Raw genomic sequence first — 144,179 nt, forward strand, 5'->3', positions numbered from 1 at the left:
AAATACTGTTCGTTTTCTACGTTGACCGTAACTTTTCATTTTTGTTTTGGGGTCCAGGGGGTAGGGAGTGGGAAATCTCTATACCGCTTTTAAATTCAACGCACTGTATTTGACGTCCGAACTGGTCCTAGACTGTTTTATCGGCGTCAGATCGGAGGGTCTTGCTGGGCAAGGGGATATGTCAACGCAATGCAAGTAATTCATAGAGACATGTTCAGTATGCGGACGAGCATTGTTCTATTGAAAGACGGTATCAGGATCCCATGAGAATTAACGTATAAAGACGTTGGAGGTCCGTGACGTATCATTTTTCAGTCAAAGTTTCTGAATCACTACTAGGGGTTACCTGAAGTCATACCCAATGCTTTGCCAAATCATTATGCCAGGAGTAACACTGATGCGTGTCTCCAATATTTTGTCAGAGTGTGTCATTTTCCTAGGCGCCACAATACTCGCACACGATGGTCATCAGAAGTAGTGCCGAACTGAGGTTCATCGTTGAAAATGATGCAAATCACTGATCAGAAATATATGCATTCGGGGTACGGGCTGCATGTATTGTGGTGTTAACGGCAGCCTACGCATAGGGCGGCGATTCATAGTCCGGCTGCTGCTAGTCTCTGACCAATAATGAGGGATGACATGGGGTTTTGTAGTGAGCCCATTAGTTGTACCCAGATGGCAGATGCAAATGTGAAGGAGTTGCAATGTGTTTGGTGAAGAATACGCCCATCTTTCCTTGGTGTGTTCAGATTTGGTCTACCGAAACCTTGACGAGGTGTGTTCTTTTTTTTTATCTTCCCATTTATTTCAACATGGGGTCCACTGTCACACTTAAATGCCCACATATCTGGATATTGCACGAATCGACTAGCCGACTATATATTGATACACAACGAAGCCCCCTTCAAAATGTGTCAGGTGCTGGTAACATTGTCTGACACGCACGTCACTTATATGCCCTGTCAGGTCTAATAATATCATCTCGTCGTGACAACACTAATCCACTCTGGTGCTCGTTCTAGACGTCACACATCATTTCAACTCTAATCATTTACATACCCGACGATGGTATACACTATAGAAACTAGTTGAGGTCGGACCATTTCTTCCAGTTGTTTTCCTTCCAGTCAATGCACTATTACTATTAACAATGAAGATTTGAGAATTCGATGCTACTTCTGAAATCACACATGGGTTCAGATAGAAATCCATATAACCAAACAAGCTTGAATGTGGCCCCGTGAAATATGTAGGATTTTCGAAGGAGGGCGCCTGGTAAACAAGATTAGGAACAACTGGTTTAAAGGTTTGAGTGAATGAACTAGCTCGGACCACTTGTTTCATCAACGTTGCTCACGATCCAAAGTCACAATGATGTTGTCAGCGACAAAATTTTTCAACATCAGTTCTGTATGGAAAAGTTAGAAACACAGAAAAATCTAAATAAAACTAGGCTATAATAACTTTAAAACGTATGTGGAAAGATTGGAAGTGAGAAGTGTTTTCTTGATCAAATTAAATTCGCACTCAATTTACATGGAACACCGAACTCACAATTCTAGGTATTATTATATTTCCCATCTCTATAAGGTTAACTTTTAATAGAGCTCGTATTTATGGTTTCCATTCAATTGTTCCATCTAAGGTTCGGCACTAGATGAAGCAAGATTAATTTTCGAGTCGAGGCACAGCACTCCCAATAGAAATATATTTTTCAAGACAAGGCATCATTTTTAGAATATATTTTCGAGACTAGACAGCAAAAAATCATGACTCGTTGGTTAGTTGGATTTGTTGAGTTGCGTTGATTTTGAGTTTAACGTCCCTTGCAGCAGGGAGGCTCTATGAGACAGGACCTACTGATTAATGTGAAATCCGAACCACATGAACTCCCGCCGGGAATCGAACCCAAGTCTCCCACGGGTTCGATTCGGTGTGTTCAGCTTTTCTATCAGCAACGAGGCCATGTGAGACATGGACCTACATTTTAAAGTGGGATCCAAATCGCCGAAATGGGTTCAAATTTTAAGGTTCTCCCACTGGGAATCAAACTACTCGACTTCCTTTTCCATTTGAAATGTCCAAGTTTACCACCGTACCCCTATTTGGGGTTCTGTGATGGAACTTTTATATCATACTTTCAACCACTTAAAGTGTTTGTGTTTTGCGTTTTCTCATATTAGCAGTTGTTTTGCAAATGCACGGGGTGGCAACGGACTTATGGACACGAAATGTGAACCCCCGCCATTTTTGATAGAGTCAACATAGCGACTTGAAACTTTCGGCGAAATCTTTCTCTTGTCAAAGCCTTTCCAATAATATATTACTCGACCCCTTTTGCCACTTAAAATTTTCATGTTGACACCACGTATTCCTATATGAGGATGTCTGGAAATGACCTTTTATAGCTCAAAATACAAGCCGCTAACAATAATGACATATGTGTTTTTGCGTTTGCTCATATTCACAGTAGTTTCGAAGATACACAGGGTGGCAACGGACTTTATGGGCACTTTGTTTATTCAAACTAATTAATTTGATTAATCTCTTTTTAATTAGCAAGGTGACGAAGGATATCTTGCAGTGTTTGAATTTTATAAGCTATACAAAAAAAAAAAAAAAATCCATCTAAATTTCCAAATGGCAATTTGTAAATGTGGTTAGATATTTCAAATATCATTTTAAATCATTCAAATATCATTTTTTTATATTTAATATCATTTCAAATATCATTTAATATCTTTTTGACTGCATTCCTTCCATTGTCATCTAATAAATTTTCGAAAGATAACTTCCTATTGGTTGAAAGAAAATAAGGAAACCTATTTTTACTACTAATTCAATTGTAGAGGCATTGTTAAAGTGACATGCTTCTCTCATTTTCCTTAATTGATTCGAAAAGAGGCAAATTAGAATTACGGTTCATTCACAAGAACGGCATCTTCAGCAAAATTCTACTTCATTCTCGACTTACTTTCTCCAATCTCTGAAGCATTATGATTCCCACATAACTTCTGTTGAATACAAGATCAATTTCAAACATTTTAATTAAATTAAAATTAAAACAGAAATATGTTTGTTTTTCTTTAACATAGTCATTACATAACGATCTTTAGTGATAAGAATAATTAAGTTTCTTTCAGTTGTTCATCCTTTAAACGTGTAATATAACACCACATTATAATGCATACATTGGAATTATCTTCCCACTCGCAACAAAGAGTACCTATGTGAAAGCATGTGATTGTTCCGTTCTTCATATTCATTACTTTCCTGTCCAATCGGAAGGAAGTAAAATGGAGTAATTGTTAAATGAACGAAAGAACAACGAATTGTAAAACACTTTTTAAAATATCACTGCTGGAGGTTGGATCTGGCAATTAAAATGATTTTCATTTAGCATAGCTATGGAAATTTTCTTGTTTTATTTCCTTTTGAATGATGAATATTTCAACGTATTGTCTCCCACACCGTTATTGCAGGTTCCTTACTATAAAACGCATGAAGTCTCCCATTCCCATGACAGAGAGCCTCCAACCTTCGTACGAGACATTGTGTGCTTTTGTAGTCCAGGTAGGGAGTTAAAGCATTTATTTTAATTTTACTTCACTAATTTATTTTACTTCTTCAATAACAAAGCGTAATGTTATTTGAACATTTTTATTATTAATTCTTATTGTGTATAGATGAACTCTTACAAATTTTCTCTTAGTAATAAAGAGATCTGCATTGTAGCCGTGGAATTTGAAATTCTGACAGGTGGTTTTCTTAATGCCATCAAGTTAATGTTGGACGATCATTATTTGGAATAATTTTAGGAAGTTCGCTCCTCCATTATAAAAATGGAAGTTACTAAGTTTGAGACTTTATACCTCTTGAAACACAAGACCGATCTCGATTAAATTTGCCCATAAATGAGGTTCGGTCCTGGGATGTTTTTTATTATCTCCCTTTGATAGTGCAACTTAGGAAAGAGGAAAAATGATCGAAAATAACCGATATTAGTGTCGAATCTATAGTCTTTGGGGTCGCTGAGTTAAACAGTGATACTTCCGATGCCGTTTAAATTCAAATTCAGCCCCACAACTTGCGCGAGGGGGACGTTGAAATACATAAAAAAGATCGAAAATGACCGACATCAGACAAGCGCTTCAGTAATAGTAAAAAGTGACCGACTAACGGAACATATTACTATTTTTTTAAATTTTAATCCAGCGAAGCGAGTAATTGACGCTAGTACTAGAACAGGGAAGCAAATAAGCAAAAAAAAATTACTAGCCCACATCCCACATCCCAGTCGTGATTATTAAAGTTCATTCAACGAACCTTCTGATCCTGATGTAAACATTGCAGAATTGTATTACTCCGCCAGTCATCGGATGATTGGCTATCGGCTAGCGCTTCTTTCGAGAAGCACGTGCTTGTACCCTGTCGATGTTTTACTTATTCCCCGCATGTGACCATATTGTTAACTGTGATTCGCGTTAAAGTTGGGTCAAAACCACTTTCAATGCATGCGTATTCTCTTTTATTGCATTAATTCAATTTAGTTTTTAGATAAAGTGTTGTCTAATTCTAAGGAATTCTGGTAATGAGCCTTATAAGCAAGGACTATTTTCTTCTGCCGCATGGGTGTTCTAAGGCTCTCTAACCAATAAAATCAAACAATCACCACGTGTATTTGTTTACATGAGATACTGAACGTTCCTTGAATAAACTTTATAGTCTTTACTGTTTAATAACTCGCCCGCACCGATGAACCACTCGCCCCGGGTTATTATTACAATGCTTATTTGCATCCCTGTACTAGAATAAAATTGAATTCATTCACAGATAGTGATTTGAAACTTCTTAATAAATAAAATAATAAATTACATATTATATGAATACTGTAGATATGCAAATATATAAACAAATAAAGTCGTTTCGTGAATCAAAATAGGTGTCTATATAGACTCCCGTAACAGGGAATATCATTTACCATTGCTGTTGACTTGACAATAATCTTAAATATTTTGTTGGTTTGTACTATATATGTAAAAAATGTTGTAGAATATAATTTAGGGTTATTATTAAAATATAACTAATAGTAATGGGGTTTGCGGATAACTAATCGAATAGTCAATAAGACAATAGTTTGGATTGATACATTAAAATCAAGTTATACTTGCTTTTGTCACGAAGTTTATCTTTTTAAGCTAAATTTACATGGAACTCATTACTACTGCAGTGTCACTTAGTGATTAACTTTTTCCGAAGTCATCAACTTTTCTGTCTTTATCAATTAATATTATGTCCGTATGTGTGCAATTGATATAATGTCCTAATCCAGCCATCGTTTCGATAATTCTACAACTTTTAATCATTAGAGTTAATTACTTATCTACTTGCGACTAGTCGTAAGAAACTAAATATTTGATGTGAAAATAATATTCGAAACCTAAGAAGAATAGTTTTATTATGAAAATTTATCGTACCGAAAAAAAAAACTATAACCGTTAGGAAAGTTTTTGAGGAATTCTTTAACGTTTGTAGCTTACACCCATTTAAACATTATTTCGGTTGAAACTAACCACACATAATTAATTATTTATATCTTGAATATGGAATATCAATTTTTATTTACGATTTTAATCACGTTCTCGATACTTTTTTCTGCTTTTTAATAACTCAGTAACAACAAAAGATATGAAAACTTTGGTTAGTAATTCGGTTAATTGTATTACATGAAAAAAAAAATTTTATTACTTCAGAATCGGTGAAACTTGCGTACTTGACAATGAAGAAGCCACAAATTAAAAATTTGTAGTCGAAGCCTACAAGAAAAAAAAAACAGCTATTTAACCCACTTTGTATGGCTTACTTTCAAAGTTCCAGCAGCTACTACTTCCGCTCTCCAGTCTGCTAAATTTCGAAAACTAGAACCTATGAGATGATCCTAGAATCCAGCTCTCTCGACGGCGAAGTCGAGTAGTGGAGAAGGTCAATGTGACATGAACTGCAAACTCCGTCTAGTCGGGGTGCAGTTCGAAAAAGTCATAAATAACAGTCCCACTCCTACATACCTTGGTCTTGCATAAGGACGTAAAACGAAAATCGATCAACGAAAATTCAAAGAAGTGATAGGCACATGTTAAACGTAGCGAACTTTATTAGTGTTCAAACTGCGATCATATATATCTTTCCCAATCTGTAAAAACAATAATATCGTACTCAGTGTGAGTTATTTAATTGAACTTATGATCCAGTTATTCTTCAAGCGTGGTGGATGGGTGATCCGAGAAATAGCCATTAGGTCGTCTCTGATGCTATTCAAGAAATCAATCATTAACCTATAACGAATGATACCGATAAAAAATCTACTAATGGGGTTACAATCTAAATAATATATCTATTTCTTTTCCAGTAACCAATAAATCCGATCGCTACTGGATTAGTATGGACTCGAATTCTGTTCGCTGGACAAATGATCGCTTATTGAGTCACTCAGTTTTACAATAATTTTCCTATTTATTGCTTATTTCTAAACAATTAGAAAACTGTAAATTAACTGGAAAGGCAAACAATTTTCTCTGAATATTTTTATTTAATAATGTTCTGTTTTAAACAAGCTGTATATATATTTAAATTTTAAAGAATTTGCATATGTGGGTAATTGTCCCCCCCCCAAAAAAAATAGCGCTTTGCATAACCATTGTTTGTTGTTTATTTACAATTTGTTTAAATTAAGTATGATCATATGAAACATTTAGAAAATTTCAAAACTAGCTTAAAAGTGAAAACATATTCATGTTCATGAATTAATGATACAGAAAAATTCCTTTTTAACATACAAAAGTTCTAAAAGATCAAAACAAAATGGTTTCTTCCATTGTAAATGAAGAACGAGAACATAATTAATGAAAGAGACAATTAATTAAAGCGAACAACTAGGAGAGGAATTGATGGAATGACAAAGTGGAAGGAAAATGGAGACACTCAAGAAATCCCACAGACATCATATTGTCCACTACAAACTTACATTCCTTCTGAATGTCCACTACAAACTTACATTGCCTCTGTCATATTGCCCACTTATATACTATTACTTGTATGCATGCATACGTGTTACTTACCACTTTTATTTTTCAGAATCTAAATTGACAAACGTGCTTCCAATTGGTAAATATATGTAATAATAGAAACCGTATTAAAGCAAAACATGCATTGTTCAAGACCGCCCTATGTAAGGCAGGAGATCTCAATTTTTCTACTCATGTACCGTGTTTAATGTAGGGATAGTTTGCATACCTGTACGCAAAGCTATTGCGGTCAGTGATACCTTGATTCCTTGGCTTTAATGGTAAAATTACACATACCTATTGACTTATTTTGTAACTATGTTTTAGTTTCTCAGGAATTTGATATATCAAAACTATTTTATATATTTACCACTTTCGTCTGTCCGTCCGTCCGAAAGACAACAAATCTCAAGAATTACTTGACCAATCATCACCAAACTCAGTTAGAATATAGAGAGTCAAAAGCTAGGATTTGAGATCGTTTTTGGACCCAATACTCGAAGTGGAAGTGGTATAAATTAACATTTCGGTTTTACTGTTGATTAATGTGGAAGATAAATGGTAATATACATAGATCGATGCGATTTTCTGTAATCGATTAAGCATCCCAAAGATACATTACACCTCAATCCTTAACTCTCTACTAAAACCGGAAGTGGCTCAAATCTACTACAACTTCCGGTTTCAATATTGATCTACCCACTGGTAAAAGTGGATCTGAAAAGGTAGGAGGACACATGAAATCACGCCCCTTGCCTATCTTTGCCCATTATAATTTTTCAGGAAGTGGGGGGACGCCATGGATATTTTTATAGAAGTGAGGAGACGAGGTTCCCTCGCGTTAACCCTCACTTTTACAGCTGGATCTACCTAGAACAGAAACGATATAGAAATGAATTTAGCGTTCTAATAATAATCGTAATCTTCTCTCTTAACCCTTTATTCAAACGGAAAGTGGCACAAATCAACCATTACCGTTTTAACATTGATCACCATAGAACATAAACCGTAATAGACAGCAAGAAGCTATTGTCTGTAATCAATTAAGCGTTCCGAAATTATATTCGATCTCCACTCTAATCTGTCTACTAAAATGGGAAATGGTAGAAATCAACCACTTCCGGTTTTAAAGTTGATCACCACAAAATAAAAACCGTTCCTCGTAGCGAGAAGCGGTTTTCTGAAAACAATTAAGGATCCCAAGAGTATATTCTATTTCTACTCTAATCTCTCCACTAAAACGGGAAGTGAACGGGAAGAATTCAACCACTTCCGGTTTTAATATGGATCGTTATAGAGTAAAACAATATCATATCCAAAAGTTATTTTCTGCAATCAGCTAAGCGTCCCAAGAATATTTCGTCTCTACTCTAACATTTATTAAAACCGCAAGTGGCAGAAATTTACCACTACCGGTTTTACTATTGATCGCTATAGAGTAAAAGCGGTCATAGATAAACATAATCTGTTTTCTGCAATCAATTAAACATCCCAAGAATGCATTTCATTTCTATCTTTAATTCTCTAGTAAAACCGGAAGTTATATAGTTCACGACATTTGGTTTCAATATTGCTCTAAATAGAGCAAACCCAATGAATCCGGTTATAACTTTGATCGTTATAGAGTGAGAACGATACGACATAGCAAGAAGCAGTTTTCTGCAATCCATCAAGTGTCCCAAGAATATATTCCACCTCCACTCTAATATTTTTACTAAACTCAGAAAGGGTATAACTATACTATCACTTTCGGTTTCAATAATAATTGAGAAAATACCATCCCATAAAAACCAAACTTCTTCACATAGAATTAGGATTAGAAATTAGATATCTGGGCTGTCGGCATCTAAGGCCATTTAGCCAATCACGTCCCTCGACGAGCACACTAGCCAATGAAAGGGAAGGAAAAAGGATGGGGTTGGAAGCGACCTGGGACCATTATGTTAGGTTCCATCCTGGCATTTGCCTGGTGTGAGTGAGGGAAACCCAGGAAAAACCTCATTCAAGATGGCTGGCCTAAAAAGCTGTTACACTTTTTCGACGGAGTGGCCCCACGGGAATTGAACCCGGGACCGCTCGCACAATGGTGTACACGTGGCACTGCTACTTGCTATATAATATGCATGTTCGTGTGTGTGTGTGTATTGAAAAATCAAGTATTCTTTCAAGTATTCTATGGATTGTTTATTAAAGTATCCATTTTAAAAAAATGAAATAACGTTAAGTGATCACACATATTTCTGATCGTGGTACTTTGAGTCTGAAATAAACCCACAGTAAAGATAAGCAATGAATAAAGAAAGAAAAATATATATATTACAGAATTCTAGGGGATGTTACAAAGCACAGAGCACTTCACATTTTTTGCCTCAAACAAGAGAATATTTTCACAGAAGTAGTGCGTATCACCCAGCACTTTCTCACGTACTATCAGTGATACGTATACCACATGTTGATAAACGATGACGCAAGGTATCCCTATATTCATTTTGTTTCTTTCATTCTTTAAATTTTAAATTAAGAACACAGTATTTTCATTGTGAAATCTTTAAGTTTTACGTCCCACGGTTATGCCGGTTAGGCTAAAGGAGACGGTGATTATGAGAGATGAGTGAAATGGTGGAATGAAGAAAGTGGGAGGAAACGGGAGAACCCCGAGAAAACCCACGAGCACGGTGTTTGTCCACCACAAAGTTCACTTGGCGGGGGCTGGGATCGAACCCGGGACCCCAAGCACCAGAGGTGAACGCTCTACCACTGAGCCACCGCGCCCCCCTGTATTTTCATTGTGTTTGTATGTCACATATTTATAACGTTATTGATTATACATCTTTATATGGCGCGTTCAGTGCACAAGGAAATAAGTCCACTTTTGGTCATTGTGGACGTGTTTCATCTTTACAATCATTGAGTAAAGCTTCTTTCAATGCTTAGATGTTTTATGTTCGGAAAATAATAATAATAAAAAAACAGTGGTAACTTTTCTATGAACTTAGGTATACCGTACAAACGTGGCCTGTTTTCCTAACATCTTTGTTATTTTGAACTTGATTTCCTTTTGTTCTGAACGACCCATATCTTCGAAAACGCGATACTTATGTACTTACGTACTCGCTCAACTGTCTGCATCCCCTCACTTACCTCTTTGAAGTTTTCGAAATGTTTGAGTTTGTCAGCAATTAACTGACAACGCGATCGATGGAGCAGAAATAAAGTACTTGTTTCTGCCTTCAAATCCTTGAAGTCGTCGCTATTCGAGTAGCCTCTTCACCAACCTAAATCTTCTTTGTGAAGATTCTTTTGAGAACTATCCTTCCTGAGTTTACAAATAAATCCATGAAATTAAAATTATCGATTATGATCTTCACTTCGTGCCGTTTTGCACAATCAGTGATTATTATTAAGAACAAATAAATAAAATAAAGCAGAGAAAATAAATTTAATGCATTAGATACACATATTGCCAATAGTTTCCAAACGATTGTGTATGTGTAGGTTATGTTAGTGTTTTGCAGTAAGAAGTTCTACTTTCATATTCTGAAGCTGGTAATTTTATTATTGTTCTCTTTTGATTTCACTCAAACCTTACTGACTTTCTCTCAATATTCGTTTCCATTTTAATGTTGATAACGTTACTGCCAAGGAGAATTTCAGTTACACCGAGAATTTAATTGTAAAAATAAAGAAATAAATAGAGAGGCAACCTGGGGTCAAGATGGCCCGAAAATGAGTCTGACCACATCAGCTCTCTACATGTCATGGCTTATTTTCACATGGTTCGTGAACCACAGCTTTACCTTCAGTTATTTACCTTTCATTTAATGAATTAAAACCATTTCTATATAACTTTTGTTGCACTATATAAAGTACGTTGTCATTTATTTATGAACTAAGAAGAAAGTTTGTACTTAAATGATATTACGTGTACATCAACAAAATATTTTCTACAAGTGAGATTTTGAAATTCTTTAGCTATGGTTCCACTGGCTAGGTGGTAGAGCGCTCACCTCTGGCGTTTGGGGTCCTTGGTTCAATTCCACCTCCCAAGTGAGAATTATAGAGGACAAACAACGTATACGTGGGCATTCTCTGTGTTTCCTGTTTCTTCTCACTTTCGTCATTCTGTCACTATCGTCCATCTCAATATCTCCGTCCTCGTTAGCATTGATGCATAATCATGAGACGTTAAACGGAAAGAAACTCTATTCAGTATTTAAAGAGATTCACTATAACGGTTAAACATTTGTTTTCTGATATGAGGAAAAGACATATTTAAGTAAAGAATTGATTTACTTTTAAGGGAGCAAATAGCATAGAATTCACTAATTAAATAAAAAAGTCGTTATTTATTGAGACATGGAGTTTCTCTTCACTACCAAACTTAAATGGGACTTATCTAGGTCTACATTTAACGTAAGATTCGTACCATGTGTGCAATCAATAATCTGGAATGTAAATTTTGTGATTCCTCTGTCGACATTTTGTGGCTACTAGGTAAGCTAATTGATGGAAGCTGTATTGCGTTTCCTTTCCTAATTTGCAACTTGTTTTCAGGAACGAAAAACACAAATCCGGCTAGAATAAACAATTAAATGAGAATTTAAGCTTCTTATTGGCAGAAATTAAGCTTCAAATTTATAAAGCAATATATTATATACAAGATAATTGAGCCATTTATCGTGAACGTTTGTTTTAAGTGAGAAATGAGACCTATTATAAAAACACTTGACTGAAAGTGACACACTGTTAAAAATCATTTCTTAAATTTCAGAAACCGTTTCTTATCTGTGGACCGAGACAATATTTTCCTTAGAAATGGGATTTGGTAATTCTCATACATGCGGACAGTAACAGTATACACGTTTCGCTTTATACAACCTCTTCTTTTTTTCTTTTCTTCCCTTTTTATCCACTTTTCTTCATTTCTCATTAATGAGAGTTTCAAGCTCTTGCTTCTAAGAAAGTATATTCTCGGTGCACAGATAAGAAATGGTTTATCAAATTTAAGAAAGTATTTTTAACAGTGTCCTAGTCACTGGATTTATGTTGAAAATACGATGAAATGGGAATATCCGGAGACAGTGCAGTCACTATCTAGAGAAATGAGTCATGAATGTTAGTGTTTCGCAAACAGGTTCTCTGGGATTCGAATCGTAAAGTTGATTATCCTGATTCATATTTTTAGGATCCTCTTCAGTTTCATCCACAGATGTCGGAACAGTTGTTTTAATGTACGAGTTCAGTTCAGACGACCTCCTTCAAAATATTCCTTTCCATCGTCGTTAAGTTTTAGTGCAAAATTATTTTCAAGTGAATCTGAAATCTTGTCAAGAAATAATAGACAGGAGCAACTGGGACAATTCTTTGGATCAGCCATGGTGACATCTAAAGAAACCTTTACTTTGGATATGTTAAGCTTCACCTTGAACATTATATAGCTACTCATAGACTTTATCAATCTGTTAGGATAAACTATCTTACACTGGGCTCCTTTAGCCTGGCCGACATAACCGTGGAACGTAAACAAAATTCTTATGCTGGAATTGTTTGTAAGTTTTTTTCTAATGCGCTTTGTATCTAACGTATTATTCAATCTGGATTCATAAATGGCACAGTGGCTCAGTAGTAGAGCGCTCAGTTCTGTTGGAAAGGAACCTGGTTTGATCCCAGGTCATGTGAGTTTGTGATAAATAACTTCTTATCCATAAGTTTTCTCGAGGTTCTGTCCTTACCTCTCAAATTACCATTCCATTTCTTGAACAATCAAATACTTTTATTAATTATCAATCTCTTTCAGCCTAAAAGACATAATCGTGAGACGAAAAACTAGAAATTCGGCTTTCATTTTTCAAATTCGATGTCATATTTCACTGATATTACCCTCATTTGACACTTCACAAACTAAGAATCTCATAAAAGGACAATTATGCTGCAAATATTTTAGAAAAATAAATACATTTATATCATATTCTAGCGTCAATTACCCGCTTTGCTGAGTTAAAAAAAAAAAAGAAAAAGAAAAATTAGTAATATGTTCTGTTAGTCATTCACCCTTTACTATTAATTAAGCGCTCTTTGATATCAATCATTTTCGGTCATTTTTTATATATCCGCCTCCTCTCCTCGAAGTTGTATGGATGAATTTGGATTTAAATAGCATCGGAAGTGTCGTTGTTCATCTCAGCGGCCTCGAAAACTATAGATTCGACACTAACACCAGTCCTTTTCGATTATCTTTATATAGCCTACCTTCACTCTCTTCCCCGTAAGTTGCACAAGATCCGAAACTCATCTATGTTGAAAATTTGATCGAGATCGGTCGGGTGGTTCAAGAGGTACTAACTCACAAACAGTGAATTTCATCATATATGTAATAAATCATATACAGTATCTTAAGTTTCAATGTATTGCATATAGTTTCCATTATGTATTAAAACATTGTATTTAAGAACGTTTATGTACACAAAACGTACAATATAAAATATTAAATTGTATAAAATACACCACTCCAATAGAAAGAATATTCTGGTACGAAAGGCTACCAAATACAAAATAGTAAGAATACTGTAATTGATTGGCAGATACAAAAATTACAGTCGACGAAATTTTCTTACACAATAAATAACTTTCGTCGTCTACTGTACAGCGTTGACACTCGCTTTATTTTCATTCTGGTTTCGTCGCTGGAGAGTTTTATTATAGACTCCATATGACATGAAATATTCTTCATTTCCAGTCGCGTAGTGTCATTTACATCACAATTCCTTTCATATCCTTTTATCTGGCATTCTCCATTCTTCCTTTCTTTCCATCAAGATGCCATCTACATGGCACACAAATCAAAAACCGAGCGTTTTTCTTTCATTCAGAACTTAGATGTTAGTGGGAAAAGAAAAATATCCTACTTACTACACGCCTTAAAGAGATATGTTCTAGACTCATGGGCTTGTGTACTTCGTTCAACAGATATGTCAGGAAAACGAATGGGCGCAATATTGATTAATCATACACAAGAATGAACAACTTGTTTTACGGATCATTTGACAGACAAACCTTACATAGGCGTAGCAAAGTACGGAAAACGATTGCTTTTGTCGAAATCTCATTTTCGATGGTAAATTTAAAGATAGTAACTAATCAAACATATATTTTTTCTCTTATTTATGTAACACCGTTTATCTCTCTTCTAGAATCAGATTTGAATGTCATTTTTGGTAAAATTAGCACAGGAATTAATGAATTTCAACGTAATTTAAAATAAATTTGTTTTTTTTTCTTTCTTTAAGTTTGGTCCAACTTTTTCATTAATTTAGAGCTTGAATTTATACGACATCGTCAGACAGGTATAAATTTCAGTGTCAGCTTCATAACAACAAAAGTTACATAAATGTACGTTTTCAATCGAAATGTTAAGGAAATATAAACAACGATTAACCCTTATAAATTACGGAATATCGTAATGAATCGTACTTTAGACACTGAATTTCACATGTACTCTAAGTTAAAAATTCTCGAGTCTGGTTTTAATAAGGAATGTACTCGCATATATGTTAGCATAACATTTCATAATGGTTGACCTTAGAAATGAAGAGTTCGTTCTACAGTCTTGTTATCAGCCCAATCACTTTCTGCATAACGAAACATAAGTACAGTAACATCACAAAAAACTAGCTTTATGCTCATATAGAATTTTCTTTTGAGCTGTTGCGCTGTTTGAGAAACTGACTTTAGTAGTTCAATTGTTAATTAACTAGCAGGTAAGCTTCTCAGATGTAATCGACATTTCCAGGTTTCAAATATATTGTTTTCATGTATTAGCAACATGCAAGAAATGAAGATGGTATGTCAAAAGTTTCAGTTCGTTTCATAATGTTTAATTATTCTACTAGGTTGAAAAAAGCTAATATATAGTATAATACTAATAATATACATACTACTAAAGTCAGGTTTGTAATGTTACTGTACTAATGTTTCGTTATACGAAAAATAATTTGCATAATAGCAAGACTGTAGAACAAAATTATGAAGTTCCCGAAAAATTATGGACAGCCAAGATATGGACCTCTTAAAGTTTGTCGGTATAATTTTTCCTCACATCAAAATAAGAGAAAAAGTTAATATGGACCTATGGCGAAAATTGCATAGTTTCAGAGATAGGGCTGTCCAAAATCGTGAAAAAGCCAAATTTCAAGAGGCCCTATTTCGTATTCGAGAGACTGTGGATGGTGGTCCTTATCAGCGTAAATAAAGTCACGCATACGCAATCCAAAAATGCATATTTCATTAATGTTCAATGGGTGTATAGAGTATTCCTTGCAGGGTGAAATTCCCAGACATGCCATCAACCAAATTTTGAGATATGCTCTGACTTTATGACAGTGCTTAAAGTGGCATCAGATGAGGTGACGGTATGGAACAAATATGACCATATATATATATATATATATATATATATATATATATATATATATATATATATATATATATATATATATATAGAGAGAGAGAGAGAGAGAGAGAGAGAGAGAGAGAGAGAGAGAAAGAAAGAAAGAAAGAGAACTAATATGTAAATATTTCACGCTCCACTATCATCAGTGCCTATATACTGGTTTGCTGGCTTGAGCTACCACTAACCTTTCATAACACCTGTACATTCATAATAATAATAATAACTCTTCCTCTTTGGAATATTGAGTTCTTGCTAGGGAGCCTAGTTTCCTTCCAGTTACACCTATGCTTTGGATAAGTTGTGCTAGCAATGAAGAACGATGAAAGAGGCGATTAGCCAATGAAGGAGGCTCAGTCTATAAGAACCTTCGAAACGTAACGTAAATAATGAAACAAATAACTATAAAGCTCTGCCAATTCCCGCAAAATACTGTCAAACACAAAATTTGAGTTGCGTTGACGCAAACCATTACGGAACGAAGCTCCAGGGACCCGCAAATGCGCTGTCATTACTCGTATAACTTTCCTTTACTCTTCGCTCACGCCCAAGAAACCGATTTCTCTAGAGGCAACTGGTCCTACCTGGCAGGCCGTTCGTACTCTACGGATGTAGATGGAGCGAAGGGGAATACGCTCATAGCTACACGATTCTTGCTGCAGAGAGGAAAATTTGTGAAACATACTTCGATCTCACTCCCTCCATCCCTCTTATGGAGGAAACTTTCCCTTTGGTTTGGGGAAAGAAGTGAATTTCTTCGGCTGCGTCGCCAATTTGTCATTCAATCGTGTGGTCTTTGGCGAGTGAAGATCGTGGACTACCTAAAATTGTTAACCAGTCGGTGCACAGCGAAACCCGTGAAATAATTAGTAAATGTAGCAATTCTGTCCACATCCAACAAATGAAGGGTCTCAGCTACATCAACTTGTCTTTCCTCTTTCGAGAGAGGTATGGGAAAGCACATACTATTGACAGCAGCTCCAGAAGGGGCACACTCGAAATAAAAAGGCTCTAGTTCCGGCAAGGAAGTGAATTTCCCTTCTCTAAACTGAATGAACTTAAAAACTTTTGAATATCAAAATATAAAAGTGTAAAAGGTAAACGGCTTGCAAGGCTTAGGCTTTCTATTGATGAACTAGCCTTTAGACTTCTGCATCTAAACTGATTGTTGAGCAATAGTGATTACGAAGTGAGGAAAGAAGCAGAGGCGGTATGCTTTCATAGAAATTATGCTTGACCATATCGGCGATCTAAATGTGGAAGAACACGGATGGTACGTTTACCTAAACATCGTATTTACAATAACATAGCGATCCAACGCGGCCTTAAGTGGGTTAAAACAAGAAAATACATATATGTTCATATGTTTTTCGTCTCGTTTGCAAGGCTTTGTAGGCAATCTCATCTCCTCTCTAGTATCTAATATTTAATGATTCTTTCCAACTTCATTTCCATTTTCAAAAACTTCCTCTGGTCTCGTCTCGTGCTCAATACTAATTTTCTTCTATAGTTGTAAACACAGAATTCCAGACAAAATGAAAAGAATAATTTTGAATGTAACAAAAGAGTCCTGTCAATATCAGAGACGGATCCAGGTTAAGCATTTTAGGCGGGCAGTACAGTAGCTAGAATTGTTTGAGGGAGAATGGAATCGCTCTCACAAATGTTGAAAAAAAAATCAAGAGCATAAATTCTGCCATTGAATAGGGTGATAGGGAACTATTAACTTTTCAAAGCAGTAGCAACGAAATCTTTGATAGTGCAAACATATTTGTTGACTCAATGCTAACATCGTACTTATTACTGTGTAAAATCTTTCTTTTTTCTACCTGCAAATTACATTATAAATATGTTATTTTTACCGGTATGCCATACCGGCCGATTTTCTAACTTTCGGATGCATAACCGGCTCATACCGCCTCACTTTAAGCACTGCTTTATGATTGGTCCAAAGTAGGCAAACGGTAACCTTTGATAGCGATGAACACGGAATCCTTTAACACGATGTCGAAAGTGTTACGGATCGTCAGCGTGCCACGGTCTCTCGTACTCGGGAAAACGCATGGTGCGATGTTTTCTCTCACACTTATAAGTAAAGCCCAGAATTAATGGCGAAATAAAAGCCCGAAAATAGCTAGCAAAATTGTAAAATAAACAGCCAAAAATGGCAGTTAAAGTGGCAGAATAAAATAAACAAATAATCACGAACTTCGGGGAAAAATATATACTAAAATATGTAAAAGTTTTATTAGGCTATAATTCGTTTACTAATCGAATAAAATGTTTCATTTTGCACTTTGTACTTACTACTTAAAATTCTGGATACTTGCACAACCCGTGAAGGGACGACATCTAACAATTCATTTGCCATTCTTCAGTAGAAACAATAAAACAATAACTTAAAAACACTATCACATTTTATTCACACGCGGTTACGTTAGCACAAACATCCAAAGCACAAGAAATACTAATGTGAAGTCATTTTACACTACACTAGCAGTTTATTTTCACTTACGAAAGCTTTTTCATATTTTTGTTCTCCGAAATTATTAACATCTTTTTAAGATTTTCAAAGGAGAGACTTTTGTCTCCTGTCAGAAGAAATTTGCTTTAGATGTGAAAATGATCTTTCCACATCTACAGATGTCACTGGAGCATAGTTAAAACATGTAATTTGGGAAGGATCCATGTCGCTGTCTACAGTTGTATCACCATCACCTTCCATAACTCTAGCGATGCCCTTCAATTTTCCCAAATCTGGATTAGCACTTACAACACGAAAACACTTACGCGGAATGTACTCGCCCACGTCACCAGATACAACACTCAGATCGTTGAGAGTATCATTGAAGATTTTCAGAGAATTAGAGAGAGTCTGTTTTTTTTTTTTTTTTTTTTTTTTTTTTTTTTTTTTTTTTAAGCTTGGTAATAGCATCTGGTAACTTTGCAAAATGTGTTGCAATGAAGACTAAGTCCTTTTTGAAGGAATTCTTCTTAAGCAAACTTTGAGCAACCTTAATTGAACACATATCATCCTCATCAAAAGTATCAATGATTCTTTTGATAGGTTCAAAGTTGTTAGCATAATAGAGAACAGCTGTAATCCATGTACCCCATCTCGTTAAGACAGGCTTTGGTGGAAGCGGAAGTTCAGGGACTAATTCGCGAAACGCATTTGTTCGCGAGGGAGCTTTCAGAAATGCCTTTTTCACATTTGACACAAGAAGGTCAACGTCAAGAAAATGAGAACGAACTTCCTCTGCAATTCTATGTAGCACGTGTGCCAGACAGATGTCATGCAGCATACGTGGAAATAGAACCTTAAGGGCTTTTGCTACACTTTTCATGTATGCAGCTCCGTCTGTGACAAAAAGAAGGACCTTATCGTATTTTATACATTCTGGCTACAGAATACTCAGCGATTTTGTAACAACCTGTGCAATTGCTGTGCCATTTACTTTTTCCAGAACTTCTGATGCAATCAAAAATGTTTGCGTGCCTTCTTCCCCTCCAAAGTTCCAATTACAACGTTGGCAATGAAACGTCCTAGAATATCGCAAGTTTCATCAATTGAAATCCATATATTTTTGTCAGCAACTTTTACGGATATCGTCAATAGTTCTGCTGTACGCGCTATCAACGTAAGTCTTTCTCAAAGATGATTCACTTGGAACTTTCCGTTCTGTTTATTTTTCGAAAAAGTTTCTAAAGGAAACATTTTCTAACTTCCATAAAGGAATGTCTGCGTTAATTAGAGATTCACCCAGATCATTCGCAAAACTGTTAGTACGCGAAGCGGGATTCGTGACTGTTCCAAGAAGATTTTGAACCTTTTCACCAGCTGATTTCCGTGTCCTTGCAGAATTGTGTTTTGCAGTGCTTATATGGTGTGTTACAAAATAACGCTTTTTAGCGGAAACCACAGTTTCACATAACTTACAAAACAGTACAGAACCGTCTGTTGAAAACACAGTACGCCCGAACTCACTCACAAATTTTTCCAACTTCTGTTGCCTAGAAAGACCAACTTTCGGCATCTTGAAATACTGAAACGCACATAAATACCAGTTCTGTATCACGCACGCCTAAGATTCACAAGAACTCCCCACTTGGCTACTTCTTGAAAGTAAGCATCTTCGTTTGTCATTCCAGGAACCGAACACTGCTTCAAAATTCCAATAACTAAATACGCACTAGCATCCCCGCCCCTCCACTTGTCACATTCCAACGAGAATAGACCAGTTATTATCAGACACCGAGATCGCTTGGCCAGATAAGAGTGACTCAGATCTGAGGTATGCTGTCATTCATGAGTAAATAAAGAGTAGTGGAAGAGAAAACCTGTGACAATGGCAACAAATTGCTTCTAAATTGTGAAATTGCACTTTTCCTGAAAATATCATGAAAATTGCAATAATGGCACTTATGGCATTTTGCCATTAATTCCGGTCTTTACTTATAAGTGAAGTAAACCTGAAATATACCGTGAGGAAATGGAACACAAAGAAACATGGAGTGCCGGTTCGTAGCACTTCCGCCTTCCCTCCGAAGCATTGGATGTCCATTGTTGCCAAGGATTACCTCTGCATACTTTGGACCCTTCTTGAAATCAGGGTATATCTGAAAACTCTATTGAAAACATATCTGAGAATTACACCCTGTAAGGAATAATCTTTACACTTATTGACAATTGATGAAATATGCCTTTTGGATTGTGTATGTCTGGCTTCCTTAACGCTGATGAGGACCACCATCCACAGTTTCTGAAATTCGAAATAGGGCTTCTCGCAATTTGGCTTATTCGCGATTTTGGACAGCCCTAGCTCTGAAACTATGTACTTTTCGCCATAGATCCATATTAACTTTCTCTATTATTTTGATGTGAGGAATCACCTTTTAAAGTTTGTCGGTATTGTTCATTAACACCCTGTATATATATATATATATATATTCTTTTCTGTAAAATTTTCAAAATCATGAGTGTAACTATGCTGTGTCTAGTCTATGAATATTATAATTTTCATAGGAATAAATATTCTCGTTTTACTTCATGCATTACTCGGCCTCAGTCACACTTCCTCAACTTCGAACAGAAAATAAATGAAAATCAAACATATAATACTCAAAGATATAAATTTATTTTCTATTTAATTATAAGCTTTAGACATAGAATCAAGTGTCAGGAGTAAAGTTTTTTTTTTTTTTTTTTTTTTTTTTTACATACTAGGAACATTACAAAATACAACGAAAGCTTGCACTTTACAAGCTGTGAAAATGCAGAATTTTCGCATTAAGAAGTTTACAAATCATTTTAATTGAAAGGTACAAAATATTGAAGATTTTGAATAACTCAACTTACTGAATACTGATATCCGTGAAAACAAGAGAAGAACGTAATTGTGACCTACATCACAAGAAAGTAACATAGATAATAAATCAAGTTTTATTAAATCGGAAAGTTACAGTAACAAAGGGTGGAAGATAAAATATATATATATAATCAAATCAAATCAAACTTGATCTTAATCAAATTTTTAGCATAGATGAGGTTCCGGCATGAGATGGTTTTTCATTTCACTTTGACGGTGCAACTTAGGAGAAGGAGAAGGGGAGGTATATAAAAAATGATCGAACATGACCGATATTAGTGTCGAATTCACAGTTTTCGGGGTTGCTAAGACATACATTGATACTTCCGATACTGTTTAAGTCAAAATTCAACCCCATTAGTACTCCTAAGAGGCTATGGTAACATGTAAAAATAGTTGAAAATCACCGATATTAGTGTCGAATCCATAGTTTCCGGGGTAGCTGAGATGAACAGTGACACTTCCGATGCTATTTAAATCTAAATTCAGCCCCATTAGTTCTCCTAAGGGTCGATGGTGACATGTAAAAATAATTGAAAATAACCCATATTTAGTGTCGAACCCGCAAAAAAAATTAAATCTTTAAGTGTTATATCCCACGGTTATGCCGGCTAAGCTAAAAGAGACGATGATAATGAGAAATGAATGACATGGTGGAATGAAGAAAGTGGGAAGAAAGGGGAGAACCCACGTACACGGTGTTTGTCCACTACAAAGCTCACTTGGCGCGATCTGGAATCGAAGAAAGGACCACATGCACTAGAGATGAACTCTCTACCACTGAGCTAGTGTGGTTCTGTCGAATCCATAGTTTTCGGGGTCGTTGAGACGAAGAGTGACACTTCCGATGCTGTTTAAATCTAAATTCATTCCCATTATTACTCCTATCAGGGGGATGGTAACATGTGAATATAATTGAAAATGATCGATACTAGTGTCGAATTCATAGTTTTTGGGGTCCTTAGATTGATTGGTGACTGTTTCTGTGCTTTTTATGTTGAACGTATTTTCCCCGTGCGAAGAACGGGCATTCTGCTAGTAAAATATAAAATTACCATGATGATGTAAAATTGTTTCAGACGTGAATTTATCTCTTTTTTATTTTATAGGATATTTTGATTTAAAGTCTCATATTCACATTTCATTGTACTTTTACTTATTAAATCATTGAATAATAAAATACGTAGGTGAGCTTAGGTTTTCTTCATTTTCTCGAAAACAGCATATGAGCATTTACACTCATACATATCATATTGTTAGTAAGTTCTATCGATCGGTGTATGTCTCACCTTAGGACAAACTTTTTTTTTTTTTTGCTAAATCCTAATAATATTGTAAGGTTTAATGGAGAAACACGACTGAATTCGCGTTTCGTTTAATCATTAAATATTTGTACCAAAACTGAGAGGAAATCATCGCGCTGATTTTCAAGCCACAAAACACTTTTTTTTTCTTTCATTATACTCTTCGTTCTTTATGTATCTTTCATGGAAATCACATTTTTCCTTCTTAAACTCATTTAGAAAAATTTAAAGTACACACATTTTTATATTTTCAGAATAAATTTAACATTTTTTAAGATTAATATCAGAGTTTATTCTTGATAACAATGCCGCCACTTCATTCATCGAGTGATTCTTCTTGTGCAATGTGTCTACATTTTTCTTCATGTTACCTGTTTCCAACAAGAACGTGTATTTCTGCCTGATAATTTAGTTGATTATAAAAATGTTAAAGACTACAAAATACTCCAAAGATTATTTTCTTATGAGGAAATTCAAAACCAGTGTACAAAATTATTATAGTTTCACATAGTAACTTAACTGCTTCCGCTCTTAATTTTGTGTGGTATTTTGTTTCTTGTCTGAAGTTAGCATAAACAACACAGAGACTAAACCACAGTTTCAAGAAAAAGCTTATAATATAAAATATATCGTCTATTTTAAGATCTTTTTTTTTTCTAAATAGAATCCTACACTATCTAAATTCTTGCGTAATAAAATATAATTGCTGAGATTCGTACCCTTAAGCAGATGTAATTTTATGTTGGAGGGATATGTACTTTTCGTTTATTTGAGCAATCGCAATATTATTAAACTGAAGTTGCTTGCTGTTTAATACCTCAAGGTAGGAAACATCATTTACATCCTGGTTTACATTAGAACGAAAACTCAGGTCTGGAATACGTTTCAAAGTGCAACCTCGATTAGCATTTATGGTCAACTGCTTGCTTCCTTTTCTTTCACTATTATTTTCAGCTATTTATATCTTCTTTAATGTTTCCGCTCTTTCCCAGTCTTTGAATCGAAGCCAAAGCCTTTCCCAATTACTCATTTTTTTTTTTGATAACCCTTTGTGCGTTCTCTTTGAGCATTTTTAACCTTCTTTTTTTATTATTTTCAGACCTAGTTTGATCAGGGTCAGAAAGACCTACTATTGTAGAACTTGACGGAGTCAACTCAGCTGCTGCATTTATTTGAGCTAAGGCTTCTTCCGGTTCTCCCCAGAACTCCTTTAACGTTCAATTCAGTGCATCATACGATCCCGTTTTTCCCTTCGCAAAAGATCTCCAATTGGTTTCTCAAGTTTCAGTTCTCGTCTTATTTTGACTCTTTGGCGCATATTCCTGAAATATTCTTCTCTTCTTCTTGATTTAGAATTTATTCTCTGTCTTTTTCTCTCCCCTTTGATTCTCAGGTTAGTCATGACCTTAGAAATGAAAAGAAATACTTTAACCATTCGAAATTATTACTCGTATTTTCTTATTTAATCAGAAAGCTTGACTTCCAAAGGTTTTAATCTACAGATTAAAGAAAACAATGGCAAATTAGGTATGATTATGATGAAGGATAAAGTAACGAAAAATATCTTTATCCTAGACTTCATTAGCCCAGTTTCTAAGACCATTCTATTCCACACGATTAGTTCACTTAAGGAAAAAGTTTTAAACCTTTATGTGTGCTAATGACGTTAAAGTAGCATTCCTCCTTATAAAAAGAATTACACATTTATATTTTTTAGGATTGTGTAAACCAGTTTTAAGGATACCGTGTAAACTTAAAAACCAACGATAAAACGGTTTAATAATAAACTCCTACGAATAAGATACATACATTTGAGGAATGTTTCAAAAACTTGATTAAATTCCAAAATTACTTTTTCGATATAACAGCAGGTTTTACAGGTATATCCTGAATGTTTATATACATCTCTATGCATAGTGAGTCACGTATTGGACACGTTGTAGGAAATTAACTTTTCAGCTATTTTTCTACTCCTGAATGCTATCTCCATTTGATTTTCCATTTCTGTAAGAAGTCCGTAAAACACTTCCACTTGTGCCAATAATGAAAATGGGAATGTTATTCAGATTTTTTAAAGGGTTAACGAATTTGAAAAAAGATTGAATAGAGAGATGAAGAGTTCTGTAAAGTGAGATATATTTATTCTTTCTAGAAATCTTCAACTACTATATTAAACTTTTTAGATCTATTTTAAAATATGGTAGTAGTATCTGGTTCTTACTTGGATCACAAATTGGTGTTTAGGAAACTTTTGAAATAGTTTGATACAGTACTTGGCATAGAAAATGTTACAAAAAGTCTCGATCGACTATGTGCTTCTGGTATTCAATCCAACCCGCCCTCTTCCTCTTCTTCTCCTTTCTAAAGCAGTCTGTGTGATGTAATATACTCTTTCCATTCAGGCGGGAAAGCAGAAAACATCTTTCAAGCTTTATAGCTCTAAAAACGTCTCTATCACTCGTTTGTTTTGAAATGACCATTTTAGAGCCTGAATTCAACAAAAAAAATGTCACAAAATGTTCCCATAGCTTCATAAACACATTTATTTGCATTCTTTCCCTTCTTCAAAGGTTGCGTATCACATCAAGCTAGGAAGATACTCCTTCTGAAATCTATGAAAATTCTCAATCACGGCAGTAGGTTTCGCGTTTCCAAATGTTTCTAATGCAGACATAGAGATCTAAACTCTACTGACAGAAATGAATAGTATTCAATGATTAATTTCGTTTCCCAGTATTTGCAAGCAAACGTTCCAGGTGCGTCATTTGGGCAGAACAGGATGTAATTCCTCCTCCCTTGAGCTTGATAAACACATATTGTTTGATCAAATGTATAATAACCACTGATATAAAAAGTGTAATTCTTATGTCAGCGGTGAATGCCCCTCGAACAAAATCTACAATGATGCTACTTTTAGCAATAAGCTTACACAGTTACGATAGCACATTGCTAGAGTGCTTACCTTTGGTTTCAAGAGTCGAAGGTTTGATCCCAACGCATGTGGATCATAGTGGACGACATTGAGAGATTCAAGTATGGAGATAGAGAGGGATGATTTACTATGCAGGTACAGAATGTGAGGAAAAATGATCTTACAACATCCATATTATGACGAAATTTGTGATTTTGTGAAACAGAAGAAGGAAAATTTTCGAACTGCGAGGATCACATCAGGTAGTTGTCGAATTAAGGCGGAGGACTCTTTATATAGCATCAGATGATTGCGAAGGGGGAGGAATATCTTAAGATCTGGGGAATTAAGAATTTAAAAAATCTTCAGCTTCCGATATGGGTTTCGAACCACGGACATTTTAGCTATCGAACCGTGATTTTATCCATTCAGCCACGGAGAACTCTACGCAGTCATTCATGTAGTTGTGCTTTAGCTACGTTGAGAAATTAATAGAATGGAGTGTTCCAAAAGTTGACAAGATAGGGGCAGTTAATGTTTGTTACTATTGTCTTAATTGAGTTATATTTAATAGAACCGTCTGATAAAGTAGTGCCAAATGCTCAGACGTACACTGCCCAACAAATAAAAACTCTTTTCTTGTACCTCCGCGATCGAAAAAGGGGATTCTTAATGAAACGGTCACGCTGACTTCGAAAATCACCATGAAAATGCCCTGTTATGTCAGGTTCAAAAGATATGAACAGATTCATTATTCGGATTATAGACAGTACAACTACGATTATCCGATACAGTTTTCGGGATATTTCTCAGCCCTTATTCAACCGATTTACAGCAAATTTGAAAGGTATGTTTCTAAGGATATCTACTTATACTCTGCAAAATTTGAAACAGAACGATTGAATAGGGGCTGAGAAATAGCTCGGAAATTGTGTCGGATAATCAAGGTCCTACTGTATTACATATACATTAAAACGTTTCAATATAGATTCTTACATGGTGTCGCCTATAAGGTTTTAACATACTTATAAAATCGTGCAACTCTCTTTTAAAACAGCTTACTGAATCTTGCTTACTGAAAACTTTGGGGTTCACGGAGATAAGATGTTTATAAAAGACCTTGGAAATATCTATTCAAACTTTTGATGATGATTTCATTATTAAGTATCCCCTTTTGTCAGGCTATATCTACACCATTGATCCTTATATTGAATCGAGATATGCCTCTTACCTTCCTTACAAACGCTTGCGTTTGTGCTGCCTCTTGTAATCCTGCTCACAATTAATGTTGCTAATTAGGGATTTTGTCCCTAAATCTAATGATTTGACATTTTAGAGACGATATTTGCTTTGTTTACCATTGTTAAACTAGGGATTTAGTGACTTTTAAAATTTACAGCGAATAAAATAGCATTATTTCCATAACAATTAAGGTTTCCAGAGACTTTACCCGATACGTTTAGTGATACTAGTGTTGACGTTATTGGCAACACTGCTTATAATTGTTATCTATTTAAAAAAACATATAAAAGGACTTTGAGAGGCACAATGTCCTTATGGCAAAGTGTTTTAAACTTCCACTCTTCGATTATTGACGGTTAATTAGCATGGGCGCCCGAAGAAAATTTTCTAAGGGGGGCTCAAATCCCTGGCTGCTATAGTACGTTTGGTATTTTTTTATTTACATTAAGAAAATATTAAGAAATTTTATACATTTTCATGAGCCAGATGGGAGGCTCGGGCCCCATCCTGCTCTCCCCTTCAGGCGCCCATGTTAACTAGCCTTACTTTACGTTCTTCATTTCAATAAATTCCATGTATGAGCGAAATATATATTATGCAATATCTCAGAACTGTGACGTGATGTGCAAAAATTATTATCATTTTCGTTTTCTACACACCAAAATCATTCAGAATCACCTATTATTTTCCCGGAGGCAAAAATTATGTTGGGCACTGTAATCTTTTGCGAAACTCTAGTGTAAAATGGAACAAATCGTCACAAATCGACTTTTGGAAAAAAATAAATAAATAAAAAGCAATGGAAATGTTCATAAGAATGTCACTTGGATGCGAACCTATAACTTTAAGAAAAAAGTACGTTTACGTCATTATGTGTTAGATGAATGGTTACTATGAGGGACTTCTACGTGGATGGTCCTAGGTTCGAATTCTTACTGTTCTTGTTTTACATTTTCTTTAGCTACACTCATAGTGTGCATTACAGAAGTTCGATTTTTCAATTATGTATAGTCGATGTAGTTTAAGCCTAAAATATTTTCAAATGTGAGTCGCCAAAGACCTCAGTTACTGCTGTTTCCACCTCCTATTGATTAGTGCTGCATCATGATTTGAGAAAGAGTGACATGGACCGAAATAGGTAGTAACTCGAAGGGAAAGGTCAGGACGACGGATGGCCACAAAGTTCCTGTTCCGGCGGTGGAGATCCGATTTTCAGAACCGGTTGCAGATCCGGATCCAAAAATCCGGTTCCAGAACCGAATCTTAGGAACCGGTTCCAGATCTGGATCAGAAAACCGGGTTCCAGAACCAGATCTCAGAAACCGGTTCCAGATCTGGATCCAGAAACCCGGTTCAAAAACCGGTTCTAGACCTGGATCCGAAAGTCCCGAAAGACCCGTAAAGTAGGCACAAGGTTCACCTTCAAAACACTGCAAAGAGGACCACGCCCTTGTGCCCTCCCCGCACAGACACGCTTGTGCCACTCACAAAAAAATCTTTTTGTTCCACCAGTGAGTTTTTAACCAAATGAGTTTGCCAGTTGGCCTGTTTAGCCAATGAGTTTGCTAGTTACCCAGTTTGTTTAGCTCAATGAGACAAGCAGCCGCCGTATGGGCGCCTGCCTGTCGCTTCCACCATTTCATCTAGCACACTGTTCACAGCCTGCCAGCAGCTCGGATTTAACATAGGGATGGCCACAAAGTTCCGGTTCCAGAGGAACCGGTTCCCTCCTTGGAGATCCGGTTTTCAGAACCGATTCCAGAACCAGTTTCAGACCTGGATCTGAAAAACCAGTTCCGAACCGGATCTTCTAGAGCCCGATCCATTCAGACCTGAAAACCGATTTCGCCAGGAACCGGTTCTGGCCATCCCTAGTCCGGAATATAACTAGCCGGGTGTGGCATCAGCTCGAGCTGCCAAGTTCCTGAATTATTTCGTTGTATTTTTCAAATCGATTGTGGTTTTCGTTATCCTATTGCAGCAGAAAGCGATTTCAGTTCACCAGTACAGTATATTTTTGGCGTATTGCAGCAGTACAGTATACATCCGCTCCAACTGTTCGGAATAAGGTAGCCATTACGCAGGACCGAACTCGAAGTCAATTACATACCCTGTTTGGTTACCAGTTCTGGAAGTGTCTCCTTTTTGCTGCATCTGACAATCTCTTTGAGAAAACGCACATCACGTAAATTTTGCAGCAGTTTTTGACACCCACCCATTTTCCTTCTGTGTGGTGGCAGCTCCTAATGGTTTCCCGAGTTCATGAAGGTGACACACTACAGTGGACTGCGACAAGGACGAGCCAGTTTGACAATCTTCGCGTATTGGAGGATGAATATTCTTCAAGTGTGTGTCGTATCATTTCAGACACTATTAGCCTGGGGCATTTTGCGACTTGGCTGATGTTCGACATTTTTACAATCTGCACGAAATTTTAGTTGTTGTGCTTTGGTTCACTGAATCTTCCCCTTACGCATAACAAAGATTTTGGGTTACTGCTTCAGAGTTATGCCCGAATTCGAGCGCATATAGTAACAGTTTACGTATCAGATGTTGGTGAACGATCATCGTCATTGCCACTAAAAAGTGACTGACGATACTGACATAGCAGACTTCGTGTTAAATAGTCCGCTTGCCACACTACATCTTGGCCAATTTGAACTTGTACTTACGATCGATTACGGCGTATACATCCGTCTACTGTTTGGATTACTGAAATATTGCAAGATTTGTGACTTATCCTTGTAAATACAACTACATAGTATTTTTGACCACTGCGCCAATATAATTAATGATTTGCAGTGTATTCTGTTTGCATCCGTGACATAACCATTATCTTAAGTGATTCACTTTTTTCAGTATCACCACATTGAGATCTTCAATCCTTTGCGAGTGCTACAATGTAATAGTGAATAATAAATGTAACCACTTGCATCGTTGACGGCATTATGTGTATTGGTGAGCAACAATATTAACTTGGTGTAGTATGTTCTCCACAACGGAAGACTTGCTCATGTACCTCTAGTTACATACTATATAATGGTTCATATATTTTCCTGAACAAGGTTTATGGTTACAATCTGTATACTACGTATTTATCTATGTAATGATCTTTCCCATGTTTAGGTGTGCGAGTACTCTCCAGTCAATAAATGAGCTTTTATGTTGGTATGCTCAAAAAGTCAATAAATGAGCTTTTTAAGTTATGTAGGTATTTAGTGGCAAAACGTAACAAGTTTTGTTGTCACATTTCGTAATATGAGAAGAGAAGGTAAAGGAAATTTAGTCACGCATACAGAACTATGTATACATTTGAGTGAAACAATGTAAAATTAACAATCTAATTTCTATAACATTTTCTACTATTGATTATGAGAAATTTTGTTACTAGAAAATGATAAAAGTGTACGGACCATCTCACTAAACTTTCTCCTTCCCAAGAGTAAACTATCTCTTAAGGAATATTCTCAAAGAAGTCATTTGCGCATCATCATAGAAATAATGAGCAAATATTTATTTATGAAGTGTGAACAAAATCGCCTGAGTCGTTTTGAGGAAACGATATGAAAAGAAACTCACTTCAAAAGTAAATTACCCCTTCTGAATTTATTCGTAGCGAGTAATATACGCAACACTGTAGAATTATTAATGAAATATCTATTCATGAAATATGGAGAAAATCGTCCGCAAAAAAATTACACCCAAGGATAAACTATCCCTCGTACATTTTTCAGGATAGGTGAGTTGTGCCATATTGTCAAGTTATAAATGAAATAAATTATTTATGAAATAGAAACAAAATCACCTGAGTCGTTCTTTTAGAAAAATGTCCGAAAAACTTCCCAATTCAAGTTCTTCTTCTTCTTCTTCTTTTTATTCAACGGGCACTACATCCGTTTATTACACATTTCAAATTTACACGTCAAACGAAAACGTACAGTATCACTGTTACTATTAACTGTTGGAAAGTAAGGACGCTACAGATTCATAAACATTCAAATTTTGGTGGCCTCTACAGGCGTACTAACGGACGTGAGAGACAATGTAATACACATTTACAGTATTTTAGAGTATAATACCATGACCATGATAATGATTAATTTCTAAAGAATAGGATCAAAGTTACAAGGAATTGAAAGTTCGACTTGTTTCAGAACCATTTATTCTGAAAAAGCATTTAGATAAGTATCTTATCCAATTTAATAAATAATCACTTGTATTATTTCTGTTGTAGACCCTTCCAAAATTTTATTGTTTTTCTATGTTTGTGATACTCTGGTGTCCTTAGTTTGCAACACTGTATAACAAGTGTATTGTTATATGTTCTTGTTTTATATGTAGCTTTGAAATATGTAGTGATATTTAAAAAAACACAACTTAATGTTCGATTGGCAACACTGTTAATTTTGTAGTATTACAGAGTATGCCAAATAATGCTCCCCTGCTGGTACTTGCATGGTACAAAATATCCGTGTTTTTTTTACCATTACTTCAAAAGATATGAGAGCGTATCAAGATAAATTGTTCATCCTTGATCACACAGGTTTAGTACGCTGACCCACTTTATAGGAAGTTGCCGCCCCGCTTTTAGTTAGGTATCTAAGTAAATTGTTGGGGTAACGAAAAAGTGGAAAAATTATAGAGGAAGAAAAATAATTGCCTTCAAAAATGCCCTAAAATCGAGTTGATAAAATATTCTTTAAGAAAACAATTATAATCGATTTTAACAAAAGCGCTAAAAAGTAGAAAACAACAACGCTAAAAAGCAGAAAATATGAGCGTAATTTTAATAAAGCGTTTAAAAGCAGAAAGTAATTCATTACTATTATCTGTAAAAAGTTGGAAGTATGTGAATGTCAAGCCAAGCAAATTAGGCTAATACCTCAAAACTATCACCGAAATTAATTTATATTATGCATGAATTTGTTTGGCTTGGCATAAATTTCAATTTTCTTTATAGATAATAATAAGTTATTTTCTGTTTTAAGAGCGTTATTGTTATTAATTTCTGCTATTCTCCTGCCAGTTTCTACCCAAAGTATGTCCCCTATGAAGATTTAGAAGGAATTTTAGTTTTCAAACATTAGAAAAAATGTTTTTGATTTGTCGTTGTTATATAAGTTATTACACTGAGAAAAAGGTTTGGTCAGATTGATCAAAAAATAGGTGCTGATTACCAAATCGTTTGGTCAATATAGCGCTAACCAAACGTTTGGTCACCAGTACGAAATCATTTGGTTACGATTTGTTTGGTTGCACGAACCTAGTATTTGGTTACTATTACCAAATAAGCATTTGGTAATTTTGATCAAATAATGACCAAATAAGTAGCATTTGGTTGGGAATACCAAAAATTTGGTTAAAATTATCCAGGTTTGGTTCTTGGAACGAAATAATTAGGTTGTAAATTCTAAACCCGCATTTAGTGAATTTGATCAAAACATTTGGTAGCAACAACCAAATACTGTTGGTACACGTACTAAACTGAAAATAAAAATAGAAATAACACTCTATTAATTCTATGAAAATGGGTCAAAACTTTCCTAAATTTAAGCTAACCCGTTCCTACCTCTACCCTACTTATCCCTATCTTACTCTACTGTATCCTACCCTTTTAAAGTGGTCCTACATATCGATGCGCAGCTGGAGCATGTATTGTAGAGTTTACCTAAGGCGCATTTGTTATGCCAAATTTGCAGCCAATAAAATAGCCAATACACATTAACTAACAGTAAAGTAATAAGAACGAAAAAATAAGCGTACCTCGAAACACGTTGACTAGCAGCGGTAAGTTCCAGCTGCTTAATGTGATGCTCACGAGATCCATTGTGTTGCCGCCAAGTGACAATTACTTGTCACTTCACATCATTGGGACTTTGTGTTGAAAGTTATATAATGCAGACAGAAGTCTGTTTTACACTTCCAAAAGGTCCTTTGAATTCCAAGAGGTGTAAACTTGTGATTGTTAGTTAAACGTGGTATCTATTTTTCAGGTAGAAACACTATACTTTCACTCACACGCTCAAACCGCGATCTTCATTTTCATACTCGCCATGTTTACCCAGAAATCAAATGGATACACGTGACCTTGTAACTAAACATTTTGGTCAGGAAACCAAATCTTTACCAAATCACTTAAGATTTAATTCGCATAAAAAAATTAATCAACCAATGTTCTAACCAAAAAATATAGTGTTCATGACCAAACAAGTTTCGTATAAATGACCAAATTTTGGCTAAACTAACCAAATAAAGTGACCAAATGCCCTGACCAAACAAATTTAGTATTCCTGACCAAGTCCTTTTTTTCAGTGTAAACGGTAAAATCGATTATCCAAAATTAGTTTCAGAAGTGTTATTACGTGTCCCAATAGGTAATCCTAGACCAGCAATTACTGGGACATATTACATAAGTCTCCTCTGTGGAAAATGTGTGTTTCATATAACTAAATGATAAGATTTCATTTAGCAGATGTATTTAGTATGTCCGAAAACGAGTTCAAAACAATTGTCAGGCAATAACTTCTGCATAATTAAACGACGTATAATTATGTACAGGGAGTCCATAAAGTCCTGCAGGAAAGTAAAACTCTGTAACTTAGAAACCGTTACGTTTAAGTGTATACATTTTTGGGGTTGGAAGAAGGGAAGTTTAAAGTTTTGCTCTGGTCACAATGCTCAATGCTGGCCACAATGTTCGATGACGTTTGCGCTGGTAACCACGTGACTTAAGATGGCGCTTATTAAAGAAAAGGCACAATGTGTTTTGTGGTTTGCGGAATTAAAATCTCGCGTTTCAGCACGGAAGAAGTTTCAAACAACGTATGGGAAAACACCCCCAGCAGAAACAAGTATCAAGAGGTGGTACGAGAAGTTCAAAGAAACCGGAAGTGTGTCAGATTTACCACGCAGTGGAAGGCTAGGAACGAGTGACGATGTGATTCACACCTTGCAGGACAGCGGAGCGGAGTCAACTGAAGTCGCTTAAACGTAGGTCATTGGAACTGGGAATACCGAAGTCAACGTTACACAAGATCGTACGCAAGAATTTGAAGGTCCGGTCCTATAAGTTAAAATTTGTGCACGAGCTGATAGAGGAAGACTGTGACATGAGAACGGAATTCTGTGAGTCAATGCTTACCCGCTTACAAGAAGATGGTGAGTATCTGTTTCGATTTCTGTTTTCAGATGAACCCACATTTCAGGTGTCGGAAAAAGTGAACAGGCACAACTGCCGAATTTGGGGATGTGGAAAATCCACGTGAATTCGAGGAGCACCAGCAGGGAAGTCCAAAGTCAATGTGTGTTGTGCTGTTTCAATGGACCACATTATCGGCCTATTTTCTTCGAGGTAGAGACAGTAAATGGTAAAGATTATCTTAACATGCTATAGATATTCCTTTTGCCAGAACTTGCTAGGTTAGGCATCCTTAATGAGGCCCACTTGCAACAGGATGGAGCACTGTCGCAATCTGCCCTTCAAGTTCGACAGTTTCTTAACGAAAAATTTAAGGAGAGATGGATTGGCCGAAGAGACCCACACTTTGGCCTGCAAAATCACCAGTTTTGTCGCCTTGTGATTACTGCCTGTGGGGACACGTGAAGACCAAGGCGTATTCACAGAAGCCAGCTAATCTGCACGATCTCAAGAACAAAATAACTGATGTGAGTTTGATCATTCCAGACGAGCACCGCCAACATGCAATTGTTGGTTTTCCAAAAAGACTGCAAGAGTGTTTGGACGTGAATGGTACACAATTGGAGGTTTGGCGATGAACCTTAACTAGCTGAAACAAAACTTTGAACTCTTCTGTAAATACACCAAAAAGTATTTGTTAATACATTACGTAGTTTCCAAGTTACAGAGTTTTACTTTCCTGCAGGACTTTATGGACCCCCTGTATGTACAACAGTGTATGATAGATAATTATGTATACGAACTGTAACTGTGCATTAATCCTATTGTGTTGTCCTTATGAACTAAATAAATAAATAAAAATAAATAAATAAATTATTTTCTATATTATTATTATTATTATTATTATTATTATTATTATTATTAGTAGTAGTAGTAGTAGTAGTAGTACTAGTAGTAGTATTTGTATTTGTATTTGTATTTATGAAATGCACTTTTCAATTTAAATCAATTTGAAGACTAGCATGAATAAATGCATTTTTATTTGCGTTTAAAAATTAATAGATCAATAGATGCCAGCACCTACTAATTTCATTTACTAGTTTTGATTTTGACGTTTGCCGTAGAAACCGCTAAAATTCCGCTTAAGTTAATGGAAAAATACTCCGTGGTTTCCGTGAGTATGTTCAGGAAAATTATGTCCTGGACATACTATTTTGTCTAAAGCAGATGTTCCCAACCTTATTTACCTGGCGCTTCTTCCCTTCCTCTTCGTAAACCTTGCATACTCTGCCTCCTCTCCCTCCCACCCATTAGATGTATACGCTTTTTGCCTGACTTGTCTGCGATATCAGATGCAGATTGAATGCTAAAGGTCTTAAGTAATAATAATAATAATAATAATAATAATAATAATAATAATAATAATAATAATAATAATAATAATAATAATAATAATAATAATAATAATGTATATTTGTTTCCAGGAAGACTTTTGCATACCAATGTAGTGCAGTATCATTTTTTGCAGAGCTCAATAGTTATTTTGTGTTTGTACGGTATTTACTTTACCTGCTCTTTGTTACAACATTCGTAATATTTGTAATTAGGAATGTTGTTTATTTGTATCAATTGCTTGGGCCCCTTCCTCGGTCTTCACGCCCACAAGATTGGGAACCACTATTTGAAATCATATTTTAGTTACAATTAAAATATCTTCTACCGAATGTGAAAGGAGGTTCTCTCAAAGGTACTTTATGCGTAACCTCATCTAGGTTACCTCTGCTTGTATGGGCAAATTATGCATTGATGTTTATAAGGATAGTAGAACCGCCTGTCACACAGTTTAACCATAGCAAATATGAACAGCAAGCATGGCTGTTCAATGTTGTTATTCTACGGTTAATACTAAAATCAAAAAGCAATCTAGAGACGACGAGAGCTTACGTCAGACGTACATTAAAAGGATGCTGTGATTCTGTGAGTACTGACATTATTTCTTTCAGAAAGAATAACTGGATATCACACTACACTATGAAGCCTCCATGTTTTTTCTGAGTTCATCATTGTGAAGGCGATGCATGTATATGATAAAGAATCGCTGCAAATTAACAACCTATAAACATATTTTCAGGATATTCTCTAAAGAAAAACAATGCCAGGTGTTCCATGACAGAATTGGAGGAGAAATGTAGTCAAGATAATTTGATCTGCAAAGTTAGGTTAACTAGGAAATTCATCAGTCATTAATTAAACTAGAATTTCGAGTACGATATTTGTGGAACAAAAAACTGAAAAAGAAACGTAAAAAGTTATGCAATGATACTACATAACTTTTAAATGCAAAGCATGGTAAATATACAAAATTAATGAGTTTAACAAACTCAAAAAAAAAATCCATTCATTATTTGTCAAATTTGCATTTTGATTATAAGTAAATAGCAAATACTACAGAAATAACATAGCAATCCATTGCATTCCATCTTTTGATATATTTGCAGGGCTTACTTAGTATTCATAAAGAAACAGTTAAATAAAGTACATGATATTACTGTTTGAAGTTATTCTACTTAATAACCTTAAAATATTTTCTTTGTTATAGCCGTTTCGTACGCCATGCTGAAGTCCACTTGCTTCATCCTATATATTGGTAAGTGTCGATATTCTCTTAGTTTAGTTTCGATTTATTATCTAATAACTAGATTTGGTTTTCAATCGTGTAGAGTTTAAAATCTTTACGCACCTAGCTTACCTTTCATTAAGCATAAGAAAATTATATTAATAATTATTCATAATTTCAGGATTTATTACTATGTCTATTAAAAAAATAATATCCTTTTAATATCTTTCAAACTAATTTTCTTCGTTATTTATGTTTGAACATAAAAGAAAAATCTTCTTCAAACGTATAATAATGATTGGAGAAAATTTTAGTAATATGGTATATTTACACCACATATATACATGCACATTTCGCAAGTTAATGTTATGTCTAAGAATGTTTCTAGCTTTTAGAGAATAATTCGTCTAAATTTACGGTCAGTGATGGGAGGTTGTGCCATTGAGATTTTTTCTCAGGATCACACTATCTACAACATATCACAGTTTCAAGTAATTCCATCGATATCCAAAATACCGTTACCTTCTGTTGTTTTCAAAAACGTGGACCTGAAGTGGCCAAACTGTCAGTGATTAGTGGTTATCCCCATTAAGACGTTTTTTTTCTCAGGATCACAATATATACAACATATCACGGTTTCAAGCAATTCCACCGAAATCCAATTTCCATAATTATTGAGCGGTGAACCTTCTGTCAAAGACTATCACTGTTGACATTCTAAAAGATCGGTAGCGTAGTCAAGAAGCCTCGAGTTCTCAAAGTTAAGGTATAACATTGTATAGTTTGTACGTGTTTAACTAAATGTGGTAAATGTAGAGAAGGTTCAGTTTCCAAATATTAGTTCTATCTTCGCTCCTGTAGAAGGTAATAATATTAATCGAACATGCTTATAGTTTGTCTCAAATATTAAACTTCATGATAATATAATATACATATAAAATATATTGCAAATTATATATAATTATTTGCATATTTGTTTTCTATTTTCAGCTGTCAGTTTATGCGTTGCCGAAATACAACTCTCTATAAAGGCAAGTAAAAGAAATTTTATTTTCATAATGACTAGCCATTACGCATAGCTTTTTGAGTCAATGAATATGCTCTAACCGAGAAGTCCAAATTATTATAGTTAACGGCTTATAGCGAGTAAGGTCTCTTATTTGAGGTCACGTATCACCAAATTGTTAGTACAAGTTTCGTGATATGTAGTTTTTGGATTCGATAGATTGTGAGAACACATAATTTTTCAATATAATCATATCAATTTGATATACTTGGAGAGGTATTTGCATTAACAGGAGCTGAACGGCTGTTTAGAAAAGCAGAAGTAAAGACAATGTGCTAATCACACATAACGCAGCTAAAAATTTCTGCTCCAACATACCTATTTGCTGGTTCAAAATTAAGAAGTTAATGAAGAACTTTATTCCAAACTGATTAGGGTATCAATAAACACAATAATAAGCAGACGAAAGGAATAGTTGCCTCCTTGAAATCATTTTGTCATAGCCTCATTAGTCTAACTTTCTAATATTCTTTAACTTCACAATCTTTAAATTTCTTCAACGCACGTTAGTGTATTTGAAGTTCCTTTCAATTTTCTTAGAGTAAGGAAACGAATGAATACAAAGTTTGTAATCCATATTCTGACATTTAGTGAAAATCTATGAATTTGAACAGTATCCTACAAAGATTTCCGCTCGGAAGTGGTTTATTTAATTTTATGAGCCTTATGGAGAGTCGTAATGACGCGTGATTAGTGCCATACTAAAGAGTTCGACTAACATATGTTTCCTGCAGTAGTTACGTGTTTAGTATAATGTTAATAATATGTCAAAACGACTCTGCATAAGGTGGTATATCTTTAGACTGCAACAACAGTAAATTAGAGCTGTAACTACGTGAAAGAAACATGAAAATAAAAGAATCTATTATCTTTAAATCAAATTCATATATTTTTGTTGTATACACAATTCAAATATTATTCTACATGCTTCTTCACTTTTTCTGAAAAATTAAATCTGGACACAGACAGTAAGAATATAATATAGTCAGCTTTTCCAATCATATAACTGGATAATTGGATTAATTTGTTTCTTTAACTCATATTTAGTATTGAATATTAGTTTCAAATATCGGCTGGAATGAGTAGCGGTCCCCAACCAGTGTTCCATGACAAACTGGTATGGCGCGCAGTTCCATAGAGTGTGTTGCGAAATTTTAGAATTTAAAGTCATGAAGCATTTAATAATAAGTTAATGTCGTTTCTAAAACAGCCTGTAGCAGTCATTGCCTAGAAAGGTAGCAACAATTTTCAGTTTTGCATCACTACGTTATAAAAACGTACTACGTACGTTCTTACAGTACCTACTATAATTTATATTAATGCCAATAAATATCAATTAAGAGTGTCAGGATACCGTTGACATTGAGCAAAGTGTGTCGTCAGTTTAAAAAGATTGGAAACCACCAGCGGCGTAGTGAAAGGGAACGCCTGTGTGCCCGGCATCCCCTGTTAAGAAGAAAAAGTACGTATTTCATTATATTTATAAATTGTTTGCTTATAATTACCACAATTATTTCCACTGCAATCTTCTGGATGCGCTCTCTCGCTTTATTTTGGCAAGCGGAACATACGCATGCGCATCACTCAGATTCACATTTTCTGTCTTTCCTCTTGTCGTATGCTATGTTCCTTGGGCATCCAGGCCTACTGCAAGCATCGGGGTTTTCGTCTGCTTTCTGTCGAATGCGCATGCCCAACTACTTCTTTTTCTACTCCCCGTCATCCCTTGCAACCCAACATTTGCTTTAGATATAAGCTGGCGTATGCTCAAGTACTGCCAACTCTATATATTTTGAACTAAGCTATGGTTTCTGTATAGAACGTACGAGCGCTGTCAAGGAAATAGAACAAACAACAAAACATAAATAGTTAGTTCAACGCCATTATGAAACATGTCGCTTATGTAAGTGATAGTATAAAAATAGTTACGCTTTAATCGTAATTAAATGCATCGTAATTTAAAGGCAAACTAATAATCTACATTATAAATAAATATCATGTCCCAGGGTGTAGCCAGATACTCTTTGAGAGGGCTCACATACACAAGCACAACTATAATGCATTCTGTAGAATCACGGTCACCGATTTGGTAGGCCACCCTCCGCCCTTCACAAAGTTTACTTGGGTTCTTCCGTATATGGATATCTAACAATGAAGTAGACACACAGAAATAGGACCCCAGAGTTGCTTTAAGTGCTTTCTATTTGTATCTTCAAATGATATATACACTCAGGCCCATATTCACGAACGGGCACCTGAGGTCCGGACCCAAGATGACAAATTTCTAGGGGTGACATTAAAAAAATCGAGATTGAAGTATGGTATGCGGAGAAAGAAGTTGCCCACGAGAGAAAAATAAAGGGAATTATACCGAAAACAATATTCATACAAAAGTTTTTCTCGTCACAATGCTAGTGGCAGAAAAGGGGCTGAGACAATTGCTTTTTTGGCGTCTAACGTAATCTACGCATTTGCTTCTGTATGCCTCACCAGGCGTGCAATTAGGGGAGGCTGGCCCCGTAAATGTTTTGCTTCCTAATTATTAAGAGTAGTTATTGATAAAAGAGATCCAGAATTGTGACGATTGGACCCCCTAGCATATTTGTGCTTCTCTCCTAAACTTTAATGGCTGGTTGCGGGCCTTAATGAGCAGACTCAGCCTGTTAATCTTCTATTGGTGTTGTGTAATCGTATGGGATGGTTGCAAATTATGCCGTCCTAAATATAAAGCTTCTGCAAGTTGTTTCATGAACATGGCTTTACAATCCTCTTTTGTGATAAATTATTGGCTTATCTCTCCCTGGCTATGCCCTTGCGTTCTGTACTAGATTTATGCTTTTGATTAGCAACATTGATCGTTGGTGGTCAAGAAAAATTGGCGGTATAAAGTTTCTTTTGCGTTGTGATTTGAAATGAATATTTGTTTTATTGTTTTACTGTAGGATGAAGAAAATTGCATTTATAACTAAGAGACAAAGCTGTGGAAAGTGTTCGGTTGCTACAAGTACTTTACTAACTAGTAGTATAGTACTTTACTAACTTTAAGGAAATGATGACTACGATAACAGTACCAGACACAAATTTAATTGATTTTTTGTTAACAACTACCAAACTCGGTTGACTTACGAGCAGCGTTGCTCTCTGAAAGGGAGACGACCTACTCCAAAGCTTTTCATAAAAACAACTAGCAGTCAGTCGCGAATATTTCAGTCTTCGTGGTATGATGATAGGTTTTCTTGGCTTTCTGGGTATTCTGTAGGGAATAAAATGTTATGTTTCGTCTGCATTATGTTTGGGGCAAAGGAGTCGGAGTGGTGTCCAAACGGTAATTCTGATTTGGGCAATTTCATGAAGAAAGCTATAAAACATGAGTCATCGAAACAACATTTGCTGCATAGTGAATCTTTTCACTTGTTAAGGAGAATACACATTGAACATGTATTGCATTGTATTGTATTATATCAGACAAATGACTAACTTTGGCATCCCCATTTCGAAATACCACGCTACGCTACTGGAAACCACTGTTCTAAGGCATTATCTTGGCGATTGGAACATTTGTCTCTCGCATCTTAAAGTCTTGTGCTGAGAGCGTAGATATAATGAATTATTTGTTTTTGCTATGATTTAGTTTAACGTCCAAGGTTATGCCTGTTAGGCTAAAGGAGACGTGGACCTATTAATTATAGTGGAATCCGAACCACGGAACCACTTTGGTCGTTCAACTGTACTCCCACCGGGAATCGAACCCGGTACCACAAGAGCCAAAGCCAAGCGTGGTAGCCACTAGACCAAGCGGGATTCTATTATATATTATTCTTTCATAGTTTATTTCATTAGCATAATTCATTTTTAATCGTGTTCTTTAGCATAAAAGACAGAAACACGGGACGTAAAACTTGAAAAAATAATTTAAATTTAAATATAAATAAAATTTGTTAATGTTACCTATTTTAATTGTTTACCAAGGTGAAAAATGTTCGAGTTAATCATTGTTTTATGAATAAAATATCATCTTGACCTCATCTAGCGTTCGTTTCGTCTGTTGCTTATGTTAAATTATTGCTGTCGAACTGAGTGGATTTAAATCTGTGAGTAGTGCCAATAATGGAACAAACATCATGAAATCCCATGCAAATAATCCTGACCAGGGTATGGCTTTTTCTTGGATTTCTGTATCTCACACCAGAACTCTTTCGTATGATACCTTTAAATGAATACCCTGTTGATCTTGAAAATTATTTGCTACAAACTATTTAATGGTTAAGAGTGTAAAATGACTGCATAAGTTTGTCTGAAACTTCATTAATACACCGAAAGTAGTGTTTGTTTATTAGAACCACGTTAGAGGGTATTATAAGAATATAATGCTAGTATGTACTTCACTCCACATAACTCTTGACTGAAAGCGATTTTTCCTTTAAATTCTTTTTCTTGTAGAATATAAGCAGAACGATTATCATGGCCGAGTATTTTAATGAAGACAATCTATTAATATATTCACAGATAATGGTGACTTTAACGCTGAATATCCATATCAATTTTCTGCTATTGAAACAAAGGTGTATAATTGCTCAAGGGGATACACGGTGGCTCAATAGTATAGCACATACTCTGGTATATAGAGCCCCTGGTTCGATCCCCGACCAAATAAGTTTGTGGTGGACAAGATTGTGTAAGTGAGTTTTGTTGGGATACTCCGGTTTGCTCCTATTTCTCATTCCACTGATTTCCATCATTGTTCACTTGATTTATTTATCCGTCTCCCTTAGCCTAAAGGGCATAATCATGAGACATTAAACTAAAAGATCCCATTCATTCTAGAATACTAGCAGTTATACACCGCGCCGTTAAATAACAGCAATTTTTTCAACAATTGACATTACCGGACGAAATTGAAAGTATTAGGTGTAAGTTTTTTTCTTGTTTTAGTCTTTAGCAGAGTTTATTTACTACTAACTGAAATGCCCGTTCTCCGCACAGGATCAATAGATTTATAAAAGTAATGCAGAACTTCCTTAGTGTATGAATTTACCTGTTGTGTTCTTCTTCTTAAATAAATAAATAAATAAATTTTAATGAAAGTGTAATGAAAAGAACCCATTAGATGGTCTATTTTTCGCAAAAAAAAAAAAAAAAAAAATGAGCCACTACACCTTAGAATGAACATTTTAATCAAAGTGACATGATAAAATCGCAGATTGAGGTAGGCACTAACCATGTCCCAAAATTCACTTCAAGCAGGCCAAACGTTTTATCGTGATGCGATCTCGAACATCATACAACATCGATTTCGATATGGAGGAATAAATTATAGGAAATACCTCCTTTCTTCCCTTAGAACGGGAATTATCAAAACTCCTGGACATGTGTCCACTTACTTTTAATTACGAGTTTTTATAACAAGTTTCATCTTTCTAATTTGACGAGTTCGTGACATACTGTATTTTTACATAAATTTGAACTCTGTCATTCCCCCTTAGAATGCTCTCTTTCATCAATGTAACATGATAAAAATACAGATCAAGGTATGTACTATGTTACAAAATTATTTCAAACTATTCAACCGCTTCTCCGTGATGTGATCACAAATAACAAGCAACATCGCTTTCACTTTGACGAAAGGAATTATAGAAAATGTTCCACCTTAAAACGAAACTTTGCAAGTATGGCTGGGATATGTGTGCATTATTTTTAAAGCGTTTAAAATACCAAGTTTCATCTTCCTGATCTGACGGGTTCGTGACACATTGACTGTTTACATAAATTTTACCTCCTCTATCTTTTTAAGACGCGCCCTTTCATTCATCAATGTAATATGATAAAAACTCATTTCAAGGTAAGAATTAATTATGTTCCGAAATTGATTTCAAACTGTTCACCATTTCCCCTGTTATGTCATCACGATTAACAGGAAACATCATTCTTCATGTAAAAAAATAACTTAAAGAATATGTACCCTTCTCCCCTTTAAATCAGTAATTCTCAAAAACACTGGCACACTGGTACGTTAGTTTTATTGAGGAGTTCATATACCAATTTCATATGATATAACTTGAAAGTATCATGAGAAACTTGATTTTACACATAAATTTTGACTCCAGATTTCCCCCTTAAGATACGTGTTTTAATCAAAATGGCATGATAAAAAAAAAACAGTTCAAGGCAGCTGATAACTACATGCAAAAATTCGCTTTAAACAGTTTAGCCGCTTTCTCGTGATGAGATTTTGATAAACTCGAGCTTAATACTGCCAACATATACAATTTTTCAGTCCCGTTCCAGCTTTCTGTGGCAATAGAAAGAAAGAGAAGGGAAACAAAGAAAGGTCTTAATTGATTTACGTACAGTGTGTAGATTACATTTATTTCACATGTATTGACTGAGCATAGAAAGCTAAAAGAAAAGTTATCTTGTTTTGTTTCCCATACACTGCTTTCCATGGTTTTTATATGCATATAGAACGATATGAAGATACTTTGGCTAATGTTCAGTCATGAATAGAAATCAATATATCTATCTATGGTCACCGTTGGTTCTGAGTACGAACAGAGACAATGCTACTTGTAACTGTATCCTCTGTCTGTGATAGTTCTTCTGGAAATATACACCTGCCCTTTTGAGAAACAACTATAAAATGAGCTGCATTGAAGCTAAAAAGTGAGGCTATTTAAAAGGGTCACACAGAAAGAAAATCTGATTGCTTCTACTCAACATTATGATCACTGCAATCATGGTCAGTAGCATGCTGTTTCAATGGTCTTTCTTTACTCAAATTATTGATGATGATAATATACATTGTTTCCCTAATATTTTCTTTCTTTTATTCCTTTTATATGTTGTTCAAGATAGTAAGCACTGGTAAGCAAACATCATATTTTAGATGCGTTGTAGTTATCAAAAGAAGACCGTGCTATTTTACAAGATTCGCATATGTTCACGAATTTGGCCGACCACCTACTCCGAATCGAAAAATGTTCGTGCCGACTTGGTGCTAATTACTGCCGATTCCCAGAATTAGTGCTGGTCTCATCGAGAAGTTAGGACACAGCAAAAGTGGTTGGGTTCACTTTATACTGGCCTAACTACTTTCTCCAAATCCAAAAATTTTTTGCGTCAGGAGTTACAACCGAATTAACACTAATTAGTGTCTTATTTCCAGAATAAGTGCTGGTCTCGTTGAGAAATTAGGACTCAGCAAATATGGCTGGGCCAACTTCACAGTGGCTCAGTTAGTTTTACCGAATCGAGAAAGTTTCTTGTCAGGAATTAGTCCTAGTTAGTGCCAGATTCTCAGAATTAGTGCTAGTCTCGTAGCGCGGAATGTTTTGGATTCGGAAAAAGTAATTTGGCCAACTTTACGAACATGGTGGAATTACCTCCTTAATGTTGGATGAATATTCCACTTCGAACTAAGAATAAAAGTTCCATAATAACTGTAGTAAGAAAAAACCGGGGCCCATGTAAAAATATGTTCTGCGAATTCCTACACAATAGTTATCCCATTTTGATTCACTTATATTTGTAGTTGAAGTGAGAAGGGAATTTTGAAAAAGATCAAATTTACTGAAAAAAACTGAATAAGTAAAATTAACATAATGTTATGTTAAGTACTTCTTCTTAATTATTTTCCAAATATTTCAATATACTTTTCGTAATGTTTAAAAGCAAACTTGAAAGAAAAGATTAAATTTGTATTTCTTGTTTCTGTAGTTAATGTTCATACAACGGGTTAGCCAGATGAAACTGTGCCCACGTTTTGACATATCAGAATATGGTAACATTACCGTGAACAATATACCAGAATGCTGTAAGCAAAAACTACTATTTGATCTTTTTCACACTTTTTGTGTTTTAACTCCCATACTGTTTTCTTTAATTTATTATTACTTATTTGTTATTCCCTGGATAATGTTATATTAGTTTTATATTCTTTATTGAAGAAAACAATATCCGACCATTTTCGATTCGGTGCTAACACCTGGCGTATCATGGAACTATGGGTTTGCTCCCCGGAGCAATGTTTATAATATTATCAAATAACGCCGAAAATCAACCGGTATTGGGAAAGTTACGTAATGGTCCCTTTCCATGCTAAGTTTTCCTACGTACGCATTGCGAAACAGTCGGGATGACTATTACGAAAGATATTGTGGCCCGTTACACACAACCACCTTGAGAAACATTCACCCACGAGAAACACCAGTAGAAGGGCTGCAAGCAAAGTGATATTGTAGTGCTAAGGGGGATTCGAAGATTGACGTGCCAAGAAAATCTCCTGACGCAACGTGATATGGACCACAGATTCCATCTCTCACCGTCAACTGTAAACAAAACAATTCGCAAGCACCTCAGTTTGAAGTGTGTGCGGAAGGCCAGTGTACACCATCTGCTACCGCGTCACATTGACGAATGTAGGACAAACTACAGGATACTGTATGAAATGTACTTTGTAAGTTCAAATGGAAGAAAGTTGTCACAATGGATGAATCATATGTCCATCTTACTGCTGGTGGTCACATTCGGGCGATCACATACCGTGACATTGACGGCAAGCGGCGCAGCAACTTTATTCGTGAGTGCAAGGAAAGTTTCCTTCGTGGCTTTATGGTTATTACGGGATTGGGATATAAGGGTAAGTTGCTGATATGCAAGGTGGACAAAAACATGAAGGTGAATGCAAGATACTTCCAAGAATCCATCCAGACACATATCTATCGGAGAGACATCCCACAATTGTATGGAATGAAAGCGAACCATGTGGTGATCCATATGGACAAGGTTTTGAGACATACCTCCAGAACATCACTACATTTTAATTCGGAAATAGCAAAGGAATTAGAAATTTGTCTCATTCCGTTTGAAGACATTCCTGTGAAAAGCATAGATGCTAGTCCCACGGAGGTTTGCGCATTTGGACTGTTGAAACGACATCTTCAACATCGCCGCACGTGCACCCTGGATGGTCTATGGAATGCATGCAGGGAGGAGTGGGCAAGAATTCTCATGCCTGTCCTGCGCCGGAGCTTGCTGCAATGAAAACTGTGATGCCGGGTGATAGTCTACAATGCTGGGGGTCCAATAGAACATTATTGGTGGTGGCGGAACGGTATCTCTTAAGATGAGTATCAGTCAAAAATGGTCGGTTATAAAGCGAGCAACCTTCTGTAGTTAAAAATTAAGCAAATAAAATAAAATGTATTTTAATTCAACCAGACTTAACACTTACTTCACTACTCTCGAGTTCTTAAAGGTCTTCTCCAAGTCTACCTTTTTACAACTTTAATAAATAATAACGAAGAATATAAAAATAATGTAGAAAGTAAGCAAGTTAGCATCTACAAAACGCTATTGTATGAACCAATAATTGTTTTCAAGATCTTTTGTATAGGGTGTAAATTTGGTTGATCAACAATTATATAAGCAAATTTCTGGTCTATAGGAAAATGATCGCAGTTAGTTGTTTGTTTATCTAATAGGGTTTTCTAAATACTATTTGTCTTATTTCTACATTTTTATATCTTTCATTGTCTTTAATTTATTCACGAAATTTCAAAAACTAGTAGTGAGCTTAGCAAAGAACCTTAATACGCATAGGACAACTAGGAGCATGAAAAAATGTAGTTAGAAATCACTATACTCTCAATACTGCAAGTGCAATCTTTCGCTATAGTTACAAGAGAACGTAGGGGAAGGCGCGGCCGAACGGGTAGTAGGGTGAAATGGAGTATCCCTCCTGTTTCCCGTTATGGTGCCGCAGCCTTGCGGAAGCAGCAGGAAACTAAATGTCGACTCCCTACCGGTGCCTGGAGCAAGCACCGTTGGTGTTGTTGAAGGTGTGTGTCACGTGCGAATTGTTTTAGTGTTGTCGCTCTGGTTTTCGACGCCTGTTGCAACATGAGTAGAAACAAGACTCATGATAAGTCAAATAATGCGCAGAATGCTGAAGTCGAAATTATAGTTTCAGAGTATCATAGTTGTATGTTTTAGTGACTATGGTATTCAATCTTTCCCATACAGTTACCGCTGACGCCATATGAAGCAACTTGTATATTGTGGCGGAACGGGGTAGGGATGGAATGACCTACTGATATCACATTGCAACCAACAGAAGAAACGCAGACCAGCGAGGAAAGTGTACAAACTGTTCCAGAAGATTTTCCCTTGCAGCACCAAAACCAGGACCTTCGACGTCATCCACAGAACCACATCTTCCACATGTGACCACGGTTTCAAGAAGTAGGCCTCCTGAACTCATTCCAGAACCTCCAACGCCAACTACAAAAACAGATATTCCGGACGTGACAACATTTTTACACATGTCCCCTAATTATATTTTAATTTTTCCCAGAGTTAAGATTGGTGGCACGAGACTGAACAGAAAACGAGGAAAAACAGTAACATTGGCATCATCGTCGTATTGGAATCAAAAGTTGGAAGAAAGAAGAGGAAGCACCAAATCAAGGAGAAACTGGCGAAGAGTACAGATCACGCACTTGAATATGGACGAAAGCTCACAGCAGCAACAAGGAAGAAGTAATTGAGCGCTAGTTCATTAGAGAACGCTACATGCCTTTACGCGTATTGTGCTGGGCGGTATTTTTAATTCAACGAGGGATGGATGGCGTGTTCGTTGTGCAAAGTGTTGTCACATAATTTGTGTGTAGGTGTAGATAGTGACGACGACAAAGAAGTCTGCGTTTGTAAGTACTGTCAGCGGTAATTCAGTGTGCCTCATTGTGCCCAGTGTGTTCACGTACATGCAAAATAATAAAAAAAAAGAATTACTTTCGATAATCACGTGCGCGTCCTTAGGTTTGGACACACATTAACCAACTGCATGTGCTTTTTGTACCTAAAACTTCAAAAAATATATTAATTTCATTTTGTGTATTGCCTTGTCATTTTTATTACTCTTGCATAGCCATTAATGTTAAGTACCCCGTTTCGTCCCGCCTTCCCCTATATAGGGGCAGTCATTTACCGAGATCTCGAAAATTTCCCTCAATCTACGAATACTGACTGAACCCTTTCAGCAGATTTCCTCACAATCGTTGAATGCTACTTTCAGTTGTCAAAAATGCAAATCAAAGAATTTTAGTACACAAATTAGGTACAAGCACGTTTGTGAGTGTCTGAAGAAGTAGTCAGGTACTGAATTGCCATCTGTTGAGTATATTGGAAATTACAACGTTTATAACTAGTATGTTATGCAGTCACAATTGTGAAGGTATCTGCTGAAAGGGTTAAAAGCAATTTGCGGTGTACGGCAAAAAAAAAAAAAAGTTCAGTTTCCAACACTATCAATATTAAGGTTAGTATTATTAGTGATAATATGATATGAGAACGTGAAATACGAGCAAGGATAAGAATGACGAAAGAGGCCTTTAGGAGGAAAGAAAATTATATTTTCTGGGACCTTGATTAAAGAGTTGAGGAAAGACTCATAAAATGCCTCATGTGAAGTATTGTATTGTATGGGTCAGAAATATGGACATTATACAAAATTGATGTAAAACTACTCGGTTTTAAAAATGTAGGTGTAAAGAAGAATGAAGAGAATTAGCTGCACAGAGCGGAAAACGAATGAGAGGGTCTTAGAAATCGTGAGGGACAAAAAAACAATTTTAAATATCATTAAGAAGAGGGAAGAGAAACTGGTTAGGTCATTGGCTAAGAAAGAACTGTATCATGAGGGACATGCTAGAGGGTATGGTGGCAGGAAAGGGGAAGGGGGCGAAGAAGACTACAATTATCGTACGTGAAGACGAAAATCTTACCGGAAGACCGTGGAGCATGGAAACTTCTCAGTTGCGGCAACTGACCTATGATGATGATTTTGATGATCATTCTAAAGAAAAATAATCACTGACCATCGTAAAAGTGAACTTATTATTGAGTTGATTCAACAATCATAATTACTGAGGAAATATATAAGCCGTGATTAGTTCTCAAGAATTTGATTGTGGTTCATATTTGTTCACATTTTAATTATTTTCGTGTAAATGAAAATGGTGGGAACATACTGTATGTCTGTCTTTGTTCTTGTTGATATCCAATCACGAATACATCTTCATTTTTCCTTTTAACTTCGTTCTTTGATTTCATCCTACTTTCAATTACGTTGTCCCTATAAGACTATATCGTAACATTTAATACAATCCCTTTCATTTCTTTTCCGTTATTAACTTCTGTAGTAGTCTTCCTTCATTTTTCTCTCTTGTTGTTTCTCTTCAGTGCTTATCTTTTTCATCTAGTGTATTATTATTATTATTATTATTATTATTATTATTATTATTAGCTACAGATCGAGTAATCTCCAGTCACCGCTGACCCTAATATAAGATTTGATTTGATATGATTGATTGGACTTTAAAGCAACTTCTCGTTACATGGGACAGGACCTCCTGTTTAAATTTGGGTTGGAACCACTACTCTAAATTGGACGCAAATGCTTCATTGCGAATCTGACGTGAGAGAAAGCACGCGTGTTAGCTTCTTGGCACCTAAGGAAATATATACATAGAACTTATAGTTTGTTCCTTCTTGTCTCCATTTTCTCTTGCTTTGTATTTTGCAAGAAAAAACAATGAAAGAGCTATAGTAAATCGGACACGTTCAACACAACTCAAGAAACGAAAAATTCCCGGGAAGTCAGTGAAACAGTATGGATTCATCCGGTGCAGGTTTGTCCTGATTTCGAAAAAAGAAAGAAAGAAAGAAAGAAAGAATATGCATTGGGTGGTGTCTGTACAGAAATAATCATAAAATCTATCTATTAAAATGCTACAATAGAAATAAAAGCGCTTTTTTTTTTTTTTTTTTTGCTAGCCGCATACGACTCTGCCCAAAGGGTCACACTCTTTATTGAGGGATGAGGGAGGAAAGGAAAACTAACGGTGAAAGGTAAATGGTGGATAGTGGAAAGCAGTTTTTATCTGTTTCTTTATTTGCACATAAAATCAAAAAATAATGTGGAGGGAAGCATCAATTCGCAGCAGCGGGACTGTCTTTGAACTGCAAGGACATTATGGCCTTTAACCATAATCATTCAATTAGGATGGGATGAGATGAGAATAAGGTGCAGTAGATATCACAAGAACAGGGAGATGGTTAGAGTAGACCCATGCATGTTATCTTCTGATCTAGGGCTGCACTGGATCATGATATAGACAGTGGGAGGCCTAGTGAAACAGTAGGACTACTGTGCAGTAGATGGAAAAATGAAAGATGAGTGATGAAATCGCCTACGAGAGGAACATGAATACTATCTGGCGGCAGGGAATAGTAGTATGGAGTGAAGTGTAAATATAAGGGAGTATGGCGAAGTAATTTCGTTTTAAGGAAGGTGACGTCAAAGTGCATAGTGTCAAAGAGAAGCGGATGCTGGTTCTGAAAGCGTTGAGAGATGTATCGTAAACGCAGAGTTTCAAGATGATAGAGAATATGTGGAAATGATATAAATCACGGTGGTGGTGATGGTGGTATAAATCACGGGTCATGCTAGGAAGACGGATTCGGAAAGCAAACCGGAGTGCATGGCGTTCCAGGATTTGAAGGCGTTAATAGAAGGAGGGAGAAGCAGCGACCCAAGCTGTAAAGCCATAGGTGAGGACTGGTCGGAGAAAAGCATTATAGGTATTTAGAAGTGTGGTAGCAAAAAGACCCCACGTGGTACCGGTCAGGCGACGAAGATTAATGCGAGAATAGGCATTTGGCCAGATATACTTGAGGTAGGGAGTCCATTTGAGGTGGAGATCAAAAATAACGCCTAAGTAGGTGACTGTTTTACTGATGGCAATAGGAGTGTGTAAAATGTGAAGATGGAGGTTGTTGGGGTTACGATAAACACGGGACCGTTGGCCAGGTGGTAAAAAGATGATCGCCTATGTTTTTGTGGCATTTATGGTAAGCCGCTATGTGTGGCACCATAAGGGATCGGTGGCGGATTGAAGTAGGAGATTAAGGCGAGAGGTCGTATTTCCTGTAGCAAGAAAGGCAGTGTCATCAGCATATTGAGAAAGGGTAACATTTGCGGGTATAGTAGGAAAATCTGCGACATAAAGAAAATAGAGAAGCGGTGAGAGAGCCGAGCCATGTGGAACATCTGTGTGAAGGAAAATAGGATGAGATATATGATTATTAATGGATGCGTAGCTAAGGTGATAAGATGAGATAAGACGATTGTAACAATAGGGTAGATAGAAGTGAAAGAGTTTATAGAGAAGGCCCAGGTGCCATACCTTGTAGAAAGCTTTTCTAAGATCAAATAAGAGAAGATAGGATGGTTTGGAAGTGTTGAACCGGTTGGTGATGAAGGTAGTGAGATGGAGAAGTTGATCTGACCTGCTAAAGAAAGGGCGGAAACCAGCTTGATGGAGAGAGGTAAATTATAAGCAGTGATATGGGTGTGGATACATGTGACAAGGATACGTTCGAGAATTTTGCTGAATTCTATTGTGAGTTGGATGGGGCGATAAGAGGAAACAGAGTGCGCTTGTTTGTTGGGTTTAAGAAATATTAATGTGGTGGAGGTTATCCAGGGTATTGGATAAAAGCCAGTTCGAAAGATGAAAGTGAAAATAACGGATCGGAGGTAATGTGAGATATAAGGACCTTCTTTGATATGACGATATGTGATTTTATCTATACCGGAAGCAGTGTTCTTTTTTCGAGAGGCGGCTTGACAGATTTCAGGGACAGTGATGGGGACAGTGAGTGGATTGTCTGGGGGAAGCTGATGATCAAAGTAAAGTTGTAAGTTCGCTGAGGAAAGGTTTACAGTAGGATGGTGGCGAATAATCGGATAAGGCGCAGTTGGGGTGAAGATACCTTGGAGATGGGTTGCAAAAGCGTTGGTTTTGGTAATATCGGCGGAAAGAGGATGATCGCCATCGAGAAGTGGGTAGGGAGTACGGGTACTTTTGCCGGTGAGTTGATGGAAAGGCTTCCAGAACTTGGTGGGATGAGAGGTGTCAACAAGAGTGTTGCACGTTTTAATACAGCTGCGGCGCTTCTAAGCCACAAGATAATTATGGATTATACGTTGGTACTGGCGGTGGAGGCGAAGGGATTCATGATTTCCTGTACGGGTAAAATCTCAATATAGTTGGCGAGAGCGTGTGATGAGCGAGAGATGGTGGGATGGGAGTGGTGATTGGTGTGGTCTGATTACAGATTGGGAGATGTATTTCTGCGACGCTAACTGAATGGTGTTGGTGACAGTGTCAAGAGTCACGTAGAGTTCTATTTCTGTAATTGGAGGCGAGACATCAGAGAGGTTTTCAGAGATGTGGGAGCGGTAACGAACCCAGTCGGCTTTATCGAAACGAGGAGTGGTACGAACTGGAAAAGACTGGGCATTAGAACGTGATTGCCGGAGGACGGAAAGTTTACCGGGACATGGTCGCTCTCGAGTGCGTCCAAGACCGTGATCGGACAGCGTGGAGAGAGATTGGCGGATGTTATTACCACGTCCGGGGTAGAGTTACTTTCGGGACGAGTTGGTTTGGGAAAAGTATGAATGAACCCAGTAGTGTGAGTAGTGATATACGTTTGAAAGTATAGTTTCTGGTGGGCTGAGCGGCTATGAAAGTTGAGATTGGTCATAATAATGAAAGAGAGGAAATTAGAAGAGACGTAGAGAAAAAAGTCTTGAGGAATGGGATGACCGGCACGAACATAAAGAGTAGCAACAGTGACAGATAGATGTTTAAAGTAGAGCGTAAGAATAAGATGTTCAGGAAGATTAGGAATAGTGAAAAGATGCTGGTGATAAGGAAAACTGGGTGGAAATCCGTTGGCGACCCCGCCATTAGCACGACGTACTGGAAGAGCATTATCATGGCGAACTATCTGATAACCAGAGATACGGGGATTGAGGCGCCGGGTCAGGTAAGTTTCGTTTAAAAGAAACATAGTAAAATGTTCTCCTCGGAGCAGTTGCTCAAAAAGAGGTTGATGTTGTGATAGAGAACGTATGTTCAAAAACAGAAAGTTCAGTTCCATGATGAAACTACAGCGAAAGTTAGTTTATGAGACAGATAGTGAAGAGAGTCACACTGCTCTTTGGAGCATATCGGAGTGACAATAAACAGTAGGACGAGAATATTTGTCTTGAAAGTCGACGTGAAGGATGGCTTTGCTTGTTTGTTAAACCTGTTGTAAGATGCGATGACGAAGAAAAGGATGAATATTCTGAAGAATAACACTGATGAAAGATAAGAATTGATTAATGAGATTGATTGATATACGGATGATGGCGGAGGAACAGTAGTATCTTGAGTCCCGTGAGGACGGATAGGAACAACGAGTTCCGGCTTAAAAGATTCGGCGATTGGTCTGGCTTTGCATTTATAGTTATAGGTTGGATGATTAGAGCCATAGGTACTGCAGACTAGAGGTTGTTGAAGATTTGTGCATGCTTTTCTGGTGTGAAGTTCGAAGCAGAAACCACACTTGTGTGTATTCGGGCATTGTGACGTATGATGAGAGTTGTAGACTTGACAGGTTTCACAACGGACGGGGAGAGGTGCTGGAGATTTAGAGGGTTCTACTGTCTGCTTTTTATGATAAATGTAAGCGCCATACGAAAGAAGATTGGCGATTGCTAATAAGGAATTGTTAAGCACACAGACCATGTAGGTGTTTCCAGAGGCATTTTTGATGCGGATGCACTTAAGGATAGAGTGCCCATCACGATTAAGTTCTTCGGCAATCTCTTTATCGGTGTAGTCAGGTGGTACTCCTCGAAAAACAACTGAGAGTGCTGGTGACCGACGAGGTGGTGGAGGTTGTTTGGTAGGAGGCGTAGGTAGTTTAGAAAGATGTGCGTTCTTGCCAAAGATTTCATAGGAGTATGTATTTAACAGTGAAGCAGCCATATTGGAGTCTGGACTTTTGATGATGATGCCTTTACGGGTTGAGACTATTTGAGTGATGTTTGAACGAGGAACGTACTTGGTGAGTCGAAGGTAGTGTTGCTTAAGATCCTGATATTTTGGGCCGTAATTGGTAAGTAAAAACGAGGAAACTACTGGAGACTAAAGATTACTGACTATAGGTAGATTCTGCGGAGTTAAAAATAGAAAGTCTGCATCGTCGAAATGACCTGAAGTAATTGATGATGATGATGTTTCACTAAGAGTATGAGGATGTTTAGCACGTGGTGATTTTGACTGAGGATCCTCTTTAGAATTAGGCAATCGTGAGCGTTCAGGACTAGGTTGAGGTTTTCCACGGCGTTCCTTCCGCTTAACGGAAGAGCCGGAATCAGTGGTAGTGTTTCTGGTAGAAGACAATGCTAGTGAAAGCCTAACACAAAGATGATGCAACAAATACAGGTATCAGGTAGTAGTTTGAAGACCACCCATTCGGATAGTGGTATAAGTGAGGAAATGCCCCAGTCTAAACGTGTCGCAACGAGCTATCTTTTGCTAAGATAAGTCTGATAGCTGTTGCTAAGCGAATATCTGACAAGCAAGTTCTAGGATCGTGGACAGGATTACAAAAAACAGCCGTGCTGCCGTTTGCTACGTCACAGCTGATGTGGTTGATATCGCTATCGACCTGAAAGATGACAAAAGCGCTTTCTTTAACAAGATTTCCATTCCCATCCAATGGATGGGCGGGCTGTAGAAGGCAACACCTTCTCTGTGGCCAGAGATATTTTTAACTTTTTGGATTATGAGATATGGAGAATGGTTTCAGGGTGTATAATAATATGATTGAAGTAGGGAATTAATAACAAAATCAAGTTGATAATAATGTGTCAAAGTTGCCTATTACGTTAAAAAGCTTCTTGAGTACATGTACGGGGGTTATGTGCAATATATATGTGGATTTCGGTGGTAGATACGGCGGTTAGGATTATATTGGGCTATGGCTTCGATGCGTTCGCATATATCTGAGAGATGACCCAATGGTCGGTAGGCATAGCGTGGTACAGCAGGAACTTGGTCTAACAGCTCATGGACGATTGGATGTGCCAATTGGATTCGTGCCGCTATATAGCGTTGGCGTAGATGGTAGAGGTGTGGCAAAATGGTTGGAAATTGCGCTCGACGATATATTTCAGCAGTGAGAGTATCGAAAGCAAGAGAGTAGGCCAGACGTAAGGAGTGTCTTTCGAGAACTTTCAGACGCTCATAGAAAGTTGGTGCTGCTGATAACCAGACAAGATGTTCATACGTGATTGCTGGGCGTACAAAGACTTTATATGTTAGTTTTGTATTAAGACCCCACGTGGTGACTTTAAGATTTCGTAAAAGGTTGAAACGGCGCCGGATATATTAGCTTCCAATTGTTTCAGATGAAGTTTCCAGGTAAGATGTTTGTCGAATATTACACCCAGATATTTGAGACTGTTTTGAATTGGTATTGGAGAGTCAAGAAGAGTTAAATGTAGACGTTCCGGATTGTGATAGTTACAGTATTTATTGCGTTTTAGCCCAAAAAGAGATAGTCATTCAAGTCTTATTTGAAATCAGCTTGAGCTTCCATTTCAGGCACCATGTAACTAGTTTGTCGAAAGCTGGTTGTAAGAGTTGATTAATGCGATCAACGGAAGATCCCAATGCTATATAAGCGGTATCATAAGCAAATTATAAGGCATATCATGGGGGCTGAAGTTGAGGAACAAAAGCGCCTGAGCTCCAACCTATAACTTTGAATTTCAAACCTTTGATTTACGGTTATTTATGATTTCAACTTTAATAAAGACAAATATTTTAAAGTATTTGTACTTTAAATAAATTATTAAAATAGACCTGTTTTTCATAAAGTTTATCTTTTATAAATTATTGTTCAAGGCCTTTGTATTTTCATAAGCCTTTTCCAAAATCAATGCAAATGAATTATCCTGCCATCTTTGGAGTTTGTGGACGTTTATATGTTTGTGGCCAATCTTTTCGACAATGAGATCTCGGAAACTACAGGCTCTAGAAAGATGACGTTTTCACTGAACGTTTGCAAATTTTATGTATTGTCCAGTTCTAATTGAATATTAAAAAAAAAAAACATGTCCATTATTTCTTTATTACGTTTTTACGTGTACACTGGAAGTGTTGAAATTAGAAAAAACTAAAACACCATATCCTGCGCATTATAATCCCAACCCAACATAATTGTATGCGGGATTGCATACCTCTCAGGCATTTGTTTCATGACCAATTGATAATGTAAGACGGAGGATAACCATTTCTCCATTCTAAGTTTAATTTTTATTGTTTGGAGTGTTTTAATACCATAACACCATATATCACTGAAATTGTGATTAATTGTTTGTAATGTATTTGCTTATTACATACTGCATGCAAGAAAAAAGAAAACACTGATCATACATGAATTAAAAACTCCAACCGGCAGTAGGCTCAAATCTTGCAAACGGTGCGAGATAGTGAAAAAGTAATCGAAAAAAATATGCCCTTTATGGTATCTCTTGCCAATTTTTATCAAGACGTCTTTCAGGGACATGTAGAGATGTGAGGAATAACAAGGAGATTCATGCTCATATGTGAATGATGCGCTGTGTAGAGAGCGTAGGTTCAGCTAGTCTATATATTAAAATGATAAGTTGATATGTTTGTCTCCAGTCCTTTCGACTATGAGATCTCGAAAACCACAAGTGGCAGAAACGTGCCGCTTTCACTGGTTGATTCAAAATTTTGTGTAAATTGTACAGTTCTAATTGAATATTTAAAAAAAACAGGCCTTATTTCTTTATTACACTCTAGGAGGTACACTGGAAGTGTTGAAATTTTTTTAAAAAAAGTGCCCAATGAACACCATATATCACTGACGTTATAATTAAATGTGTATGTAATGTATGTGTTTAGTATATATACTGCATGCAAAAAGAAAGAAAACATTGATCGTACATGAATTAGAAACTCCAACAGGAAGTAGGCTCAAATCTTGAAAACCGTGCGAGATATTGAAAAAAATCTCCCCTTTATGGTACCCCTTGCCGATTTTCATCAAAACGTCTTTCACTTGTATCTGTAAAGGGACATGTACAGATGTTGTGAGGACTGACAAGGAGATTCATGCTCATGTATGAACGATGTGCTGTGTAGAGAGTCCAGGTTCAGTTAATCTATAAATTAAAATGCTAGGTTTATATGTTTCTCCGCAGTCGTCTCGACAATGAGATCTCGGAAACTGCAAGTGCTAGGAACGTGCCGTTTACACTGGCAGACTCCAGATTTTGTGTAGATTGTCCAGTTTTCATTCAAATTTTCAAAAACTGTGTCGTTGTTCTATTCAACATTTTAGGGGTCGTTTTGAGCCCATAGGATTAACATTGTTGCAGGTCGAAGCTACGGTTAGGCAACCAGTAGAGAAGTTACGTATGGCGAGTTGACGGACATTGCAAGCGCTTTGCTTAAATCTGAATGGCAAAACCTATTGCATGCTGACTAGTGTTGTAAAGGTCTGGAAAAAACCGGAAATTTTGGGTTTAAGAAAACAGCTTTTTATCGTTTTTTTCCCGAGCTTGGAAAAAGACGGAAAAATTGGGAAAAATTGAAATTTTCGAATATTTTACTACATTATGTTTTTAAAATGAAAACTATTTTATATTTACTAGTTTACAGTTAAGATCATTGAATAGTTATGTTTCTTGTATTAGAATGGGGAAATTTTGCGGCAACAAATATATTTGTACCCCTCTTTCAAAGTTAGTACTGTGATAGAATGGAGTTAATGGCTACAAAAAGATCCTAAAATATAATCCTAGTTAGACTAATTACTATAAACGTATTTAAATTATCTTAAATAATAATATAAAGTTACCGTTTTATGGCAGGGAAGTGTTAAAATAACAGGACCAGAATCATTTTAGTTAATACCAGTATGTTAAAACCAAATTATATTTTATGGAGATGCGTATCTTCCTTGTGCTGTGTAAAATTTCCAAAGATTTTGATCCCATTGGAAAAAAAATCTTCTGTTTGGAAATATTGGCAAAACGCGGAAAATATAATTTAGAAACTACTTCTTCGCCGGATACTAATATTTTTCCTGTAACGTGTTTGTAGTATATATGTAACGTATTTCGCTAGCAGGAAAAATACATAAAGCAACAGCTTTTAATTTTACTTTTTAGTTTTCTGATTTCTGATATAAAAAAATCCCTCTAATTATATTTTTCGAACAACTCAAAAAGAGAGGTTATCTTATTTACATATAGACACATACACTGCACAAGTGCGTAAATTTGAACAGCGACAAATATATTAAAGAATTTAACATGTGAAATTGCCGTTCGTTATTATTAAAGACTGGCAGAATATCCGTTCTTCGCACGGGAGAATACGTTTAATTTGGGTATAAAGGCCACCAAACTGTCAAACAGTGAACTTAGGGACCCCAAAAACTATGCATTCGACACTAGTATCACTCATTTTCAATTACTTTTACATGTCACTTTCCCCCTTTAGGAGTAACTAATGGGGGCTGACTTTGAATTAAAACGGCATCGGAAGTGTCACTGTTCACCTCAAAAAACCACGAAAACTATGGATTCGACACTAATATCGGCCATTTTCGATCACTTTTATATATCCACCCCTTCTCCCGCCCCCAAGTTGCGGCGCTGAATTTGGATTTAAACGGCATCGGAAATGTTAATGTTCATCTCAGGACCCCTAAAACTATGGATTCGACTTTAATATCGGTTATTTTCGACCATTTTTATATATATTTCCCTTCTCCCCTTCCCCCAAGTTACGAGGATGAATTTTGATTTAAACGGCATCGGAAGTGATACTGTTCATTTCAACAACCCCAAAAACTATGAATTCAATAGTAATATGGGTCATTTTTGATCATATTTATATATCTCCCCGTCCCCAAGTTGCATGGATAAATTTGGATTTAAACAGGATCGGAAATGTCACTACTCATCTTAATGACCTCGAAAACTAATATCGGCCACTTTCAGTCAATTTTATGCATCTCTTCCTACCCATATTTCGGGCCTGAATTTGGATTTAAATGGCATCGGAAGTGTTACCCCAAAACTATGGATTTGACCTAGTATTGGTAAGTTTCGATGATTTGTATATCTCCCCCAGGGTGCGAATTACGGCTAGGGATGAGGGAGAAAATTCCCCTCTGGAAAGCTTTTATCCCTGGCTGAAAGTCAGAAAAAAATTCCCATTATTTTCCTCTTCTATCCTCAGTTATATTTCTTACATCATTCAAATTCTTCAGTTCAATGTGCTAAACGTAAATCCGTTTGTAAATTGGCAATAGTAAATTCATTGTAAAAAGTAATTGAAACTCATAGCTATCACTTAATTTTAATAGCTTGTGAGGTAGTATATGAGACTGATAGAATCTGGCAATACAAGTTGAGAACTGACTGTGGACCAGCGCGACACGAATGTGAACATCTAACGAATGAAGACGAGTGTACCAAATTTCACAGAAGTAAATCCCCACGCTGAGCGGGTTTGCATATCCAGGCTCCTAACTATGAAAATATTTACGATCACTCCAACCCCAATCATTTCACAGATTCAACCTGTTGTATATAAGTTATTAGGACATAAAATTGAATGTAATTTATACGAAAAACCCTTTTATGCATTGCAAGATCTGTAACGTCCAAATATTCACCACAAACTTATAGTTGTATCGACATAAACAAAACAAAAAAGTGTGGAGCAGGAAACCACTTTACAACACAAAAGTCAAAAGAGGTCACTGAAGACATACGAACTGGTCGAGCGGTTTGGGTGACTAGTCTGTCAATCAGAAGTTTATGTGTTCAAACCCTGTAGAAAATATTCGTTTTGTTTTTTTCTTAAAAGTGTGTTCCTATTTTCATCAGAGGACTGAGAACATTTCTTTGAATAAATCTTTGGAAATTACTTTTCTCTCAAATTCGATTAGAAGCGAACATTATATGAATTGCTAATCTAAAATCCACAGCTGAGAACAAAATATTAAGTATGTTCAATATGTCATTATTATCATTTGATTTGTAGTGAAAAACTAATTATAAGCATTGACGATTTCAGAAGATTCTCCCCGGTAATGGTCAAGATATGAATGAGAAAAAACTGATAAAACATTATTAGTCTACTTTGAGCATGATCGAAAATAACTTATGGCCACGAAGGGGAAATTTATGTCGACAGGCTCTCAAATTCTCCGACGGGTCATGACCTGAAATTATCATTGTTTGAAAGGTTTCCTTAACAAATAGAATATTATATTTATTTCTCCTTCTACGTTTTGAAATGGAAAAATCATAATTTTAAATAGAATTATAATACGATAAGCATAAAGATTTATACAACTAATGAAGTAAATATCCTTGTGTAAGTTATCGATTTCTATTCGGATTAAAACTCGAATATTCGTTTGCATCACACTTTAAAGTAAATCCTCTCTATATATAGTTCCTACTGGAAAGCATGTTTAACTCCAATTACTTAATCAATATTTTTAATAATATATTTTTATTGTAATACTCTTACTATTCAATGTTGTATGCACTTAATTTCCCAAAGCAAAAACTCACAAATGTATAATTGACTAGTAAATATTATCAAATAAATTATCATTTAGTTTACGTAAACATTGCATCGCCTGATTTGAAACTTCGTATTTTAAATAATAATAATAATAATAATAATAATAATAATAATAATAATAATAATAATAATAATAATAATAATAATAATAATAGTAGTAGTAGTAGTAGTAGTAGTAGTAGTAATAAAATCATAGCCATATCTTTATCAGAATTTCAGGCTTAGTCAATAAATGAATTCAACATAGTCTCTATTCGAAGCTCTATTTAATCGAATCAGATAGAAATACGAAGAGGAACTTCGAGAACAGATAAAAGAAAAATGTTACTTTGGTGGGTTTGGATGTAACTTTTAAGAGTTAGGTTTTTTTTTTTTTTTTTTTTTTTTTTTTTGCAAATTACAGACAAATGCCTTGGACACTTTTTTCTTTTCTTTAAGTTAACTGATTCACCGAACGTATCTGACATATGAGTAACTTGTCTCTATATTCTACTCGGTTATACACGTTTTACAATCTTTTCCATTAACCTTGAACGACAAGAACACGAACACAAAAACATCCACATAGGTATGACAGTTAAAATTCCTAACCTCCCCCACGGGGAATCGAACCCGGGACCACATACACCTGAGGCACACGTGCTAGCCACTAGACCAGCGGGAAGAGCAAATAAAATGTATTTTGTAGTGTCTGAAGTTTATAGCTATTTCACCCTGTTGTAGTATGTTTATTGATTTTTTAATGTTTACCGTATTCGTTACTTTGAGGAATGATATATATTATTGATATAGGTTTTATTACATATTCGGCCATAAATATTATATAAATTATCAGAATTATTCATGATCTTCCATGGAAATTCACTGGTGCATGCGCAGTAGACAGACAGTGTAATTGGAAGATGAGTTCAACAGAGATTATAGGGCTATATTCCGCCGATTATATTTTATTTAATAACTATTTAGAAGAGATAACGAAAACGAGTCTACATAATGAAGATGGAATTTCCGTAGAAGATAGAATGGTGAGGTGTATACGGTTTGGGGTTGATATGGTTGTTGTTGTAGAATCTAAAAAGAAAATTAATAAGATGTAGAAAACTTGAGAAAGGCTTGTGAAGAATATGGGATGAAAATAAATGTTAGAAAGACAAAATCCATGGTGATTGAAACGAAGCGATCGGTGTGAAATATAGAAGTAGGAGCGGGAAAAAACAACAAGTGATTAGTTTTCGATATCTGAGTACTATTACTAGTGATGATTTGACATGCGAACGTGAAATAAAAGCAAGGATAGAAATGGCGAAAAGAGCCTTTAGGATGGAGGAAATAGTATTTTGAGGGGTATGGTGGCAGGGAAGAGAGGGAGAGGACGAATTAGACTATATAGAAACAGAATTAGGCTATTGGCGATATCAAAACAGAAAAATCGTATGTGAAGATGGAGAGGTTAACAGAAGATCGTGGAGCATGGCAGCTTCTCAGCTGCGGTAAGTGACCCGCTGGTAATGGCGGAATACTTCTGATATAATGATACTGATGATGCACAGTAGGAACAGAAATATCCACTTTACTGTCATTGCTAATACGAATCACAATGCAAATTTCTACAGGTTGTCAAAATACCTCGCTCTAAAAGCTGTAGAAAACTATCTGTTACTATGCGAGGGAAAATCATAGGTCGAGCAACAATTAGACAAATTGCCATTCAGATAGCTAGGGGTATGAGCTGTGACGAGAAAACAGTGAAGAAATTGATTTAGCGGTATGAAAAAGGTAGTGAATATTTCACATCTTGGCCAAGAAGTAGGAGACCAATAATAATAATAATAATAATAATAATAATAATAATAATAATAATAATAATAATAATAATAATAATAATAATAATAATAATAATAATAATAATAATCATCATCATCATCATCATCATCATCCCAGGAATTTATATTTATTTCCAGCAAAACTTTTGCATACCCTCCTAGTGCAATATGATGTTTTTGTAAAACGGCAATTATAAAATTGTCAAGCTGAATTTGAAAGTCATAATAAGTAGTGCTTTATTTACTTATTGCACAATTCTTTTATGCCAGTAGCTTTCGCCACCTTACTCGCTCTTCATGCTTACTCAGGAGGAAGCTGCAGGTCCCTAGGTTGGGAACTACTGCTTTCCACCAAGGAATTCAGACAGCCTGTTAGAAATTTGCGTTCTGACCAACATCAGAAAATTGTGTTCTTCTGTTTCTACTGCGCATGCACCAGTGAATTTCCATGGAAGATCATGAATAATTCTGATAATTTATATAATATTTATGGCCGAATATGTAATAAAACCTATATCAATAATATATATCATTCCTCAAAGTAACGAATACGGTAAACATTAAAAAATCAATAGACATACTACAACAGGGTGAAATAGCTATAAACTTCAGACACTACAAAATACATTTTATTTGTTCTTCCCGCTGGTCTAGTGGCTAGCACGTGTGCCTCAGGTGTATGTGGTTCCGGGTTCGATTCCCCGTGGGGGAAGTTAGGAATTTTAACTGTCATACCTACGTGGATGTTTTTGTGTTCGTGTTCTTGTCGTTCAAGGTTAATGGAAAAGATTGTAAAACGTGTATAACCGAGTAGAAAATAGAGACAAGTTACTCATATGTCAGATACGTTCGGTGAATCAGTTAACTTAAAGAAAAGAAAATAGTGTCCAAGGCATTTGTCTGTAATTGTTAAAAAAAAAAAAAAAAAAAAAACTCTTAAAAGTTACTTTCAAACCCACCAAAGTAACATTTTTCTTTTACCTGTTCTCGAAGTTCCTCTTCGTATTTCTATCTGATTCGATTAAATAGAGCTTCGAATAGAGACTATGTTGAATTCATTTATTGACTAAGCCTGAAATTCTGATAAAGATATGGCTATGATTTTACTACTACTACTACTATTATTATTATTATTATTATTATTATTATTATTATTATTATTATTATTATTATTATTATTATTATTATTATTATTATTATTATTATTTAAAATACGAAGTTTCAAATCAGGCGATGCAATGTTTACGTAAACTAAATGATAATTTATTTGATAATATTTACTAGTCAATTATACATTTGTGAGGTTTTGCTTTGGGAAATTAAGTGCATACAACATTGAATAGTAAGAGTATTACAATAAAAATATATTATTAAAAATATTGATTAAGTAATTGGAGTTAAACATGCTTTCCAGTAGGAACTATATATAGAGAGGATTTACTTTAAAATGTGATGCAAACGAATATTCGAGTTTTAATCCGAATAGAAATCGATAACTTACACAAGGATATTTACTTCATTAGTTGTATAAATCTTTATGCTTATCGTATTATAATTCTATTTAAAATTATGATTTTTCCATTTCAAAACGTAGAAGGAGAAATAAATATAATATTCTATTTGTTAAGGATACCTTTCAAACAGTGAAGATTTCAGGTCATGACCCGTCGGAGAATTTGAGATCCTGTCGACATAAATTTCCCCTTCGTGGCCATAAGTTATCTTCGATCATGCTCAAATGGACTAATAATGTTTTATCAGTTTTTTCTCATTCATATCTTGACCATTACCGGGGGAGAATCTTCTGAAATTGTCAATGCTTATAATTAGTTTTTCACTACAAATCAAAGGATAATAATGACATATTGAACATACTTAATATTTTGTTCTCAGCTGTGGATTTTAGATTTGCAATTCATATAATGTTCGCTTCTAATCGAATTTGAGAGAAAAGTAGTTTCCAAAGATTTATTCAAAGAAATGTTCTCAGTCCTCTGATGAAAATAGGAACACACTTTTAAGAAAAAAAAAACAAAACGAATATTTTCTACAGGGTTTGAACACATAAACTTCTTATTGACAGACTAGTCACCCAAACCGCTCGACCAGTTCGTATACCTTCAATAACCTCTTTTGACTTTTGTGTAAAGTGGTTTCCTGCTCCACACTTTTTTTTTATTTTGTTTGTTTGTTTATGTCGATACAACTATAAGTTTGTGGTGAATATTTGGACGTTACAGGTCTTGCAATGCATAAAAGGGTTTTTCGTATAAATTACATTCAATTTTATGTCCTAATAACTTATATACAACAGGTTGAATCTGTGAAATGATTGGGGTTGGAGTGATCGTAAATATTTTCATAGTTAGGAGCCTGGATATGCAAACCCTCTTAGCGTGGGGATTTACTTATGTGAAATTTGGTACGTTGTATCATTGTACTGTGTGCTTCCGATGCTCTTGTTGTCAGCAGTGTTGGCACGATTATATCAAGTTGGTTTAAACGGAATGTTTTTTTAAGCTTATCCCCCCCCTGGAAAAATCCCCTAATTCGCACCCTGATCTCCCCTCTCCTCCGCCTCCAGGTCACGACGCTGAATTTGAATTTAAACATCATTAGAAATGTCACTGTTCATATCAGTGACCCCGAAAACTTTAGTTTCGACACTAATATCAGTCATTTTCAATCATTATATATATATATATATATATATATCACCTCTTCGCCCTCCCTAAAGTTTCGTGATTGAATTTGGATTTAAACTTCATCGGAAATGTCACTGTTCATCTCAGCCTCCCTGAAAACTATAAAGTCACACTAATATCGATCACTTAGCATCATTTTTATATATATCTCCCTCCTCCTCCAGTTTGCGGGGATAAATTTGGATTTAAACGGCATCGTAAGTGTCACTGTTCACCTCAGCGACCTCCAAAACTATGGATTCGACACTGATATCGTCTATTTTCATTTTTATATATCTCCCCTTCCCCCTTCTCTAGGTTGCGAGCCTGAATTTTTATTTAAACAGCATCGGAAGTGTTACTGTTCATCTCAGCAACCACGAGAATCGGATTTAATACTAATATCGCTCATTTATGAAATTTTTATGTATCTCCCCTCCCCCAAGTGCAGTGCTAAATTTGGATTTAAACTGCATCGGAAATGTCACTGTTCATCTGACAGCGGCTCAAGCGGCCCTGAAAACTATGGATTCAAACTAATATCGATCATTTTGCATCATTTTTATATATCTCCTTCCTCCCCCAGTTTGCGGGAAGTAAAATGGTAAAATCCATCCCAGGGTCGAACCTCATCTATGTTGAAAATTTTTATCGAGATCAGTTTTGTGGTTGAAGAGTTGTTAAGTTACAAATATAGTCACTTTCATTTTTATATATGTAGATAATTTGTCGCACTAGAAAACAGGTATTTGTTTACATACAAAATTTTGTACAAGAATGGCGATTCTCAGCGTTACGCACAGGATATTTGTACACAAACACTGCTTTTTAAACCAGAAAATGTATTTTCAAATAAAATAAAAAGTATGTCAAAATTAGTAGGAAAATTATTAGTGCATAGTTAAACAAAACGGAACACTCAAAGAAATTACAAATTTGAGTTATACACCAAAATTAAGCATTACGCACGGGACTCAGACGAGAAGCTCATTTGACAACTTCTATTTCATTGGATATTCTCTGTGATTTATGGCAGTATTTTAATCTTATATGCCATCACTTACATTCTACATTCATTCGCCTTACTGCCCATTATGTTTTTAAATTGGAAAATAGAATTCAATTAGCGTCGCATTATGTTTTCTTTTTTGACTCACCGTTACGCACGGGACAGAAAAGTAACCATCCAATGGTTTGGTTGTTCCAAGACTGTTATTATGTAATATCCTTACTAAAGAAATCGATATTTTAATATTAACATTTCAACATTAACAAGCATAAAAGTTTTGTATCCATAATTTAATTTAAATAAATTAAATTGCATTCCAAAGTATCAAAATCGATTTGCTTTTCTAGGTAACTCGCTTAGTGTTATTACCATGTCTTTGGGCTACCTGTCAGAGCATTTATTGGTGGTTTTCAAACCACACAATTTTATATAACTGTTGAAGTACTCGATCCTCTGTGCTACCTACCAAAAGTTGAGTCGTTTGAACGCTGCCATTGTCAGGTGAAATACGGGAAAGTGAATTGGAGGGAAACAGTTGTTTTTTTGTTATTTGGTATGATTGTTTGTTACTTCACAGCGAATATTTGCTTTAGATTTTAATAAGTAATATGAAATCACAGGCAAGTAACTCTGTGCCAAGTAATATTGTCAGTGAGTTTATATTAACGCCCTAAAGTTTATATTAAAGTCTGTGTTTGAATATTAAATAATAGTAATTATATGTCTTAGTGTATCAGTTTTAGTGAAATTTGCCTACTGCTCTTTCCTTTTAGAAGTAATTTGGTTAAAATTAACAAAATTTTACCAGATCAAAGAGCACATTAAGAACTCAGTTTCATTCAAGAGCCCTATTTGTTGCAACAGAAAAGCTTCATGATGGTAGATGTGTATCCAATCTTAAAAGTTATGTAATTAATGCACAACCATGAGTAAATGACTAAAAGGCACAAAAAGGAAATGAGTGCAGACTATTAATTTTCAAGAATAATTACAACAGTTTTATTTTCTAATGCTTCTTTTCTAAATATTCACAATATTGAAATTTCTCAATTTACATTTTTCACGCGTTAAAAAAAAAAAAACGGTTCCATTACTAGTAGGTATAAAACTAAAATAACACGAAGATTTTCGTTATTTTCCCAATTTTTCCGTAAAAAAACGGTATTTTACCAGCCGGTTCAAAATTTCCGGAAATTTACAACACTACCGCTGATAACTTGAAAGGCCTCAAGAGACGCAGTAAGGCGTACTCGGACGGACATGCATTTATTAGAAAAAAATATTTCCACTTGACGTTGGGTTACTTCTACAAATTTGCTACAAACTCACTCCAATATCTATACATAGCAATTCACTTCCTTTGTGAGCCTCCTATACTTTACTTGTGTGAGTAAGGAGACATGCACAGTGGGAAGGAGATTCATGGTCATAACAGAACGATACGCTGAGTAGACAGCGCAGGTTCAGTTAGTTCGCGCATTAAAATCATAAAAATCAAAGGACAGCTTTCGACTAAATACTTAATAATAATAATAATAATAATAATAATAATAATAATAATAATAATAATAATAATAATAATTATTATTATTATTATTATTATTATTATTATTATTATTATTATTATTATTATTATTATTATTATTATTATTATTATTATTATTATTATTATTATTATTATTATTATTATTATTATTATTATTATTTTGTATATTCGCAGTTTGCTTATAGAAGGATAGTTATTTCGTTCATGTTTATTGAACAGTTTTCTTATTGAACCTAGCAAGCTCTCACATGAGTTGGCTACATTAAGTCTTCGTCTTGGAAGAATCGAGCTCGATTGACAATGGGAGCAAATGCAGTTCCGATCATACGTTAAACTATAGTTTTACGTGTTATGAAAGAAAGTCTCGATGTTGAAAAGTTGCCAAATCAACCATAAATCAAACAATTAATTCTCCATTATAAGGAACACCTCCGGATGTTGATTTTTTCGTAGGCTAATGTTTGTTATGAATACATGGATCTACTTTACATAGAACTCAAAAAGAATCAAAGAAATAACACGGCATACAGTGATGCTATTTCCGGTTGTTAAAATATTTCGAGTTTGCAGAACCGTTTGTTATAGGCTACCTAGACATAAACACACACATGCATGACCTAACCAAGAGTGAAAGAAAGAAGCCGAACAAATTAGTGAAAACACCTCTGTACTTTTCCCGCTCTAGGAATGCGCACGAGACAAGATTTGTGGCTGTCTCGTCTCAAAAATGTGCTGTAAAAGTGATGTCTCGACTCGAAAAATGTATATTTCTCTATTGGAAGAACCGTGTCTCGACTCGAATGTTGTCAGGAAAATCCTGTCTCGACTCGCCTCGTGCGCATCCCTATCCCGCTCGCTTGTATTGTGAAAACAAACAACTTTCAGTAGTTTCAATTCAATGGGCAGACAGAAATTTCAATGGGCAGATAGAAATTTGAATATGAATTCCGGGATTTTTTCTGGGATACTGGGATCTGTGAGTGTAATGAATGTGATAGTATCAAGTGGTCCTCCACATATTACGGCAAAGGGAGACAGGGGTTTCGGCCTTGCGTTACGAACGATTACATGAGGAAGGAGGAAGTTAGCGTCTTCGTTACGTAACGTGTTTTTTCTGTAATCTTTATTTTTATTCTCAGGTTTGTATGCAATCTTTTAAACAAATAATTTTATTCAGTTCTTTTCATTTTTATAAATAAATATTTATATTGTTTTGGAAAATTGAGAACATACAGCCTGTATAAATTGAATCATGTAAGAGGGATTTGAAGACGCTACTAGACCCCAACGTGACTGGTGACGAACCCTGCGTTTATTACAATACAATAAAGCTCTGCTTTGTGACCATCACCGCAATGCATTTACGCTTTTCTGGAGTTAGTTGATAGCGATCGTAACTACCGCTTGAAAATGCCCTCGCGTTCATACCCGTATCGCTATTTCTGAGAATAGATTTGAATCATTACGCACTTTATTCTTCTAAAGAGTTTCGCATGTAGAACAGAAGAAACTTTCGCGAAATAATATTTTCCGAACAATCCAAGCAAAATAAGGTATTAAAAACCGAATTCGTCGGGTTTTCATCTCATACTGAATTTTTATCTTTAGATTTGAATTTTCCAAGAGAAATCGAGATAATTCGCATTCTGGCACTGATTTAGAACAAGAACAATTTCAAAAGGGGTAAACTGAAGTCCAAAGAAGATGGCCGAAACTTTGTTCACAAACGAGATGTCCCTGCTTCTTCACGTGTGCAGCCACGTCGAATCTGTGATCTACGAGGAAGACAACTTCTTTGTATCGTCGACACTGGGAAACTTCAAATACATTAAGCATCCTGGATTCTAGAAATAAAGAGGTTAATTATCTAGATCCTGTTTCACCTACATCTTCCTACAGCACTTCCTCCTTGCCAATCATCGGTGACCTAAGAGGTTGGATGCGATCCCCTTGGGAAAACGACAATATGGAATTTCGAAGAATTAAGACTGGTTAATTAAACAACCTTATGGGGTTAAAATACTGTATTAGTACGGACGGGAAAAAAAACTAGAAATATATTCAAAAGACAAGCATTTTGTAATCAAATTTCTGCCATTAATTTTTTTATTGTGATTACCCTCAAAATAAGCTAAATTGATGAAAAAAATAATAAAAAAGCGTTACATAACAAAGGGGGAGGGGTTCAGCCTTGCATTACGAAGTGTGACAAGGGAGAAGAAGAGGGTAAAATTGATCAAACACAGCGTTACGCAATATGTGAACGGCTACTAATGTCTATTACGTGTGCTACCTATCTGAGACACGTTGTCGAATGACTACATTAGTTCTCGAGATATGTACTTTCGAAGCAATGTGTACAAAATAAAGTGGTATTTTCATCGATATCTCGATCGATTGCTTCTCATGACCAATAATATAATTCATCAAAATATGGCACTTTCCTGGTGGGATACTCTCTCTCTCTGTATATATATATATATATATATATATATATATATATATATATATATATATATATATATATATATATATATGTGTGTGTGTGTGTGTGTGTGTGTGTGTGTAAAGGCAGAGAGAGAGAGAACGGGATGTTAAAAGATTAGAATAGCACCACTGACGATATAGAACAGCACACTAGGCTATCGACACATTTGAAACGAAAATTTAGATACATGTCACATCATCAAATATATAACTATAACTCGTATAGTAAGAAAACATGTGTTTGACATTTTTAATAATTTCATAATACTTGTGTTACTAGTCTCGCACTGCTAGAATTGATTAAGCTACGTTGTCAGAGATATAGGAACAAAGACACGTGGTACTTTCTTACATTTTAATGAAGAGGTATGGTACTCCTTCAATCCATACTGGTATATCAATTTATTAGTTGAACTCATTACCTATTCTCAATTATAAAGAGTAGCTAAGATTATATGTAATCTTTTATGGGGTTGCTGACATGAACAGTGACACTTCCGATCCTGTTTAAAACCAAATTCAGCCCGCATCTTAGAGAAGGTGGAGGGGGAGATGTATAAAAATGATCGGAAATGGCCGATATTAGTGTATAATCCATAGTTTTCGGAGGTCGCTGAATAGTGATACTTCCGAAGCCTTTTTAAATCCATGCCTCTAGAAACAAAAACAGTCTATTTCACGAGTAGCAAATACATGAAATACGTAGTTGTGCTTTTAAAGTTTTTATTTTAACCCAGCGAAGCGGGTAGTAGATGCTGGTGAAAATGAAATCAAATCTTTAAGTTTTATGTCTCACAATTATACTGGCTAGGCTAAAGGACACAGTGAGGGTGAGAAATGGTGGAATGAACAAAGTGGGACGAAACGGGAGAACACCGAAAAACCCATGCACATGATGTTTGTCCACCACAAAGCTCATGCGAGCTAGGATCGAACCAAGTACAATCTTCACCAAAGATGAACGCTCTACCGCTGAGCCACTGCGGCCTCTCGTATATATATACACTATGTGGTCAAAAGTATCCGGACACACCCAAAAACATAAGTTTTTCATATTAGGTGCATTGTGCTGCCACCTACTGCCAGGTACTCATTATCAGCGACCTCAGTAGTCATTAGACATCGTGAGAAAGCAGAATGGGGCGCTCCGCGGAACTCACGGACTTCGAACGTGGTCAGGTGATTGGGTGTCACTTGTATTAGAAGTCTGTACGAGAGATTTCCACACACCTATACATCCCTAGGTCCACTGTGTCTGATGTGATAGTGAAGTGGAAACATGAAGGGACACATACAGCACAAAAGCGTACATGCCGACCTCGTCTGTTGACTGACAGAGACCGCCGACAGTTGAAGAGAGTCGTAAAGTGTAATAGGCAGACATCTATCCAGACCATCACACAGGAATTCCAAACTGCATCAGGATCCACTCCAAGTACTATAACAGTTAGGCATGAGGTGAGAAAACTTGGATTTCATGGCCGAGCGGCTGCTCATAAGCCACACATCACGGAGGTAAATGCCAAACGACACCTCGCTTGGTGTAAGGAGCGTAAACATTGGGCGATTGAACAGTGGTAAAACATTGTGTGGAGTGACGAATGACGGTACACAATGTGGCGATCCGATGGCAGGATGTGGGTATGGCGAATGCCCGGTGAACGTCGTCTGCCAGCGTATGTAGTGCCAACAGTAAAATTCGGAGGTGGTGGTGTTATGGTGTGGTCGTATTATTCTTGGAGTTTTGCCTGGCACTTTCACAGCCCAGGCCTACATTGATGTTTTAAGCACTTTGTTGCTTCCCACTGTTGAAGAACAATTCGGGGATGGCGATTGCATCTTTCAACACGATCGTGCACCTGTTCATATTGCATGGCCTGTAGCGGAGTGGTTATACGACCATAACATCCCTAGGCTTGCACAGAGTACTGACTTGATCCTATAGAACGCCTTTGGGATGTTTTGGAACGCCAACTTCGTCCCAGGTCTCACCGACCTACAGCGATACCTCTCCTCGGTTCGGCAATCCGTGAAGAATGGGCTGCCATTCCCCAAGAAACCAAGAATGGGCTGCAAAATAAGTGTTACAACTCTTGGCAGGTGACTCCTGCCACTGAGACAAGAAAAAAAGTTATCTTGAACTTTCGGCTATCGGACATATTTAATAGTTTCAGATCTACAAGGTGCCGAAAGCGTGGGAAAATGACTTTCGGACGCCAATTTTTCGGAAACTATCCAACATAAAGAGGGCAGGTAAAAAATTCACTGAAGAAGTCATACCTGCTCTATTGAATTTTGCATGTTTCACAATCCTACCATGCACGCGCAAGGGATTCCCCAAAGGAACGTAGGGAGTCCCGGATAATCTGCCAAATGAAAATTGGTCTAAATGGATATGAATTGATACGGTTTCTACCAGGTAACAATAATTCGTTTGTATTAAGTCGATATCTGGAACAAATTCAAAATGGCGGATACCTTCATGCCCGTGGTGTGTGGTTGCATAATCGCCAGGTACGGATGCTGGCCAACAGTGACGTTCTGAGTATTAAGTGTAGCGAATTTGTACTCAAATGCTCTAGCAAGATATCTGGAGTGTCGGTAGAGCATAACAGATGAAACAGGGTGATTCACATGTGTGGAAACACTTAACGAAAAATGCCCAGAAATGCACTCATACTCAGTAAACGTGAGTTCAAAGCGTCGGAAATGTAAGGATTAGCGTCAAGAACATGAAAGCCATTGCCAATTCACCAATAATATTCCCTCAAACCGATGCAATATGATGTGCACGGTTGCATACCAATAAGGATGCAACAACTGAGGCCAAGTTGAAATTGTGCAATTGGACTCACAAAAAAAACTGGGTAAACTAAAGGAATGTCACTAGTGGGATCGCATGATCGATATTGAAATGTGGCCAATGTGTGTATTGATATCAACATGTAGCTAATAGACAAATGTAAACATGTCGCGCTACCGTTGGGACACCGTCTCACGTGCGAAAACTAGGAAAATAACGTTGTACATTCTGCTATTACATCTGGTGCATCTTTTGGTAGACCGTAAGTAGAACACGATTGTATCAATGTCCCTCTTTGTTTGGGACATTGTCCCACAGTCGACACATATGAAAAGAAATCTCTTAATGCATGGTTCAAATTCTGATAGAGCGTGAAAATAACAAACTTGTATCATGTCCCACGTCTTCTGGGACATATGGTGTACTCGAAATATAGGAAAATACCTCCAGAAATTCGTATCTTACACACAGTGCACATGCCAAGACAAAGACGAAAAGGAACCGATTTGGCACATTTAACACTACAGCTGAAACACTTACATATGGAAAATAAAACGACATGAGAAATAGGAAGAAACGTCTTAAAGCTCTGATTGTTTACAACTGTGCAATAGGAGTAACAAAATGAAACACATAAGCATGTCGGGAGGCTGTACAAAAGGGCTTGCCAAACAAAGTGAGTACTCCTCAAAGAAATGAATACAGAGAAAGTGAGTCTCCTTCGAACCTCAGGGCTAGAGCGCTCGCTTTTGCTCGAGTGGTCGCAGTTTCCAATCCTACTGGGAGCCCACGGCCTCAGATTCAAGATCCGAGTAGATATTTTCCTATTTTTCGCACGTGGGACGGTGTCCCAGCAGTAGTAGGACATGTTGACATTTGTCCATTAGCTACATATTGATATCAACACACAAATTGGCCACATTTCAATATCGATCATGTGATCCCACAAGTGAGTCCAATTGCACAATTTCAACTTGGCCTCAATTGTTTTATCCTTTTTGGTATGCAACCGTGCACATCATATTGCATCGGTTTGAGGGAATATTATTGGTGAATTGGCAATGGCTTTCATGTTCTTGACGCTAATCCTTACATTTCCGACGCTTTGAAGTCATGTTTACTGAGTATGAGTGCATTTCTTCGCATTTTTCGTTAAGTGTTTCCACACATGTGAATCACCCTGCTTCATCTGTTATGCTCTACCGACACTCCAGATGTCTTGCTAGAGCATTTGAGTACAAATTCGCTACACTTAATACTCAGAACGTCACTGTTGGCCAGCATCCGTACCTGGCGATTATGCAACCACACACCACGGGCATGAAGGTGTCCGCCATTTTGTATTTGTTCCAGATATCGACTTAATACAAACGAATTATTGTTACCTGGAACAAACCGCATCAATTCATATCCATTTAGACCAATTTTCATTTGGCAGATTATCCGGGACTCTCTACGTTCCTTTGGGGAATCCCTTGCGCGTGCATGGTAGGATTGTGAAACATGCAATCTTCAGTGAATTTTTTACCTGCCCTCTTTATGTTGGATAGTTTCCGAACTATTGGCGTCCGAAAGTCATTTTCCCACGCTTTCGGCACCTTGTAGATCTGAAACTATGTCCGATAGCCGAAAGTTCAAGATAACTTTTTTTCTTGTCTCAGTGGCAGGAGTCACCTCCCAAGAGTTGTAACACTTATTTTGCAACACCCGATATATACATATATATATATCACTTAGAACAGTTTCAGCGTCAAAATGAGTATGGAAAATTTCAGACTGTTGACTTACAAAGCTTGGATTTTCTATTATTCTGCTATACATCTGCTTCACTTCAATTGCTTTACTTATATTTAAAATATCTTCTTTCTTTCCACATCAGTGAATAATTCTTTTACCGAGTCGAAGAAACGTAATGGTTTCGGATGGATACAATTAAAAATTGAAGAGCTGGTGAGATATAACTTCAGTAATCAGTGTTGTGTATAGTGTTGGTTACAGTTCCAAAATATTACAGTGTATTTCAGTGGCGGATCTAGCCCGGGGCCAGGGGGGCTAGGCCCCCCAGTTTTGTGAGTGACAAAAATAATTTAAGCTAGTATTTATATATTTTGAAAGTTTATAGTTTACTCATAGTATACCTATCATAGTCTGAGACCTGGTTGGTCCCCCAGTTTTTACCTTCTAGATCCACCACTGGTGTATTTTCCTGTCAAATACAAATAACTGAGTCTAAAAGATAGAGAAAGTTCAATCTCATATACCATCTATAACCTTCTATTCCTGTTACGTTCATTTGCTTTTACATTTCCTTAAAAGTGTTCGTGTTCCCTCCCTAATTAACAGTCCTATTATGTCTTGCAAAAAGTTTTCCCTTTTCTTAGAATCAGAAATTGTTATCATCAGAGACCTATGATTAACAATATGTAAATTATTTCAAACAACGAGACAAGTAAACCAGTCGATTTAGATATCCATCTATATTAATTGCCTTGCTCTCACTGATTCAACTCATGCTAAGTCCATCTTGAAAAAAATGACGGAAGAAGAAGTACCGTCATTCGTTTTATGCTGACCTCTCAAGATACACTAAGTTTATGAACAAAATGAATAGGCCGATTTAGAAAAGCATATTTCCTATTAAACAGAAATTTTAAATTTACCACAAGACACTATTCTCCAGAAATAATGTCGCTTTTGTCATTTTTCTTTAATGAGAAATGCCATTGTTCGGAAAATTGTATTATAAACTACCTGAAACTTGTCGGTTTTATGGGACTATTGAAATGTTTTCAGGAATAATGGCCATCATTGATCTCCAAATGATCACCTTATAAAGGAAAGAATGCAATAGGATGACATTTGAATCAGAAACATTTGAAATTCTATAAGTATACCTCAACAATGTTACCGCGTGGTTTTCCTTAGGCGAGAAAACCATATTCTACGTGCAAAAGTTAACTTCCATTCACACATACTCATGCACGTAAAACAGATCTTAATTACATATTACATTACAGAACGTCACACATAAATCATTTCCTCAGCTGTTTTTTCACATCTAACACGACAATACCTTGTAGCTGCGTTTGGCATATTTCATACACAAAGCAACGATATAACTGTTAGTAGATTTATGTAAACAGAGTTAGGACATAATTGGCACTTGGACTTCCATTAAAACCAGTGTTTTCTCCCACGTTGTAGAAATAAGACCAGCAATTTACTTCCTTTTCGTGGATTTTCTATTCGCGTGTTTAGAGTTACTTTTCTCTTTGTTTCTCATAGCGCCAATTGTGTCTCTTTTGTTTTTCCTCTCTCTCCTCTTAATATGAGTTGAGTAGTCTTTTAACAGCTATAAAGCTTTTTGTGACGTCATCGAAGGCATTTTTAATTACCTTCCTGCAGCGTTCAACAGCCGATTTGGTTTTTACATTTGTTTCTCTTCCTGGCTGGAACAATAAGCTATATACCGAATTCTCCCTATTAAAACACTTATCTAGTTTTCACTTCGCAATTCTTCACCCACGGTTTTCTCACTTTCAGCATTACGTCGATTACGAAGATATTAAAATGGGATTTACATCGGAGGTGCAGTACTACTCTTACAACGGAAGTGTCTAAAGGTTTTTTCCTTTTTTTTCTTTTTTCTTTTCTTTCTTTCTTTTCTTTTCTTTTCTTTTTTTTTTTTTTTTTTTTTTTTTTGTATCAGAGAATCATGTTTAACATTCATTATGCTCAATTACAGTGTTGCGTGCAATACCATGATTCAGGTTCATTATTTGGGAGAGCAAAGGGGCAATTGTCCCCTCTGAATTTGAAAAATACCTATTTTTTTTTAATAAATTGTGAACTAATACTTAAGATAAAATGGAACTCTTTTGACGGTATAATATAATTCCCTCCCTGAAAAGAATTGAACTGACTCTACTGCAATGATTATATAATAATTCGACACAAAGATAATTTAGATACAATTTTACAGGCTTTTTATTTGCTTCTTTACAGTTACGTACTGTTTCCATTTAATTATGTTACATACAATTCTTCTACACGCATTTTCATTTATTTTAAGTATATCAATATATGTAGTTACTAGTTCCATATTATTGTAACAAAAAAAGAAGAAAAAGAAAGAAAGAAAGAAAGCATTCATTCGCCTTGTAGCGTACGGGATTAATGTGGAATGTCAGTTAATGCCTTCATGCAGTAAAATGTACTGCTGTTGCTAGTTCTAGATTTAGATGCTGAAACATGCAATAGTATATTGTATTTTAATTCAATAGAATCAATATTAATATTCACAATTTTATGAAAACACTACGTCATAGAGATTTCTTCTTTGTTTCAATGTTAAAATACTGAGATTATTTATTATTTCTGTACACTCATGTCCAAAATTACTGTCCTATGTTTATAAATAAGGAATGTTGTTCAAGGAATAAAATTTGATAACGAATTCCCCCGGTATTTCTTATAATGTTAGTATGTGTATAATCAGCAAAGACATGTATGTGGCAAATTTCATGTCCAAAGAGCAGCAAATAAGAACAATAAAACAAAAATACAATTTTCTTGTCCATTTAGCAACATTTTATTTTACTCATTATAATTTTCGTATTTATAATTCTTTTCCCATGAAATTTACCACAAATATACATTTCCCGATTATACACATAGTGTCAGTATTAAAAGTACCCTGCAAAATCATTATCAAATTATATTCTTGCAAGAAGACAGTTATAGATATGCGACAATAATTTTATACATAAGTGTACATAATATACGTATACTAATAATTCCGTATATTATGTTTCCGTATACTAATAATTTCGAAAATTTGCACTGAATATTTTCTTTAGTTTTACATTATTTTTCAGTATTCGTATTCCAAATGGCATATGCACATTCTAATTGACCTCTAACATAGGAGTAATAATATTTCAAAAATGCCGATTGATTCTGTAAATCGTTTCTAAAACGACAAATGGATGAAATGTTTTTGTACCCAGTACTCGTGAATGTTTCGATAGGGTAAGTGAATGTAAGCTTCGAACCAAAACTCACACCTGAATCTTTAGTCGTTTCATTGAATTCCTACAAAACAAAGTAGTTACTTTTATTTCAGATCACGGCCAAAAGTACTATATTTTATACCAGTAATGGGCAATCTAAGAACTGCGGGCCAGATATGACCCACCTAAAAGCGGTCCATGATTTTATTCTTAATCTGACGAATGAAGGCATTTTCTGATACTGTTCTTTTCAATAAATTATTTTGGACCGTGTAAAATATTTTGCTTTCTTCTTTAGTTCCCTCCTAAAATCGCTTAACTATCTGGTAAATAATTTGTCCCTCTAGCCTTGTGTTAAGCAGTGGGTTTTCCCTCCATGAAAGGTAGAGGAGAGTAGTGCTCTCAACGGGTCGGGTCGGGTCGGGTTGAAGACCGACCCGACCCGTGACCCGAATTGACTGACCCGACCCGAACCGTGATCCGACCTCATTGACCTGACCCGACAACCCGACCCGAGCTGACCCGATTGACCCGACCCGAGCTGACCCGACAACCCGACCCGAGCTCACCCGACTGACCCGACCCGACAACCCGACCCGAATAGCCTGACCCGACAACCCGACCCGAATTGACCCGACTGACCCGACCCGACAACCCGACCCGAGTTGACCCGACCCGTTTGAGAGCACTAGAGGAGAGGGGCAAATGAAATATCAGTGAATAGAACAGTATATTATTATTTTTGTAGTTAAGGAGCTGAAAGGTTTATCATAGTCGAAATAAAAGATTACCAATGGACCTTATCCTGCTCCTTGTCAATGCAGTCAAGACTACAGCGAGAATATTTTCTTTTACATTATCCGTCCAATTTGTTACTCCAACCAGAGGTTAGCTCCCACGTGGCTAAAAAGTAAGCGTACGCGTCTTTTGCGTTCCATTCTCGGCAGGAGTTGAAGCGGTTCGGATCCAATGTTAAGCTGTAGGTCCACGCCTTATATAGCCTAATTGCTGAAAGGGACGCCAAACTCAGAATCAAATCTAGTAACCTACAGTATAAATAATGCACATTTAACATGCAAACATCATGTTCCTTCCATCTTGGCTATCTTATTAACCGAAGATATTTGAGTACCAGCCTCCTGGTACATCACTACTTCTGTATAAATTTTTTGACACTTTGCTTTCTAGTCGCTAGCACACTCGCCTATGTTGACGGCATCCCTAGTTCGATTCTCGGTATGAGTCAAGCTTGAATATTTTACTTGAACACATTTCACTTGAAACTGTAGGCTCTCATATAGCTCCTGTGCTGAAAAGGGACATTAAACTTCAACTTGCTACTTAACCAACATGTTTTCGAAAATCACGTGCTCTATTCATCACTGTAAGGAGCAACCAATTTCCTCATAGGCCTACATCCGTATAACACGGCTGACACAAGGGCATCATTTCAGGTTTTACTTCGGAGGTGAAAGCGGAGGATAAAATTCACCAATGTAAGTAGACTCTCACGTTTTTTATTATAATATTGATTAAAATATACCCAAACCCAAAACACGGCAATGCCCCCACTCTCTGAAGCCGCAAATGAAGATTGGATGGGAGTTTTAATTAAGCATCTATTTCAGTACCGATTCTGTATGAGACGTAGACATACAGTTTAAGGTGGAATCCTAACCATTGTAATTCGTTCAAATTTAAAGGCTCTCCCACTGGGAATTAAACTTTGGAGACGGTATGCCAAAGGCGCTAGCCACTGGACTAACAGGGAGAGAAAAAAATATGAATAGCAGGAGGAACAGAAAAATATTAGAAGTAATTAAAAAGAGGAAAAAGAACTTGTTTTGGCATTGTATAATAAGAACCTTTATGTGATAAATGGTATGGTAGAAGGGAAAGAAGGGAGGGGAGAAAGAGTGCTTGATTAACAGTATCAAAGCGCCAATCCAAATATTTAGTAGACAATCTTAACGCAAGCAATTTTCTCACTCAATAACTAGCAATCTGCCACAGATGAAGAACACCTATGATGAGTTACATACTTTAACTCTGAGGTTTCATTACATTAGTTCATGCAGTGTTAACACTGACATTATGTCGTTCACAAGAACATACGAAAGAGTACCATCGCGTTTAAGATCACACAAAAAGGACCAAGTCCAATTACAAAAACTGTGAGAAAATAGACACTTAAGCATTCTTAAGTACATAGAAAAATTAACAGCTTTTCATTATAAGAGTTATTTATAATATCTGAGCATGATTTTTTTTTAAATTCTGAAAGGAGCTTCAGATAGAGATATTAATGATAAAATATGTTTAAAATGACAAAAAAAATGGTTCTCTTGTGCACTGAACGGAAGAAAGGAGATGGCAATAACTCCTCTGATCACATGGTATATCGCAAGTGTTTTAAGCAGCACACATTTTTATTTAGGATTCAATGTATGTTATACTTTTCCCAGCCATTTCAATTACACAAACAACATGTTGTCAACATATTACGAAACTTAATTTTGTAAAGCAAACACATAAGGTCAAACTTTCTACCATTCGTTTTCCCACACAATTCAAAAATTCTCCAGAGAAGGACATGTTTAAGAATTCCGTTTGGATAAGTAATGGTATCGATTTTCTGTAAAACTGATGGCATAATCTTCATATTGGAAAAGCGTATTCCAAAATAGAATAGGATAGATCATTGAAAGAGTAATGGCAGGAGATTACACTAAAGAATTGGTTAAAATTATGAAGGTAGAAAACTAAACACGTGTATCAAACTGTATTTTTTTTTTTTTTTTAAAATCGTGTTACTAACCAATAAAAGTGCCAAAAGTTTTCTACCTCTTTCTCTCTACGCCTAATCCCAATATTTGTTAGTTTGAGATTTAGTCCCAATATTTGTAGTAAAAGTAACGATACCGTGTTATTAATCGTATAGACCCTAACTCTTTAATTACAATAATGCAATCCTCACAACACATGACTTTATTTGACCCACCCATAATCTCAGGCTGTTAGCCAGGGGAGATGGAGACTCTTACCATCTTATCTTCTTAGTTTCCAAACTTTTCGGGACAAGTGAAACCCTATGTACTAGCTTCAAATTTCCTAGCAACCCTGTTTTGTCAAATTGGATCACATTTTTTTCCTTATAATTACTAATCAATTTTCTTGGTTGTAGAATTTCAAAGAGGAACTCTGCCAAATTCAATGTTTTTAAAAAGTTGATATTATTTAATTTATACTATTTTTTACAGTCACGAAATAATGAAAAATATTCCCGATATTTACTCTACAATATATTTAATGTCCATCTTTGATTCTGTACTTGTAATTTAAAACCGATAATTGATGAACTTTTTTTTTTCTTTAAGCATAGAGCATAGGTATACTGACCTTCAGGTCAGGCCAAAATGCCTACAGACAGTGTGAAGATACGGCTTACACTTTCATTACCTTGGTGCTGAGAGGAGATGGTGCATTGAACATCACACTTTGACCACCTTTACACTCATATTTCACCAGGTGTCCATTTAACAGAAGTTGAGTAAAGCACTGAGCCACATTTCGACGAGGGTAAAACGAAAGAATAAATTTCGTCCCATCGAGGATAGAAACTGGGCTGTCGTGTTGACAGGTAGACTTCTTACGGAGTCTACCTCTACCTCTACCGGAGTCTACTATCACGCCTCTAATTTTATTAAAGAAGTATTTGTACAGTTTCGCACAAAGGAAGCACCCTAATGAGTTATACAGAAAAATTACACACAGATGTAGCCACGGAGGAAAGTGGGGATAGATGCTCGCCTCTCAAACGTTATCCTGGCCCCCAGTCGGGTTCGTCTGTTGTTTCTTTTATTTATTGATTTATTAAATTTGTCGTACTTACAACAAAGGAAGAATGTTTATAGAGAAAGATTTTTTTAGAATTGAAACTATGTTAACACGTTTACTAAAACAAATTGATCATCTACTTTGTTACTCTCATTTTCCTAACTGGGTGTACACAGCTGCGAATTTATTACCATACTATCGCATAATAGTGTTTAAGTTTAGCCTTATTATTCTTCTAATTTATTTTTTCATGGGCCTCTTCTTTATTATTTATTTATTTATTTAAATTTGGTTTCTTTATGAATAGTTTTTTGATATATACTTACAAACTGTGATTCCAACCTCATGCTCTGTCGAGACCAGGGACGTCACTTGGGAAGGGCAGTAGGTAACCATTACTTCCCACCCTCCTGAGTTCGAGAAATACATTTGTTTTAATCTATTGTATAGTAATGTGGTAATAAAATGCGTTAGTTTCTTATATAAGTGAGTAATTTTGCCCTTTCTAGCAAAATCTGCAATGGTGATACTGGTCAGGACCCATGCTTCAGTAGGGTGCATACTGAAATAATTATAATAATAGCATATGTGTGTATGATGAGTTCCTAATGCATTCATATTCTGAAAGACTTTGCGTTTACTTATACGTAGTAAGTAAAAAATTCCGGATCCCCTGAAAAAGTTAGGCGTCATTTTTCTCTAGAATAACATTTGGCTATATCGGTAGGGTTGTACATTGTCTGCTTCAAATTCAATCAACTATGGTTAATGTGTCTCTTTTGACACAGCAATTAAAGCTACATATTAATTCATATTTAGTGCAGTGTTGACAATAGTTTCCTTTGATAAGAGAAATAATATTTAAACTTCTACGAACCGTTTTCAAAATCAAAGTCAGTTGTTCGATTAACATTAATTTATAACTACTGATTATCTTTCCAAAAGATAATTTTCAATTTTAACAGAATACACCTTCGAAAAAATCTGAGGAAGGATCTGAATTAATAATAATAATAATAACAAGGCATGATCTACCTTATTTCGAAAGAAAATGATAGGTTGCTCTCTACCTGAACTAAAATATTACTATGAGTTGGCACCTATGACCAGTCAGCTCATCTCGTGAGCACTGAACCTATGAACAGGTGCAGAAAAAGCGTGAACGTTAGCCACTAACCTACGAAGGGGTACGCGGTCTACAATAAATAAACAATCAAAATATAGCAAAATAAGAAGAGAAAACGACATGTTGTAAGATTATACTATTCATACATTTTTAATTCATACAGTTTATTTCGAGAACATCGAGACAATACCGAGACGCGATTAAGCATCAGTGGGTGAGACGAGACTGAGACAACTATTTTCGACTCAAAACGTGGCCGCAACTGATTTTTCCGTTTGTCTACCAAGATGAGAACCGAGACTGTATGCAGTCTCATCTCAGTACTATCCTTAGTCTGTGTATGTGTATGTCATCAGAATTTGCATAGAAAGGAGTCAGCGACAGACACCGAAATGGTAGGCCTATACGGATAGATTTTCACTAGATTAATCATGGACAGAGTCATTTGTTTCGATTTTTGGCTTGGAGGAAAGATTAAAAGGAGGTCAAAATACATACAAAGAAAAAAAAAGAGAGAGAGAGGAGAGAACAAATACCTGAGATGACGTATATTAGTATTGATGGTAGATTGGAGTTTAGCGTCTTTTTCAGCAGCAAGTCTATATGAGACGTGGACCTAAAGGTTAACAAAGATATCCAAATCTCGCAAACTTCCTCTAGGAATCGAACCTCGGGTCTCTTGTGCCAAATGAACGTAAGTGTATCATACGAGTGAACTCCTGACGGATATTAGTGTCGAGTCCGTAGTTTTCGACATCACTAAGCTGTTTGATAAGAGTTTCGATGACATTTAAGTCCAAGTTTAGGGAAGAAGGAACACGTCAGCTGGCCTGGGACTAGACAGAAGCAACACCGAAGGCTTGGTCTTCCTCATCAATCTATTTTGCCCATTTCTTTATTCATCTCTTTTCGATTTTCAGCTTCGGGAAGATTTGTAGAGAATCAAAGTGTATGCATACAATAAGAGGATAAATAACCGGTATGATTGATATTAAAGTCAAATACGTAGTTTTCGGGGTAACTGAGGTGAATAGTAACATTTCGACGCTGTTCAAGTCCAAATTAGCCCCATCATCATCGAGGGGGCGTGTGTGAAAACTAGCACGTCCAAAATGACCAATCGAGGGTATGTGTGTGTGTGTAAAAAGTAACACGTCCAATATGTGTCGAATCCATAGTTCTTGGGGTCGCTGAGATGAATATTACACTCTCGATGCCGTTGTTCAAGCGCAACTTTATTCCGAATCGTTACTTCGCGAAGGGCTGGAAGTGTGGAAACTGGCATGTTCAAAATGACCAATATTAGTCAGAAATCCATAATTTTCGTGATCATGAAACTCACTGGTGACAGTTCTGATTACATTTAAACCCAAGTTGTGCCCCCCCCCCCCAAAAAAAAAGAGAGAGAGAGGCATGTCGCCTGGCCCGGAATTTACTCGATAGAGATAACACCGAAGGGATGGCTTTTCGTTGGTGATTTATTTAAGTCATATTGAAAGGAACATTGTCGAAGGGATTGCTCTTCGTTATTTATTTTATTTCATTCATTTGTTTACTACTAAATATGATATACTGCATAAAATTTACCTTCTTTGTGCGAAGAACAGGTACGTGGGAAGATCAGAAAAAAAAGGTTACAAGGCCGATATTTCTGTAGTTTTGTCTGCTATAGAGGAATGAGGAGTGTGCTGTAATTTTAAGACATGTAGTTTGTAACGGTGCAGAGTTTCAGTAACCCGTCACTCACGGAACTTGTTTAGGTAAATACAAATGGCGACTCGTTAGATAAACTGGTGTCGCGAAGAAATCTGCTAAGTTATTCGATTTCTGTGGGCGAAACATGTAACAGCGGCTGAAATTCTCCGGCAGCTGGTAGAGGTTTACAGAGAGACTGTAATCAGGAAGAAAGGGCCAGGACTTCTCACACAGGCTTCCTTCACAACAACGCGCGCCCACACACAGTCCAGAAGACTATCATGCTGTTAAAGCAGTTTCGCTGTGACATCATCCAGCACCCTTCCTACAGCCTGGACCTCGCTCAAGGTGACTTTTACCTGATCCCGCACTTGAAGAAACACCTCGGAGGCCGTCATTTCGCTTCTGATGAGGAGGCAAAATACTTTGTGACGACGTTGCTGAACACGCAAGAACAGGATTTTCACCAGGAAAGAATCTTCAAACTCATTCCACGATACAATATGTGTCTCAACCGATATGAAGACTATGTCGAAAAATAACCTAATGTGTGTACTATTTGTTGGCTGTATTGCTTATATGAAATAATAATATGTACACATTTCACTGCAGGCTTTGTAACTTTATTTTCTGATCACTCCTCATATTTCAGGTAGTAACATAATAAAGAAATGTCAATTATCAGGTATACTAACAAAAAGTAGTAAATATTTATTTCCAAATAAAATTTCAAAATAAGTAAATAAATTTTGAAAGAAATTCTGTACGTACAGACTTTTTCAATTTCTACAACAACGATAAGAGGTTTTTCTGCTTCTTAGTATCCATAGTAACCTCTTGACAAACGACAATATCATATTTACATTTTTCTTGTTGTCTTGCATTTTGTTCGCTCATCTGAAACTCATTCTGCACAGAGTTCTCATCAATATATATCTTCCTTTCTGTCTCTACTGATTTATTTTCCATTATAAGCACAAGGATCAATTGTTTATTCTAGTGAAAGGTAATTTCAATCTTATTGTAAGTATGTTAAAATTAGTTTTAAGTGAAGCTACAGTTACTAGAAAAAATAATCGAAACATAATTAGAATTCTCTATTTGCTGGGATGTTGGACATTTGTCAGAGTAATGAGGAAGTCATCACAAATTGATTTCTTAGTGTGTTCCGGAACAAGTTTCCGTATTCGTATATTTCAACAGAATCTTGGTTTGGGAGAAATAAATTATGTTGGAAAATTACAAGCTTGAGACAAAAGCCCTATTATTTAACAGATCTATAATAGTGCTCTTCAATAATTTTGATATGAACGTTTCCTTAATGTTTTTCTGGTGAGAAACCTAAAAATGTAGTTAGTTTTGCGATATCACGTACAGTTATTAAAAGCAAAACAAGGGAAAAACCATAATACGCTTTATAAGTGAATATTTTAGAAGAAGCATAGGCTATAAGTAAAAATTAAATTATCGATGCCACTTCTTTATGATTACTTTTAAATTTGTAAGAAAACACATACAGTTAATTACTCTGTTAACATGGACAAGTATGTACGTATTTGGTACAAAGAAGAATCGTAAGTTTTACAATATTTCCACAACTCAAACAGTAGGTGTGTGTATACTTCGTGGTCGAACGTAAGTACCACGTTAAACGCCCCAAGACGTAGTATGGCAACGGACTATTTAACACGGAGGAAGCAACTCCATGAATGTCTTCAGTCAGTTTTTAGTGTAAATAACGATGAGCGCTCAGCAACGTTTAATACGTGAACCATTACTTCATGCGTTCGAATTCGGGTATAACGCTGCAGCAGTACCCAAAATGTTTGTCGTGTGAAAGGAGGAATTTCGGTGAACCACAGCACGCCAGCTTGTCAGTGCGAGACATTTCGTGCAGGTTGTAAAAATGTCGACTATAGTGCGTCACCACCTTCACGAACTAGAGAAAACCATGAGGAGCTGCCGGATTGTGCCACATGATTTTAACCCCTTCTCAGGCTCAGATGAGAGTAGATAAGTGAAGATAACTGCTACAAGATTCAGGTGATATTCGTTTCTTAAGAGGGAGAAGGAGTGCGCCACAGCGGCCGGAGTATTGGTGTTCAATTTAACATGGGATCTCAACCATTTTTTAGGCAAATCACGGTTTCATTTCGTTCTTTCGCAAAAATGTCTCAGTAGCGCACTAAATATGATGCATCTCATTTTAAAGGTGCAATTTGAACGCTGTGCGTGATATTTTCTTCTTATAAATACAGATAATTATAATCCAAATTCCCATAAGAAAATGATCAAAAACCAAATGGAAAAGTCTTCTGGTTTTTTACAGATAGGAAAAGAGCTAAAAACTCCGGACTTTTTTGAGAGTGAAGTACAATTTTTGTATTTGTGCGCTACTGTACTATTTTTTCACTGTTTCCAAAGACATCCATTTCACAATCGATGAGAAATTATATCCTTCATAATTGAATCTACAGAAATCAAAAATCAGATTTTTTCGTGTTCACGTACTTGGCCGTATAACTGCTAGATGGCACTATAGTCATTCCTCATCCCACTTTCCTTCTCAGCGGGAGCCAGTCCTTTTGAAAATCTACTTTGAACTTCTTAACAGGGGCGGGAGGAAGGAAATCATTGTGAAGAACGGGAACTTCAAACACGAGGAATGGCAAAATTTATGACCTCTTTGGTTGATGGTTTCTGTTTCAGCAGTACAGTGTGTTTGTAGATGGTTTCTGTGAGAAGAAGTAATTTGTGTTTGTAGCAATAAAGTCACCTTTCGACAAAAATTTGTGAAGGAGAAGCCGAACCAAAGTCTTCGTTTATCTATTCCAAGAAAGAAATGAAAACTTCCTGCAGGACTAAGAATATACATGCAAGAGAAAAAATAAGATACATTATTATAATCTTTAGGATAGATTAATTCCCGAAATATTCTTTGTTTACCTTTCAAAAAATCAAGAATAATATGGTATAAAGCTCTTTCATTAGCTTCCATCGTACAACATACTAGACACACACATTTATATACATACATACATGTACATATATATATAGTGGCGGATCCAGGATATGATCAAGGGAGGAGCTAAACCATAGTTTGCCTCTTTATCCAGAGTAAACAGGAATGAAGCCCATTTTATCCAGTGTATACCTGAGCGTCAAGGGGGGGGGGGGCTATAGCCTCTATAGTCACCCTTGGATCCGCGCCTGTATATGTATACTATTTACAGTGCCGGAGTTACGTGTAAGCTAAACAAGCTATAGCTTAGGGCCCCGCTCTCTTGGGGGCCCCAAAATCTAAAGAAAAACTGGATTTCTAAAATATAAGAAAATTTAAAAAAATAAAATAAAATTTATATATACGTAGCAACAGTGCTTCCTGCTGTGTAGCCTACGTTCGTGTAATTAATAGGGCTCCTTCTACCAGTCTGCTTCCTAAATTATCTCTAGTTTCTTCATTGCTGTATGTAGGGTGCCTATGTTCATCTGGACACATAAAGGACCCCATTACCTTCAACAGCTTGGGGCCCCACGAAACCTAAATCCGACTCTGACTATTTATGCATGTTTGCTCCCTCTTTTTTCGAAGCAGTGTTTCTTTGATATTGCTTCCAATTCCGGCAGGTTTTACCAAGGGGGGAAGAGTCCTTACTCATTCCAGGCATTCAAACTAGGGACTGGACTACTTGCTTCCAACATTCTGTCCCCCATGTTTCCCGGTCTGAATCAATTGTCTAAAGCCCATAAAACATTCAAATTCATATGTAGGTGTTGCTCATCAGTGTCGACACCTAAATATTTCTCAATCAACGGTAGGGGTGTTTGGTATCCTCAATTTGTCTCCCTCTTATTAGCGGAGCGGTAGTAATATTCGGTAGTAATTCTTTAAAAAAAATGCTTTTTAATATAATTATGTAGTAACGCATAGGAAACTAAATTTTAATATACCCTAGTAGTATAGAAACGTACCATACGGTACCTTACCAAAATAAACACCCTATGCCAAGGACGCAAACATTAACAATAATTAAAAAAAAATAATAAACATTTTAAAGACATTCTTTCATTAATCAAGTCGCACTTAAAAGTTTAAAAAAAATGTTTAGGGGTGACTAAAAAAAAAAAGGATGCGCTCTCATATAGGCTTACAGTTACTTTATAAATTCTTAAAATGACGCGCTCCATTCTTTTTATTTAGTCTTGCATAAACAAAATTATTTTTAACTTTTTAGTGGGAATTTATTAACAAAAGAATGTCTTTAAAAGGTGTCTTATCATTTTTTTTTTTTTTAATTCGTTGGACACCTTTTCCAAATCTTAAAGTGATATGCAACGAGGGATACCAGGGCTGGTTAAAGGCTAGTATTTATTTTAGGATAAGGAAGTTGAAAATAAAAACATATTAAAATTTGCTTTTAAAATAAATAGATATATTGCAAAGTATGAAAGTAAGAATGGAATATTGTATTGTCACCGAACTTACATCGCTCTGCAACAGTTCTTAGTTCTATGACGTCAGGAAATAAGTTCAATTTATACGAACACTTATTTAATGTTTGAAACAAACACCTGTTACATCCTTGTACACTCATGTCCAAAATGATTGTCGCATATCTATAACTGTCTTCTTGTAAAAATATCCTGTAATAATGATTTTGCAGGAGACTTTTAATACTGATACTATGTGCACAATCGGGGAATATATGTGGTAAATTTCATAGGAAAATACAGTAATTATAAATACGAAGATTAAAATGAGTAAAATAAAATGTTGCTAAATGGACACGAAAGTTTTGTTTTCGTTTTATTGTTCTTATTTACTGCTCTTTTGACATGAAATTTGCCACATACATGTCTTTGCCGATTGTACGCATACTAACATTATAAGAAATACCGGGTGAATTCGTTATCAAATTATATTCCTACAATAACATATTTATAGACATGCGACAATAATTTTGGACATGAGTGACACATCTTTTTGTTAATGAAGTGGTCTATTTCCCCCAATAAAAACCAACATCAAGCAGGGCATGTGCTCCCTCCTGTCCTTCTAAGCCGGCCCCCAAGTAACATTGCGGCTTTTTCCTGTTATAATAGGAAAACCTCAGGATGGTCAGCAACTGGTATCGAACCCAGGACCATTCGAATGTGAAGGCGAGAGAGAGGGTAAATCTGGTGGTCATATTTTGAAAAGAAAATAAGGAAATGGATTCCAGTAAAAAAATGATTCACATTGTCAATACATTTCAAATCTTTGTCTGGGTTTTCTGCCTTTCAATTCCAAGTTTTTTTTTTTAACCACGAAGACCCTAAATAAATTAGAATATCGACTCTACCGTGTGTGTGTGTGTGTGTTTTTTTTTTAATATTGACATAGTTCTTCATTTTATATCAGATTCTTCCCGCACTATTCTGTTATTTACCATAGGCAGAATCCTTTGAGAAAGAGACAGGCGACAAGTGCTTTAGTTCTCTATGGTATGTTTGTGACCGTTGTAGATATTTGAGTGGCTCTCTGACACGGAGCTGACGGCTGATATCATGTTGGTCCCTCTTATTTATTTGTTTCTTCAGTTCTGTTTCTCTTTTAGCCAAAAGAAAAGAATTTCACTCTTCTGTCCCATTTACAGCCGTAACCATCCCCTTCCTACGCTGTCCAACTTTGACCACATGCAGGGGAAAACGAAGGAAAAAGACGGGTGCATTTGCTTTGACGGCATTTCAGCGACAACTCCATCTGTTGCCAAAATAAGGAAACACTTTGAACTGCAAGGAGAAACTCTATCTTCGATTTGTCAAGGTCACTTGAGTCCCGCCGGCTCTTAAAAAGGATTGTCACATACGACGAAAAATATAAGTATATTTTTGCGAAATCCGAAAGTACAAAAACAGTGGTTAAGCAAAACCTATCCATCATTACTCATCAAATAGGGCAGTTTCGAGTATAAAGTCACTTGATGAAATGGGTGACTTATATGAAGAACATGATGAGAGATAGCAGCTGGATATAGAAAAAAATGAATTCCAGTATCAGAGATGTTCGAGTACAAGAATGCTGGCGGATAACTGCTGGAGATTTTGTACGTGAAGTTGTAAGGGGTCTCCTGGTTCGTATTTAGTAATCTTTAAAATAATTCAAACGTTTTAACACTTTCTTAGCTGGTTTTTAATACTTAACCATGAGAAGCGTACATAATCAACTTTCTGCATATACAACAAGATATCTACACCTTTATACACACACTTATTTTCTCGACAAGATGTCTATGTACATGTACATTTATTTACGACGTTGCTATAGTAACAACTCTCTTTTTAGTTAACGATTACAAAATAGTGTCTCGAAATCTCTATGTGTCTTTCTTTTCTTTATACATAATACTGCTCAAATAATTCGCCTCTGATCCCTTTCTATAAGCTGGCACAGATTGCTAATATTATATACAACGTTATCGTTGTAAAGTTACACGAATTACTGACAAAAGAAAGTCTAGTTCCAGGAGTTTGTAAGTGAAAAAGCAGAAACTAAAATATGACGTGCTGTTTGTCAATGACTTAAGATAACTTATTAAGCAAAATCGTGTTCTTTTAAGAGCAAAATACGTATAGTCGTAATTTTACTGTATGTTAGCAGTGTTGCTAAGTAAATAGCGAAATTTAAACAATCATGTTTCCCAATTTGTGAAAAAAAAATCTCACGTGCTACAGAAAGATATTTGCGTAATTAGCATTTTCAAAATTATATAAAATCACATGTCAAATCAAAAACAGATTTCAACAAGTTTAATTTTGTCGAGTAGTGTAATGGGTGTGTACTTGTCTACTCACACTTATTCTACTTTAAAAATAGAGAACTGGAAAAGCAATAAAATACTTTTTTATTCAAAATTCATAAGACTTTTAGCTAAGGTCTTCCAAACTTATTTGAGTTTTAATGAATACCTTAAAACGATGAAAATTAAAAATGTAAAAATTGATTTATGTAGGTTCTGCAAAGTACTATTAAATATACTAACAACTGTTTCCAATCTTCCCTTATAGACCAGAATATAGACACTTTATGACGTCATATGTGTTCAACACCAAAATTTATAGTGTAAAATTCTGCTTGAGCAGGTGTAGGTAGAGCAAATTTCAAGCCGGGATTGTTTTCCCACTAACGGATTTTATTACAAAATTCCACTATCGTACAAAATACCTGTATATACGAATTCTCTCATGTTCCCTTGACCTGACGGTCTCAGCAAGGAATCCACACGAAGCAAGCTACGTGTAGTGATGAGCAAATGCAAGACCAAGACCAAGACCGGAGTGGTCTTGGTCTTGGTCTTGGTCTTGCACACCCAGTCTTGGTCTTGGTCTTAGTCTTGCATGCAAGAGTCTTGCAAGTCTTGCATTTAAGAAATCTCAAGCTTTTCATAGGTAAATTTTACTATGGATATAAGGGATAATAAACTCTGCAATGCTCCAATAGTAACGGAAATATAATGCATGTTTCTAAGGCCCATATTTATAAACACTCCTTGAACTGTTCCTTGACTTGACTTCAAGGCTTCCTCGGATAAGTGCTCCTTGAAGTTTAAGGACTACTTGAAAAGAAGTCATATTTATGAACCTTCCTCGGCCGTTCCTTATCGAAGGTTGAGTTCAAGGTAGACTCAAGGGTAAACGTCATAGAAGTGATGAGGTCATAGCCAACAGCCAATAAGCACTCATAAAATAAAAGAAGTACGAAATTCGCATTTTATAAATTATTCCTTTCAAACTACTATGATTGTTCAATGATTTGTTGCTTCCAACCTTCCATTCTTGTTCAATATTCTGTTGTATTATGTCAGTGCTTGCACTAGTAATCAATATGATACGCTCGAATGAACAAGCTAAAACTTATTAACAATATGTGCATCTACAATTGGAGTCTTTGGCAGTCCAATCTAATATTTAAATAACTTAAGCAGAAGCCTTGTAAAGCAAAGACTGCTACATATTTAATAAGATTTTTCCCGGCAAAAATAAACTACCACAAATTTTGCAGTTTTTGTAAATACCTCGAAGAGAAGTAACGTGTCACTTTTTGAAATAAAATTTTGAGTTTTACGTCCCACGATTATGCCGGTTAGGCTAAAGGAGACAGTGATGATGAGTAATGAATGAAATGGTGGAATAAAGAAAGTTGGAGGAAACGGGAGAACCCCGAGGAAACCCACGCACGCGGTGCTTGTCCACCACAAAGTTCATTGAGGGGGCTGCGATCGAACCCGGGACCCCAAGCACCAGGGGTGAACGCTCTACCACTGAACCACCGCGGACCCCGTCAATTTTTGATGTTGAAATCTGGTTTAGTTGTTCAGAGGTTCGTTCTCCGTGCTTTTCCATTCTAAGGTTTTTAAAGACCATATTCAATGTGTTTTTTCGTGTTTTCAATTGTATGTAATATGTTATTACAAGTATCAAATTTTTTGTGCGCTGGAGTACATAGTTAAACAGGAACTTCCCATGTTCTGTTAGGCTTACTAGATAGGACAAACTACACATAAAAATCGTCACGTATAAATAAGTTATATATCCGTGCTGCAAACAAATCATTATCAAAATATACATGGCGACTACAAGTTCCTTTACCCTTGAAAAAAAATAACAAACCACTAAACCTACGTAAATAGCTACACGGATACAACTGAATGACGTGAACAACAATGTTTTCTAGAAGTTTTACTGAGATAGGAAACATTAAGTTAAAGGATCAGTCTCTCGATTGCCATTCTCATAACAAAGGATAATACGCCGCCAGGTTCTGTGAGACATTTTGAGGAGCATTGCAGGTGTAACTTGAGCAAAAGCTTCTTTCACAGTTTCTGTCAGCCCGGTAGTAGTATCGTAACGGTTTTGTGCAACGATGCCCTTTATGAACCCCCATAGCACATTATCATAGGGAGTGAGGCCTGAGTGCCTCTCATGCACTCAACAAATTGCGATAACACATACTTCAATACTCTAACTGGAAGTATCAGTCATCGTTCACACAATTTGAAACAATGGAAAACCTTACATTTGTATTTATAAAGTAGTAATGGAAAACTTAGATTAGCGTTTGTCAAGGGGTAACGGGACTTTCTGGCCACTCTGTACTACTAGACATATACTTTAATACCAAATACGATTTCCATAGAAAATGACGTCAATATAAACACACACAAAGAATTTAGGCAATATAAACAAATACTTATTATAATCCTGCAAATGTCATAAAAATGAACATGATCATCATCATCACAGGTATTCTGCCATTATTGGCAGGTCACTTCCTGCAACTGAAAGCTTCCATACTCCACGGTCTTCCGCTAATCTCTTCACCTTCACGTACGATTTCTCTGTTTTGTTATCATCCAATAATATAATCTTATTCGCCCTCTCCCTCTCTTACCTGCCACCATACCCTCTAGCACATCCCTCATGATACAGTTCCTTCTTACCTAATGTCCCAGCCAGTTTCTCTTCCTCTTCCTAATAATATCTAAAATTGTTCTTTTCTCTTCTACCATTTCTAACACTCTTTCATTCGTTTTTCGTTCGATTAAACTAATTCTCTTCATTCTTCTCCACAACCATATCTCGAAAACTTCTAGTCGTTTTTCATCATTTTTGCCTAAGTCTATGTGTCTGCCCATACAGTATAATACTCCATACGAAGCAGCGTATGATTTTTTTTCTCAACTCTTTATTCATAGTTCCACAAAATAGTATTTTCTTCCTCCTAAAAGCTTCTTTCGTCATTCCTATCCTTACTTTTTTTTCTATGTTCACATTTCATATCATTATTAATAATACTACCTAAGTATCGAAAACTAATCACTTGTTCTATTTTCTTACCTCCTACTTCTATATTTGACACCAATCCCTTCGTTCCAGTCACCATGGCATTTGTCTTTCTAACATTTATTTTCATTCCATATTCTACACAGCCCTTCCTCAAGTTTTCTAACATCTTATTGTTTTCCTCTTAAGATTCTTTAACAAACGTCATATCATCTGCAAACCGTATACACCTAATCATTCTACCTTCTACTGAAATGCCGTCTCCATTTTGTAGTCTCTTTTCTACTATTCTTCTAGATAGATATTAAATAATGTAGGCGAGAAACACCATCCCTATCGAACTCCCCTTCCGATTGGACTCTCCGCTGTCATTTTCTCCCGAATTCTAAAACTTACTTGTTGGTTCATATATAAGTTTATTATGAGTCTTCGATCTTTCTTTTCCAACCAACTTTCTTTAGAATTTCCAACAACAGTAGTTCCAATTCACACGGTAAGAAACCTTTTCTAGATCAATAAATATCACATACAACTCTTTCCCTTTTTGTATAAATCTTTCACCGATCACCCTTAATAATCAAACTGCATCTCTTGTGCCTTTACCTCTCCTGAACATAATAATGCACATTAAACACAGTTCTTTTTTCTTTTGGTATAAATTTTCATATTGAATTGCGGCTGTACCTACTAACGCTATTAGTACATCTTCCTAATCTCTCAATATGTCTTTTTTTTTTTTAATCTTGGACGGGAAAAACCATGAGGAACGAACTTCTGAAGAAAACACAAACTTGAGCACCATAATCGCCGTTGCTTGTTTCAGGTATGCAGGATCTTTCGGCCGAGTTCAAATTGACGTTCTACCTAAAAGCTACAGTATCTATTTCAGCATCCTTTGAGGCGGAACTTCCAGTGCAATCCTCTCTACCGAAATAATAATAATAACAATAATAAAAGGTTAACAAAAATATCAAAATTACCCTGACGAAGTGATAGCAAACATCTTACACATGGTGCCTTCCAGTTTCCTAAGTTCAAGCAGCCAGAGATCTTGGCAGATCAAATAGCCATTATTTATTATTATTAATGGCTATTGCCAAAGTAATAGCCATTATTATTTGAATATATAAAAGGCTGATTCTGTATAGGGTTTACAAATTCAATCAGTTATAATTCTTGATTTTAACCACATATAGAGTTGGTTTATATGTCATTATACAGACTGCAAAACACTTCAAGTTTAACTCACGTAGTGAGTAGTTGCGGAGGTGACCACACGCGGCGCCACCGGTCACTCGTTGAAAATGGAGACTTTCGCTGGTGAGCTAAGTGCGTGTTTTGGTTTGAAGGAACGAAGTCAGCAACGAGTGTACAGCGTAAGTTTCACATACAATACAGCAAAGAAACACCAAGCAGACCAACAGTGTACAAATGGCACCAGGCATTTGTTGAAACACGTTGTTCTGTGCGACACACAAAGGCTCCAGGGCGCTCACCCGTGACTGACGATGTGGTGGAAACACTTAGGGACAGTTTTGTCCACAGTCCTTGAAACTCTACACGATGTGCATTAAAAGAAACTGGTATCCCTCAGACCACTGTCTGGCTCGTATTGCGTAGACGTTTGTCCATGAAGTCATACAAGAAGACTGTACTTGGTTCAAGCACTGAGTGAAGCGGATAAACATACCCGACATGAATTCTGTGTTACCATGTTGGATCGCATTAGTGGTGATGAGTCATTCTTGAAAAATGTTATACTCAGTGATGAATCAACTTTTCACCTTTCCGGCCGAGTCAACACACACAATTGTCGTATTTGGGGCACGAAAAATCCACATGCGCACGTGGAGCTGGTTCGTGTTTGAGGGCCAAAGTGAACGTGTTTTGCGCTGTTTCCAGAGCAAAGGTGTATGGACCATTCTTCTTTGCTGAGAGCACCATCACCGGCATCGCCTATCTTGATATGCTCTAGAACTTCGTTGTTCCACAGTTAGATGAAGGTGACCACGATAGCCGCTTATGGTGGCAACAAGATGGCGCCCTGCCGCACTACCTGATAGACATAAGAGAATTTCTTGATCAGCGTTTCCCAAATCAGTGAATAGGTTGTGGTGAATCAATTGCCTGGCCGCCACGGTCTACAGATTACACGCCACTTGACTTCTTTTTGTGGGGGTTTGTGAAAGATAAAATATACACCTCTCCCCTGCCTGATAATGTTAATGAACTGAAAAATCGCATCACAACAGCCATCGCGGACGTTACCCCCGAAATGCTGGTTACTGTTTAGCAGGAAATCGACTTTTGTTGCAATGTGTCCAGGATGACCGCAGGTGCACACATTGAGCCATATTGAATTTGTCATTTAAAAAAAAAAAAAAAAAAAAAACTTGAAATGTTTTGCACTATAATGACATAAACTAAGTCTGTATGTGGTTCCAATACAGAATTATAACTGATTGAAGTTTTAAACTCTATAAAGTATCACCTTGTATAACAAGTAGTCCTGAGCGACAGACTGACTGATCAACGCCTAGGCCAAACCGCTTAACCTAGAAACAACCAATTTTGAGAGTGCATAGAAATGACAATGGAATGAAGTCTTTCAGTTTAACTTTCCACGATTATATCCTTTAGGCTAAGGGAGAAGGATAATTAAGGCAAATGAATGATGATAGAAGAATTGGTGGAATGAGAATATAGGAGGAAACGGGAGTACCGTGAGAAAACACACTAAAACGATGTTTTTCGCCACAATCTTAATTGGTAGGGAGTCGAACCAGAAACCACACGCACCAGAGGTAAGCGAGTATTCTATACCTGAGCCACCGTGCCCCGTATATAGACATGTGACATAAGGTACCGATAAGGAAAAAAATTTGAAAATTCGATGAAAAGAGGGAGAAATAGAGTAAAGAAATGATACTAAAACATCTTGCAATACCTGAAGGTTAGAGACATAAAATTTGCTATGTGAACTTCTCATCTAAAATAATTAGACACGTGTTTCAGATTTGTTTGATATTTTATCTAGAGGGGAAAATAAAGTGCTGAGAACGAAAAAGATTTAGGAATTACAATTTTTGCAATAAGATCCCCATATCAAGAAATCTCTGAAGTTTAGTGACATGAAATTTGTCATACGAACTTTTCATTGAAAATAATTAGTCACATGTTTAAGGCGGATTTTCATGCCCGCGTTAGAACGGAAGCATCACATGTAGCGTATTCACCGTAAATTATTTTCGTTTTCATACATCCGTGCGTGTATTGCGCCAAATTACTACTCCCTAGCTAATGCGCATGCGTAAAATAGAAAGTTTGCGACTTCCGCCATGTTAGTCAGTGAATACAATAGTGTACGCGCGCTACTTCCGTCAGAATTGAACAAATTTCTACTCTGACGCGAATGTAGCGCGCCATCTCCGATGCGTGACTTCATTGGCTGTTTAGCACAATCGCTCGCAACTCACGGAGGTAAAGGACACATGAAAATCCGCCTTTAAGCGTTTTTTTTTTATACTTGACCTAGAAGGGAAGTAAATGGTTGAGAAGGAAAAAGGACGAGAATTACAATTATTTCAACGGCTTATTCCATAAATAATGTCGTCTTTTCAATGACTACTATAATAACGCCATCTGACGACTAGTAAAGTAGACGGCACGTGAAATGACGGCAAGCACCCAGAAGAAGAACTATTTGTTGCTTGTGTTTGATTATGGCAGCGTCGGAGGACCGGATCACATACGGCATATTATGTTGAATGAATTACACTAGGGATATCAGTCAGCGTAGCGACACGAAACATCAATTTCGTATATAGTTAGGATAATTTGAATGTGCGGAAGTACCACATTAGTCTGAGGATACTAGCCTCATCGATGAGCAACGAGAAGGGACATCTGTGCAGCTGAGCAAGAACCCCTGCGAACAGCAGTGAAGACAAATTCAATGTAAACTGTTGTAGAACTGGGCAGGGAACTCCATGTCACCTATTTCGACCGTTCATCGCTATCTGCAGGACCTTAAGTACGTGTGAAAACTCGATAAATGAGTATCCCATGCACTAACGCCTCAACAGAAGCAGCAGTTACTGACATCTACAGTTCCCTTTTTACCTGTCAAAGACATGAGCCATTTCTGTACAGAATTGTGACAGAGAATAAAAAGTTAGGCCTCTACCTTAACATTACACGCAAACGTCAGTGAGTACCTAAAGAAGGGATGGCCACAGGAACTGGGCCAAAACAGGACCTCCTTCCCTGCCACGAGATTAGCGGGGACGTCTACTGTATTGCTCTGAAGTGTTAGCTATGGCATATGAAAATGAAGATTTCATCAGTAACATATGGTTCAGTGATGAAGAGCCATGTGTACTTTGATCGCCACATCAATCGACAATTGATTATTGACCCTGTCTTGCATGATTTGTGCGGCTTTTACCACACGAAAAATCTGTCGTTATAACAACAATGGATGCAGCAAGATGAAGCTATTGTCCACACTGCAAGTGAGTCACTTACCCTTCTGCTCACAAGAGTTTGGACATCGCTTGAATTCCTGTGGAACGGATTTTCCATATCCTTCCCACTCCCCTGTTTTCATGACACCAAATGCCTACAGACGGGTATGCTGAAGGAAGCAATTTTTTCGAACAGATAACTTCCTACCACTATACAGGAGTTAAGAGAAAAGAGTCGGTTATTTGCTTTGCCATTCCACCAAACCGTGTTCACTAACATGTTCATCGATCTACAGGACTGCTATGAAGAATATGTGCGACATAATGTTCAACATTTTGAACACATGATCTACAAGAATGCTTCCTTGTAAATTTGCAATATGTGTTGAATAACATTTAGTTGACATCCATTTGCCAACCTTTCTTATGTTTCATTATGCTGTACAAAAAATAAATAAATGTCAACGATGTGATTTCAGTACTGTTTGTTTTGCCGCATACAGTAGAACAAGATGTTAAAGCTTATGATGTTTGGTTACAATGAAGCATACATTGCATTTTTTTTTTTTTTTTTTTAAGAATAGATTTTACAATTGATTGCAATGAAAACAATATTGGGAAGGTATTGAACATAAATATTACCGTCCTATGAAAACGTCTGACAATCATTAAAAAAAAAATAAATAAAAAATATGGGCGCCGAGTAACCAAGCCTGGACATTGTGAGTAGCAATCGTTTGTACGACAATGTTTGCTCTGCATGAAGTTATAAAAAATAAAATTTCGAACAACAAAGTTACAAATATACTGAGAGAAGTTTATTTATTGTGGTAAATTTCTTAAGAATGTACTAATCAACAACCGATATTAAAACTTCACATTGTTTGTTAGAATATTTGGCGCTGCAATATCACAGATATTTGCGCTATGCTTACTTTCAAAATAGTTATCATAGTATGAATACACAGTGATAAAGATGGAATAAGGACTACAATCAAATTAGCAATACAGAATTATCAGTCATTAGAAGAATCATTGTCACGAGGTGGATCCGGTGACAGAGAACGTTCCTGGTTTTCACATAATACGCACGCACAAGCATAAACATAAAAGCCTTTGTATGACACACACACGTGGACGCTCCTCTGTTCCAAACGTTTTGGTCTCTGTGCAAGAACAGCTAACCATTTCCAATATTTCTTCACTTGTACAGGTGCTAAAGGTGCATTTCTTGATTCTAAATGTTTCACTGCTTTTCCTGTGAGGATTTCTTTTAGGAATATAGCTACAGTCAATATATCCTACAACTCTAGGAAAACTAACCATTTGATGAAATTGAACTTGAACTGTCCTCAAACAATCAGGAATGGGGAATTAATCAGGTATATCAGGCGACGAACAAAGACTGATGATAATTTCCTGACAAGTTGACAAATTTTTGAGTGGCTCATGAAATTGTTATCTTCAATGTGTATCTGTAAAACAAGCACAGAAATACGTTACATAAAAAAAATCAGGAATATTCTTTTTGGATTTTTTTCTTTGCTAATTTAGTAACTTTAAAATTTATTCAGATGTTTAAACTGATAATTATTCAGATGCACCTTTCCCGTATGAAACAACGCTACGGAACCTACAATTATGACAAGTCACATTTGTGTTTACTTTTGATTGTAGGAATGAGTAGATGAAAAATGGTAAAAGTTTAGCTATTTTTTTAATAAAATCCCTTTTGGAGCAGCCTCACTGCTGTTAAGTTTAACAACTCTAATTTACAGTTTGCTTTGTTTATTATCTGTAAAATAAATTTAATCAGAAAATGAAAATTATAACTAAGTTTCTTAGATTATGTTATTTTGCATCAAATGCTGTAGCTAAGACTCACCTACATAATTTTATCAATTATCAATTATAAAGATGCAATGGGAGAGTAGGAAGAAATACCTACGTGTATATTCTTTTCTTTAACAACTTGTGTAGTTCTTTATCTTGTTGAAAATCATGGAACCATGAATAAATTGATTTATTCTGTTATTTTTATTCTGAGCTATTTTCTAAAAGTATGATATAAATTAATTACGAAAGTAATGTTCATATTAACAAAGAGTATTGCGAATTATGCGGTTGATTCATCAGAGATAAACTTTGATATCTAGCACTGAATCGTGATTTCCAGCTGCAAAACTTTCAAGAAAATAAAAGAGCAATTATGGAAAAGATTAGGGGTATGTTTAGTACAAGGGGTCCAGAAGCAAGTAAAAAACACAAAATTTACAGGAGAAATGAGTGATGCAAGTACTTAGACGTAACATAACGTAACCAAATCTAACCTAACCTAACATAAACTAACGTAAGCTAACCTGAACTAACCTAAACTAATGTAATATTAGTGGAAATAAGCGAAATCTATCATGTTTTTAGAAAATTATGCGAGACTCCTACACTAATATAACATAAACTAAACTAACCTAACATAACCTAAACTAGCCTAACCAAACTTAAACTAACCAACCCTACCCTAAACTAACCGAATGTGAACAGAAATTACCTAAATTGTAACATTTTTTTAGAAAAATGAAAATGAAATGAAATCTTTGAGTTTTACGTCCCACGATTATGCCGGTTAGGCTAAAGGAGACGGTGATGATGAGAAATGAGTGAAGTGGTGGAATGAAGAAAGTGGGAGGAAACGGGAAAACATTTTTTAGAGAAAAGAGCTGGACCCCTTCTGCTAAACATAGGCCAAATATTAAAATGTGGATTATTAGGAAAGATAAGACAAAGATAACAACATAAACCTTTTTTTTGTATAATTCGCCATTAAAATATAACCACATAATTGCTGGTACCTACTGTTTATGTGAAAAATAAAATTTTGCTGTGAAATGTTCAACATCATTAAATAATCGAAATTGCATCGTGTGTTTGGTGATGTAGGCCCTAACATTTTATTGGGGATAACAAAGTTTTATATTTTCTATTATAGGAAATGTAACCCAGTATATAATAGTATGGTCTGAAAATAATAAAAGACAAACTGATTTTACTACTGGTAATATTGAGCAATAAACTAGTAAACTGGTTTTTGAAGAAAACAGTGGAAATGGCAAACTACATTTTTTAAATTCATATGTTATGTGCTTCAGAGAAAATACCACCTACCTGATAGTTCCCATTTACATAGAATCTTAAAACCGTGAGTACTTTCAGAATTGCTGGTAGTGAACGTTCCCGCAAAATAATATTTTTTAAATCGTCACCCAGTAATGGAAAAATTTTTCTCAGAAATATTACTTTCGAAAACCTGGAACGAGAAAAGAATACAGTTTAAAACGAAAACCTGAAACGGGAAATGAATACACTTTGAAACTAAAACCAAAATCGACACACTTTGTGATAATAAACCTATGATCAACAGAAATAAAACCTAACCTAAACATTTCCAGTTAATACCTGAAAATCAAATGAGCGTGTTAGCGGACTTTAAAGGTGGAAGACAGGCCATGACCAGTTTGCAACAGGAAAGTAAGTGTGGTGTTAGTAGTTAGGTTAGGTTACTGTAGTTCTATTTCATACTTCAAACTGAAATTCTACTTCTGCGTAGAAGTCATGCTACAGAAATGACCAGGGCGAATATATGAACAATGGAAGCGAGACCGGTTTTTGAGTACATGAACCTTTGTACAATACACATAGGCAGGAGAGATGTTACAGAAATAACCAGCCGCGGAAATATGGACAACCGAATAGGACTTTATGTCCGCCCCTCATAATTTCCGTAACATTACTCCTACATAGGTGTATTCTGTGAAGGTCCCTGTATCTCTGCTGAAAATTTCATGAAAACCGAGGAATATTACAATGGTAAATGACACTCAAGACGAGCAGCGTATATGTGACGTCCAAGAGTATGGAGCAAACCAAAGCTTCAAAAACTACCAACCGTCACTGACGCGCCTGCTCCCTTCGGACGTAGCCCCGTGCTACAGAGCGGGGCCATTAGTTACGCCCTGCCCTGACTCGTTTAGATAGCATTCGTGCTTTTTAAAGGCTATCTAGCACAAATTGATTTTTGATTTTTGAACTGTCGTCCTTACGGCATGTCTGCACAAGGTATGTCATATAATGTTTAAGTCCCCCTAAAGTTAATCTACACATATGAATGCAATTCCCTCCATAAGAAACAATTTACAAGATCCATTTCCTGTCCAAAAGAAGTCATAATTAATGAATTCAAACATGTATACTTAATCTGGAATAATACCAAATTGTGAAAATTTTACATTGTGTACAATTAATGCCTACCTAACCTAATGTTGTGTCTACTTCGGTAGCAAATAGTAAACATTTTATGTAATTAGTGTCTGCTTCCCTTCTGTAACACAATTGCATTATACTTTTTGGCTAAAGACAACAAAACACTACATTCTTAATCTAATGATACGAACGTGCCGATAGGGTGAGATACAAGTTGAGCACGTAAATAATTTACTTCTGCCAATTTAATTTTACACAAACACAAACCAGTATCAAGTATAATATTTGTTTACACAAGTAATGAATTTTGGTAATAGGCAATATATAAGGTCCTACTTCCCTTTCTCTTCATGTTCCTTGGTTCCTGAGTTGCATGATTTTCTGTCTTAACCTTGAGCAGCACCCATGCGTATGGATTTATTGTATCTTGCACTAGATGTATTACAAGGATCTACTGTGAAAATTAATAAATTAAATCATCCCAACCTAAACCATCCTAACCTATTTTGTTATTGCACTTAATTTTTAAAAGAATATGTAGGTATTGTGTTAAGAAGTTTGCTGTAAACTTGAAACTATAAATTATATTTGGAATTTTTTTATACATGGCTAAATGAAAATTATGATTAGAGCAATTTAAACATGGAATACAACGCCATGAAGTGAATGTCTCTTGGTTCAAAAAATGTGACGAAATAGTTAAAACGAAAGGTCCGAAGAGAGAAGTTCCCAACTAGAATAGGATCTACGATCCATAGAGAATACAACTGTAAAAACTGCCAGAAAAGTAAAGGAAAATGAGTGGAACTACTCATACTTTGTGTGTAGAATGAATATTTGATATTTTTGCCACTATGTTACTGTTATTAAAATTAGCATAAAAGTTAAAATCAAGATGCATAGTTGACTTACCTGTATCTCCCAAGGAATTGATTATCGTCATACAGCTCAAGTGGATTTTCCATGTGCTTTGTATGTCTTGACGCATCATTAGTCATCGCAAAGTAATATTTTTTTAATATTTGTTCTTCCGCATACATGACACATTCAACAAAATCATTTACTTCCATGCCAGAAAACGAATCTCTATACTGTTAAAGAACTCAAGGAAGGCTTAAGGTTAGTCGATAGCTACCTTGAGTCAAGGAGAGATTTTCATTAAGGCTTCCTTGAACTCAAGGGTTCCTTGACATCAAGGAAGGATTATAAATACCGATTTCAGTCAAGGGAGGCTTCTCAAGGAATCCTTGAGTTAAGGTAGCCTTAAGGAGTGTTTTTAAATATAGGCCTAAATGTAATATAGTTTAACTTTGTGTAAGTATCATGATAGTGTACAACATAGGTGATGACCTTTCCTCTTTTAATGGGTGCCCACGCTTCACTACTCGTAAGATATGCCTAAATCACAACGCTTCGTAATCTTTTATATTTTTAACAGATCCAACACTCCACTGGTTCCCAAACTGGGGAGGCTACCCCTGAGACTCATGGAAGAAAATTAAGACAGCACAGATTATTGAAATACCATGAATTGCAAAATTATTTTTACACTTTAAAGGCGTCAGATTTTTCTTTTCAACCACGATTAGCTAATTCTTGTATTAATCAAACTTCCAATTAAATATTGGGATTTTGTTTTACAAATTAACGGAAACGTAATGGGACAGTCCAGATATCCCATTTACCAATAACTAGTCTAATCATTTGATTCACATACGCAGTACAAAATAAACATGCATACTCAATCACATGCAAATTCAATTAGCATAAAAATAATACAACGAAACAACAAATGTGAAAATATCTAACTTCAGCTTTCCATAGAACGCGACACCAGTGTTGTCAACTCTGATATTATTATTGTACTGGCAATTTAATCTTTGTTTTACCAAAGGTTAAAATTTGGAATGCATTACTTTCTACCATAGAGAGTAACTTGCTGGCCCCAAATGTATTTGACGAGAACATAAAATAAATGGCTGTCAAAATTAATCTTTTTCTTGGTAACGTATTTCATTAAAGGCAAATGTAAAATCACTATAGCAACATACAATGACTGAAGTGGGTACTTTTATTCAAATAAACACCTTAATTTTCTTAAGTAATTTATCCTGTTCTTAACTATCATACCCTATCCTAACACTATTTTTCTGATGTTTTTTCCTTAGTTTTCATACCGATTTTACTTGTGCTTTTTTTTTCTTTCAGATACACGTGTTACAGTGCTTTTCTCAACTCTCTGTATATAACCCGTAATATATCAATAATAGTTCGCCCCCAAAATATTTCGTAGTATACCAACAGCTGTAACTGAGTTATCGCGTAGTGTCTTTTGTTATCTAAAGCAACAATAATTTATATATTGAAAAGCATACTAATGTGCTCGATTCTAAGGTATGTATATATATACAATAAACAAGATCAGGAGAGGGCTGAACTCTGTTGGGTGAGCAAACATTGTATAATAAAGATGGTGGAAATAGAAATGAAATAGTTAAAACTGAATGAGCCAGAAATAATTAGAAAGAGATGCGATTATTAAATATATGAACCATATTATATCTACTCTATATAGAAAGATAGATAAAAATTAGACTCAATTAACTTGTTAACTATCCTCTGTAATGATACACAAAAGAAAATGTATCTTGACCATGTGCCATTAAATACGCATCACACTGGATAAATTTCACTAACATTAAATCTAGACTGGAAGATTTTTAGATATTTCTTAAAGTTTTTTTTTTTAATCAAATAAGCATAGAGTGAGTCAAATGGATGAAAACTTACTTATTATATGTTGTGTGTATAAATATTTAGAGTAAGGAAAGATGTACCAAGGAGGACATATGAAGAATCAAATCCATCACATCGTAAATTCCGTACTGGATAAAAAGCATTTAAGATACTTTTATTTCTCTCTACTATGTAGATGTCCCTTTTCAAATTCATTATCTTCCTAGAGGTTTCAATGGGCTTAATCATTTTAAAACTGTGAATCGTATGGATCGTAACTATTGTACACTTGTGTTTTGAAAAGGAGATGACACTGTAATCCCCATTTGAAAAATATCTTGCCACTACAGCTTAATCCACCCAAATGACTTGGAAGCTAACATAAATTACCATTTTAAAATTGAATTTTGTCCTCTATTTAGGAGAAGCGTGGAGTCAGCAGTGGCTACGGACCGCACTATGGCCCAACTAATTACAATCAGATCTCTTCAATTGCCCAGCAAGCTGCTCAGCGAGCGAAGGCAGCAACGGCAGCGCAACAGTTGGCAGCAGCGGAAGCGGCGAAACACGTCAAAAGCAAACTAGCCTCTCAAGCAGAGCAGGCATCGCAAGCAGCTCAAGCGGCATTAGCAGCAAAACAAGCAGTTATTCAACATTTACAACAACAGCTGCAGGTAAGAATAAAGACAATAAAAATAAATTGTTATAGTTTACTATCAATCTTGGAATTCACTATTGCGGTCTCCTTTGGTTTTGTACTACTCTGGACTGGTAGATCTGCGGAGCTAACCCATATCAAGCATATGTAAAACTTGCAGTTACATAGCGTGACCACTAGCCAGGCTGCGTCAACGAGTACACCGCACAGTCACAACAAAGATATACACAGATTACCAGTCGAATTAGAGACACCTATTTAAAACAATGTAGCATCACCTTTCGCTCTAATAATGGCGGCTGCCCGCCGCGACATAGACTCCACAAGGCGTCTAAAGTGTTGTTGTGGCATCTCAATCCATATCTGCTGCAAAGTCTCCCACAGAGCCCGCAAGTTGGTCAGAAGAGGATCAACAGCCCGAAAGCTTCGTTCCATGCCGTGCCAGATGTGTTCGATGTGATTGAGATCCGATGACCGTGATGGCCAGGGAAGTGTTACCAGATCAGAGGAGTGCTCATCAAACCAATCGGCCGTCATCCTACCATCTGCTGCGCATTGTCCTGCTGAAAGATGAGGGTCACTAACCGGATGTTGCAGCTGAGCAAATGACAGAACATTGTCATCAAGAAGATCGCATTATTGTTCACCTGTGAGAGACCATGTCACACCTGTTAGGGGACCCATTTCAGTCTGCGTAAACGTGCCCCAGATGAGAATACAACCACCACCGGCCTGCACAGTTTTCTGCTGGCACGATGGATCCATTGCCTCGTGCTGTTGGCGAAGCACCCGCACCCGTCCATTGGCATGTACCAATGTGAAACTGACTAATTTGTCAGGCAACCTTTCTCCACATTTCCATGTCCACTGGCGGTGTTCCTTTGCCCATACTAGACGTTATTTCCAGTGTTGTGCGGTTTGAACGGGTAGTCGCGTGGGGCGATGGCTCCTGTACCCATGGAGAGTAGGTGGTTGTGGATTGTGTGGCTGCTAACATGGTGTTGTTATCTTGCAGTGAACCTCTCGGGAATTTGAAGCACCGTGACCCGTCTATCGGCTGTTACGATACAGGTCAGTCGGCGCCTACCCCTATAGTCAACACGCCTCTGACCGCAGCAGTTTGCCCGTGCGGGTGCCGCAGCCACTTCTGAAATCGATCCACCCAGTCGTCTGGCCCCTATGATTTGACCATAGTAGTCATATCCATCATATACTGTACTGACACGGAAACAGAAAGAGAGAGTAAGCACACGGCAGCAGTACACACGCGACACGTTTCATTCATATGCACTGGTGGAGCCTCTGCAAAGTGGTTTCTGCAACTGTCCTCCTATTTCTAATTCAACTGGTGATCAGTGTACATCGAATGTGGAATATAATTCCTCACTGTCAGACATTAAGCATATCCACGAGGGCTACTTACTGGAATATCTGCTTATGGGTCAACCCATCTGATTCGATCCAAAAATAATTGTGAAAATGGTTGCTCGACCATTTCCGAAAATTATGAAAATTGAAGTGTGACAAACCGTGTGCATTAGAAGATCAATAACATCATTCACATTGTCGTATGTACAAATGTTTCTGACTGGCAGTCATCTTTGTTGTCGGTTGGGTGCCAATTTTTGCATTTACAAGCGTTTACGAAAATTACAGTTGCTCAGGACGTACGAATCAGACGAACACGAAACATAAACGAATGTTTGGAGAAGAGACTGAGATACACGGAGAATATAAACTTTTTTGTCTATATAAATATACAGGGTTGCAAACGAATACATTATATCACCAGAAAAAATAGAGAAAATTACACTTTTAAACGGGTAGTATTTTGGAATGCCACGAAGTGAGTGTTTCATAAGTTTTGTACTGAATGCTATTGCATGTAAAGGGTCTGGAGAAATATCCACAGCTACGATACTACCTTCACCGTAGATTTTAGGGGTCCGAAAGTTGAAGTTTGTGGTTTTGATGCTTTTTTGGGGCGTAATATCTCAGGAGGGTAAAGTGCTAAAAATTGCTGCTTATGCCCCCAATGCTAAATTCAATGGTCCAAGTATGGAAATCGCTTGATGCCATGTCTCATCTACAGTAACGATTTGTTATAAAAATCCATCTCCCTCGCGACGATAACGGGCCAAATGTTCACGAGAGATGTCCAACCTTTGTGCCTAATGCTGCACTGACAATTCTTTCTTACACACCTTGCACACATTTTCTGAAAATTTACCCTGTCGTGTAAGATGGAATACGCTGAACCATGACTAATATCTAAAGTATTGGCGATTTCGTCCACTGTAATTAATCTGTTTTCCATCACCATACTCTCAACGACTTTCACATTGTCCTCAGTCGTTGATGCCGATGGCCTGACCAATCTTTCCTTGTCACATAAAGAAATTCTTCCTTGTTTGAAACGCTCTATCTGTTCGTACTTCGCGATAAACAGCTGTCACTATACTGCGCCTGCATTCGACGAATAATTTCCGCAGGTTTAACACCTTCCGCAAACAAAAAGCGAATCATTGCAACCGTTCTTGGTGCAGATCGACAATGGAGCTGCCATGTTTAACGGTCTGCTACACTCAAACGACCAACGTGGAAATAAAAATGACATGTTGCGTAGAAGTGTTACAGACGAGACTAATTCAGCGCTGGATACTAGCAGTGTTACCAAACCCTAGTGCGAGAAATTCCAAAGTCCTTTTACTTTTTGACTTCGCCTTGCATTACATTTTCTACTACAATAATTCAATACGACGATCTTTCTCCTCAGCAAATACATTATTTTAAATCTAACATTATTTACAACTCGATTCAGTGCACACACATCAGTAACTATTGAAGTCAAAAACCAAACCATGATTTACTCTTCCATAAAATGATATTACGAGCTTGTATATTCTAAAGATAACATAGTCCCAACTATAACACAATTGAAATTAAAGTCAAAAATTTTATTAGATTGAATTCCCTGTTGACACGTTAGTCAAAAGCCATGTTGAGCATTCTCATTTTTTGGTATGGGAAATCCGAGTTCAATCACGGTTGTTGTATCCGTTCTTCCGAACATACATTTAGCTATAGATCTGCTTCGGTGCTGAAAAAGAATGTGAAATTTAAAAAATTTAAAAAGAAATGTTAGAAGCTGCTAGTTCTACAAGGTCGCACGGTGACCTAATATGCGAAAATTCTAGTTTAATTACCAAAGTCCTTAGTGACTAAATTAAACTAATATAGTAATTTATTGAGATGAATGTGACATATAAATATGTTGATAGTTTTTGGATTGATATTAAGATTGTAACTTACTTTCTCTATGTAATGCTGCTTGCTACGCGTCTATAAGTAAACTACGATGGACTCCCTTTCGCGAAGCATTTGCATGTCTCTGATTAAACGTAATCTCGGAAATTGGCAGTGTTAACGAAAACGTAATGGGACAGTCCAGATATCCCATTTACCAATAACTAGTCTAATCATTTGATTCACATACGCAGTACAAAATAAACATGCATACTCAATCACATGCAAATTCAATTAGCATAAAAATAATACAACGAAACAACAAATGTGAAAATATCTAACTTCAGCTTTCCATAGAACGCGAAACCAGTGTTGTCAACTCTGATATTATTATTGTACTGGCAATTTAATCTTTGTTTTACCAAAGGTTAAAATTTGGAATGCATTACTTTCTACCATAGAGAGTAACTTGCTGGCCCCAAATGTATTTGACGAGAACATAAAATAAATGGCTGTCAAAATTAATCTTTTTCTTGGTAACGTATTTCATTAAAGGCAAATGTAAAATCACTATAGCAACATACAATGACTGAAGTGGGTACTTTTATTCAAATAAACACCTTAATTTTCTTAAGTAATTTATCCTGTTCTTAACTATCATACCCTATCCTAACACTATTTTTCTGATGTTTTTTCCTTAGTTTTCATACCGATTTTACTTGTGCTTTTTTTTCTTTCAGATACACGTGTTACAGTGCTTTTCTCAACTCTCTGTATATAACCCGTAATATATCAATAATAGTTCGCCCCCAAAATATTTCGTAGTATACCAACAGCTGTAACTGAGTTATCGCGTAGTGTCTTTTGTTATCTAAGGCTCGGTTCAGACGTGCAGAAAAGTCTGTTGCGGGCCCGCAACAGACTCGCAGCAGACTCTTGCGGGCGTCACAGAGCAACCAGTTCAGACGTGCAGAAAAGTCTGCTGCGGGCCCGCAGCAGACTCGTGCGGGCGTCTCAGCCCAACCACTTCACATAGACATAGAAAAGAGCTCATTTTATTTTCAGCTGCAGTTAAATAAAGATAGAAATTGAAAGAAGAAAACGTGCTGTTTTTGTACACTTAGCCAGTAAAATCCTAAGGAGACGATACTGGGTTCGTCCGTACGTAAGCTCACGACTGCTTAAAGGTGAATTTTCTTCCATGTTTATCGACTTGCGCAATGACGAAGACAAGTTCTTTCATTATTTTCGCATGAGCATCACTTCATGTGATGAACTCTTATCGAAAATAAATGATAAAATTAAAGCAGAAGATACTTTCATGAGACTAGGGATACTACCAATTGAAATGTTGGCTGTTACATTAATGAGTTGATTTTGAGTTTAACGTTCCGTTCAGCAGCGAGGCTATATGAGACGTGGTCCTACTAATTAACGTGGAATCCTAACCATATGAAGTCCTGACGGGAATTGAACCCGCGCCTCCCACGCCAAAGGCGTGTACGCTAACCGCTTGGCCACGGAGGAGCTCTGGCTGTTACATTAATGTAAGTTAATTATGTTAACTAATTATCATTTGTACGAGCACAGAAAGTTAAACATTCGGAGACCTATTCATTGATATTTTCAAATGTTATTAGCGCACACTGGCATAGTTTAACAATTGCGTGACTAATTTCGATTTTTTGACATAGTTGGTGGCTTTAAATTAAAAATTAGACATTTTTTTAGACTTCCCGAATATCCCGCTCAAGAGGGGGCGTTTCAATAATAGTAAAATTTCCCTTTATTTATTCAAAAATTACCGAATGTGAGAATTCGTTTCAATTAGAGATATAAAATTCGCCATGTAAACTCATAATAAAAATAATGGAGCACAGGTTTCAGCGTCTTTGAAAATTTTCTCTAGAAGGGAAGATGGGGGATTTCTATAGTAGTTGGGTCCGGTGGCTCAGTAATAGAGTGTCCACCTCTGGTTCGATCCCAGCTTGCGTCAAGTGGGCTTTGTGGTGCGAGAAGCACCATTGTACGTGAGTTTTCTCGGGGTTCTCCCGTTTCCTTCCACTTTATTCATTGCACCATTTCATTCATTTATCATCATCATTTCCTTTAGCCTACCCGGTATAATCGTGCGACGTAAAACTCAAGGATTTCATTTCATTCCTATAGTAGTGACATTTCCCGTTATATATTGAGAAAGCGTTCAATGAGGACTCGCTTAGATTGGAGATGTGAAATTCTTAATGTAAACTCTTAAATAAAAATAATGGATTTAGTGTTTCCGAATAATCCATTTCTAAGATGAGAAAAAGGAAACATTTTTATAATTGTGACATTTAACGATAGAAGGTTTTGAGGAAATCCCCAATACGTGTAGCACACCACAAGGAGGCAATGCAGCAAACGGAAGCAGAAACAGATGGGTTGATTATTTTGTAAGCGACAGAGGTAGAGTTCTATGGCAAGATAACTTTGTTTAGGTTGTTCTTTATGTAAGAAAACATTCAGTTGTTATCTCTAGAATAGCAACGACGTGCACAATATTATGAATTGTACGAGAAACACAAATATTTCTGTTACATATCGAGCATGCTTTTTATTTTTTAACCACATGAGTGCCCTGATGTTCAACAATTTTCGTGTTAACTCTATTTAAAAAAAAAAAATAGTACATTAACAAATAAAGACAACAATCGTCAGCCGAAAAACGATGTTTTTTCTTTCTTTTCTGTTCTGCTATTATGTTGATGGTTGTTTTGGACTTCAGCGTCCTTTTTGAGCACAGAGGCTATATAATACGTGACCTTGACTTAAAGTATAATGCAACGTACGTTATAAACAGTCGGTTCATTCCGGAGTGAGTGACAAGAAATCTTATCAAAGAAACTGTATTAACAATAACGGCTTGTTCTCCAAGCGTATTTGTTTATTGTTATCACAAAAAAGTATTCATAGCCTCGCTGCTGGAAAGGGACGCTCGACGAAAATCAAGTGTAAATACTACATGAATATTAGATTTTTACATTGAAAAGTAATAATAATACATGCATACCAATGCTGTTTTTTCTTCTTCTGTTTTTACATTAAATTTCTCACATAAGGTTTCACACACCTTATTCCATGCATCTCGTTTTATCATTATTATTATTATTATTATTATTATTATTATTATTATTATTATTATTATTATTATTATTATTATTATTATTTCTATCTCTATACATTTCGCACTTTAAATTCCATATCTCGTGATACTTTTGTATTTCGTTAATGAATAGTTCTTCATTCAGTTCTTCGCTTTCCATTTCTGCGGGCGCGGGAAAGTCTGCACGTGTGGCTTGCCTCATTGCCAGCAATGGTTTTCCGACCCGCAACACCTGTGCGGACTCGCTGCGAGCCAGCAGTCCCCGCAACTCAATTTTCGCCCGCTGCGGGCCCGCAGCAGAGTCGTGCGGGAAAGTCTGCACGTGTGGCATGAATGATAAGAACCAATGTATTTCCGGCTCGCGCGGGTCCGCAACAGAGTTTTCTGTTGCGGGCCCGCAACAGACTTTTCTGCACGTCTGAACCGAGACTAAAGCAACAAAAATTTATATATTGAAAAGCATACTAATGTGCTCGATTCTAAGGTATGTATATATATACAATAAACAAGATCAGGAGAGGGCTGAACTCTGTTGGGTGAGCAAACATTGTATAATAAAGATGGTAGTGACTATTCCTAGAAAAAATATATTATGAATTTTTTTTTACCTTAATCACTAATGTTACATAGATGTTTTCACTTCTTCTGATGCTAGGCTGTGCAAAATTTTGTAATGAATACTTTAAAAAAATCAAATGAGAGGATGCTTTGATTCTCGGAAATGCTGCCAGTTCATTTAGTATTCACTTTTCTGTATTCTATACTATATATATATTAAAGATAGAACTAAATAACCTTTGAATAATTAATACATTTCTATTACTATTGAACTTGAACGTTTTTGAGGCCATCTGAAAACATAATATTTAGATATCGTTATTTTGTCGCAAATGCTTCCACATTCGAATCCTGGCGATTTTAAGGACACATGTTTATGCATATTTTGAGATTTTTTAGTGCATAACTATCCGAAGCTTACTCATTAAGCTAAGTTCTGTATGAAGTATAATGTTTATTAAAGATATAAATCATAAAACTATACCGTAGACCTATCTTCTAATATTTTTATTTTATTTCGCATCTTTTTTTTTTTTTTAACTAATACCTTGTCCTGAACTGAACGATATGGTCAGGATTACTCCAATCCTGGTCAAAGATATAGACCTATTCTTTAGAAATTAACATGTTTGGTTTGAAAGATTTACTTTTCTTTTCTTCTTTTTTTTTTTTTTTTTTTTTTTTTTTTTTGCATTTTAGTAAGTAGAAAATTCTCCCAATTTTATCGACAAAATATTTATGTATCATATCTGTGCAAGCATAAGAGCTTCTTATATTGCAAATTCAAGTGTTCGTGAACCGGTTTCCCCTGCTATTGCAGAATATAATTTTCTAATGCATACTATTATTTCCAATCAATCACAATTTTGTTTCAAACTGAGAGATAATATTGTTTGTATAGTTAGTGTCATCAAATTTACCTATGTTGAAGCTATGATATTGTATAGAAAATAACTTCTAGGATTAATAATGGGTCTATTTTACCACGAAATCGTAGTGACCCATTGTAATAGAAATGTGTAAAAGCACAGCAATGTTGATATAGTATGAATATTGATGCACTTATTTTACAAATATACCAATAGATTGTTTATCAAAAGTTTTGCTTAAGTACCTCTCAATCCTAAACTTGTCTTAGCTTTTAAAAATACAATAAATGTATGTATCGCAGCAGAAAAAGTAGAAATGAACGTATTATTCTACTGAAAGTAAGATTTTAATTTTAGTAAAGAAACCGAAAAATATGGGATATTAACGAGAATAGGCAAAATGTCAATCAGAGATAGAAAGCAATCGATAGCTTTGTACTAAATTTAATGGAAGCGATTTAAGTTACTACAGAACCTGGTTGTTAGCATATATTCAGGGACAGAAAATAGTTCTTAATTGATTTTAGAGAAACACTTCTTTGCTGTGTCCAAAACTACTACCATAAATGTTGATGATAGGATAACTCCTAGTTAAGCCTGGTGAGTCTGCATCTAAATAACATATAGAACAAAACTCACTTTCTCCTAGAGTATTTTCATTAGTTTTTTTCACAAGAACAAATGACGGGATGAGCAAGTTACCCTGCTTGAGACCTTATACAGCACCATACGGTAAGTGAATTATTGCCTTCATGAGACACATTATGAAATTATCATTTAGGGCTAGCGGTTATATATTTGAGGAAATCATAGGAGATTATTTCTAACAATTAAGAAGATACTACTTTCATTTTTGCAATTGTAAAATTTTAATTAGCTACATACCTCATCTGTCAATTTGGTCCAATATTTCCGAGTTTAGTTTTATTTAAGTTATAAGTAATTCTGAAGTTAGAATGAGCAGCGTGCAATAAATGATATTTAAAAGAAAAAGATTAAAAAATCAAAACGTTTTGCTGTAGTAAATGACAGATATTTTCTTTTTGTTTGTACTCTGATATTCCTGAATAATGTCCCTTGACCTATGGAAGTGAATATCTAAAAAAGAATGAAGTATATACTATATTTAAATACATTAAGTACGCTATCACTCCTGACAAGTAGCTCTAAATATCCCTTTGGCACTTTTTTCAGAGTGAGAATCCCTCAAAGCTATGCGCGCGTCGTTTTCAGTGGTTCCTTTAAGCTACAATAAAACGCGTCTGGAAGCAAGTTGTTTCGATTACGGAAATACGTGACTGTTCTCCAATTTTGAAGAAAAAAATTATTTAGATATTTTATCTCTTATTATTAATCTTAAGTAACAATCAAAAATTTATTTAAATATTTTGCAAATCAACAATGAGATATATATTGATTCTTAATAGAAACTATGAAAATGCTGTATTTTCTCAATTTGAAGGAGTAGGGAAGTAAGTTCATTACATTTCAAGTCTCGTATGAACTTATGCTACTAGAATTCAGAGGCATCACGGCACGATTTTTTTTTTTTTTTTTTTTTATTGAAGGTACAATTTAATATAATTTTCTTCTATTGCTGTATGTACTATTAGTTTGGAGGATTAATTGTGTGATTGTCTGTCTGTCTCTATCTTGCAAGGACGCCAAAGCCCGAGTGGACTCAGAGATGACGCAAGCAGTACAAGCACGGGAAGCAGCTGCAGCTGCCCAGGAAGCAGCAGAGCATTCTATTCAACAAACGGACGCTCTGCGCAAGGCATTGCAGGCAGCACAGACAAGCGGAAACATTGCAAGTCGCGCTTCATTTGCTGCTAAGAAACAAGCAGATACACAAGATCAGATGGTGTATGAAGCAAAACGGAAAGTGAAATACCTGGAGACGAAGTTATGGGCTGCCCAAGCGGATCTTACAACTACTCTGCATGCGGCACAAAAAGCTGCTTTGGCAGCACAAACAGCCCGCGCAAATGCGAACAGCTATGGTCACGGCGACTCGTATGTGAAGGTTGGATATTATTAGATAAAGTAGAATTTAAAAATAGTTGCCATTTTTACTTGTTTGTTTAAACATGTTATATTTTTATACCATACTTTTGGATAATAAAATATTTTCTAAAAGATATTCAATTGCGTTATTCAATTGTTATTATTTATTTCAAATCAAAATACAGTAACTCAGCTTGAAACTAAACACTCTGTTAAACGATTAATTGTTATTCTTTGTGATCTTTAAAGTAATAATAAATATCAAAAAAATGCAAGTGAATGATAATAAAAGAACCAGTGGAAAGAAATATTCGAAGGAGACCTGGAACTCAAAAGGAAATTAGCGATCGTGATTTTATGCTCTTCAATGCTAAGTTGCCTTAGGTTGAACATACGATTTAGGGGCGTCATTTAAAGGGGGGGCAGGGAGAGGTATTTTCCCCCCAGTTTTAGATTTATATAGATTTCATCAATAGAATAGTAGTAAGTCAGCGAAAAACGCGAAATTTTACTTATATCAAGGGGTCTTGCCCCCCCCAAGCCAAATCTGAAATGACGCTACTGGTACGATTATGTGCACCAGGCATGAACTTTCTACTACTACATCATCATAATAGATGCCATTAAGTCAAATAGGTACTCCCATGTATTCAGAAGTTCAGTACAATCAAACAGAGATGGAGTGGGTCAAGTGGGTCAAGTTTTCTGGGTGGGTAAGTAGGGGCATGGGTCAACAGCATGTGACCCACCACCCACCATGACCCACTGCGACCCACCACCCACCATGACCCACTGTGACCCACCACCCACCATGACCCACTGCGACCCACCAACTCAGTATGATCTACCGACCCTCTCTGCTCACTCCATTGTAGACAGTATCTTCTGAAGACTGGTAAATTTGTCTCCGTTTTACTTTCAAGACCTTCACTTCCCTTTCTTTTCCATTTGTTTCTGTCTACTTACCTGAGGTGAGTATATCTAACCAAATGAAAAAAGAACTTCACGCACTTTTGGATATGGATATTTTTAATAGTAATAATAGCAATAGGACTTACACTACAACTTGGCTTTCGAGACCTGTGAGTTTTCAAAGCTAACTACTGGAAAAAATACATTTTTGAATCACGGTAATATATAAATTATTATATATAAAAAAATGAATGTAACTATGTGTGCCTGATCATCACGGTCAAATTGCAAAGTCAAATGAAATTACTTTTGGTTAGGCCTTAATCCAAATTTGGATGTTATATTGCTTTTATTATAATGCATAATATCCTAGGGAGGTAGTGAGGATCCGAATTTTTGCGAAAAAAAAAATGCTCGCAAACCATTAAACTTACGGAGATGAAATTCAGTGTATTAACTCTTTATTGAAAATAAACAGTGTGTGTCCTAGCATTTTTTAAATTCTCCTTTATGGGGGGGGGGGACTTTCTATATATGGAAAATTGGTAGTGAGTTGGTTTGTAAAAATGATCGAAAACGATCGATATTATTTAAGAAAAAAATTAGAAACAAAAAATACAGTGCTTGGCTTCATATATCCATTGCTTTCTGCTATAATAATTGCTGAAGCTAATGTTTATTATATGGAGCGCTTACAGCACAGGGCAATCAACCCATAAAGTTGTGAGAAAAATAGGATAAAATTTGTACTGTAAGCTTAATTACACGGAAACTTGAAGTTTGGATTGTACGCATAATTATATGGAAAATTTTACACTTTTTCTCCCTTTACTTTGGTCTACTTACTTTGATTTGGAACTTTGAAATTTCTTCCTTTTTTCCACTGAAAAGTATTGATACTTCAATAAGGAAATAATTATACTATGATAATTTAATTGAAATTCATCGTAATTTGGCACATGGCAAACAACAGTGTGGTAATTGAAGTTGAAGGAGGGAAATTCCCATTCAACTCTGAACACTTTCCAGTAACCTCGTTCCCTTTCGCTTTCTAGACGGGGGAGGGAACTTGGTAATGATATCAAAGCTTCATGTGTAATTACAAAAATTAAATTTATAAACAAATAAGAAATCATCAGTTTATCAGGCTTTAATTGATAATTTATTCACAAGATTCCCTATCAAAGGTGTAGTAGATGAAGTTTCTGTTCTACATGGATCGACATTGCCAACTGACATGGTCGATATGGAAAAGATGTTGTATGGTGATAGAGAGATGATACTTCTTGCTGAGTATTTCAAACCTGACCAAGAAAACTCGTTATCAGAAAGTCTAACAAGTAGATTGTCGATGAGAAGTTGCAGAAATCGGGTAGAAATATTATCAATTTCCACGACAGAGTGCGAACGGGGATTTCCCCTTATGAATTTACAGATGACTAATATTAGAAATACACTAAGTGCTCAAACATTGTCTAACTTGTTGCTCATCAATGTTAATGGCCCACCGCTAGACAAGCTCAAAGTAGACGAGCTAGTTATTTCTTGGCTGAAGGATGGACATCATTCCGCTGCGGATGATTTACCGCCAAAAAGTTACCAACAGGAAATAAATCCGATTTCAGATTTGTTTTAAGGTGGAAAATTACGAGTTACGGAAAATGTATACTTGTATTACTAATGGCTTATTTGTGTTATTCAACTTTGTACCTAATTTTTAGTAAGTCTCTTCTACTACTTTGAATAAATATTCATAATAATTGCAATTATGCATATCTGTAACTTAAACTTAACGTGGTGTTTTAGTGATTACACAAATTACAATTGTGAGCATACTTTATGGAGATGCTCTCACAGATGTTACCCGAGCACCTTTATACCCTATGAACAACTGATTTTTCAAGTGCTTTGTGAGAAAAATACTGTGAACTGAGAAACTATAACCTTTTCCATATTGTATAGGGGTATTTTCCTGCGAATAGAAGTTTCTTGTGTAACGCGTTCAGAAATTAACACTTGAAAGAATACTCTCTTAGTACAAGTATATTTCAGGCACACACTAATTTCCTCCCACCTCGAACTGTTTCAATTTCCTCACTGACAAACACTTTACCATTTTATATCGTAAAAGTCAGATCCACTGTTATTGTAACAGAGTGGTGCTTGAGCGATTGACTAGAAATTCAAACTGCGATTAGTGACAATTTCACAGTCCTGTTTTATTACAAGTATAAACTCTTTAGTCAGTTCAGAAGAGGCCGTGGATCGTGTTCAGAGTTGATGACGATGGATTTTGGTGAGTCAGAGTAGATCAAAATGGATGAGAGTGGTTCATGGTGGGTGGTGGGTCAGAGTGGGTCACCATTGATGGTGGGTTAGAGTGGGTCACCATGGGTGGTGGGTCATGGTGGGTCACGGTGGGTGGTGGGTCAGTGGGTCGTGGGTCACGGTGGGTGGTGGGTCAAGTTTTCATGACCCACGCCAACTCTGCGAATCAAATGAACAAAAATAATCTATGTTTAAAGAAACCACGGATAGAGTAAGCAACATTTTAACCTATCAAAGATTGAAGCGATTATTTCTATCCTTCATATAGTGAATGTATTACATATTAAAATTTTTAAGAATGGTATAGCTAATGAAACATGAGTTTGATTTCAATTTTTAATTATACAAAGTCCTTCCATACCTTCAGCTGTTCGCTTCGTTCAACCTCGTGAATAATCTAGTTTAGAAAGTGATCATATGATATTCTCTTGTGACAAAAGAACATAAATTGAATTACTTCATTTGGAATGAACGTTTCGATGACAAGAGGATTGGAGTATATCCTACTGTGCCTAGTTAGGTTCTAACAAAATACCCTTTAAATATTATACGATACTGCACACTACTTCACCGTGTGGAATAAGTCGATCTCTGCGCTTCAATAATGAGTAGTAATTTCACATGTTGTGCTATATATCGACGATCTAGATTCAATATATTTAAAAGACTAAAGGTTATTTAAAGGTTAGGCCGAAGGTTATTTAAAGGTTATTTAAAGGTTAGGACTATATTTAAAGGTTAGGCCGAAAATATCTCGAATCAAATAATCACGCTACTTCGATTTAATTGTAGCTAAATGATTTACATGCCGAAAACTTATCAAAATAATAAAAAATACCATGTAATAAAACAAGTAATATTTGTAAATAGGGATGCGCACGAGACAAGATTTGAGGCTGTCTCGTCTCGAAAATGTGCTGTAAAAGTGATGTTTCGACTCGAAAAACGTATATTTTTCTATTGGAAGAGCTGTGTTTCGACTTGAATATTCTCAGGAAAATTCTGTCTCGACTCGACTCGTGCGCATCCCTATTTGTAAATTAGTAACACTGAATAGTTGTGCACTGCGACTGTCTTGTGTTTGTGCTCCGTTGGATAAGAGTAAGGAGCAATTATATTCAAAATTGTCTGTGTGTTAAGTATTGCTGGCGCTGTCAGGATCAGTACATTCTAATAGGGCTAAACTTTGGCTTATTATATATATTAAAAACAATACATATACTTATTATAATAAAAATAGTTACATTAAAATATATGTTGGTCGCAATGAATTTTCATATACCTCTTAAATAATTATAACCTGTATAATTGCAGTTCTTTTTAGTAAGATTCGTGATTACACGCAATCTGATCGTAATTTCTTCAGTAGTAACACAATAGAATCTTAAGCATACCCTACTCAAAAGCCTTGAATACGTTTATAATATAGGTTATTTATAAACATCAAAGAAAACACAGGTAACCTTTCATAAAAATCTTAAAACCTTGTATAAAAGCTTGGAAAATCATTATGTTAATGCGATATGTTTATGAACTAACTTCAAAGCTCTGACAGAATTCGCCATTCTGTAGCTATTATTCTTGAAACGATTTCAACCCCAACCAGAAGAAGTTTCAACAGAGGTCAAAGTGCGGGGGAACGCGGGAGAACGTTGTCCACCCAGTTCCATAAAATATCTATGGCGTCCCCCCCACTTCCTAAGAAAATTACAATGGGCAAAGATAGGCCTATCTCTTCAGGCCAACTTTTACCCCTGAGTTTCAAAGGAACTATATGCTTTCGAATGTATTCCATTTATATAACGCTATTTAGTTTCGTATCTGATCTTCCTTAATACTGCAATATGACCAATGTATAGTTCAAATTTTGGTAACAAATTACTATATTTAAATGTGAAGCCACATATGCTACAAGCTTTTCAGAAGGTACGTAAGTTGAAGCTCCTGATGCTCGCAAAATACATAGTTTGAATAACATATAAATTAAACATTGTATATTAGATCAGCTGATAGCAACAAACTGGTGCTGCAGTATCTCATGTTCAAGTACAGAAACATAGTGATACTTAATATTTGTAAGTTGCACGGAGTACGCATATGTTTTAGACTTGCGTAAATAAGTGAAATCACAATACACAATCAGGGGCGGACTGGCCATAGTGGAGTTGTGGAGCTTTCCACAGGAGATGGTCCATTACAATATCAAGGGTCCGGTTGATCTAAAAGACTTTCAGACAGTACGGTATGACCAAATTAAAAGATGTAGGCTATATCCGTAAAACGTTTTTAAAATGTAGGCCTATTGAACAGTCAAAATAATTAATTTCTTAATTTCCAATTCAAAAATTGATTCCTTTTCTGAGGCTTCCACTTTATAAATACAACAATTCTTTACTTTGTAAAACGCTCAGGCAAGAGCTGTAATGTAAACAGAAAGAATAAAAGAATTGTATGTCTTTACCGATATTTTATCTCGAGTAAGTGGAAAGAAGGCAAACGAGGAATGGAAAATATGAAAACCTTAAAATATGTTTGAGTTTCGGAGAAGAGCGACTTGATAAAAAAAAAAAAAAAAAAAAAAAAAAAAATAGTTTATAGATTTGTGTACAAGTATGGAAATTGCTAGTTACTTGATGTTTTGACGACAAATCTTATGATGGCAGAAACTACCAGTGCTACTCTCCAATGTGCAACTCTATTTAATATTTTAATGATGTTGCAGTTTTTTTTTTTTTTTTTTTTTCGAGATTCTTAATCAAGAATGGATGTATGAGAAAACGCAAATGAAGGCTTTGAGCATGGAAAACGACTGAATCTCATTGGAGAAATAAGATGGTGGACAAAGAATAGCACTCTGAAGAAAGTTTTCGGATCAAAGATCAACGAGGAATCATTTCTCTTTGTTACTCTGTAATACTTGACACAATCGAAAATAGTCTAATGCCACCAGACATAGACGAAAAGCAGCATCCCATAAAGAGTCCCTACTCAAATTTGAAAATACTTTGACAGTGTTTATTTTTTGGTACATTTTTGACCACACATCAACCATGTCTAAATATTTACAAACAAATGGTTTGGATATAATGAAAGCATTCAACTTGGTGAAAGTGACTTCCAAAAAGTTGCAAGAGCTTAGAGAATGTTCTGAAACAATCAAGAATGAAGCGAAAGAATTCATTGAATGGGCAAAAGCTAAGTTACTTGAAGAAGATCTGATCATTGTTGTTACTACTACTCTTCCACAGAAAAGACGAAGGAAAATAAAAATGATACCTGGAGAAGTAGCACCTGATGAACTTGTATCCGATTCAGAAGACACCTATAAATATCAAATTTTTAATGTTATTGTAGACACAGTAAACACAAGCTTGTGAAGGTGGTTTGATATGATCAATAATGCTTTCTTTGCTGACCTAGCTATTCTTGATGCAAAATGTTTGCAAGATATTAGAAGCAGACGACTTCAACCACCCGCACTTGAACATTTAACTAAGACATTTGCATATTTTAAGTCGCATATCACAGCAGATCTATTAAGAACGGAACTGACCAGTTTAGCTAATCATTGGGAGAGACGGAAACAGTCCCCTTTGGATGAGTATGATATAATTAATAGAATTAGAAGAGCAGGTTGAAACCACACATATCTCTCCGGATGACTTCACTCTGAAGAAAAAGTGTATTCGTTCATGTTAGTACTGTTGTGTTTGTTGCTACAGACTTTTGTGTATGTATAATCTTTTGACAGGAACTTATTGTAATATAGGATTTGCCCACAAGTACATGCTCACACTTTCTTTTACACAGGTAGCATGTGAGAGAAACTTTTCTGTGTCAAAGTTCATAAATAGCAGACTGAGTGAGAATGACTTTACCACAGGATAAGTTGGAATCCTTTATGCTTATGTGGAGAAGAAAATGTTTCAGTATATTGAGGTAGACATCATAGATAGTGTAGATGTCCAAAAAATTGCTCATAACTTGAAAATGTAATCTGAAAGATATGTTCGTATGTATCAATGTCTAGCCGTAGCTATCTACTCATATTTCTAATTTACTTCACAACTTCATAAAACTTGTTAAAATATGTAACAGCCAGGTAACTCCAAAATTTTGTTTTGTATGAAGTTGAAAATACAAAGCTAAATACACAAAAAATCTTTCTCTTAAAACAGTAGAACACCTATATTATTGTGACGACCATGTGCCAAAGGAACATTGAGAATACTAAGCACAAGGTAGACCTATCTCGAATTGAATATAGATTCATTTACAAGAGCGTATATTCCCTAATTAAAAAAGGAGCAATTCAAAAATATAAAATTATAAAAATTATTATGGATAACAAACAAATAGGGACTATATTTTTTAAAGGGTTCGGTTGGTGGAATTGTTCCACAGTGAAATTTTCATCCCAGTCCGCCCCTGTACACAGTGCACACTAACATACTTCTCATGGAAGGCGAGATGACACAAGAGTAATCTCTTTGAACTTAGATATTTCTATTTTCTTCCTGATTCATGCAAAGATTATTCTTCCACTAATTCTTCATTGTTGTTAGTACCTTTATTTTTAAGAATAATACAGATGAGCTGATTTTCAAAGTCAGTGATGTCTTCATAGCGTTTAGATTAATCTCTTCATAAGAATGCGCGCGAGTGAAGATTTTTTAAAATATGTGTTATATATATAGTATTCTGTGACTGAATATTGAATATTGATACTGTAATATGAGTAATGTAATGTCAGTACCAGCAGACACAAAGCAATTTATTGAAAATCATAGTAATTTACTTCTTACAAATCCAACAAACACAATGCATAGTTACATATTAATGAATAACTGACTTCATACATTATAATAGGACATGTTAGTGATATAGAGTAGATTTTATTGTTATACCAGTTGATACATTATAGACCTTCGCATTTAATTTCCACTTGTAGATCTAGAAAAGACTTTTGACTGAGTAAACTGGAATTCTTGTTCGGAGCTCTAAAGGAGGAATGTTGAAATGAAAAGATTCAAGTCCCCTAAGAAACTTCTATATGAAACAAGAAATAAGTGTTAGAGTAGGGAAAGATATGAGAGAGGTGAGTGCAATTGGAAAGGGAGTTCGACAAGGATGTCGTCTCAAGCTGACGTCGTTTAATATCTATCCTAGAAGAAGTAATGAAAAAGAGTCTACGTAATGAAGACGGTATTTCGGTAGGAGGTAGATATGTAACTCATCGATTTGAATGAAAGTTTACATACTTGTGAAACATCGTAAAATAATAGACACGTATTTTTTATTTAGGCAATGGTGCCGGTTTAAGGGTAGAAATCACCCTTTGAACGTTAGGACTGGTCTCCAAGCATAGACAGAAAACAATAATTTAATGTAGAAACAGACTGCCAGGGAAGTTTTAGGACATCTGATTCAGAATCTGACGTCAAAATTACAAAATTCAAAATGATGGATCTAATATGGTGATTACAATTACAAAAAATCTTCTGGCTTGAAATGCTCTGCAGTTAGCCAAGAACAATCATATTTGGCAGGAATTACTGCGAAAAAAGTTGCAGACCGATTTAAAAGCCTTTTCAGTGTTGATTTTAACGGGATACTTGCTCAAAGTGCGTCTCTCCACCTCTCGCTATTCGGGGTGCTTATTTAAAGAGGGCCCTTCACCTCTCTCTAGTCGGGGTGCTTATTTAAAGAGGGCCCTTCGCCTCTCTCTAGTCGGGGTGCTTATTTTATTGTGAGTCCCCCCGTTTCTCACTATGTCAGAACTTCATATATCCTCAATTGTTATAATCATGAATTTATTGAGAAAACGTGTTGCAGTAATGATATTCCGTAAAAACAGTGCGTGATGCATAAACATTGTTTACACCACGCACCGCGAATAGTGAGAGATGAGGGGACTCATGTAAAATAAGTACCCCGACTAGTGCGAGGCGACGGGCCGCGGTGGCTAAGGGATAGAGCGTTCTCATCTGGTGCATTGAGTCACTAGTTCCATCCCAGCTTGCGCCAAGTAAACTTAGCGGTGGACAAACGCAATGCGCCTGGGATTTTCGGAGTTCTTTCTTCATTCCACCATTTCATACATTTCTCATCATCACGGTCCCCTTTAGTTTAGCCGGCACAACAGGGGGACATAAAACTTAAAGCTTTCATTTTAGTGAGAAACCAGGAGATTCACTAGCAATAAGCCCCCCGAATAATGAGAGGTGAGGGGGCTCACTTTTAATATGCACCTCGACTAGTGAGAGGCGACGGGACTCACTTTAATCAAGCATCCCGTTAAAATAAGTACAGAAGGGGGTTTCAAATCGGTCTACAACGTTTTCGCAGTAATCTCTACCAGCTTTCTTGGCTTACTACAGAGTTTTTCAAGCCAGAAGACTTTTTGTAATTGTAATTACCATATCGGAACCGCAATTTTGAATTTTGTAATTTTGACGTCAGTTTCCGAATCAGATGGCCTAACACTCCCTCCCCTGGCAGAATGTTTTCTTCAACATTATATTATTGTTTTCTGTCTATGCTTTAAGACCACCCCTAACATTCAAAGCATGGTGTTCACCCTTAAACCCGCACCATCGCCGAAATAAAAAATACGTGTTGATTATTTTCTAAATGTTCTACAAAAATGCACAGATTCATTCAAATCGGTGAGTTGTACTTCCGTAAGTCTCCTTGTCAGTTGCGTCAAGTGACTTGTCAATAATATCAGGATACATGTGATGATGATGGTGTGGAGCTTCAATTTTTTAACTCCATTATAAGTTCTGAAGAAATGCCATGCAAACATTGAGACTTCGAAACAATAAATTGAATACTTATGCGATATATTCCGGTCTCCATTCAAATAATTTCATGGGCGCAATGCATTTTTCATTATATCATTCACCAAATACGAGTTCACTAGAGTTTATGAAATCCACAAATAAAACCTATAAATTTAGAACAAGTCTGGTGTACAGTGTGAACAGAAATAAATCCACATTCTCATCTTTCAATAAGGACTAAATTTAGCTTGTTGCAAAATCACATTATAGTGTTTGAAACTAATAGGGTTTTTGCGTTCAGCCGTTAGTTGTTTATTATTATTATTATTATTATTATTATTATTATTATTATTATTATTATTATTATTATTATTCCGGAAATTTTACGTTCTTTTACGGGAAAGGAAATAAAAATCACCGGTTAGGAACAGGGTTTTTCGTTCATAAACGTATATTACCAGCAATTAAACGGGTTGAATTTGTTACTGACAGACTTTCTTTTTTTACTCTTAAGGGACGGTGGTATAATATTATTGTTTTAAATGTACATGCCCCAACGGAAGATAAGGATGGCGATATAAAAGACAATTTTTACGAAGAAGTGGAACGGATATTTGACCAACTCCCGCGATACCATATGAAAATTCTATTAGGGGATTTCAATGTGAAGGTAGGACGAGAGGATATTTTCAAACCGATTATAGGGAACGAAAGTCTGCATAAGGAAAGTAATGACAACGGTGTTAGACTCGTGAACTTTGCAACATCCAAAAACCTAATCGTGAAGAGTACAAAATTCCCACATCGCGACGTTCATAAATACACTTGGACATCACCAGACGGGAAAACACATAATCAAATTGATCACGTTTTAGTAGATAGAAGAAGGCAATCTAGCATAATTGATGTCCGGTCGTTTAGAGGGGCTGACTGTGACGCTGGCCACTACCTGGTAGCAGCGATAGTACGAGAGAGGTTATCGTTGAATAAAGTTAATATTCATTGTCCGAAAACGGAGAGATTTAATTTAAAGAAATTATAAGAGAGCCAGGTAAGAGAGGAATACCAGATTGAAGTTTCGAATAGATTTTCGGCTTTAGAAGATTCGGAGTGCACTAGTGTTGAGGATACCTGGATTGAAATTAGAGATAGCATTAAAATTTCAGCAAAGAAAAATTGGGACACGCGGAAATACGTAGGAACAAACCATGGTTCGACCAGGAATGCATAAAACTAGCAGAGAAGATAAAACAGGCAAAATTACGCTGGCTACAAAATCCGAATGAAATGACTACTAAAAATTTCGCAGATATCAGGCGGGAACTTCCAAAACTTTTAGAATAAAGAAACGCGATTTTCTGAAAGCTAAAATTAAGGAACATGAAGATAATAGTAAAAATAAAAACATCCGGGACATGTATAAAAGGATCAACGAATTTAAGAAAGGCTATCAACCTCGTGCTTATATATTAAAGAAATCTGACGCTACAGTTCTCACTGACACGGATAGCATCTTAAATAGATGGAAAGTTTTCTTTGACGATTTGCTTAACACGCAACCAAAAACTAGTGTTCGTGGAGAAAAGGAGATACACACCGCAGAACCGTATATTCCAGAACCCAACCGAATAGAAGTAGAAACCGCTGTAAAGAAATTAAAGAAACACAAATCTCCGGGTGTAGATGAAATTCCGGCTGAGTTAATTTTAGCTGGAGGCGAAAAATTGTGTAACAAGATACACAAACTCATTCTCCTTATCTGGAACAAGGAAGAATTGCCACAAGAGTGGAAAGAATCATTCATTGTTCCAATGCACAAGAAAGGCGACAAAACTGACTGTAATAATTATCGAGGAATTTCTCTTCTGTCAACATCCTATAAAATCCTTTCAAATATTCTGTTAGCAAGACTGACCCCATACGCAGATGAAATTAATGGAGATTATCAGTGCGGATTTAGACGAAATCGATCAACTATCGACCAAATATTTACCATTCGCCAAATACTCGAAAAAAATGGGAATACAATACCCCGGTACATCAACTATTTATTGATTTTAGAAAGGCGTACGACTCGGTTAGGAGAGAAACATTATACAACGTTCTTGCAGAACTTGGAATACCGAGAAAGCTAATTAGATTAATTAAGATATGTTTAAATGAATCCCAAAGTAAAGTCCGGGTAGGAAAATTTTTGTCCACGAGCTTTCACGTCGAAAATGGCCTGAAACAAGGAGATGCGTTGTCGCCATTATTATTTAACTTCGTTTTGGAATACGCTATAAGGAAAATCAAAGATAGCAACCAGGGCTTACAGTTGAACGGTATTCACCAGGTTATGGCATATGCTGATGATGTAAATTTAATAGGAGATGATAGGAGAATAATAGAAAGAAATCCAGAGATCTTATTAAACGCTTGCAGGGACATGGGTTTAGAAGTAAATGCAGAGAAAACTAAATAAATGGAAGTACGTCGGGACCAGAATACAGCAAATTATGGATGCGTTAAAATACTAAATAATACTTTTGATAAAGTTGATACTTTCAAATATCTAGGATCAATAATAACAGAGGAAAATCATATTCACGGAGAAATTAAATGTCGATTGAAAGCAGGGAATTCGTGTTACTATTCGGTTCAAAATCTCTTGTCGTCGTGAATTCTGTCGAGGAATTTGAAACTTAAAATATGCAAAACGATAATCATGCCTGTAGTTCTGTATGGCTGCGAAACATGGTCACTTACTCTGAGGGAAGAACATAGACTGAAAGTATTTGAGAACAAGATCCTGAGACGAATATTCGGACCCAAGAGGAACGGGAATGCGGAATGGCGGAAACTTCATAACGAGGAACTACATAATTTATATGGTTTACCCAACATTGTTAGGGTCGTCAAGTCTAGGAGGCTTAGATGAGCGGGTCATGTAGCTAGAATGGAAGAAAGTAGAGACACTTTCAAAGTCTTGACTGGAAGACCAATCGGAAAACGACCATTAGGAAGACCTAGGCACGGATGGGAGGACAATATTAAGATGGATCTCGCAGAGATTGGAATACAGAGTAGAAACTGGATGCAGTTAGCTAAGGATAGAAGTCAGTGGAGAGCTTTTGTGAACGCGGCATTGAACCTCTGGGTTCCATAGGCCATAGAGTTAGTTATTATTATTATTATTATTATTATTATTATTATTATTATTATTATTATTATTATTATTATTATTATTAATAATAATAATAATAATAATAATAATATTGTACCGAATTGTCAAGTGTTTTAAGAAATCTATTTAATGATCTCTGAGAAATGGTGAGTTTCCTTCAATGTGGAAACAAGTATACATTGTACCAGTACACAACACAGGTGATCGTAGAATTATAAAAAATTATAGACCAATAACACTAGTCAATGCATTTTGCAAGAGTTTTGAAATTATAATACACAAACATTTATATTTTAATGTAAAAACTAAATTAAGTGAATTTCAGCATGGATAAAGGGAAATCGATTGTAACAAATCTTGTACATTTTACTGATTTTACACATTTTGCACACATATATCAAAAGCTTTTGATTCCATACAGCATGAACTTCTTATTGATAAATTAAGAAACATAGGTCTATCTAAATTGTACGTTCGCTGGTTTGTAAGCTATCTAGCAAACAGAACGTTTAGAGTAAAAATTGGCCCAATAACCTCTAGTTGCGATTATATAAAGAATGGCATACCTCAGGGATCTCCTGTCGGACCCCTTCTTTTTTCAATATTTATTAATGATTTGCCTGAGAAAATTAAATACTCAAATATTTTTTTGTATGCCGATGGTTTAAAATTATTTAGAATAGTAAATGGTGAGTATGATAACTACTTACTACAGGAAGATCTAGATACTGTTAGTACATGGCGTAAAAGTAGGTAACTTCTTGAAAATAAATTGTGAGAAAACTAAATACATATCATATACTAACAAAACCCAATACTACGTGAGCAAATATGTAATTAATGGAGTAACATTGCATAAAGCCGAACAGATTAAAGATTTGGGTATAGTGTTTGACAGAAATATGAAATTTACCTATCATATAAATGATACAATCCAAAGGACTAAAAGAATAATAGGGTTTATTTTCAAACAATGGCCTGAGTTTAGAAATGCCAGTTCATATGTATATTTATACAAGATGCTTGCAAGATCAAAATTAGAGTTCGGTGTAGTTATTTGGAATAGTATAGGTATAACATTGGCAAACAAATTTGAATCAGTACAAAAATGTTTTATTAGGTTACTCTGCTATAAAATGAATAGAGATTACTACTCACGTAGTTATGAATACTGGTGTCAATTTTGGGGATTGCAGGCATTGAGCGACAGGAGATAACTTATGGAAAGATATTTTATTAAGAAACTACTAGACAGTAGCTATCATAGTGAATATTGCTTGCATAATATAGGTATAAGGATACCAATGTATAATAAAAGAAGTAGATCAACATTACTTCCTTTGAATCCGAAATCTGTAATTTTAAGAAGATTGACCAACTCTTTTAATTTATTTAATTTATTTTTATCAATATAAAAGCATGAATTTTAGCGCTTGACAAATATTATTTTTAGTATTTATGAGGACTATTTTGAGACTAGAAAGATATTTGGTGTTAATTTGACAAGAAATTATTAATCCGATATTATTTTACTTTATCATTATGTTTTATTGTTTTAGTATGTAGCTTACATTGTATGTAATATGTGTTTATCTTGTCTGATAAGGTGGTGTATTTTTGCCGTTAGGCTGTTCATGGCACAGAAATAAACATTATTATTATTATTATTATTATTATTATTATTATTATTATTATTATTATTATTATTATTATTATTATTATTATTATTATTATTACATTATCTTCTGTTGAATGGTTGACACTTGAGGGTAGCAGTCTATCGTAATTGAGCAAGTGTGTAATTAGAGTGAAATAAACATATAACAAAAACAAAGTTCCCGATCAGAAATAAAAAAGGATTTTCAAATGCTTTTTAGCTTCTACTATGGTTCTAAAACACTGCTGTTAGTTAACGATGTAACATACCCGTTATCTATTGAGAAGAGAGTAATAAATCATGAATAAAGGAAATGGTAAATTTAAACTTGGCATAGGCCAAAATATGCAGATTTAGTATAATCATGACTGATTATAAAGGTATATTACGTCCTCATAGTTAAACGACTACACAACTCTATCTAAATAAAAATGTCTAGCTCTCGCATGTACCATCATATAATGAAATTTTATCTTTTCATTCTCACCTCAGAACCCAGTCCAGTTTTCATTCAATCACTCAACATACAACTACTCACTCTATCTCTCTCTCACACACAAACTCATATATATAGTTCAGTTGTGTGTATATTTATATACAGATAGAGGGAGAGAGGTGAGAATGTGCTTGAAGATCAGGGTTAGTGCCATTCAGTTGCGTGTTTACTCTAGTTAACATCATTTGAACAACAAACGAAGTTGTATAGAGATCACAATTTGACAATACACATCAGATAGTTAAATATAATTAGATAGCAAGTATATATCTGTGTATATATATTTGTATATATATATATATATATATATATATATATATATATATATATATATATATATATATATATATATATGTGTGTGTGTGTGTGTGTGTGTGTGTGTGTGTGTGTGTGTGTGTGTGTATCTAAGTGAAAAAGAGAGACAGAGAGTAGGCATTCTAACATCCATCATTGCATATGAAAGTGCGCATACAGGTTGTTTAACCTTTCGGTTGATACATTCGCATATGAAAAGAACATGTATTAAATACAGTAATGCATCAATGACCATCAAGTTATTAATTGAATCTTTCAGTCTAAAGTTCATAAAATGGATTGGAAAACCCACAATCCATCAGTAGCCCCTATGTATGTTTTTCAATCTAATAACAAGGATAGCCAACATTTATTGAATGGTCATGTAAGTAATTTGCACTGGTAATTTGTCATCCGAGTGTGATTGAATTTATGGACATTGCACCATAATGGATACATTTGTTACCAACTTAAACTGCGGATTCATAATTCCATATTCTATTATTATGTTTTCGTTTCTAAAGAAAACTTGTTAGGTCAGTGTAAATTGTATCTTTTAGTATTTACTTTATTGTATCAACCTAAGTTTAAGATGCCACAGATGTTTAAAGTACATTTATAATTCCATGAATGATCTCGATATGTGTAGGGTTACGACTCGGCAATTTTTGAAAGAAAGAAAAAAAAGTGGAAACTCTTATGTTGTATTTCAGGAGAAGAATCGGCATATCTCTTAATTGCATAGCGAGAAAATAATTTATACAACTAAACTTATATTCACAAAACCGACTACTGAAATATCGTTTCTTTTCTTCGTACTTACAGCTTGATGTGCTATATTTCTATGGAAGCTGAATATTGCAATTATATTAACATTAACAATTATATTGATGTTGAAGCAATTGTCTGTATACCTGCTCAAAAATGATGACTTTTCTCTGTTTTTCTAAAAACAAACCAGGACCAGTTTTAGTGGCCGAGAAAGTCTGAGTAAAGAAGACGTCTTGAAATCCTAGATATGCGTATGTTAGTCTCATTATGCTTCGCTCCAGTGGATGCTGAAAAGTGCTTAAAATTCTTTGGAACTTCTATTTTTTTGTACTAATTATATTTCGTGGTGTCAAATGACTATTCTTTATCAATGAAGTCTAAGATACACTGCTGTCTGTGAAAATTACAGCACCAAGAATGAATGATACATGTGACACATGAGTGATTATAATTTAAGTACGATCGCGCATGCATAAGAATAGAAGCATTTATTTATTTTTACCGCAGGCCCGTGCTGGGATGCTAAAGAGGGCGGTGGACAAGTCTACCAAAAGGGCGCCCATAGAAAGGTGATATATATACATATAGATAGATAGATAGATAGATAGATAGATAGATAGATAGATAGATAGATAGATAGATAGATAGATAGATAGATAGATAGATAGATAGATATAGAGTAACAACTTAATTAATATACGAAACGTCGAAAGGTGATTCCTGGTACCGAGATAAAACAAAAAGTATAGATCAACGGGTGTAGAAATGCCTCTGAGCTATGACCGCCCGAAAATTTTCGAGAAAATGCAACAGCAGTCATACTCCAGATAAAATGTCGGATCGAAATTTTGCAAAAGGGCATGTCCATTATTTTTAGTCGTAGATTCGATCAGTGTACAATTAGATGTAGTGCAGTTGCGGTGCAAGGGTGACTCCCAAAGAAACTGGAGTATTCCTTCGAGTATTTTATCAAACGTTCAATGAGGGAAACGAACAACAATCAAGTACAAGATTTAAACAATTTGGGCTAAAGTATGCTGCATTAAAAGGTTTCCTCCTCGTAATACGTAATTCCGTGGAAGATTATAATTTCCAGCTCAGAAGCAATGAAACTCGTCGAAATGCAAGTTGTTGCGCATGTTGCACAATGATACAAAGAAATACAGAACTATCGATTTATTGTTTTGTACAAAGTAGGATAACTGTGAAAAACTTAGAAGTACCTTGTACAGTATTTGTGCAATGCAGTATGTGTACCCGAGACAGCTGTGAAGAATAACAGTTCACTCTCTGATATCTTTAACCGTTGACTGCATTGCAAAGATGACCTTGGCGAAGCAAATTTTTCCGCGTGCGGTCAAACACACCTGAAATTTCGGAGATGATTGCCGCAGTTATATTAACTCGAGCAAAAAGTTCTTCGGCTGTCGTGACTGGTGTTGCATACAAAAGGCGTTTCATAACTTCCCAAATAAGAAATCAAGGGGCGTGAGGTAGGTTGAACGAGGTGATCATAACACAGGTCAATATCTCTAAATCGAACTGTCTGGGAATGTTTCATGTAGCTAAGTCTGCATATTCCTGTCAAAATGTGCAGGTGCACTGTCATGCTGGGATCACATCTGCTGTCTTAAGTTCAAGGGCACATGTTCTAACCATTTTGGGAGAACATTGCTTAAGAATAAAAGATACGTACTTTTAAACAGGCAGGCCGGTAATAAATAGGGTCCTACAACAAAATTATCCACCATACCGCATAGCGTGCTCACACTAAATCCCTCTGGTCATAGTTCACTAGAATTGCATGTGGATGTTTACTCCCTATACATGGCTACTGCTAGTTTCACAACGGTCTCTGATCATTCCCAGTACTCTGTCTTCAAATTCAACTGTACACATAGTGCGATTTCCTTCGATTTCAAGTAGGAGAAATTGAAGAGACCCTATCTCCCGAAGGCGAATATGAAGACGTGAAAAAAATAGGACAGTTACTCTCTTTTGAGGGCGACAGTCACGATATAAGCGCCTCGCCTCTGAGCTATTTCCTCTTGCATCTCCATAAATGAGGTGTATATCTGTCTGCTCGTGGACAGAGTCATCTACCATTGCGCAGGCACGTACAGATTAATACAATCAATTTTACTTAAACACCAACGCCTAGAGTTTTACACGACCGTGAATACCTGGACACAACACTTACCGTTGTAAGAAACACTTTGTATCCTGTATACAGCAATTCCACACGTAATACCAAAGCATCGGACTATGTACACCACTCACAAGTTGCGTCAGATGCCCACTACAGCACGCCACGCTAATTTATGCCTTCCACATCAAAACTTCTGCGAGGCACTCTTAAGTGGCACACAAGGGACTATAATTCCATAAATGCTGCCACGTCTAAGCAAAAGTGCCACATTTGTTTCTTCCGCGTAGGTATTTCATCCAGCTCCAAAGTACATATAAAACTTCGAAAAAGATTTTCCACCATTTGTTGCATGTATTTTCTTCTAGAAAATTTTTCCAGCAGTGAAAAATTAAAATATAAGTGGACTACACTACGACACTATTTTCGTTTGTTCACAATAGGAATGTAGTTTTTCGTAGCTTAGGATTAAGGGGCGATTTGCCAACTCCAAGAGAAGGAAAAAGCCCCTCGAAAGTATCCCTGAAAGAAGATTTACCTAACGGATAAATTAAGTATACTGTCCAAGCGCACTTCTTTGTATCGTTATGCGACGTATACATCTCGTGTTTCGTCCATTTTTGTAGCTTCTGTGCACAGAAGTATCATTTTCCACGGAATAGCATATCACGAGGAGGAAACATTTTAATTCAGCTTACTTTTGCCCAATATGTATTCAAGCAATATATGGGAATCCCTGTGTCGTATGGAGAACCTCTTGTACACTCGTTCATCATATATGATCTTTGCATTTTTGGACACTATAAGTTGTTTTTAACACGCCGCCTGACTGTCTAATACACAGTCGTTTTAAACCTAATTTGGGTCAAAACTATTTTTTCCATTTTCACATACTTGTAACTTGGACACAAAGCCGTTCATTTGACATCCATTAAAATTAGCCTAGAAGATACACCTGTGATACGTTAAAGAATTCATTAAAATTCTTCTCCCGAGAGTTTATTCTGTGCTGAGACAAAATAGACCAATCACACATGTGTATCTTTCTTTCAAATTCGAAGTGTTCTTCTAACTTGAACGATGTACTATTATTTTTGAATGTTGAAATCTTGTACTTGATTATTGTTCGTTTTCCTCATTCAACGTTTGATAAAATAACTAACTAACTAACTCTATGGATTATGGAACTCGGAGGCTCAATGCCGCGTTCACCAAAGCTCTCCACTGACTTCTATCCTTAGCCAACTTGATCCAGTTTCTACTTTGTATTCCTATCTCTGCGAGATCCATCTTAATATTGTCCTCCCATCTGCTAATGGTCGTTTTCCTATGGGTCTACCAGTCAAGACTTTGAAAGCGTTTCTACTTTCTTCCATTCTAGCTACATGACCTGCCCACCTAAGCCTCCTAGACTTGACGATCCTAACATTGTTGGGTAAACCGTATAAACTATATAGTTCCTTGTTATGAAGCTTCCGCCATTCCCCATTCTCGTTCCTCTTGGGTCCGAATATTCTTCTCAGGATCCTGTTTTCAAATACTTTCAGTCTATGTCTTCCCTCAGAGTAAGCGACCATGTTTCGCAACCATACAGAACAACAGGCATGATTATCGTTTTATATATTTTAAGCTTCAAATTCTTCGACAGAATTCGCGACAACAAGAGATTTTGAACCGAATAGTAACACGAATTCCCTGCTTTCAATCGACATTTAATTTCTTCGTGAATGTGATTTTCGTCTGTTAATATTGATCTTAAATATTTGAAAGTATCCACTTTATCAAAAGTACTATTTAATATTTTAACGCATCCATAATTTGCCGTATTACGATCCCGACACACTTCCATGTATTTAGTTTTCTCTGCATTTACTTCTAAATCCATGTCCCTGCATGCGTTTAATAATATCCACGTTTGATAAAATACTCGAAGGAATAATCCAGTTTCTTTGGGAGTCACCCTTGCGTCGCCACTGCGCTATATCCGAATGTACACTAATGGGATCTACGAATAAAAGTAATTGGTATTCTGTTTTACTCGACTTCGATCCGATGTTCTGTTCTTGAGTTATGGCTATTTTTACTTTCTTCCAACAAATTTTTGAGTGATCAAGTCGCCGAAAGGAGGAATTTTTTCACTCAGGTTGGTGTATACTTTTCGTTTTGTATCGTGTCAGGAGTCACCTCTTGAAGTTTGGTATGTTCATTAAGTTACACCCTGTATATATATATGGGCGACATTTTATGTATTAAAATCTAAGGTTTGTTAATAATCAATAGCTAAACTGCAGAAATTTCTTTGCTAGAGAAACAATTTTAGTTCTTATAAGAATTTTGTGTCAAACAAAATGAAGCTAAATATATACTAATAAATCAATATAGCTATATTTTAGAAATACAATAGGCACTGATTATTCGAATACTGCTCCAAAACATACAGAACAATCACCGGACAAGGGCGCCTTAGCAAAGGGCGCACTGTACCCTTCATGGGTTCTTTACCAACAGTAACAGTATGTATAATTTGTACAGGACTATGCCATACAGAAGAATAAAATCTTTATCTTTGATGTGGTTTCCCAAGGGCGTCTTGTGTAAAGATCGCACTGTACTTATCATGGGTTATTTACCAATAACAACTGTAAGAATTTATTATATAAAGATGTACCTTTATATATAATGTGATGTTTCGGAGGGCGCACCGGGACATGTCCCGGTGTCCCGGTGGGCCAGCACGGGCCTGTTTTACCGTCAAGCCAAACCAAAACATAATGTATTTAGGATGGAGTTGTAAAATGCATATTAGATTCGAAGCCTAACTGTGTCCTTTCTTAAAATAATTAATAATTTAAGATATATGTGCTTTTTGGTAACTTTGATTTAGAACAAATAGCGCAATATATAGAAATCGACAAAGAAAAATAAAAAAGAAGAATTTCTAGGTTTGTAGTGTGATAAACACACTACCACTGCTTTCTTAGCCTAGTCCATGGTTGCCCAACAATTCACACATCAGAAATCACCCCCACAAACTGAAAACATTTGGGAACACTCCAGACACATAGTTTCCCAAAAACTAGAAAAGATCCAAGTACTCATTCTCTATGTCTGGTCATATTCAATAAATAATGGACGACAGTGGCGGCTCTGTTACATACCACACTCAGGAGTAAATGAAATTATTTTATAATTGTACCTTAAACTATCCGTGTCTACCAAATTTGAGGCTTCTTCTTCTTCTTCTTCTTCCTGGTGTTGCTTTATTGTCAATGATCATTGCATCAAGCTAAGAGCATTATGTTTGACTTAACACTATGCATGAAGTACACTCATGTCCAAAATTATTGTCGCATGTCTATAAATATGTTTTTGTAGGAATATAATTTGATAACGAATTCGCCCGGTATTTCTTATAGTGTTAGTATGTGTATAATCGGCAAGGACATGTATGTGGAAAATTTCATGTAAAAAGAGCAGTAAATAAGAACAATAAAACGAAAATAAAACTTTCATGTCCATTTAGCAACATTTTGTTTTACTCATTCTAATTTTCGTATTTATAATTCTTCTCCTTTGAAATTTACCACAAATATATATTTCCCGATTATACATATAGTATCAGTATTAAAAGTATCCTGCAAAATCATTATCAAATTATATTCTTACAAGAGGACAGTTATAGATATGCGACAATAATTTTAGACATGAGTGTATGTGTGAAGTAGCACTATTTTCACCGTTATACGAGTGTTTACTCGTATAAAGAATTAACTTACATGAACTTCTATGATCGTTTGTAGTTTACAGTTTTCTCAGATATACTAAATTATTTTTACAGCATAAAAATACATTTTAGAAGCACTTTACCCTTTCTGAGATGCCTCAGTATTGTGGAATTACCTCTTCCATTCAAGAACTATGTTGCTGTAATTCAAACGTTTAGGATGATGTAAACGGCAGCACAAGTATGAAATACGTAACATAGTAATAATGCCAAGTATGTGTTTGTGTGTTCTGTATGTATCTTTATAATACCTGGAAATATTACTTTGATTCCGAAAATATAAAATGGATATCATCTGTAGAGTACAAATCGATGTTCTTTACGATTTTCTCAAAATACGAAAACCCTACGTAAAGAGAAAATAATTATACAAATACAGAATTTGTATTGAATTTCTGTCTAAACATAGTGGATTGGTATGTTTAACTATTATATTATCTAATAACTTAAAGCGAAACACATTTACATATAAAGGAGATAACCAGCTCTATGTTTGTGTGTAATTTCTCAAGGTATAAGATACAACTATATACGTCAGGACATAGTTTAGAAAGAATATATTATAACTTGTAATCATTTTACATTATAGGCAGTTTATGTAAACGATCTTTTCACAATTCTCACGAGGAAACAACTTCTTGAATGTCTTCGTCAGTTGTTATACTATTATTAGCACAAATGAAACCGCCATTAATAACTGTTGTTCTCCATTATAAAAATGTCTTTTATGTTCTTATGGTTAAAATGAAAAGGTGCTTAAATGACGATAGTGAAAGAGAAAGGGGCTTTGTTGGCAGCTATAAAGGTTTTGATAATGTCACACAAGAGAAAAGATGGTTGACGAGAAGTTCGCTGTACCACAAGGAAAACAGATTGGCTCTGAATTAAACATGAGGATGCTGTCTTATCAGTAAGAAAGATCGTGTCGAACTCTGTCGCTTAAAATAGGATGCGAAGAACGAAGAAGACTGTCAATCAATCAGGTTCTCTCAGGTCACAATTTCTTTTCCTCTCTTTATCAACTACTACGTCCTTCCCCATCAAGAGAGTCTTTCTCTCTTGAAGATAGTGACGTCATTGATACTGTGAAGACTTTTCAACTTCTTTTACGGCGTTCCGCAATCAATAGTCAAAGATACCAAACAAAATACAGAACAAGAAGAAAACTGTCCCTAACAGCATAGGGAAATTAGCCGTATTTGAGAGCCAAACTCGACATAAAAAATTATCCCTTTTATTGGAATATGTAGTTCTATTTTGTAGGCACTGCTCACTAAAAGTTTTAAAAAATCCAACGGGTGTTTAGGAGATAAGACGTCATCAAGATGGCCGTTGTCAGAATTTGAAGGGTAATCTTTGAACGAATATAACTTGTCATAAGGTAGGGACAGAAATATTACTTCTGTACCAAATCAAAAAAATAATTGTACAGTATAAAAAAATTAAATACTTTACTCAAATAGTCACATCTTTAGATACACTGACAGAAATTGAAGAATGTGCCTTTCTAATAATAAATTTTAGCATACGTGTAAGTATCCCAGCAATTATAAACCATTATTACATAATTTAACAATGTAATTGTAACATTGTTGCTGGCTTGGGACGCTGGATCGATTGCAAACAGCCGCCTCTCGATATCTCTTACCGTTTTTGCACTATATAAATAAGTATTGAATACGAAAATAATAGCAAATTTAAATCTATTTCTGCTTTGTTAGAGTATTATCTATTATCATGTTATGATGTCTTGAGACCCTGAATCGTTAGTTTAAAAAACGATACCTGTTATTGTTTTTGTTCTATGGCAACAAACGTTATAACAGGAAATGGCCAATTTTAACAAATCCCGTTTGGAATACAGCTACAACGGAGAATATGGAACCTTTTTTTTGTGACGCTGAATCTACTGTCGAAATCTGCTTTGATAGAGAGTTGTTGACTGTCATGGCATGCTGCCTTGAAACACTGAATCTTTTTCGAAAAGACGCTTCCTGCTATCTGTTATCGTTTTAGTTCTATGGCGATAAAGTTGAAACTGGAAATGACTATTTTGAACCATTTCCATTTTGAATAGAGGGTTAACAAAGGAAATGGATTCTATTCTTCGGACGCTGAATTTAAATGCAAACAACCATTTTTCGATATCTCTGACTTTTTTGCCCTGATATCTATCGAGTGACGGACGGACGGACAAAGCCGTTCTATAAGACTTCCGTGACTTATACATAGTATAGTTTTTAAGTTTAAAAAGGAATCTCCCTAACCTCAGTTGCGGAGGTGTGACATCATCGTTCGTCAAAAATGTGAACAACCTGCAAATCGTTGCTTCACATAAAATTAAGCGATTTTGAGTTCGAATTTAATAACTTTTGTTACTTTTGAAACATTAATTAAACTTACGTATTCCAGTTTTGGTTGAGTCGCTATATGTAAATTTTGTGGTCTACTATCAATAATAAATACATTGCATTTAAAACAGGAAAGCTAGTATAATTATATTGGCAATATAATTATGGCATTCATAAAATGTACTTACCAGCTTCGCTGGAGATGGTAATGTCTCATAATGCCTACATACTTTTTACTGGATCTAGATGCACTATTTAATTGGAAGATGTAGCTAAGGATAAAACAGTGCTAGCTGCGCTCTTGAAAACGTACTTTTGCTCTTGATCTTAAGCAGTTTTTGTGAGTTCAGTAAATTTTCAACTCTTCAGCAAATTCCGCGCACGACTGGTCGATATCAAAGCTCTGGTTTAATCACGTTCATCGACGAACAATTAATTTAGTCACTCAAAAATAATCTTAAAAGGAAAATTACCGGATGTTTAATGTCCGGTTTTGAGGTCGTACCGGATACCAGACATGGAGGTCAAAAATTGAACTGACTGGTAAATTACTTAGGTTGGCAACTCTAATTAAAACGCTCTAGACCGTGTGCTTACATGAATATTAAAATGTGACAAGAATGTAATGAAGGAGAAGACTACAGATATTAGCTGAATGATATTTTCACCAGATGAAAGAGATTTATGTTTTGTGCACTGGTATTTAAAAATCTGTTTCTTTTTATTGTTGATATTTATAAATATAAATTAATGCTAATTTTTAGCTGTATACTGCTCAAGCTACTAATACAAATACAACAATCCATCCCTATATTTAACAGAAACTACTTAACATTTAATGCGATCACTGATTTATTCTAAGATAATGAATAGAGCAACCCACATTATGCTTTAATTTTTTGTTCAGCTGTTTTATTTTTCCAAATTATACTTTTTTGTTAATTTCAAACATTGTTTTACATTAATCGTGTATAATGTATATTATTTACAATACATTAAATATTCTAAATATCTTGATCTATTTATTAATATTTTATACAACCTGTTTACTTCATATTTAATGAATTTTCTACTTAATGCACTGTAAAGAGATATGCTTTACTCCAGTCAGTTTTTTTTATCGCTTTGTAACGGCACTTATTCAAAATAAAGTTATATGATGAACCACCAATATATATATATATATATATATATATATATATATATATATATATATATATATATATATATATATATATAGAACGTCGTTACTCAAAGGTCCTCAGTTTTTAGTTTTATACAATCAAGACTACTAAAACCACCATAAAACATTTTACACATGGCATTTTAAATATTACCTTTTATTATGGCACATCACAAATAAAATAACTTCACTCCTTAAAATGGACATGTAGTTTTATATAAGATGGATCCGGAATTATATCTTATTTATTCTTCGTTGCTATGACAAAAAAATCTCTATTATAACAAAACAGCAACGTATGTATCGACTACAAAGAAATTACATCTACATATCCTTTTTTCATATACTTCTTTCTTTTCTTGAATAGTTTGTGCATAATTAAAAAAAATATATTCTGCCCACAAATATAAATAAAGGTTGAAATACAAGTATTGTTAGGCCCTCAGTTTTTAGTTTTATACGAGCAAGGCTACGAAAACCACCATAAAATATTTTACACGTTGCACTTTAAATATTACCTTTTATTATGGCACATCACAAATAAAATAACTTCACTCCTTAAAATGGGTATGTAGTCTTATATAAGATGGATCCGGAATTATATCTTATTTATTCTTCGTTGCTATGACAACGAATCTCTATTATAACAAAACAGCAACATATATATATAGACTACAAAGAAATTAGATCTACATATCCTTTTTTTATATACTTTTTCCTTTTCTTGAATAGGTTGTGCATAATTAAAAAAATATATTCTGTCCACAAATACAAATAAAGGTTGAAATACAAGTATTGTTATATATGGCGCCTTGAACTAAAGGACATTTTTTCACTAAAGAGAATAAAAAAAGAAAAATCCTGGGCCCTTCACTATTACATATTAAGTACTGGAGTTTCCGAATGACCCTCGTATATACATAAAAATTATAATTCACATAATCATATAACATATTTTACTTTTATAACAATATTATTTTTATATTTTATCTTAAATTCCTAATCAATTTCATTTCAAATATTCATATGCTTTAACGTCGATAATATAAAGGTACATTCAGATTACGGCATAGAAGTTATTCAATTTTAAGGTCCTTTTGCGGCCATTGATACATAATATAAGTTAAAGTTAACAAAATTTATATCATTTTAGCGGGCAGAACGAACAAGAAATAAGAAAAGGATATGACATTTACATAATGGCTATTTTACATAAGAAAGGATCAAATATATAATATGTTGAAACGAAATATAAATTAAGATTGAAATATCGACAATATCCAGAACAAAAGACGATGACTATCATCACAACAAAAATTAGTGTTACGATTTGAACAAAAGAAGTTCTTATCAAGATCATAAATGTACAAATTGTTCAATTTGTTGATTCATCAAATTATCTTCGTAGTGTTCAAATAAAGTACAAATAATAAACGAAATAATAACGGAATTTACAGTGAAGTAATACAAAAATCAATTGAATGTATTCCTTTCGGACGCCGTAACTTTAGTTTAAGTTACATTACGAACAAATTCATTCAAGTTGCATTGAAAATCATATATCGGCATACAGTCTTGCGCGTTATTTACCTCTACAATTCTTAGTTTCCTATTTTGAAAAAGTGTGCCATCTATGGAATTTCTAAGAAATTCACTTTGAGGTAAATTAGATCTAATGATTACATGCATTCTAAGTGTAAGTAATCGTACTACACTAGGATTAGGTTCGGTTACGCGATTACTATTACTGTTACTACTAAGGTTAAGATCGGTTATCTTACCGTTAAAATTAGATTCAGCTCTCATTTGTTTTACTG

The 144,179-nt window shown here is 35.8% G+C and overlaps 1 protein-coding gene across 1 annotated transcript; it reads left to right on the plus strand.

The window, feature by feature from the left end:
- The first annotated feature begins 3,490 nt into the window (after positions 1 to 3,490).
- Positions 3,491 to 116,616, plus strand: LOC145662080 (uncharacterized). The gene is made up of 5 exons (XM_081727420.1): positions 3,491 to 3,576; positions 36,074 to 36,121; positions 37,082 to 37,122; positions 106,429 to 106,680; positions 116,143 to 116,616. The coding sequence occupies exons 2-5, from the start codon at positions 36,088 to 36,090 to the stop codon at positions 116,521 to 116,523; spliced, it is 708 nt and encodes a 235-aa protein (XP_081583546.1). The 5' UTR covers positions 3,491 to 3,576; positions 36,074 to 36,087; the 3' UTR covers positions 116,524 to 116,616.
- The last annotated feature ends 27,563 nt before the right edge of the window (positions 116,617 to 144,179 follow it).

This window comes from Thermobia domestica, chromosome 10 (genome assembly GCF_964235325.1).
Source record: "Thermobia domestica chromosome 10, izTheDome1.hap1.1, whole genome shotgun sequence".
In the NCBI taxonomy this organism is placed as follows: domain Eukaryota; kingdom Metazoa; phylum Arthropoda; class Insecta; order Zygentoma; family Lepismatidae; genus Thermobia; species Thermobia domestica.

Coding starts and splice junctions, on each gene's coding strand:
- LOC145662080 (XM_081727420.1), top strand. CDS start 36,088: ATGCTGAAGTCCACTTGCTTCATCCTATATATTG. Junction 37,123..106,428: donor AAATACAACTCTCTATAAAG/GCAAGTAAAAGA, acceptor TCCTCTATTTAG/GAGAAGCGTGGAGTCAGCAG. Junction 106,681..116,142: donor ATTTACAACAACAGCTGCAG/GTAAGAATAAAG, acceptor CTATCTTGCAAG/GACGCCAAAGCCCGAGTGGA.